Consider the following 142,239-nt stretch of genomic DNA (forward strand, 5'->3'; position numbering starts at 1 on the left):
CATCCTCAGTGATAAAAGCCAGACTAACACACCAGGTTCTTGACGACCTGGCCTCACCTCCTCTCCACCCTTTGTGCTTTGCATTGCCATATTTATGGTTTCTAAAAACCACACCAGACCCTCTCATCCCTCCCTCCCATTTTTGCACGAGGGCCTTCTATTGGCCTGGATCAGCTGCCTCCCTGCTGAGCAGCACAGGTCAAGCTCTGGGGTCTGACCTCTGGGGTCAGACTGTGGTTCCTAGTCCAGCTTTGCTTCCACAGCCAAGCTGCTGTGTCATGCTGTCCCTTGGTGAGTCAGCGTCCTGGCCTGCAAAATATGGACACGGGGTGACAGTGGTGCCTACCCAGAAGCAGGCAGCAACCTGAGGATTTACTGAGGCGGTGTAAACACTGTGCTCACCAGCGGGGATCGCAAATCACCTAGCGTCACACTAAGCACAACTGCTTCCTCACGCAGCCTTCTGCTGCGCTTCTGGCTGCAGCTCAGTCACCTCCTCTGGGAGGTCTCCTAGTCCCCTGGTCCCCAGCCCCTGTGCACCCTGCTAGTGCAGGACCCCTTTGCTCCTCCAGCGCGCCCCTTGCCTACAGGGCCCCTCTGCAGTGCAGGCTCCCGAGCCTGGCAGTCGGTAACTTCCAAGCAAGTTGCACAGCGAGGTCGCAGTGCCCTCGTGTGTGGCGAAGACAGCTCGGGACAGCTGGGTGGAGGATGGAACGAGCTCGGGTCTGCAGTCCAGACTCGTCCTCCCGACTGACTGGGGGAGACGAAGCCTAAAGAGGACAGCTCTCAGCTGAGGAAAGCCAGTGCCCAGGACAAAACGCTGCTGGACTGGTAGAGCCAGCGCAGGCCCCGCCCAGAACTGGCCTCGGCCCCGCCCCAGGTTTCCCCGGTCCCGCCCAGCTCCGCCCCTGGCCTCATCCCTTCTCTTCCAGACCACGCACCTAAATTGGCCTCTCCAGGCGCGACCCCGCCCCCATTCCGTCCCTCTCCCGGCCCCGCCCACACCCCAGCTCCAGGTCAGGCCCCGCCCGTCCTCTTCCCGACCACGCCCCCAAACCCGCCTCTCGGGGTGCGGCCACGCCCCGATCCCGTGCTTCTCCCCGCGCTGCCCCGCCCCGCACTCTTACTCTTACTCGGCCAGGGAGGGCAGCAGGTGCCCGCCCGCATCGGCAGCCCCGCGGGATGCTGCGCTCCACGTCCACCGTCACCCTACTCTCGGGCGGCAGCGCCCCGGCGCCCGGGACACCCAGCAGGCGGGTGAGTGGTGGGGAGCAGACCAGCCTGGCTCCCGCGGGCTGCGCGTCTGGCCTGTCCCCTCCTTTCCCCTTGTCCACGTCCCCTCCTATCCCCCTGTCTCCTCCTGTCCGCCTGTCCACTGTCCCCTCTTGTCCCACTGTCTTTTCCGGTCACTCTGTCCACTGACCCCTTCTGTTCTCCTGTCCCCACCTGTCCTTCTTCCCTTTTGTCCCCTCCTGTCCTCTCCTGTTCCAGCTTATCTCCCACTCCCCCACCCCCTCCTGTCTCCTGCTAGGCGGGCTGGGGCGATTCTGGAGTCTGGAGCTTCCTACTTTTTCCTCTTCCTGTCCCCTCTCGCCCATGGTGTCACCGGGTTAAAAAGCAAGGGAGACCCACAAAGTGACAACCATGTAAGACTCAAACTTTCCTCCTACTCGGACTGGGAGAAGGAAGCAGCGGGTGTCGCTGAGACAGGGCATCCCTGGTTCTGGAATGGGCGTTCCCACCTCTGCGGGGCCTGTTTTCAAATCTGAGCTTGGCACCCTCAACCCAGCACCTACACCTCTGTGACCTGACCCGACCTGGGCTTATCCCACCAGCACCCCCGCCTTGTCCTGAATGCCTGAGCTCCTAGCTGTCTCTGCAGTCTCTCGCCGTCTTCCCCACTGCTCCAGGTGTGCTGTGAAGGAGTCCCTAGGTGTGTGCAAGGTGCGGCTTCCATACATGCCTGTGTCTTCCGAGAGCAGGGCCTCGGTGCCCACTGTCAGGTGCTGGGCTGGGCTGAGGCCTCCCGTTGTTGTGGCATTTGCTACTTATGGTGCAGCATCCGATCCAGAGCCCGAGGCAGCCCTGACTGGGTTTCTCTGGGTTTAGCTGCACCTGTAGTTAACTACAAACTCCAGTCCCATTGTGGGGCTCCTGTCGGTCTGCTGGTCCCACAGTTGTGCTTATTTGCCCTGACACTCTTCAGCCAAGTGACGGTGGTCACCTTGTAAGCTGTCTTTAGCTGTAGAGGAGAGGTGTGTGTTTCTCTTGGGTGTGGGCCAGGTGATAAGATGTGTGTGTGTGCCCCCGCGCACACACACACACACACCAGATACTTGTGGCTGACAAGACTGTAGTTGTCCAATCATTAACTTCACCAGTGCTGGGGAGTTGAGAGGACTTTAGAATTCCCACCGTGTTCCTCTTTCTCTGCCTCTTCCACAGAGTGAGATTTACTTTGGGTCCATGTAGGTTTCCAGCCACCAGCCTGGCCTGACCCCCGTGAGGGTATTTCCCTTTCTTTCCTTGTAAATCTTTGCTGGTTTGGAGCAAAGTTTTGATTCAGAACCAAGAAAGTCACTGGAAAGAGCCCTAAGCTATGGCAGGTCCGGCTCCCTCTACCTCTGGAGATGACTGGGGCAGCCTGTATGATATCGTGGTGACTACTACATCCCATAACATTTGAAGCCCCCCCCTCAAATATTTGCTTTTGAGAATTTCTTTAGTGCCAAGTGCTTTGGTATCTGGCACACTGTGGCACTGCTGAGATGGCTTTGGCTTTGAGGGCGACTGCACAAGTACACTGCACTGGAGGACTCGGCTGTGAGCCAGATCGCGCAGGGCAGGTCTGGGCGCACTGCTGCCCTCTGTAGAGGGGGTGTCTACAAGTTTAGGGCTTGCTAGACTCGCCCATGATTCCCAAATGTCACATGTGTGCTGCGTGTGTGAGGGGGACAGTGTGATGACAGTGTGATCCAAGGGTTAATGAATTGACTTACTGAATGTTTATGGATCTCTGACTGTGTTGAGGGCAGGATGCTGGGTCCATCCTACCCAAGGAGGTGATATTGTTGTGCTGTGACTGTCACAGTGGGGCAGAGTGTTCTCAGAGTTTTATGACAAGAAAGGTGCCTCTTCCTGTACTCCAGGGCATGCGTGAGCTCAGCCCTGCAGCTTGAGCAGCAGGTTTCGGGGGCAGCTGGTGATGCCAGCGGGGACGTGGAGAGGAGAAATGACCATCTATCCAAACACTGACTCGGCTTGGGAGATAGTGATACTGTGAATCTGCTTTGGGACAAAACACACATTAGTTTTAGACAAAGCAGAATGCAATGTCTTGAAATAAAATTGCAGGCTGAACAGATAATCGTGGAAAGTGTCCCTGAGGTTGCAACAGTTTCCCCAAGCCCGTAACATTCCCTGCACTGGCCCTGATGATGGACAGCTGGTGACCTTGAGCAGGACATGCTGGCTGTTAGAGCGAGTCTTCTATCCCATCCCCAGGGCTTATCGAGTTCACGGCTGTCGGGGACAGCAGGCTGTGTTGGCCCAGGCGTCCAAGCCACCCAGCGCTGGTGGTGACAGGTGACCCTGAGCCCTACTCTGAGTCTGTGGCCAAGGGCAGTGTGGCCAACCAGACTGTCACCTGTTATCTTTTGTCCAGTCCTGAACTTCCTTCTTATCGGCAGTCATCTCTCAAGGGGGAAGAAAACTGGTGGGGAGAGACTTTTAGCCATAAACAAAACCCGGGGAGGCATTTACAGCTGCCTACCAGCAGGACTTGTAAAACTAAAAAAAAAGTCCTGCCTTCAAACCAGGGGTGCACTAAAAATAGTTTTATCTATGGCAACAGCAGGGAGATACATTGTTTAGGGAATAGGCAGCCAGGATGATGACCTTGGGGAGTGGAGGGGGCATTTTTAAAAATATTGACATTATCGCATGGGTTTGAAAGGAATTCTGTAAACAGAAGTTAATAGCTATGTGAGGCTTGGCAGTGAATGCCAGCCCGTGTAGCCGGGCTGTGCTTAGGGGTCCAGGGACCTCTTTGTCCAAGTTGTCCCTTGAGGGTGGGGTCAGGGGTGCTCTCTGGCACTGGGCTCTGAGGCTGGTGTCACAGACCCTCAGGAAAAACCAAACCTAGAAAACCCATGAGGCGGCAGGATGGATGGAGCCCTCCGGGCCTGGCCTGCCCTCCCTGCAGTGCAGGCCTCCTCCACTAACAGCCAGTGCTCCTGACCCATCCCTTCCCTGCAGACAGAGTCCCATGTGTGGGGCTCTGTGCCACCCCGAAGGCACAGGGAGGCTCCGGTGTTGGCTCCTAAGTGTGCCACACTGCTGACTGTCACCCATTTCTTGCGGCCACAGTGAGTTTTCTGAAACGCACATGCAGCTCCTTGGCTCCTCTGCTGCTGAGGCCTCCTTGGGGCTTCCGGGAAAGAGTCCAGACTCTGCAGTTTGGGGCTCTTGGTCCTGTCTCCTAATGCACTGATTCCCAGAGGCTCTGCACAGCTTTGCCCGGGCACTGGTGTTGTCCCCGCTCTTTGCCTTTCTCCTTGCCTCTGCTGCAATGCAAGTACTGCGCTTGGAAGTCTATCCAGAGTCCTCCTCTTGGCAGCTTGCTCACAGTGAAGAAGGCCCAGTGCAACAGGTGCCCAAATAGAGGAATCTCCACAGCCACCGTTCACGGTGGCTCCAGCGAAGCCACCATTAACATCCCATTGGCAAGTGGGGTAAAGCCAGCCTGGCACCCCTGATGCATCTGGGCAGGAAACAGGTGACAGCTGTGGGGATGCTGGCCAGGTGAAGAGGTTGACAGTTCTGGAAGGCCTCCAGATATTCTGGTCACCTCGTCCTGTCACGTGGTTGGAGTTTCACTTCTTCAGTTTTGCATGGAATCAGGAAGCTTGAAATAGCTGTGTCCAGGCTCCGCTCCAGAACAGCCTGGTGCGAACCTGGGAAGTCAGAGAATAACAACTGTATTCTTTAGGAAGTTTCCCAGGTGGTTCTGAGCACAGCTGAGGATAGGAATACTTCGTCAGCATGGTTCCTCCCTCACAGCTTGCTTGGAGAGAAGACATTCTTGGATCGGTGCTTTGGGAAGCTCCCTCAGGCCTTGTAGGAGGGAAGGGAAGGTGTTGGAGGGGGCAGGGCTGTGATGCAGGGACACACTGGTGGCTTTGTGTGCTGTCACCGGCCTGTGGTTTCTCTCTGGACCTTGGCATTTCAGGCACATTGTGTGCCCAGCAAAGAAGTAAGCCAGAGACAGCAGGCAGAGAGGTTGCTCCTCCTACTGACGAGTTTTGGCCAAGGTAGCAGCCCTGACACGAGAAAGAGAGGGTCCAGGACACTGTTCACCTGGAAAAACTGTCCAAGCAGGTAGAGTGGGGAGGCCAGCCACTGCTCCGGGATGACCCGGGCCTGCTTGAGTGTCTCTAAGCTAAGCATGGTTTTCAGGACATTTTCTATCTGGTCTTGACTACCAAAGATTGCCCCACCCCACTGTAGATAATCAGGCTACAAGTTCAGACCCGAGGGACTGATCCATAGGCTGGCCTGTGGGCTCCCGGGGTTGGATACTTATGCCCAGCAGAGCAAATCTTCCCCGCAGAGGCCCTGCCTTCTGTCCTGGGGGAGCTGGGCTAGGGCGGCAGTCAGCGGAGCAGGCCAGGGAGAAATGCAAATACCCATGGCTAATTTCCTTAGGGAAATTCAGTGCTGTAAACTGATAAGCAAACCCCTTCTGCTGTGAGATGATCTTTTTCTTGGCTTGAGCCTGAGTGCCAGAGATTGAGTGTAGGATGGTACCTGGATCCAGAGTACCCAGGTGAGCGGTCAGAAGCGGGGCCCCAGAGGACCCACTGCGCTTCCCAGGTGCCCCGAGTTGCAGACAAAGGCTTGGTTGTGCCTGCTCTTGTGGAGGAGGCCTGAATGCTGTCTGCTTCTCCCTTGTCATCCCTCCCAAGGGGGTGGTTTGAAGAAAGTGGAAAACTCTCCCAGGGGTTTTAGGTATAGTCTCCTCTGTTTCAATTAAAAAACAAAACACAACACAAAACAAAAAAAACTCAGAAAACAAAACAAAATCCCAACACTCACTGAGCAACCACTGAATACCACGCTGAACACTGGCTATAAAAGCCAGAAGGCACAAAGCGTGCTTGACCTCTCCCTTGTGCTTTCCTGCCTGCCCATTTTGAACTGCAGAGAACACAGGAGGGACTCAGTGGCAGCCAGCTGGTTCACCAGACCAGCTCAGAACTGAGTCTTAGGCTCTTTCTCCAAAGATTTGGGTGGTTCCTCCTTGTCTTTCCCTGGAGTCCGTTCTTCTCACTCACCAGTTGTGAGAGTCTGGCCCGGGCGTAGCTCTCCATTCTCCTTTCCCCTCCCAAGTGGCAGGCCCATCATCCTCTGCTGAATCTGCCCACAGCTCTGCCTTGGGCCTGTTGGGAGTGTCCTGTGCAATGGTAGCTGCTATTATGCTGGTAGATTCTCTAAGCCTCAGGGACTTGGAAAGTCCTTCTATACCCAGCTCAAGTATCACTTCTAGGAAGTTTCCTTCCCATACATTCCTGCCTCCAGTGAAGGCTGAGGTTCTCCTACCTGTATTCCCACAACAATGAAGGACACTTACAGACACTTAATATGTGCTGGAAACTATTCTTAGCACTTTACACTTGGCCAATTTAATCCTCACAGTAACCCTTCAAGGCTACAGTGATGCTCACTCCATTTTACAATGGAAATAACTAAAACACTGATGATTATGTAGCTTTCTAAAGGTCTCATTGCCGGTAGATATCAGAACCATATTGAAACTCAGGAAGTGTAATTCTGCCTGCTTCAAACATAAGGCTGCTTGACCACAGGAGTATCTCCAGGGGGGCAGCTGCATGCTCCTGATTGCCTTGGTGGAGGGTGATTCTGGAATAGAAACTCTCATGGGCACAGCTGTTTCTTCGTCACATGTCCCTTCAAAAACTATTTTACAAGTAATTAAGTGCTCAGGATATGAGTTATGCTGTGTGCAGCTTCCTGCTTAGATGCGCTGAAGTGGACTGGTGCTTCCAAAGCCTGAAGATTTCCTGCCTAGGCCAATAGCAGGGGTGGTGCTCAGGGTAAGCCAAATGTAATTCTTTGCATAGTTCAGAGCTCAAGGGTAGCCACAGCTGCTGTGGGGATCCCTGGCAATAAAATAGCTCACCTGCCTCGCAGGTCCTGCTCATTCTGGGGCAGCTTTGGGAATTGTGTGCCTGAGTTTCAGGAACCATGGTGACCAGCACCATAATTGCTCAGAGATAAGCTCTGCTGGGCAAGCTCACCCAGGGACTTTCCCACAGGAGCCAAAGCAGGGGCTGAGCAGGGGAAGGGCTCTGAGCCGGGTCAGTCCAGCAGGTGCAGCCAGAGTAATTCCCTTGGCGTTTTTGTTAGGAGTTCAGAGTTCTTTCTAGACTTCTCCACTGTCTGTTGTTCCTGAAACTGTCCTGTGGATTTGGGAAGCATTGGTCTCTAACTGTCTCCAACATTCTCTTTCAATCTTTATTATTTCTCTGACTAGGCTGATATTAATTTTAAAAGCAATCATTATAAATAGCACAGATTAACAGCTTCAACAGTTGGTTGGGTTTCCTTAAGCGTATTTTTTCTTCAAGTTAACACAAATTATTACGATGTATTTGGGTGAATTAGGTGTTTTGAGGAGGATTTTTTAAAATCATTCTGTTCTGCAGCTTCCTTTTTGGGCATGGCAGTACATTGTTCATCTTGTTCGGAAGAGGTGTGTGTGATCCTCTTCCAGGTTGGGTTTAAATTGCCAGTTGGCTGTGGCCAGCATTTAGGAAATAATGACCGTGTTCTTTAATGTTTCCATCAAAGCACCTCTGTAGACATTAGTGAGCCACCAGGAAGATAGGCCCTGGGGTGGAACCTTGAGCACCTGCATGCCTGCCACATGGCTTTGAAGTCAAAAGTTTTATTTGACACATTGTGCTTACCTTTGGGCTGTCCCTACCCTGAGGTATCCAAAGCTCAGTGCAGGGAGAGTTGAGGAAAACCATTCTTCAGGGCCAGCAGGGGAAGAATGGGCTCCATCAGAGCTGGGAGTTTTTCTCACCTCTTGGTGACTAGACTCTTGTGGTCTTCTTTCTTGAAATTATGGCCCTTAGGAATTATTGACTAGGTAGTCAGCCAATCAAAAGGTCCTTAGGGTTCACCTTGGCTAGAGTAATCAACCCATCAGATGCATGTTGGGATCACATGGCTGACGCAATCAGCCAATCAAAGGCATCACTTTAAGACCTAATGCTGTAGATCCACTGACAAAATTGCCCATTCTCCTGGGAAACAAGGCCAAGTCAAATACATCTGCTTTACTCTAGAGCACATAGGGTGATAGGGAGTTGATAATATCTACATGATAATTAAAATCTCTGACATTCATAGAGGCTGGGAGTGTGTTAGATACCCATTCCTGGATACGATTCTTATAGATTGGGTGCCCATCCATCAAGGAAGTGGTGGTGGGTGTGGGGACCCTTCACAGTGGGCAGGCTTGCTGTTCAGAAGTTGTCTGTCAGCCAGTGTGGGTCTGGGTCCCCAAGCCGAGGTGGGGCTGAGCTAAGGAGGGAGAGAGAGTTAGTCACTTTGTTAGGGACACCATAAAAAGTGCCACACACCTGGTGGCTTCCTCAATATGCATTCTCCTCTGGCAGTTCTGTAGGCCGGCAGTCCAAGTCCAAGTCCTTCAGAACTGGGCTGTGAGGACGCGGCTGTCCAGGCTGTCTCGGCTGGTGGATGACTGTGCTAGAGTTCACAGGGAGGCCTCCCCATGTGTTGTCTGTGTCCCAATCTCCCATTTTCATAACGATGCCAGCCGTTGGTTGTAGGGCTACCTCTGTGGCCTAGGTTCTACTTGATTACTGCTGGGAAGATCCATGTCTAAACAAGGTCCTATTATGGGAAACTGGGGTTGGAGTTTAGTGAGTGAATTGTTAGGGTACACACTTTAGCCCACGTAGGGGGCGTGACGTTCCTGTGAGTCGGGCCTTGTGGTGGGTGGCGGTGATGGCGAACCTTTCAGAGCTTTCAGTGACCACGAGTGTCCCCATTCACCACCACCACCCTGTGATGTTTCACTGAGTAATGGAGAAAAGTATCCAGGTTTATGTCTCGGTGCCAACACTTCCTCCTCACAGATCCCTCAGGGAATTGGTGTCCTCCACGGCAAAGCAGGACTGGCAGAGTCCCTACTGTCTGGGTCACCATGGGGACGAGATGAGTGCAGAGAGCTGGACAAGCCCAGCTGTCATTACCATCCCCGCCCTTCGTGCAGCAGGAGTCTGTCTGCTGACCTACTGGGCAGGAAAATCACCTGGCTCAGAGCCTCCTTTTGTCGCTAGGATATGGATAAATCACACCAGTTATGGTTTCTGTCACTGCTTTTGTATTTTAAGAGAAACAGTACACTCCAGGCTGTTGTGAGTGTGTGTGGTGTACTGGGTCTCGAACCCAGGGCCTTGTGAACTGAAGGAAAGCACTCTGCATTGAGCGACAGCCCCAGCCCTGGACATTTAAAAAGCACTCAGGGTCCTTTATTCCAGTATTTCAGTGAACAGTCTTGACGACCTGTAATGAGCTGACACGACAACCTGAGAAAGGATTGTCAACAAATAACTAACTGTCGTGACCTAGCTAGCCAGTGAGCCAGTGAGGAAGTCGGCTGCCTTCTCAGTTTGTAATTGTTATATTCTTAGTCTTCTTTTCAGCTGTTTTCCTCCTGGTCTGTATTCAGAAAACATCGGCAGCTTTAGTTTTAGTTTTTGTCTCCTTTTTTAGATTGTAGAATATTCAAAACCTGCTGGGGATTTAACTCAGCAGCATAAGTGACTGTCTGGCAAGCACAAGGTCATGAGTTTGATCCCTGGTACCATATATAAACCACAAAAACAAAAATGAAAACAAACCCTCCCCACCCCCGGCCGTTTCTGCCAAGTGGCATTCCTTGCATTTACCATGTGTGCAAAGATCACCGCCTGCCCATCCCTGCACCTCTCTCACCTTGCACCCTGACACCCTGCATCCAGCGAGCTGCAACTTGCATCCCATGCACTGTTCAGCTTTCAGCTCGTAAGTCTGCTCCTCTGCATGCCTCAGGTGGGTGGGATCACGCAGTATTTGTCCCGTGTGTCTAGTGTGTGCAGCATGTATCAGAATTTTCTTTCTTCCACCATGCGTGCGTATGAACCACACTTGGTCATCCATCCGTCCATCCAGCCATCCTATCGTGAAGGCTCTACCGTGAGCAGTGCTGTTGTGGACATGCCAGGGAAAGAAGCTGTGATTAAACACCGTACTTTGTCGTGGAAGAGCTAAATGCATAGCCAAGGGGAAGGCAGCCCGCTGCCCCTGGGCCTGAAGCCTTGTGCCTTGGAATCAGGGTGCCCTTTTGGCTCCAGTCCCACTAGCTGTGCTCCAGCTGACCCCTGGGAAATGAGGTGCTTCTGCATTGCTGGGCCATGTGAAAATGTTTGGAGTCTCTGAAGTCACCAGGTGATTTCTTTGCTTTGAGCAGCAGGCTGGTGGTAGTCTCACCCTCCTAGTCACCTGTGTGATGGGAACAGTGACCCCATGGTCTGGTGGGGGAGCCGGCTGCAAGGAGCCCAGGGGGCCTGGCTATTCAACTGCTTTCTGATCGGCCTCTCCTCCTCCTTTAGGCAAACATCTGCAGACTGCGGCTCACTGTGCCTCCTGAGGGCCCTGCCCCTGAGCAAGCGGAGAAGAAAGTTGTGAGGAAAGAGCAGGTGAGGCCATGCTGATATCCGCTGGGACTGGCTCCCTGCATCCCTCCTGGCGGCTCAGAGCAGCACTCCCAACCTTTGTCCCTGACCCCTAGAGGTCAAGCCCTTGTCAGCTGAGCTCAGGCCCCTGCTCCACTCCCGGGTGAACCCTGGCTCTATGCCCCCTCGGGGACAATGGCCTTGGTGACAGGGGCTGCAGTTGAAGCAGCCGGTGGAGGCTGAGTCAGAGGACCCTCTGGGGGTGTCTCTCAGTGCTGGGTGTGGCCACTGGAAGCCGAGCGGGCAATGAGGCGCCCTGGTGTGGTCTGGCTTTCTTGGCTGCAGCTGAGAGCTCAGCAAACAAACATATGTGTGCCAGCCCTGTGCCGATGCCAAGGCCACGGGGATGAGCGTGACCTTGTCCTTGCCATGGAAGGGCTCAGGCCTTCCAGGTGAGTGATGTTACCCCACTGTTCAGACCTGGAGTGTAAAGGGGCTCTGGAGACACAGAGGAGGGGTCAAGTGACAGCTGGGTGGGTGCCACGGGAGTGCAGCAGGCACCTTCTGAACCCCAGGCTCTGAGAGGACAGGAGGGACTGGAACAGTGGAGCTAAACTTACCTGCCACCCTGGGAACAGGTGGGACCAGAGAGAACTGGAACCAAAGTGAAGGCTAATGGGGGCCAATGGGTGACAGACGGGACGGGAGCGCAGGGACGAGGTGGTCCAGTTCCTGTGCATGTGTTTGTGAGAATGTAAAATAATAAACTGAACATGTGATGTTCGTAAGGAGGATCGTGAGGCAGCAAGCGCTCCACCAGCACGAGAGGAAGCTCCTCCACCAGCAGAGAGGCCAGCCAGGGGGTGACTGCTCTCTGTCCTCTTTCCACCCCGCCCTTCTGTTCCCTGCTTCCTATCAAAGGCATAGCCAGCGTTTCATCAATGGTGGAAGCCAGACATGGGAGTAGGGAAAGAAGATGAGGGCATCACTCTAGAAATGTGAAGGAGGCGAGCTTGTCCTCCACTTGAAAAGAGGACTCTGCCTGCTGGTTGGGAGGACACAGCTCAGCCTGGGATGCTTCACAACAGGCAGCATGTGGAGACCAGTGAGGTCAGGGCTGAGGACCCAGGGGTCAGCACAGGAAAAACAGGAGCATCAAAAAGAATGAGAGCTGGGCGTGGTGGTGTATGCCTGTAATCCCAGCACTCAGGAAGCTGAGGCAGGAAGATTGCCACAAGTTTGAGGCCAGCCTGGACTACATTAACAAAACTCTGTTTCAAACTGCCACCTCTGGAAGAATAACAGTGTAGGCTGAACAGCCCTAATTGAAAAATCCTATATCCAAAATGCTCCAAAACCTAAGACTTTTTGAACATTGACTCAGCACTCAAAATGCTTTAGATTTTGGAGTGTTTTGGATTTTGAATTTTTGGATTGGAGCTGCTCAACTAGTAAAGCCCATGCAAAAAATTTTAAAAACTCGCAAATCTGAAACACTTCTAGCCTGAAACATTTCATTAAAAGGATGAATAGTTTTTAATGGGTTATGATACAGTGAATAATAATAATAATAAATGATAATAATAAAATCTGGGGCTGGAGATTTAGCTCAGCGGCATAAGCCTGACTTGCAAGCAGGCAGTCGTGAGTTCGATACCCGGTACCAATAAAAAGGAAACAAACAAACAAAAAAAATCTACAATCATGGTGATTATCAGAGAGGGAGGGAAAGGGGAAGCAAAAGTTTTCTATGGAACTCTGGCTTATTAATCTGGAAAATCTGTACCCTGAAGCCCCTGCCCAGGCCCCTCCCTGGGTGCAGAAACTAGGAAGTGAGAGATGATGGTGGCCTGGGGTAGTCACGTGTCTCCAAGCATCATCAGCAAGTGTCACACTGACTCGGAAGGGACAGTGGACCTCCCGGCAGTGCAGCCTGGCAGGCAACCTTGCGAACAGCTGACCCAGCCCCATGTCACCAACAGGCACAGCCTGCTGTCACCTCCCTCCAAGGGGCCTTGGTTCATAGGCACACGGTGTCAGCTAGGTACTGACCCAGCTGAACTCACAGCAAGAACAGGAGAATCCCGAATGTGGGACATTCTACAAAACAGTTGGCCCGAACCCATCCATGAAGTCCATGCTATTTGAGAAAAGATGACAATCTGTTACAGAAAAGAGACTCTGAAGAGACTTCACAAGAAACATACTCAGGTCAGAAAATTAAAATGAAAAGCACATTGCAAAAACTACACAATTTTGAATATGAATTGTACGTGAACATTACTAAATAAATGTCCATTGTTTCATATGGTTATCTTACTATGGCAATATAAGCAGACTGTTCATTCAGCTTCATGGCATTGAACATTCATTCCTCAGAGAAAAACTTAGGGGACAAAGCTCATAACCACAGTGGGGCTGCAGCGTGGAGCTCTGTTGCTGGCCGTGTGACAGGACGACCCTCCGCCCTCAGCATGCCTCTCCTGGTCTGTCCCTGTGGCTGGCTCTGGGCACACAGGCTGTGCTGAAGGAGAGGGCTACGTTGGTGTGGGTGACAGGACACAGGCCTCAGAGCTGCCCGGGCCCTGGGCTGGTGAAGGACACAGCGGGGCCATCACCCCCGGAAGAACAAAGCATTCGAAAAGCAGGAAGGCCGTGTGTGTAGCTGTGATGACCGTGTGGCACCCGGTTTGCGTTTGCTCTGAACAGTGCTGCCAGGCTTGCTGAAGCAGCAGGAACCTTCTCCTCGTCAGTGTGCCATGCACAGAACCCTCGTGTGTAACCAGACAGAAGCGGCACCAGTGCGGGTCAAAGTCCTCGCAGTGCCCCATCCCAGACATGCCACTGCAGGTGCTCAAGAGCTCCCCGGCTCCTGGAAGCTCGGGAAGAACAACTGGGGTAGCGACTGTGCCCTGATGCCCTGTGTCCTGGGCGGATAGAGCCTGACGTCTGTGACTCACCCTGGAAGAACTGGGGTAGAGAGGAGGAGGGTGGGGCAGCTGTTTCCCTGGGACTGAGGTCCGGGGTGGTGGCAGGACTTGATAGTTCTGGTGGTAACCAAGAGGCTGTTTTGAGTGACCCGATCACTATGTCCTGCCTAGGTCCTGGTCGTGAGTCACTGGGAGTTCACCAGGAGTCCACATGCCAGCAAGGCTGCGTGTGGTTGGGGACACTTCTGATGTGGTTCCAAGTGTTTGGCCCTCCCTCGGGCCCACAGATTTGTGAGGTGCTGGAAATTCTGGGTGACCTTCCCAGTCAGATGCCTTTCATCTCCCTGAAGGGGGCAGCATGCAGAGGATCTGGAAGTGGAGCCTTGAGAGTCCCCATTGACTCCTCGTGAAGTGTGCCTTCGAGGAGGGGCCCGGGACCTGTGAGAGCTGCTGCTGCCCGAGGGCAGGCCAGGCCTTATTTTCTGATGCTGCCAGGAAAGCTGCTTAGGATTCTGGGATATATGTGGCAGCTGTGAGACGTGGGTGATTCTGCCAGCCAGACATCCTCCAGTCCCTGTTTTCACATCATTGGAAGGGAGAGGAATTCCTCTTGGTGTAGGTGCACCCCGGAGGCTGGCTTTGCCCAGCTGCACGGAGCAGTTAAAAGGCCTGCAGCCTGTGTGGAGTCGTGCTATCAGGGCATTATTTGGGAGCTTCTTCCGCATAAGCCAGGTGCCAGGCACCTGGTCCTCTCCACCTCTTCCTCTTCCGGGGGCCTCGGGTGCCTGGGTCCGCTTTCTGTGGATCCCAGGGGAGCCACTCTGCACAGAGCGCCCGAGGCTGGAATAGAGTGATGCGGACCAAACACAGGTGTCCTCCTGTGGAGGCTCAAACCTGGAGGCCTGAGGTTTGCCTGCCTCTCTTCTCCCTCTTGCAGTCATTCCTCTCCTTCCTCCTGGCTGTGACTGCAGAGTCCCTCTGCTGTTGCTCTGTCCTTTTGTGTAAACCTGAGCCTCTGTCTGCGCTTCCACCCAGCCTCGCCAGCCTCCCCATTCTGCACACTCCGGACTGCAGAGAACCAGAGCTGCAGGGGCCCTTGGCCTGGCCTGGCCTGGCCTCCTCGGGAAGGTGCTCAGCCTCGGCCTTCAGCCCTCAGCCCTCAGCCCTCAGCCTCACCTCCTCCTCGGGCCTCGTGTCTGTGCTGCAATACAGACAGAGTCCCAGTTATATGGTGTATCACCATAGCGTCAGCACGGAAGAGCATGGCATCTGGATCCTTTCTGTGAATAGGTTCCCCAAAGGTCCAGGCAGCGCCATGGCTCTGAACAGGTCTAGGCGCGGGTGCCTGTGCTACTCAGCAGCCTCAGAGCAGGCCGCCTTCCCACTTCCTGGTCCCCTGTGAGAAGCAGGGTCTCGGCTTAGGTCTTACCTTCGGGTGTCCTGTGTGTGGGGGTCCCCTGCGCTGCTCAGAGGCTGGGGCGGGGCTGGCAAGGGAGGAGGGGGAGCCGAGGCCTGTGCCCCACTTCCTGCCTTCTTGGGGATTCTGAGCTCCCATTCTAGGGAATCACTCTGCCCTGCTTCCTTCCCTTCCAGAAGCAAATACTCGCCTCCTCATCCAGCCTGCCCCAGACAATCAGCCCCAGGCCTCAGCCCTTATCACGTGCAAGAGCAAGGGAAGACACAGGGTCCAGGATGACGGAGGCATCCCGATTGTGATGGGACATGGCTGCTGGGACTGTGTTTCCTTAAGGTGTCACCAGTCTGGTTTCCCGATAGCCAGTCCTGTCAGGCAACCCTGTTTGCCCCAGTCCCAGCTCATCTAAAAGCAGCCCAATCGTGTTGCCACTGATTTGTCCTTCTGTCAGCCTGTCCCCACTGGAGAGGTTCCCTGTGTCCCCCAAACGCAGGGCGTCTCCTCCCTCAGAGCCCTGCCAGGCCCTCTGAAGGCCTGCAGTGTTTTCTCAGCCTTCTCTCCCTCATCTAAGGCCTCTCCAGCCCTCGAAGCTCAGTGGAAGCCTAGCTGTCCCCTTTCCTAGCTGTCTTGTACCTGGACCACTCTTCCACTTTGGAACTCCAGGCTCCAGCTTGCCTTTCCTGTAGGGCACCCAGGCATCTGCTGCCCAGGGCACCTGCTGTGTGCAGACATTGCATTTCTGCAGAATTCGTGTGTGACGTCCACTTAGGCACAGACATGCCTGGAGAGTAGGGCAGCCCCTTCCGATTCCGCTTCCCCGTCTCATCTCAAGCAGCTAGTTAATTAAGGAGTCTTGCAAGTGATAATCATGTTTTTGTTGCTTTCCTCAGGCAGCCATAACAAAGCTCTGCAAACTGCCTGATCAGTGGATGTGTCCTCTGGTGGCTGGGAAGTGAGAGGTCTGTGGTCAAGGTGTTCCTTCGGGAGCCACTGGGGCAGCATCCTTTGTGCCTACCATGGCTTCTGGTGGCTCTCAGCAGCCCTAGCTGTGGCCATGTCACTGTGGTTGTCATGCCACACTGTGCCCCTGTGTATGTGTCTGCAAGAGCCCAAATTTTCCCTTTTTCTAAGGATCTCAGGAACAAGGGATTAGGGCTCGCTCTAAGGACCTCAGCTGTCTCCAAACTGGGTCAGTTTGGGAGGTACAGGGGTTAGGAATCCAACACTTCCTTTGGGAGGGACATTGTTTTACCCATGGGAAGTTTCTTTGTCTGATGTCATCATCTTGTGTCATGCTAACAACCAAACGCAATAACCATGGGCTTTTATTTCAAGAACAGGGAGAAGGAATGTCGAACAGTTTGTTGGGACACATCTCGTGTTGAGAAATGGAGGCATATGGAATGTGTTTATACAGTTGTTGAACATTAGAATTAAAATTGGTAATAGTTTTGAAATTAAATATCTGTCACTTCCAAAGAACTTTATGAACATGTGTATCCAGATTCCTATCCAAATTTGTATGCTCTATGCTCTGTATTCCTTCGTGTGCAGGGACACACGCGCACACACACACACAGAGCCTGTACCGGCTTGGAGAGATGCTTATGTTGAAACAGGATCTTGCAGTGCTGTGTTAAATCCGAGGTCTTCTGGTCCAGCTCACTGGTCCTCATGGTGAAGCCCTTTGGACTACTGCCCAGCAGACCATATAATTTAAGACTGCAGCTGACACCAGCACTGTAAGTGCCCTTCGTCAACCTATCACTTTTAAGGCAGCCGTTCTCTGGCCTGGAAATGCAAGTGAAGGCCAGCAGAAACCCAGTGTGGATGCAGTCAGGGACTCTCACCAGCAGTAAAATGCTCCCTAGGAGGAAGCCCTTGCCTTTGCGTGGGGTTGAATCCTTTCCTTTAAAAGCCTGGGTGAGTCAGCCTGCAGGCTCTGGTGGCCCAGCTGTTTATACAGCGCTGGGAAGCTGCCAGGTGAGGGAGGCTGGCATGATGATTCAGAGGAACAGAGGGGCAGGCACCCGCCTAGGCATGGTTGTAACAGCCTGCAGGGTGGCAGAAGGCCCGGGCTTCCAGGCCTGGCTCCCGCAACTGCCAAGGCAGTGCCGGCCCACCAAATTGTCTCCAAGGCCTTGGTTTCCTCTCCTAGCGAGTGCAGATGTTGGTCCAGAGCCCGTGATTCCCCCAGATGCCCAGCTACAGAGCTGATGCAGCCAACTAGGGCACACCATTGGCAAACAGCGCCAGGGCAGTGGCTGAGGTTTCAAGTCAGATGGGGGCAACCCAGCTGCCTCACACCCCGCCCCCTCCTCCATTAATACTGCAAAAAGGAGATAGGAATATGGTTTGTGAGTCCCTGGCCTACAGAGCCTGGGGTCGTCACTAACTTGGCAAATCCACAGTGGATTCCCAATTCCACAGTGGATTCCCAGAGAGGTTGCTCTCTCTGGAAGCAGACATGTAGCCCTGCTTGTCAGCTATGTCTTCCTATCAGGTGAGGTCTGCTTTGGATATTTACGTTTTATCAGTCAAGGTTGCCCAGGTGTGTCCTACACACCCAGTTATGGAAGAGCAGTTCCTGCTTTTTTTCCCCTCCCAGATATTTTTCCCTTTCACCAGGGGGCTGTGGAACCTCTGCAGTTGTGTCTGTGTAGAAGCTGTAAAGTGCTATCTTGAGGCTGTGTCCAGGAAGGCTGCTGTCCTGAGAACGGTCACTCTGTGGGACTTCAGCTCCTCCAGAAGTTTCCCTTTCCCCTCTTCTTCTGTTTCTGAGCATGAGCTCATTTAGAAAAGTGGTCTCTATTCAGTCTGTGATGTTGTCAGTTTTGGTAAAGTAAAGGTTTCCACTTCTCTGCGGATACAGGGCTGGCTTTCTCTTCTGTTTCTCTTCTGGGTTGTGACAAGGCCCTCAGGTTCCACTCTAATGTTCATTTTTGTTATAGGGAGGCAAACTATGTCATGTGTGAGTAGTGATTGGACCAGTGATTCATGAAGATGGATGCATAGGCCAGACAGGCTGGTGCGCATTCCTGCACGAGCTGGCAGGAGGATTGGATGCCTGGGGCCAGGCTCTCAGCAGTGCCAGGGCAGCAGCTGCCCTTTGGCAGGACAGGTGAGGGCCAAAGCAAGCTGCGGAGGAACTAACTTGGCCTCTATTTCACCAAGTCATTTTGTTACAAGGTTTGCGGTGCTACAGTCCCTTTTCAAAGGTGGTTTCTAGGGTCTTTCTGTCCTGAGCAAAGAATTGGTCAAAACAAGGGCAAATGGTAGTAAGGTTTTTCCTTTCTTAAAGGCAGGAAAAGAGTGACCCCTGCAGAGCCCATCGGGGCCAGGAAAAGTCAGGGAGGGAGTGTACCCTGCAGCGGGAGGTTGGCCACCATGCACAAGAGTTCACAGTGACCAAAAGCCCCATGGCAGCTTTCTTTTTCCTATCTCCTGCCCCTCAGGCTGAGGTCAGGTCTGGGCTGTCCCATTGGCACCCTGCTGGAGTTCTGAGACGTCCACCTGCAGGGGTCTGGGAACTCTTCTTGAGTGGGGAATTTCGCAGTTAATAGGTCACAGCTCCTTCCCCCAGCCAGTCTGCTGTGTCCTAATCTACTGCTTTGGTTCATTCCTGTCATGAGTTTCTGAGGTCACATTGGCCGCCTGGCTGTGTGACCCACTGCCCTGCTGGCCTCTGTGGCCCTGGTTTGAGTCAGCCAGCGGTGTTTCTGCTGTTAGTTGTTCCCCTGAGAGTCCTCGGCCAGAGGATTCTCTTCCTTTGAACAGATGATTCCTTGGGTCCAGGATGGTCAGATACTCCAGATATTTCAGCCAAACCCAGCTAGTTGATCTGCCTTCCTTAAAATGCACTTGTGCTTTTATTGGTGCTGGGTACTGGGGTGCGGCAGTGCGGGTGGCAGATGGGACCCCTGGCTCTGTGGTGCTGGCTCTGTGGTATTCTAATTCAGCAGTTGGAAAAAAACGGGTCGGCTGTCGCTGTCACTGCTCCAAGGCCCTGGCGGCAAGGATTGAGACAGAGTTGTTTTCCAAGGTGGCTCCTCCCTCCGGGGTTTCCAAGGGGCTTGCTGCTGAGGATGTCTCTAGGGAGCCTGTCCTGTGAGCTCGCAGGAGGGTTTCAAGCTGTGCATTCTCATAGGGAGTGCCCTCCTAGTGAGCACCCTCGTAGCAGTGCTTGGCACACCTGTTGGTCACCCCAGTGTCTGTCACTTCGGGCGGTGAAGGAGGCCTTTTTGTTTGGCTACTTCCTTCCCTTTCCCTTCTTCACTAACAACTTTCTTGGCATTTCAGCATTTATTAGGGCTTTTGTTTTCAATGTTTGCTCAGTGTTGTTTAATACCCAGAAAGAAAGCTTGTCATAGATCTCATATGTATATTTAAAATTTGATTTTTTAAATATCAAGCAGCACTTCAAGACAATTGAAAAACCCTTTAATTCCAGAGTGTCCAAACTTTAGAGAGCAAGACTGACTTGTGTGATGAGTCACTGCCCCTTTACGCAGCCCACGTTTCCCCCAGTCCCAGTGTGAGTAGATAAATAGGCTCCAAATATTTTGGAATGTTATTCTCAAAGGTACTTTCTTAAAAAAAAAAAAAGATACTTTCTTAATATGATCACAATGCTTTTATCATGCCTAAAATTAATATTTATCCTACAGAGGGATATTTTAAAGGATACCAGAGGAAAAAAATTCAGCAACAGACATTGCCGAACTCGTCAGCTCTTGTGATTCTTCCTATAATCTCCAATTTTAGGTTGCAGGCATGCTGATGTTTTGTGAAAATAGCAGTCTCTGCTCCTTGGAGCTTCTCTGAATTCAACTTTTGCAGTTGGGGTGAACATCAGTTCTCCATCCTTCCATCTAAGGAACCAGGAAAGATGTCCCTGAGCTGGACCCTGCGATGTGCCCTGGGTGGCACCTCTAGCTTCCAAAGCTCCCCAGTCACACGGCAGATATTAATTTAGAAAGTCATCCTGTGTCTGTCTCTGCTGGATGCTGAAGGCTGTGACCAGGAAGGGGACAAACAAGACCTAGGCTTCCCGGAGTTGATGCTGCAGGTAGTGGGCCTTCCAGGGAGGAGGTGCGCCCTGCACTGGCCACTCCCGTGGCCCTGGTACCCAAGGGCTGGTTCTCAGAGTCTCCCCCGACTTGAGACTCTGCAATGGGCTTTCCATCTGATTGTCAGCTAGTTTGGAGGCACTTGAGGTAAGGAGCAAGTTTAGTTTTGGAAGGACAAAGACAGGAGCCTAAATGTAGACTTCCTGCCATCATTTTTACACAGATGATGAGAGTTATGATGGGGACTAGTGAACAGACTGTAATAAAATTCCTAGAGAGCAAACATTTCTTCTCTCCTCTGTCTTCATACATATTTCTGCTTCCCTTCCCTTCCCCTGCTGTGGCCGGGAACTCCTAAGTCTCTTGTTTAGACCTGGAGATTTAACAACCTTTACAACTTCTTTTCCATATATTAAAATAAAAATTATCAATTCGATAATTGGATTTTTTTGTGCCCCTCCCCCCAAAAAAGTGTGTGCAAGAATTTAGGGGAGAAAATGACATCCCATTTTGCTGAGGAAATAAATAGTCAGTAAGGTTTGGATCATGTCTTTCCAGAAGTTTTACATGGACACATATTCATTATTGTTGTTTTGAAATAGTGTCTGGATCTTCAGGGCAGGCTGAGCTCAGACTTGAGATCCTCCTGCCTAATATCCCAAGTACTGAGATTTTAAGCATGCACCACCATGCCTGACTGAAACACACACCTTTTTCTTTTTTGTCTTATTGAGACAGGGTCTCCCTATGCAGTTCAGGCTGGCCTTGAGCTCACTTTGTAGCCCAGGCTGGTCTCAACTCACAATGATCCTCCTGCCTCAGCCTCCTGAGTGCTGGGATTACAGGTGTGTGCCACCATGCCCAGCTTCTTAATGCCCATTCTTAAAACAAAAAGTGGCATTGTGGGATTTGCTGTGTGCCCCAGAATCTCCCCTGTGCCCCTTGCTCCGGGCCCCTTGGACAGTGCTCCACACCCCTGGCTTTGTCTGCCGTCAGTTTGTTTTTCAGGAACTGGGTGGAGTCCGTGTTCCAGAGCCGGAGCTTTGCCTTCCTGGCATTTGGGAATGCAACAGCCCACTGTAAACTTGGGAGCACCTTTTGGGGTGCCAGCAGGGTCTGTGGAAACTAGGTTAGCCCTGCTGGGGTACAGTGGGTGGAAGGAGAAGACCTCCAGTCTCCCCTCCGTGACGCAGGTCCGGAGGATAGGACCTGATGGATGTGTTTTCTTACTGATAAAAATCTCTAATTGTACAAAAAAAAAAAATGAAACAAACAATACAGAAGCAGTGAGAAAACAATGAAAGTTGTACACCAGCACCCCCTGGCCACCCTACTGGCCTGCTTGAAGGTTGCTACCGTCAGTAATTTGTTGTCTGTCTTACTCTAAGCTTTTAAGAGAAAGTTCCATGCTGGGTGTGCTGACATACACCTGTCATCCCAGCCCTGGGCGGGGGGCAAGGAGAGCCCCAAAGCTCAGGGTTTGGGCATCTGTGAGGGGCATCTACTGAGGTCGGGGCAGCCAGGGAGGTCAGAGGGGCTGGCGCATCTGGGAAGCCCTGTCTGTGGGCTTCTTGGTTACCTCTGTGCCTGTGTGTGGTGGCCCCTCTGCTGTCCTTCCTCATCCTCGCAGACTCTGCAGTCCGAGGGGGTGGCCTTAGAGTCACCCGGGGCTGGCACTGACCTGTGAGATCCTTAGCGAGCTCTTGTTTTTGTTATTAGGTTTATTGGTGCTTTATAGATACACATGTGACGTTCACCACAGGGAATTTGTACCTGTACACATGAATCTTGGTTTCTTTTTTATCCTATTCCTCTCCCCCACTTCAGCCCCTCTTCCCTTCCTTATTTACAAAGCTTTGTTTCCATTCTATCCTTTTCTCATTTTGGTTTTCTTTTCCCTTCCTTCCTCGGCAAGTCCTTTTGTCTCTCTGAGCTTCGGATTCCACGGCTGGGACGTAGAGCACAAAGTCTCTGCTGCAGCATGGGTGTGCAGAGGCGTCCCAGCCTCCCTCGGGGCTCAGCAAAGCTTGACTCCCCCTTCCTCATGTCCCAAGCCTTCACTCGGACAAGCCCATGATGAGGCGGGCCTTTCTCAGGGGGATTTGTGTCTCAACAGCAAGCAATCCTTAATTGAAGTAATTAAGATTCCGCTTGTAGGAACAGGAAGATTCTTTAGGGCTGGAGTCATACTGCTCTGTCTGGCTTTCCAGATACGTTTCACCAATAGTTACAACAAGTTGTGTACTAAGCCCATCTCTTCCCTCAGATCTCGGCCCTGGCTCAGCCCTGTGCTTGGAGGACAATGTGGCTGCCAGGTGACCACCAGTCTCAACCACCCACATTTCAGGCCAAACACTCAATAACAAGATGGGAGTCATCAGACCAGCATTATCAGGAGTGCGAGGTTTCAGAACTGTGTGTCCTGACCCAAGCCTTCCTGGCACTTCAGTGGAATTAGGAAAGGTCACCCCCTGAAGGGCCGAATGGCAGGGCTGGGCTGCTGATCTGTAAGTTGGCAGACAGGTCCATTGCAGAGGTCCACACAAGGATAAAGGCAGGCCTGGCCCACCCAAGGCACCACTGGGCTAGCAGACACCAGGCTAGGTATCCACCCCTCTGCCACTGCAGCCAGGCACCCAGATCGGGGCCACCCTGCACGATCCCACATGGTGGGCCTGTCAGCACAGCTGTTACCACGGGGCCTGCCGTCACTTGCCATTTCTCTGTTCCTAACCCTTTTAGCCTCCTGAACCAAACAGTGGCGATACGACCAGGAAACTTCCTCAGGGTGTGGTTTACGGCGTGGTTCGAAGATCATCGGATCAAAACCAGCAGAAGGAAATGGTGGTGTATGGCTGGTCTACCAGTCAGCTGAAAGAAGAGATGAACTACATCAAAGATGTGAGGCACTGGGGAGTTTTCCACTTGTGTCTTGTACTCCTTTTGCAGCATGGAAGAGGGTGGAGTTGGAAGCACTGATGTGAATGTGGTAGGCGTTTGGGGAGAGTGCTGAGTGCTCTTTTAGGTGATAACGTTAAAAGTACAGACGCAGTTCTGCAGCAAGGCACAGGCTAGACCTCTCGGGAGTGGATGTTACTAAGTAGGGATCCTTAGCATACCTAAGGGCAGCTTCCTTCTTCCACATATGGCACAGAGGCTCTTCAGCAGTTTTGCATTACACAGGACACACCTATGCATAAACACTCGCAGCTACTCTTAGCTGTAGGCAACAGAAAAGTCAACTCAAAAAGGAAATTTTATCTCCTATGGTCCTGAGACTGGAGATAGGTGGGCTTCCAGGAAGGATATATCCAACCCTGCTTCGACTTCTCTGTATTTCCATTTTTCTTTCTTCAATCTCAAACTTGGGGCATCTTCTGAAAATATGTCTGTGTCTAGAGAAAGAGATGCGACCACTCATATCTCTGGACACTTTTGAAGGGGATAGCTCTCCCCCATTAGGCTTCCCCTTAGGTCTGATTGGCCTGGGCTGGTCACATGTTTGGTTCCTCAGACCAATCCCTGATAAGGAGCACAAGAAGGTCTTGACTGGTTCAGACCAGCAGCAGGATGCTAGGAAGTCCCCCTCAGCGGGGGGGACTGTCCAGCTGGAACCAAGTAGTGTCACTGCTTCATTTGCCGTATTGTATTCCTTATCTTTTAAATTACATATGCTTTGGAGAAATTTTGGAAAATGCAAAAGTGTACGAAGAAGAAAATGCCCATAATTTCATCATTCATCCGCTATAGTTGTTAACATTTTGGAGTATTTTCTTCTAATTTTTTAAATTTGCCTGTATCTGTTTTCCTCCTTCCACTCAGTTCTCCCCTAGATCAGGGATGGTGAAGCTGTTAGAGCTTTCAGTGACCATAGGTGGTCCCCTGCCTGGCGCATGCCATAGGTTCGCCACCACTGCCTTGGCTTCCTTGGAGTTAGGCTCTGATCCCTAAAGTGACAACCTGCAATTCTGGAGCAAGCAGTTTGCTTGCTCCAGATAGTGTACAATGCCACACTGTTGTATGGGCTTTGAAAGAACATTTCTTCTTGAATTTTAAAAAGTAATAAATGCTTACTATAAAATATGAGGATAACTACACACACACACAGAATTTGACAACTACTGGCCTCAACTCCTGGTTTATTGTACTTCCCAAGAGTTTATAACCATGCAGAATACTCCATTCCTGATCGTTCTTCACAGCTCAGAGATTCGAGGCCTTCCTCATTCCATACTCTAAATAGCTTGGGATTGCTTCAAAGGTCAACTGTCCATGCAGGGACCAGAGTTGTGAGTTGCCCAAGAGAAAGACAGCAGGTTCCGGCTGATCTTCAGCTGGGTCTGACACATGCCGGAGTTGCAGAGCTGGTTCTGATGCAGAAAATTAGTGACCTCCACTGCCATCTGCAATTTAAAGCTCATTTCCAGGTCCCACCTTTTATAACTGGCTTCCAGCCCATCACTGGCCTGGTCATCCTGAAGTGTGTTTGTGGCCTAGTCTCTGCTCTTTCTCTGGTGAGCCAATCTCTGGCCCTACTGGCTTCTGTGGTGCTCACCCATGAGAAGATGCCACTCTTTCCCCATGGGGCACACAGGACCCAGCTTGGGGAGTAGAGGGGGTGGTCATTCCCTTAGCCTAGGATGGAAGCCATGCTCTTAGCCTCATATGTCTATAGTTGATGGCAAGAAAGAAAATTCCATTATTAAGATGCATCTGGAGAAGGATGGCTTCTCTCTCCCTTACCTCTCCACCATGTCTGGTCTAATTAAAAATAGGACATTGCTAGGCAGCACATGTCTGCCATCAGATCTGCATGACTGTCCCTAAACACCTGCTCTGTGATGAACTGTGGCCCGAGCCTGCCTAAGGTGGGAGGGAGCCCTGGGGGTGCTCTCAGAGAATGGCCCTAGACATCCTGGCCAGAGTGAAGCTCCCATGGACTCTGCCCACCGAGGGGCCCAGAAGACAGGAAGAAGCAGAGCCTGCTTGTAAGGTTCCTCATTGTGCTGACAAATGAATTTAAATCCTAGGTGGTTGCAGAGTGACAGGTAAATTTCAACAAACCACTTTTTCTTCAGAGTTTATTTGGATAACTAGTGTTTATTATTTTAGGTATCTATAATTCTTATTTGTAAATATTATTATTTGGATAGTTGTTTTCTAACTACATCTAACTAACTCGGGAGTGATCTTTACCCTTCATTCACAAGATTACTATTTTTTAGGGGTGTGTGTGTGTGTGTGTGTTTGTGTGTGTGTGACCGTTCTCTCATTAGTAAAATTTCAGACACTGGCATGAAAATGTCATGCTGGCATAACGATCCCTGGTACTGTCTTTTGTGGGCTGCAGGTGAGAGCCACTTTGGAGAAAGTAAGGAGGCGCATGTATGGAGACTATGATGAAATGCAGCAGAAGATTCGACAGCTCACGCAGGACCTGTCTGTGAGCCGGGGTCTTAGTGGTGGAGCGGTGTGGGTGGCTGCGTGCCGAGCTGGGAGCTGCCCCACAATGGTGGCTGGCACCTAAAGCTGTCTGAGCGAGTAACTTTCTTCATAGATGAGCCATACTTCAAATGAAAGGAGGGAATTTTTATCACACCTTAAAGTTTATTATCAGAAAGAAAATTTCAATAACAATAATCTTGTTTATATTCAAAGCATTCCCCCCAAGTCTGTTCGTGAAAATTTATTCTACCGATTAAATGCTCCATATGTGAAATGCCTGAGGCATGAACTAGTCTATCGCTGCATTGTTGATCATGGTGAAAAGATTAGAAATCCAAATATCAAGAATAGGAAAGCAAACTACATCTCTCCCATAAAAACCATACAGTTGAAAAAAAAAAAAAGGCAATTTGGCTCTGTCCAAAAAGCTGGTTAGGGAAAACCGTCAAAGATATGAAATAAATGAAAAAGCAGGTTGTAGAAAAATATGTGTAGTTTGCTACCATTCATAGAAGACAGGAGGAGACAATACCTCTTTCAAGATTGTTTTGTGTTTGCATGAAAGTTACTAAAAGGCTAACCCAGAAGGGACTAACGGTGGGTCCCTAACCCCGGGGCTGCCCTGAAAACAGGACCTAACTGGAAAATAATCAGGCTTAAAAACAAGAGATCCACAGTGCCCGCAGCCCAGGAGTAAGGGAACGGTGACAGCAGGGGAGGCAAGGGCAGGCTGCAGGGGCTGGCATTTTCCATCTCCAGCTTTCAAGGCTGATCATTTTCTAGTACGTCTTATTTTGGGGGAAGACAGTAAGGGTGGGGTGGGCAGGGCGGAAACCTGGCTCCTGTGCAAGAGCCAGGTTAATACTTTTTAAATGCTGGCCCCGTGTCCTTGCACTCCTACTCAGAAATTTTAAGAACTGTAAGCTTCCTCCAGTCTAGCAAGCTACTCTTGTGGGCCTCCTGTGACATATGTTATTAATAATCCCAAAGGTAAGTGGCCCTGCATGTGGCCATCCTCCCACATGAGCCAGTACCTGCAAGGAGGCAGGCAGTGACAGCCTGTGGCCAGCAGCCCCGTTTGTGGCTGGGCCGTGGGGATCTGTTCAAGCAGCCCTGTGGCCTTGCGGTGTGGACACATGCCCTCCTGCCCCTCCTCCTGGAGTGTAGGCGGAGATGGCCACAGTCTCACCTTGTCACAGAAATCTGCCCTGCCTCCCTCTGACAGCATTGACCACTGCCTGCAGTGCCCACGGGTAGAGTTTGCAGGAGCAGGGAACCAAGACACCACCCTTGCTTTCCGCCACTGTCTCCTGCACACCCTCATTTTCTCATGCCCCAGCTGCCCCGGGACCCTGACTCCTTGCCAGTCTCTTCCTCTCCTGGACTGCCCCGAGTTCCTAGCTGGATGAGGCACGCTGGCTGCTGCCCGAGGCAGGAGTCTCCTGCTGCTGCCAGTGTGTCTCACTTCACTGACCACCTCAGGCCTTCCTGAGGACCCCCGACCCCTAGTCCTGTGGCCGCCCTAACTCTTTGTCCCCAGTCCTTGTTGACATCTCACTCAAGCCTGGCTTCTGATGCCACTTTGCGACTCGTTAAACACACCAACACAGGCCGCAGCAGTGAAAAGACCTCTTGTGCATCGCGTGAGCCCATGGCCCATTTTTCCTGTAGTCCATGCAAAGCGCGAGATGGTGGACACCCACGTCCAGCTGGTTCCCTTTCTAGCCGTGCTGCTCGGGGAGTGTGTCTGTGAGCAGATCGCCCATCCTCTCTGATGCTAACCCCTGTGAAGAGCCAGCTCTGACAGCTGCTTTGGGGCCCTGTGGGTGACTGTGTAAGCAGCACCCCGAGAAAAGTATTTTTGTTTTCCTGCTCTTTGGATCAGGCCAAGACTGGCTTTTAGCCTGCAGCCTGACTGAGCCCTGTGGATGTGGATGTGGAGTGGGAGGTTGCCATGGGGGGGTTTGGGGACTGGCTGAGTGCCTGTCTCCTCCTCTGTCCAGGTTTCCCATGCTCGGCAGGACTATCTAGAGAACCACATCCAAACCCAGTCCTCGGCCCTGGATAGTTTCACTGCCATGAACTCTGCCTTGGCGTCGGACTCCATCGGCCTGCAGGTACGTGCTGGTGCTGCCTTCTGAGCAGAGCAGCCCAGCTGGGCCAGGTGTGGTTCTAAGAGAGGGGAACGACTCCTGACCTACTTTGTGTCCCGTATGAGTTTGTGTTCTCCAAAATTAAAGGGTGAATTTTAGGAACAATGGAGGGTAAAAGCTGAATATATTTATTGAGAGAAAGAAAGGTCTGTCTGAGAGAGACAGAAGGGGTCCCGAGTGGGTTGCCAAAAACTCTGTCTTTTCTAGGGACTTTTCTAGGGTAAAATCATGGGGTGGGACAGGTTCAAGGTAGGAAAAACTGGGAACTCACATGGTGGGCATAAGGCAGGACAGAATCTCGGTCAACCAATGAGATTAACTGCTCAGGTAAAATTGATTAAATTAGGAGCAAATGGGGGAGCTAGTCACGTAGCAAGCAGGCAGGTTTTGTTTTTTTTTTTTTTTTTTTTTTACCAACACTATCAAGGAAAAAAGCGGGCAGGTTTAACAGCAGCGGCTCTTCCTGTAGGGGTGGGATGCTGACTCCTGACTCCTTGGGGTGATGGAGAACTATTTGGACTGTCCATCCTTAGGATGAGGGTGTATTTGCTTTGCCTTTTGTCTTGAGATCTGGCCCACAGCAGCAGGTCCTATCTCCCCAGAGGTCACAAGGTACCTGAACTTCTGCACTGGCTCCTTTGAGAGCCCAGCCCTGCCTGACTGCCTGTAACATTTTTAACTAACTCAGCTGCCTGTAACAGTGCCATCCCATGTGGAGATGTCCTGGGTGCAGCTCCCCAGCATCCTTCACCTTGTATCCTGGGCCTCAGGAAATTCCACCGGTCACAGAAAAGACAGACTTTTTTTTTTTTTTTTTTTTTATTTAAGAGGAAAAAGAGAAAAACACAAAACAAACCAAAGCGGCGTAAGGGTACACGCAATACAGAACTACAAAACAAAACAAAACAAAACAAAACAAAACAAAAAACCATAACAGTAAGAAATTACCTGCTAGTAGATTACACACTATTTTCTTGAAAACAGTTCCTCAAATCACAGTATCAAAGAACACAAGGTGGACATTCAAACAGGGAGACTGCAAACAGCTGTGTTCAATGTTCCAAAAACATTGATAAAGTCAGCTATTTAACACCCCCAAACACACTTGCTGTTATATCCGTTAGAGCTCTTTTTCTTTTTTTTTTTCCCTCTCTTTTTTACAACAAAATTTACACATCTTGGATTTTATTACTCCTTAGTGCTTATTACTTTCTTTGGGGGGGGGGAAGAATACAGTCAAATATGGCAAAACAAAGCTGTCAGTCAATACCAAGGATAGACGTAGCACATGGTGTAGAACAGAGTACAAGTTTATCAACAATGGTTATCAACGTTGTCCCTTGTTTCCTTAAAAAGAATTGTCTATCTTATTAGATATTATAAAGTTGGACAAAACAGTAGAGAACAAGACCAATAAAACTTAGGCATTGTAAACATTACAGGACTTCCAAAGAAGACAATAGTCAAACCAGAATGGGTATCTTAGTGAATCTTATTGTCTTCAAAGTAGTTGCCTATGTCTTCAAACTTGATACTATCATATAGAATGGAACAGAGTCTAATCAGTCAAAACAAGATCGTGGGAGTACTACAGGACTTCAAAACAAGTTAATAGGAAATCGAAAAGAGTTACTATTTATATATCCTAATTTATTTGAATTTAGAAAAGACAGACTTAACCCGAGACAATCTGTACCCTCTCTTGGCAGTAGCTCCCAAAGGCTGGCAGCTCTTTTGCTTAATTTAGAAATTATTTTGCATTAGCTAGAACCAAAGACTGTCTTGCTGCACTAGACAGACAGAAAGACCCTGAAGCCTATATAAACAAGATGTGCTGTCAGCTTGCTTCAGGGGATTATTCTGAGTGCCCACCGTTCAAACAATCCTTTCTTCTCCTCCTCCTCCGTAGGCTAGGTGTCCCCTACTGAGCTCACCACAAAATTTGAGGATTTTCAAACAGAAGCAGACCAGTTTGCTTGTAATTGCTCCCCTCTGGTTTACTTCCAGTGTGTAAACAATCCTTTCCACCCCTCCTCCAACTTCACTTGGCCTTATCATCTTCCTGGATTCCTAAGAGATACACAAAGTATTTAAAATCCACCCTGGTCCTGGATAAATCATTTGGGAATAAGTAAACAGATTTCCCTGTGGGGCCTCTCCACTTCCTGGAACGTGGGATTTTGCATCCGACCTCGGCTGAGGCTGAGACAGTGGCTTTGGCAGGACAGAGCTTGGCCCGCCTAGCAGTGGGTGGCTGCTGTGTTTGGTTTGCCCGGGATGCCCACATCTGTTTCCTGTATCCTTTGGCCCCATGCTGAGACCCACGATGGCGCTGGCTGATTCAGGAGCCTTTGGCCCTTCCTCTGATCAGAAAGAGTGCTCGCCAAGCCCCTCTTCTTTCCCACCTGAACCCCAGCCCACAGGGCTTTACCCCATCTGAGTTTGTGCTGGGTTTGTAATTTGTACTGTGTGTCTGATTTTCCTTCCCCAGAAAAAAATTTTTTTCTAGTATTTTCTGGAATATTCTTCAGGTTGGCCATGTGGCCAGCAGTCCAAAGCAATTTACCTCACAGGTCAGCTGTTAGAACAGAGTCAGCCCTACACCGGGAACCCTTACTGGTCCCTGGGTATGTCCAGGCTCTCGGTGCTGGGCTTCCAGAGGTGCATGATACCTAACTAAAAAATTAAGCCAATGTGTGAAGGCCACGGGCTTCCTTTCTATGCAGACCTCAGTCTCTTCTACCACGTTCTGCCCATTCTGCTGCATTCATCTTTCTGGACAGGGCATATTGCTTGATTTCACAGCATACTAACACTAGGAAAGGACTGCCCAGATCATCCTGAACCCTTTTATTTATGGATCAACCAAGGCAATGGAGAGCAGTGCTGAGAACTAGGGCCTGTCTGGTGGGGGACCAGGGTGAAAGAACTGGCCTCCTGGTCAGGGTGGGGTTTTGTGTGAACTCAGAGTAGTGGGTGCGCAGAGCCTAGGGGCTGGGCAGGGCTCTGCTTTCCAACGGCCCTGGAGGCTCGCACCTCATGATTCTGGTACTTCTAGTGGCTTTGGTATTTCCTTTAGAATCTAAGCATCTCCACCAACAGTTCTTTTCCCTGGCTCGAGCAGGTTTAGGAGCCAGAGGCTTGTTACTGCCCTCAGCAGGGCTGGGAGAGGACACTGGCTGATTGCCTAACAAGGTAGTAGTGTTCAAAGCCGTGTCTAGCTCGTTTCCAGATCTTCTGATTGGAAGTTGCAGATGACCGCGGAGGTGGTGGAGGTGCCCTGACCCAGTGCCAGGGGTAGGGTTCTGGGTTTGTGGGTGTCATTTCTCTCAGGGGCCTAACCAACTGGAAAATGAGGCAATAATAGCAGCACTATGAATTTATTTATTTATTACTGTTATTTTATTTACTTTTTGGTGGTACTGGGGACTGAACTCTGGGCCTTGTACGTGATAGGCAAGTAACACTATGAATTTAGACATTCTTGTTCCTTTTGGGGGCCCAGAGTGGTAACCCACAGGCCCCTGACCCTGGCCGGCATGTTCTGTCACCACCTCCATTCTTGGGAGGTTCTTGGTCTCCACCTTCCCACTGGGAGGGAGAAGTGTGTGGCAGCTTTGCCACATTGTCACTGACCTGGCGGGCGGTGCAGAAGCACAGCAGTGACAGCCCCGTGAAGACGTGAGTGGGGATATTGTCATTCTGTGAAACTCATCCTTTCCGATTCTGTGGCGAGGTTGTGGAAGACAGAGGGGATGTGAAGACGATAAATCTCCATCCTTCCATCACCTAGTAGGGTCTGTCATTTGGGTTTAATCGTAGGATGGTGATCTGCTGTTTCCAAACCTGCTTTTTTCCACATGAAATGGTGTATTTTGGAAAGAGTCTGTGTTAATCCACTTCCAGCCCTGCTAAGCAGTGGTGTTTGCAGCCGCTGTGGGAGGTTTTCTGGGAGGCTCACCGGACCCCTTCCCATGGGGTGCAGGGCTCTCAGCCACTGTGGCAAGCACCTCGAGAAGGCCTTGGCCCCTCAGCCCCTCAGCCCCTAAGCCCCTGTGGGTAGCAGCAGTGGCCCGACAGAGGGTGTCCAGTGCCTGCCCCTGGCCGTGTCTCCTCATACCGCCCTGGCTTTGGTTTTATTTCCATCTAACTAGAAAACCCTCGTGGAAGTCACTTTGGAAAACAGCAACATTAAGGATGAGATCAGAAATCTGCAGCAGACATATGAGGCGTCTGTGCAGCAGCTGCGGGAGAAACAGAGGCAGCTGGAGGCAGCGCAGGTGGAGAATCAGCTGCTGAAGATGAAGGTGAGTGGGAAGCCCAGGTCCCCGCCCTCCTGCCTTCTCCCACCTCCTGCGCCCTCCTCCCATGGTGGATCTGCCACTTCCTTCCGTTTTCCTTTCATCGTATATCTGCCCTTGGTGGCTGATCTTAGAGGGTGTGGCTTAGGCTGAAAGGGATGAGTGGGCAGTGTCTGCCTCAACAGAGGTGCTTTCTGTCTGTCCTGGTGTCCTGGTCGTGTGGGCCATGTGTCACTGGACATCAAGGATGTTTCTGGGCAGTGTGGTCTCTAGGGCCAGCCTGTTCCAAAGGTCGGCTTTGGTTTTCATCCTGCCCCACGGAGCTGAAGAGACCGCTCCCTGCTCCTCATCTTACTCCGTCCTCCAAGTTAAACATGAAGTCTCGGGGACTCAGGTTATTTCACACAAGCTGTGTGTGCGGAAAGAGTCAGGCTCTCGCTAATGACAGCCTGTGCCTGGGAATTCCCGTCTTGTGGTTTCCTGGTGCCAGCACCTGCCCGATGATAAGAAAGGGGAATTAGAGAGTGTAAGAGCAGATCTTATGAGTGACTCTGCCAACCTGCTGAGGTCACAGGATGGGTGACATGCCCAGCAGGCTCAGCTCTCTGAAGGAAGCAATAATGGGAGGAAAGGACAACAGTGGCCTCAGGTCCCTGTGTAAGGTCATGGTTGGGCAGGGAGGGGGCACCAAGGCTGCCCACTTCAGCACTACCCAATTTTACTGACCCTGTTCCCCCAGCATCTCCCGGCTCATGCCACTAGCAGGGACTGGGTTGGTGTCCCTGCTGGGGTGGAGGCTTCCTGCCACTTGGGAGGGTGCACGAGAAGGGACAGGTGAGGCTGGGTTTCTTACCTGAGCTTCACCCAGCTCTGCCTGAGGTGCAGGCCATGGCAGCAGATGGGGTTGCAGTGTCATGCTTCTGCCTTTTGAAAAGCCCACTCCTGTGGGCACTGTCGCCCCGATTACCCTGAAAGCGTGGTATACAGTGGTGCCACACGTCTTGTTGCAGGTGGAATCGTCCCAGGAGGCCAACGCCGAGGTGATGAGGGAGATGACCAGGAAGCTGTACAGCCAGTATGAGGAGAAGCTGCAGGAGGAGCAGCGAAGGCACAGTGCCGAGAGGGAGGCGCTTCTGGTGTGTGCGGCAGCGCCGAGGGTGGAGGTCGGGGGATGGGGAGCAGGGCTTGATCCAGGGGCCCTCGGACCCAGGAGTTCATCCCTTTGCTCCTCACTCTGCATCCCTGTCCTGCTCCAGTCAGGGCCCTTTCACCCTTCACCTGACATCCCCTCATTCTGAAACTACTCTCACCCACTAAGTGCCACCACCACTGCCAGGGGTCCCTGGCCTGCCACTTACACATCTGCAAGGGCCTAGGTCTTCGCAAAGATGGACAGACCCTGCTCCTTGCTTCAGTGTGTAATTCTGACACAGAGCATCAAAGCCAGGGCAGTGTGGGTTCTGGGTAGGCAGAGACTCTGGGTCTGGGTCTGGACCCAGGGGTCCTTACCCTCAGAGGCCCAATGATGGATTCCTCCAATCTGGATGATCTGGGCGTTCCCACCCCATCCTGACCTGGGTCTGAGTCCTTTCACACTGTTCACAAACACAGGGACATCCTCACATCTCCTCGGTGTTGTGTAAACCATCACAGATGCTTCTGCACCTCTTACACTTAAAAGTTTCAAGATGAAAAAGCGGGGGGGGGGGGGGGGGAGTAGCCAGGTTTGTTAAAAAGCCACACAGTGCGTCTTCCTTCAGAGATGAATTGGGACTCCGGAAGCTGAATCTGCTGTCCGTGAGACGCTCTGGGCCTGATGTGCTCCGTGGCTGTGCTGAGTGTGCATTTGTTTTGCAGGAAGAAACCAACAGTTTCCTGAAAGCAGTGGAAGAGGCCAATAAAAAGATGCAGGCGGCAGAGATCAGCCTGGAGGAGAAAGACCAGAAAATCGGGGAGTTGGACAGGCTCATTGAGCGCATGGAGAAGGTGACTTGTGTCGGTTTTCTCACCCCAGAATGCGCCTCTGTGCCCCACAGCTCCCTGCAGCCCTGCGGGAAAGTACCAAAACCCCCACTCTGATTCCTCTCGGCCTGCTTGCAATTTTTTTTTTAAAGCTCTAAAAATATGAAGAAGTCTAACAAAGTTCTGATTTTCCCCTTAGTAACTATTCTGATGCTTTAAAAAGAAGTGTTCCATAGGAATGCTTTACAAAATCCCGATACTTTAGCAGCCTGGCTTTGCCGGGCCCGGGCATGTGCTGGGCTTGGTGCTGTGATCAGACCCATTTGGGTTCATGTGGGCTTTGCTCCGCACCCAGCCCTGCCCTGTCTACCAGGAGGCCGGGAAGGGAGGAAGGGACCGGAGGGAGGATGCTGACAGCAATCTAGACAAAGGGAGGAGGCTGGGGACTAGGCAGGAAGTGTGGAGGGGGAGCCGCAGAGAGGGCAGAGACCAGGAGGGGTGGTGATGCCCAGCTGCCCACAGCCCTAGGAGTTCAGGGAGTGGCTGGTTTCTGAGAATCAGCTCTCTAGCACACAGAGGTGACCCATAGGGACCATGATATTGCTGGCTCCTCAGCATCTGCCGTGGAGTCCCTCTGTGCATCCTGCTGGGTTCTGACCAGCACAGGAGCCCCACTAGGTTCCCTGTACTGAGTTTCTGGGCTGCCTGGGTCCCTTAGTGGCTCGTGTCCTTGCTTGGGGCTTAGCCCCCTCTCCCCTGAGGAGCAGAGCCTGCCTTCACTGAGGAGCGGTGTTGGCTCCTTGGTGTGAGCATGGTATTGCCTGGAGGTAGTGCCCCAAGCCTCGGGGACTTGGTCTCCTCACTCCCCTAAGAAGACACTGGGCGGATCCAGTGCCCTCTTGGCAGCAGAGGGGGTGGGGGCCGCATCTTCCAGAGACTAACTTGTGGCCGGAGCAGAAGGTCAGCGTCAGGCAGACCCAGGCTTTGGTGTCTCCTGTCTTTGTAGCGTGATGGTCACCTCACATTCCCAAACCCGGCTTTTCCTCCCCTGAAATGCTGATGGTGTTCACTCTTCTGATGCTTCTGAGAGAAGTACATAGGAAAAACTCAAAACGCACACTTGGGGTGATACACCTAGGCCTGGCCCTGGGTGAAGGGCAGTGCATACCTGAGTTTTGTTGCACCTCAAATTTATTTAAAATAATTGATTTTGAAACATGCTGCAGGTAGATCTTGAATGGCTCATGACATTTTTGTGGGGAGGCAGGGGCACCCACGTGTGAAGGAGCTGTACCTTCATTTCAGAGTCCTTGGGGACCCATCTGGTGCATGACATCAGGGCAGGGGGGACTTTCTGCCCGGGCTGGCTCTGCCCACTGCAGAGACTTTAAAGCAGTACTGAAACCCAGGTGGGTTTCTTCTCTAATCCTCGCTCTCCCAGGCCCAGGTGGGCTGCCAGCTGTTCCCGGGGGGGGGGGTATCTCTGCAGCTTCAAAGTTGTGGGAGTTAAGCTTTCAAAGATTCGCTTTTAATAGGTTGGTGGAAAAGAAAATTGGAATCTCTGTAATCTGTAAGGGTTTTTTACAGTTTGGGGAATCATTACCCAGACCCTAATACAGTCTGCAGAAGTGATCTTGCTGTGTAAATACCACTGTGTTTGTACACAGAACACTGTCAGAATTTCAGAACCTTTTTTTTTTTTTATTTTTTTTTATTTAGGTAACAGTTAAGGGTTTTACAATGTCCCAGGCTACTGACTTCCAGCCTTGGTCATCTATTTAGAACCATATATTTTCCTAAGACATCAGTGTCTGGGGTTATACAATACCTTTTAGCAAATCTTTTTTTTTTTTTTTTTTTGGTACCAGGAATTAAACTCAAGACCTCATGCTTGCCAGGCAGGCGCAGTTCCACTGAGCTATATCCCTGGCCTTTTTAGCAAATCTTGAATGTGGTTTTCTCCAAGGTATTTGATGCTGCTCCCTAAATACATCCGTAAATGCCCCCGACAGATCTGCATTGTGGATGGGTTTGGGCTCTGGGTGCAGACTGGAGGGCATCGGTGGCCTGGGTCTCACGGAGCAGACTGGTCCAGAGCCTCTTCTGTGTCTTTTCATTGGGATCCACTGCTCACCATTTCTGGCTGTTTCAGGAGCGGCACCAACTGCAACTCCAGCTTCTAGAGCACGAGACGGAAATGTCTGGGGAAATCCCTATGGCGGACAAGGAGAGGTAGGGTGGATGTAGAGGGTGGGCCTCCCTGGTGCTGTGGGCCCCTCTGGTCTCACCTTAGGAGTGCAGCCAGGTGCAGGGCAGTCTGCTGTGCTGGCTGCTGTACATGTCACCGCCCAAGGTGCCTTCGTGGCCCAGGAGATGCAGCGGATTCTGTGGCTGGTGTGAAAGCCCGGCCTCTGTGAGGTCTGCATAACCTCGAGCTCCACAGGACCACACTTTGGGTGTTGGGGAAATACATTAGCTATGATTCATAACATTTGTCCTGGAAAATAATTGAAAAGAACTTGTTTTGTTTGCAAACCTTGCTATGGCTGTGAGGATATAGACCCCTGGGGGGAAAGAGTGGACGTAGAAAACTGACTCTTCTGGGAAGGAAAAGGCTGAGGAGTGGCCATTGCTGTCGGCTGTGGGGTTGTCGCTCGGGCTCCTGTGGGATGCAAGGTCTCCAAGGTGATGGGAGTCTTGGTCAGTTTTCACGGTAATGCTGAGTGTAGAGCTGGGTGCAGAGCCGCAGGCCCCTCCTTGGGGTGGGGTGGTGGGCTTTAGAGCCCGCAGAATGAAAGAACTACTTGCTGTGTCTCCAGCAAAGCTAGAGAAGAGCTGGTGCTTTTGGAAACAGAAGGCGGAGATGTCTTATGACCACTCCGCGTAGATGCAGAGGTCTTCCGGCCTGTTCCTTGTTCATCCAAAATAAATAATTCACAGAGCAACTGTAACTGCAGATCTTCCAGCAGCCTGGCACTGGGTTTCAGATGTTTTGTTGTGCTGCTCATTTCCTCCCCCTCTGTTCTCCTAGTCATAGTAACTGGCTGAATGTTCTAATCATCTAGAAACTCCCAGAAAGAGCCTCATATAGTTGAAAGTGGGTGAAAACATCCCCTCCCTGTCCCTGGAAAGCACCATTGCTGTCCTTCTGCAGGAATAAACTCAGGCACAGGAGGGAGAGAGGCTTTCTAGGGTGGAGACTTGGCTCGGTCCCACCAGGTCACCTAGGATGTGCCCCAGAAGCAGAGTGTGTCTTGGAGTTCCGTTTCCTGGTCTTGGCAGTGTTTCTCCAAGACTGCGACCTTCTGCCTGGTGTGGGAGTTTGGGCACAGGACTCAGGTGCATTTCTTTCCCCCCTGAGTTAGGTATCAGCAGCTGGAGGAAGCCTCAGCCAGCCTCCGTGAGCGGATCCGACACCTGGATGACATGGTGCATTGCCAGCAGAAGAAGGTCAAGCAGATGGTTGAGGAGGTGAGTGTGGGGCAGGCCCGGGGCTAGTGCCGATGCCTGCCAGGAGCCTCCGATGGGCGGACTCTGCATGGCCATCACGGCCAGAGGGCTTCACATGCTGCCTGTGGGCTGACGGACTGCAGCTGGGACGTTCGGGTCATGGCCACAGCCTCTTGCAGAGGCTGCTGACACTGCATGGGTGCCAACCGCTCAGGGTGTGGCAGGGTGGGAGAGGGGAAGGTGACTGTCTCCGTGTCTGTGCTGCTGCCCGTGCTGCCTGCCTCTCGCCGCTGCCCTGGGGCTCTGTCCTTCTGGGCGCACTTTTCCCTCCTGCCTCCTTTGTCACCAACTCCCCTTGCTCTCCTCTCCCGCCTCACCTCCATCCTTTCTTCTCTGCCACCTTTCTTTGCTTAACGTGAAATGAGGCAGTGTTCTCTGGTGATTTTCCTCTTCTGATTTTTTTTTTAAGCGGGTAAGTTGGACATTGGTATTTCTCTAACAGGCAAAAGCATTGGCTGCCGTTTTTTAATTCTGTCGCATCTTGAAAACCTGTGCTGTGACAAAAGAATCACATGTTGTGTAGGTTTTGTTTCTGAATTTTAAAAATCCAGTAAAGCTGGACATGGTAGTGCATGCCTAAAATCCCAGCATTTGGGAGGCTGAGACAGAAGGATCACTATGTTTTCAAGACAAGCCTGGACTACATAGTGAAACCCTGTCTCAAAACAATAAAGAAAGAAAGAAATTTTTAAAAAATCCAATAAAAAAATCTGATACAAGCTGGGCATGGTAGCACACACCTGTAATCCCAGCACGCAGGACACTGAGGCAGGAAGATCCTTGCAAGTTCAAGACCAGCCTAGGCTACAAAGTAGGGTCAAAGCCAGCTTGAACTGCATAATGAGACCCTGTCTCAAAAAGACACACACACACACACACACACACACACACACACACACACACAAAATGTGATAGAAAACAGTTCTAACTAAGAATTCTTTTGGGTCCAGTTCTCTAAATTGCAAAGAAAAGAAAAGAAAAGGTGTCCATTTTATTAAATGTTTAGCAATAGACAACCAAAGCAACATTTTCCTTGTACTGAGCACTGTCTAGAAGGAAATCTATTTCATTAGTAAGTGATTACCATCAGAAGTATGTCTCCTTCTAATAAATAATCCATACTTATAAGATACAAAAGATCAAAGGACACTGAAAATGGAAAGTGTGGCTCCCACCTGCAATCCTGGCCCTCTAGGTGGCTGAGGCAGGAGGACTGCATGTTGAAGCCGAGCCCAGGCAACTTACTGGCTTAGTGAGACCCTGTCTCAAAGCAAAAAATAAAAGAGGGGCTGGAGATGTGCATTCTGTCCTTAATAACACACACAGATGTACACACGCATGCACACACACACACACCTTTCCACTAATCTGTAAAAACCATCAGGGATGTGAGTGGTGCTATTAAGGACAGGAAACTGTGAATGGGCAGGGAACCTTCAAACATGGGGCACAGGACAGCAGACCTGGGAAGTCTGGTCCTGCAGGAGAAGCCTGGCTGAGCTGGGCTGAGCAGAGCGAGTCCCATGCAGACTCACACAGGACTCGAGCAGGGGCTCAGTGCGGACCCCAGCTGCTACCAGCTGCACCTTGGGCGTCCAGGTGGAGCACTGCCCCGCCCAGGGGTGTGTGGGGGTTCTGGCCCCGCTGGAGATGCTGTCAGGAGCCTTTCCCCAGAGACAGCGGCTCTGATTGAGTATCTCACTCAGAAACTGCTCTCCAATCCCCTCACACTTGACATCTGGGGCTAGGCTACCCCAGGGGGCTTCTTAGCTCGTGGGCCTGTGTTTCTGCCGTTGCTCCACTGGGAAGCGTGCACTGAGCTCAGGTCTAATGCTAGAGGGTGCTCACATGGATTGACTTTTGATTCTATTAGGCCTATAATCCCAGCACTCGGGAGGCTGAGTCAGGAAGATCACTTCAAGTCTGAGGCCAGCCTGAGCTACATAGTGAGTTCAGAGCCAGTCTGGACTATAGAAGAAGACCCTGCCTCAAAAAAACAACAAAAAGACATTTTCAGAAAAGTTTGGAGGTCTGTGTGTTGTGTCCTATTTGCAGAATATACTGAGTGTACCAATTTGAAGGAAGTGGGGAAACACACGCTCTCACACATGTATACACTTGCACACAGTCGTCTGTCTCTTGGTATTGGAGCTGTCACTCTCAGGGCCACCCCCAACTCCAAGGACACTATAATCCATCGATGCCCAAGTCTCTTATGAAAATGGCGAATACTATTTGTGTTTAATCCATGTGGTTCTCTCAGGTACCCTAAAGCATCTCTAGATTGCTGCTAATACCTGACACACTGTGTAAATGGCACACTCAGTTGTTTAAAGGAACAATGACAAGAAAAATAGTCTGTACAGATCCAGTGCAGACATAAGTTTGACTTTTACAAACGTTTTCACTCAGAGGTGTGTGGAACCCGTGGAGACAGAGGCCAGCTGTGCAGGGCAAGGGTGCAGGGGGTGCCACTGCTTCCTGCCTGTGATCTCCGGCTCTCCCTGTCCGCTGAGTTCTGGTGGCACTGGCTGGAAAGCCCAGGCTAAGCTCCACCTAGGGGCTGCCTGGGATTTAACAGTGATGGGAGAGGAGAGGTCTGAGTTTACCGCGTGGAAAACCATTTTGTAGAGAGGGAGAATATTTTCGTGATGCAGAGCCAGGCCGGAGCCACTGGGTGGCACTTTCAAAGAAGGAAATTTCAGTTCTTTGCTCAAAATTTAGAAAGCATTTCCAGTGCTAGCCACCCTGAACGGGGTACTTAGACTTTATTTTGGGTGTGTCCCTCCTGAAGGAAGGGTTGAGCTAGATTCTTTCTAGGCTTCCTCTAGACTTTTGAGAGTTGAAAGTACAGGGGAAGCCCGAGAACTTTGGATGAAGAATTCTCTCCTTTGGTTGCTGTGCCTGTTTCTGCCACCTCAGGTCATAATTATTTTGTATGAGTAAAATCAGCAAAGTTAAAACTAAATCACCTGGATCACTTGGACCCAGTTCTGAAAAGTCCAGACTCCTGAACTGACCTCTGTGGAATCTGGAAGCCCCACTTCAGAAATACAGTTTTACCTGTCAGCATCTACCCCGATCCCCAGGGAGAGAGGCAAATTTGAGCTGGGACAGAAGCAGCCTTTATGTGTGGTGGAGGGTAAATACGGCTTCCCCCATCACAGGAAGTCTGTGACACTGCCTCACCTTCACCAAGGCAGAGGCAGGACTCTGGATTCTGCCCCCTGGTGGGGTCATTTGGGCAATAAAATCTGAAGAAATGTTCCTGTTAAAATGATGGATGTTTAGGCATAAGACTGAGGTTCAAATGGTCAGCACTGTATTCTTCCTGCTCAGTAAAATGCCATTTTGCAATTGTGGTAACAGTAGCAGTGGACTAAATAGAAGGCGACTGGCCTAGGTTTTGTAGTCCTAGCTCAGTGATGATCTGATTTGCAGCCTGTGAGAAGGTTCGGATTGTGTAAGCAGGGCGTGTGGTGGGACAGCGCCTTTGGAAATGAAGGCTCAGCGCATCTCCTCCAGGTCAGGGTCACCGAAGTGCTGAATGCAATCTTTGGTCATGGACAGCAGGGACTGGCCTGTTCCTCCCAACCCTGGCTTTTCCAGCTGCTTCCAGCTCCTACAAAAACAGTAAATAAACAAAATAACAACAGCCAAAGCCTCATATGTGCCCCTTTTAGAGATTTAAGGTTTTCCAGAAAGTCCTGTATGAGAAATTCCAAGGGATTGGGAAAAGTGCGCTTGAGGAGGAATTCATTGCCCCAGTCCGTCTCCGACCCTTCCTCCCAGGCCCACCTGGGCACACAGGAGCTTGCTCTGGTCCTTGCCCTGCTGGGATTCGTGCTTCATCTTGAATCAGGCTGTGTTTTTTAGGTTACTAGTAGAAGTAGGAAGAGGGGTCTCAAGGCCAGAGCAATGAGCTTGGATCCCACATGTGACTTCATATCTCCGCAAGGTCCTCTGGGCCTCTGCCTTACTCCCTGCTGCTTTCCCAAGAGAGGAAGGGACGTGGAGGAGACAGCAGAGTCTCCAGAGGGCGGGTTTATATCCTTGCCAGGGGGTGATGATGTTATCCGGCTGGAAACGCAGTGACAGTGACTTATTACCGTCCCACATTTTATCTTGTCTTGCCTTGTGTCTCATTTCCCTTTGCTGCTTGTCATGTGGTGTTTCTTCCAATAGAAGGCATCAGAGGGAGCTTCTTTTCAGCAGCCAGGAGGCATTATTTCTTTAGCCTGTGGCTGTACAAGTCTAGTGTGTTCCTGTCATATGATTTAGACGTTTAATAAGTGCAGAGGTGCAGGGAATTGGTTTTCTCATCTGTGTCTCTCCACCCAAGCCCTGTGCTAGGACTGTGCCCGAGCCCGGCAGGGGAGCAGGAGGCGGATGACAGTGCAGGGATCTTTTCAGCTTAACTGTCAAGTGTCCCGCTGCGCGGCAGGATGCCCAGGCAAGGCAGCCAGGCTCCGTCACTGGCTTCCTGTTAGCACACTCGGCTGCCTCCCATGGAAGCTTCGGGGGAAAGCTTCGGTGGACTTGGAATGGAAGGTCTCCATGCCGGACCAGGGCGAAGAACACTATGTCCATGTCTGTGACAGCTGGTCCTGTCCTGCGGGACCTTCAGGCCTTCCCAGCCCCCGCACTGAGTCCCTGAGGATTCCACAACAGCTCAGTCTTAACACTGCACCAGCATGGTGGCTTCTAGACCCCAGGATCGCTCCAGATCCTGTGCAGGTGCAGACAGGGGTTACTCAGAGGGGAAGTGCTCTTGTTAGAGAGGACAGAACCCTCCCCAGGCCACATCCCTGGGTGCTGGGGATCTTCTGCTGACAGGTCTCGGGTCCTCTTCTCGCTGGGTACTGGGCACATCTGCCTGTACCCTGACTTAGGCTCCTCTTCTGTTGATGCAGAAGACTCACAGCAGTCTTGTGGTGTAGAAAGAGATGAGTGAAATGCATTGGTGAGATAATATTAACAACAAGCACCTCTCCAGTGAAAGACAAAGCAGAGCCCTTGCGATTCCTGTGGCGTGGTTTGCACACTGTCAGCTTAGCATTAGCCCTGGGTCAGGGTGACAGTGGTGTCGTCATAACTCACCATGCCTTGGGGAGACAGGCTGGATCGGGGACAGGTGGCCAGTTGCTCTCAGACTTGAGGCTGTGAGTTCCTTTGTACTTCAGGCCTCTCATCTGCCTATGCCCCTGCATGCGGGGACCTCTCGGGGCTTCTAACTATTGAGCCTGAGCTTCTGAATCAAGCCGACCTGCATTTAGTAGTTGTGGGTGCTCTGGAAAGTTACTCAGTTATCTGCAAAATGGGATTAATAATAATATCTACTTAAAAAGGTTTTTTAATAGGAGTTAAATTACATATATATTATAATAATATACTAACAGTACAGTAATGGGATATAGTAAATAAACATTAAATACCAGCTGCTGTTGCTATTATTACCACTAATGAATGGGCTCCTGCTGTATATGCCTGAAGTAAAGGAAAAGGATCAACAGCAGTAGCTGGTTGCTATCCCAATACACAGGGCCACTGTTTTCCCGTGGGACCTTTGGGGTTTTTTTTTTTATTTCCTTCTGTGCTCTGTAACCATCAGACTCTTGATTAGAACACTCACAGAGAAAGAAATCATAAAAGCTTAATTTTAGTTTACATTCTCCCCACCCTGCCCCCCAGAATCTCCCACTGTAAATGTTCTCTCTGTTTGTGGGTGCTACCTTCAGCCAGATGCCTGTGTTGGGAGCCATGGTGGGAGGGGAAGGCGTGGGGCCCCGAGTTCTCAGCCCTAACCCACTCGATTGAACTGTCTCCAGATCATGTCGCACGAGCTCTTCTCCAGATTTAGTCTCCGGCTCTTTGGAAGATGACAGCCTGGTGGCCCACGGTGGGTGGAAGAGGTTCTTCTCACTGCTTGTGATGAGAGGGATCCCTGTACCCTCTCTGTTGGGATCAGGTGGTACAGAGGAACAAAATAGCAAGACTTGGCTGCCTGGGGCCCTCCAAAATGTGAAGACGCCCATGCGCGATGACCTCTGCTTGGACACCTCAAAATGCTGAGTCAAGAGATCTCAGAGATCCACCGAGTATTTTTAGAAACTTGGGCTCCCAGGTCTCAAAGAAAAACTTGCACTGAAAATTAATCCTGAAAATAATCTACAAAGTATTAGTGGGGCCTGGAAAATGAACCCTTCCTGTGGAAAAGCTGTCGAGGACTTCTGCTGAAAGGGACTGGGGGAGAGCTAGAAGCCATGAGTGCTGCCTGGGCCATCCCTGTCCCTGCATATGCTGCCTGGCATCCAAATGGTTTGGTGATGCGTGCGTCCAGGAGGTGGCCCTGAGAGTCCCTTTCTGCATGGGTCTCAATACTGCTAGCCAACTTCCTGCTCTCCCTAAGAGCAGTTTGGTTTGCTGTCGTCACTGAATGGACAGTTCAATGGATTTCACCTAAAGAGAAGTGTATTTGGCTAAAACCTACTGACATAACCCGCCCCCTGCGTCTGTGCTTTGGTCTTGGTCTTGCTGACAGCCACTCATGCTGGTATTTCTTCAGAAACCCACGGAGTTGTAAGAGGTACCGGGGCAGCAGTGCTGACAAGGGTGGCACCAGCCCTCCAGCTAGGGGACTGGGCTGATGGAGTGGGTTCCCCGAAAGGCTGGGTCCCTGTGACCCTGGCTGCTTCTCCTCTCCCACCACGTGTCTGTGGCAAAGTGGGAATGTGGGTACTTTCCTGTTGATATTTGCCTCTGGGCTTTCATTCTGATGCTTCTGCCCAGCTTAAGCCAACAGGGAGCGGGAAGGAAAGGATGTGACGGGCAATCTTCTGCATTCACGGGTAGCTTCTGCGGTGGGCACAGTGCTGGGTTCCTGTGCAGGTCCCACATGCTCTGCTGGGTTCCGAAGGGAGCCAGCATCAGCTTGGGCAACTGTTATTTTAGATATTACCCTGGCCTGGTGACCTGTGCCGTTCCTGGGGATTCCTTTACTGCTCTGATGTTTTTCTGAATCTCCGGTGGAAATGTCTTTGGCATCTGTTCTAGTGCAGTAGATTTGTTACTGTTTAAAAAGTGGAATAACATGAATTTAGGGAATTGGTGTGAGAGGGCAGTGGTGGTGGGCTCTCTTCCACCCTGCAGTTTCTTCTGTCTTTGGGGCTGGGGACAGTCCCTGGAGGTCAGACGAGCCTGGGTTTGTGGAGCAGATAGGGAGCAAGGTGCCTAAAGGGCCATACCTGTCTTAGTGCCTCCTTCCTGCTCCAGCCCCAGGCCCGGACTTTCTGGGGATCTCGAGTGTGGCTTCCCCTATTCCTCAGGGCCCATCTCTGTCTACTCTGCTCTGCCTTTACTGGTGAGCCTCAGGTGACTTCTTTCCTGCCTATTCTGTGACATGCTGTTAGCTGGATCTACTGCCAGCCAAGCCTGAGTTCTGTGTTTAAGTTCTGCCTCCCCCACTCCACAGCCCACCCTCCTCTACCCACTCCGCCCTTCCCTGGACCCTCAGCCTTGACGCTGAAGCCCACAACTTGTTACACCGCCCCCTGGAGGAGTTACGAAGGTTTGAGGCAGAATTTGTGTACAGCACATGGAAGTGTAAGCGCCTCAGGGCCTTGTGGGTAACATAGTGTCAGTTGCTGCTTTAAACCCCGACTTACTTATCTAAAATGAAATTTTTAGGAGGCACCTGAAAGAGCACAGTGGTGTCCACCTCCCCGCCCTGTGTACTGTAGAAAGAACTGCTGCAGGCACATAGATGGATGCATTTCATGGCACCCAAGCTGCCCTTTGTCTCTTTGAGGCAGAGGTCCCTAAACCCAAGTTTTCTCCGTTGAATTGGCTTCTAGTTGGCCGGAAGCATTCTCTTTCTCTCTCTCTCTCTCTCTCTCTCTCTCGTACTTAGAATCCAACTCAGGGCCTCATGCTTGCCAGGCAGGTGCTATGCCACTGAGCTGCATCCCCAGCCCTACCTCCCATTTCTAAACAAGACTTAGAGTCAGAAAAAAATAAATAGCCAGCAGTATCTCAGCAAAGACTCCTGGCTCTGGGTCTACACCCAGATCTCTGAGACCAAAACCAAGTTTTGTCATTTTCTTGTTTTTTAAATATGGAAGGAAGTTAAATGCAGAAAATTATAGAGAATAATAAAAAACACAACTTCATGTCCCTGCCTCTGCTTTTTTGTAAAGAAAAGATTACAGATAAAGCTCAGGTTGTTCTGTTTTACTCTTGCCTGATTATGCTCGTCTCCTTCTTCTGCTCCTCACTTCTACCACAGAGATATAGATCTAGTATTAGTAGGCAGCCCAGAGTGTGTTTAAAAATTTATACAAACTTTAATTTACAGTGTAGGTAACAAGTAGCATTGTTGCCACTTTGCAACTGACCCTTTTCCTAGTTGTGTAGTGTTATTACATACAGATCTAAATTCCTCCTTGCAGTAGCTAAATGTACTTTGATTTGTATTTATTGCATTCTGTTTGTCCCACTGATGCACATTTGGTACAGAGGGAAACATGTCTCCACACATCCTTCACTAGCAAGCACACTGAGCGGGGGCCACTGCTGGGGAGTGAGGTGATTAGTGCCGGGTCTGTGGGTGCTGCTGGTGGCTCTCTCCATGCACAGTACTGCCTCAGTTATGTTTGGTGCAGCAGAGGTTTCCAGACATCCATCACCACTTGGCTCCATGGGGGTTATAATTTTGGTCAGTTATAAAATCGCATCTCACTGGTTTAATTTCGATTTGCATCAGCCTGGTTTCCATTCCTTACAGTCATGAGAACTAGTGACTTTTCACAAGGTCATTGGACACTCGGGCCTCCTCCTTTATAAATTCGTGTTCATGTCCTTTGTTCATGTTTTATGTGAGGTTATTTGTTTTTCTTCCTGCTCATTTATACAGACGCTGCAGATTACTCATACAATCGTCAAGAAATATTTGGCTAACATTGCTATTTCCTATTCAGAGGTGTTTGTGGTTTCTCTTGTATAATTTTTAAATTTTGGTGGTGTCAACAGTTGTCAATGTTTCTGTGCTGTGTTGTGTCTTGTCATAAACATATTTTCTGTAATACTTTTAAAATTTCGTTTTCCATCTTTAGACCTTTGGTTACCACTCAGATGTCTGCCCTCCACCACTGCCTTATCTTTTTCTGCATGACACTTACCACTTGTCCTTTTTGCTTGTTTTTGTTGTTTGTTTCCCTTCTCTCCAGTAGAATGTAAGCTCTAGGAGGCAGGGATTTTTGTCTGTGTAGGACTATACCTTCAAGTCGCTGGCATATAGTAAGTGCTCAATAAATAGTTTTGGAGAAATAAAGAATAATCCATGTGGAATTTAATTTTTGTGTATTGTGTGAGTAGGTCTTCTTTGGGGGGAGGGATCACAGAAACCTTGTTTCTCCAGTATCATCACCTGCTAGTTTTTTCATGTCACCTTTGCCAACGTGGTTTTCTTTCCCTTTGCCATGTTGAGGCAGGAGATTAGGGCATAGTAGACTGGCTGAAGAAGCAGGTATGACCTGTCAATTGTACAGTTCCAGGACACATGCACATAGATTTCTCGCAAGAACCTGAGCCGTTCTGGATAGGACAGTCTAGTCCTGAAGTCAGCCTGCAAGGTGGGAGATAGAAAAAGGACAGCTGCTATTGAGCTCTCGTCCACTGTGTCCTCTCACACCTCTACTCTCACACTTTTCTTACATTTACTTGGCCCAAAGGCACTCTGCAGAACTCTGTCTTCTCCTGCCATTAATGCATGTAAAGCTCACTATCATTTGTGCTTGTCTTGACCCATTCTTTGCTCATGACAGAATCTCTGAACCACCTCTGAAAGACTTTAGCACCCAAAACCCAGTACCGATTTCTTTGACTATTCCTGACCTCCTGCCCCTGTGTTGTCCTTGTGAGTCAGGGTATGTGTGTATGTGTAGGAGCCAGGGAGAGCATATGGGAATCTCATTTCTGCGGACACAGGAAAGTTTAGGAAACACCTTCTGTGAAACATGAGCTCTTCCTCTCAGGATTTCTGACATTTAAACTCGTCTGAACTTGAGGCAGAATGTGGCTGGCGATGTGTATGAGCTGTGTTGCTGAAGCGTGAAGCATGATGACTTAAGTCCATAGGCTCTGAGTGAACACAATCCACCTTTGCTTTGCGTCCTGCCTCTGATCCAGTCTGTGCATCATGAGCGAATCACATTTCTTCTCCAAGATTCTGATTCCTTCCAGTAACATGAGAATGCTCATAATAGTCCCGCCCCAGAGGCAGACAGAGCCTAGGAATATGAACTGATTCTGGCATGGGCGGAGAGTCTTTAGGGAAGAGGGAGAGTTTCACAAGGCCTTGCAGGATGGGTTGGATTTTTTTAGGTAGCACTGAATGAGTGGAAAGGTCACACCAGATAAGATACAGAATAAATAACAAAGAGTGGAGACTACAACATCCAGGGTGATTTCAGGGAGCATTAATGTAGTTTGGACTGTAGGAGGGAGTGATGGGTAAATGCAGATGTTGGAAAGATAGGTGGAGAACAGCTGTGGTGAGTGCAACACACCAAGAAAATGCTACTGCTCTGCTCGTTATTTCTCAGTGGTTCCTCATGGCTGATTAGATCTGAGCTCCAAGCGGCCCCACAGGCAAGGGTCGTAGGCAAGCAGAAGGGGAGATGGCAGGAAGTTGAGAGGAGAAGAGGGTTAATACTTCAGGGCACTTAAGCTTTGGGAACATTTTGGAAAGTTTTTAGAATCACTAGTTTTTTGCAGATGTGCTCCCTGGTGTTCAGCACTTGGCACTGAGTCTCTGAAACTGTGTCTGGGGAGGAACCAACAGGAGTAAAACCGGTGCTTCCTCACTTTTCCCTTCTACCTGCCTCTAAGTCACGGAGAAAAGAACAGTGCAGGTAATCTCGGCCCCAACAAATTCTTTGCAGAAGTGAGTCACACAACATCACACAGCCTTCCTCTCAGACCAGCCTCACTCCTAACTTCCAGCCCCACTGCTCACTTCCGGCCTCACTCCTCCTCACTTCCAGCCTCACCTCTCACTTCCGGCCTCAATCCTCACTTCCGGGGCAGCACTATGTCTCTATGATGGCCTCTCAGTGAAGCACAGGAATCTCGTGGAGCAAGCTGGTGTGAGTGAAGGTGTGGCTCAGCTCTGGAGGGCTGACCCAGCCCGGTCTCAGCCCTGCCCGTGTAAAGGTACTGAAAGGGCAAAAGGGGACAAATATGTTGGAACCTGAGTTTCTAGGTCAAATGGCAGTGCCGACTTGGGCTGTTTCTGACCCCAAGGGCTAATTCAACCCTCTCTCCTTTCCTTCGTCTGTTCTGCACTTTCTTACTTCTTCTTCTCGCTTTCCTCCTCTCTCCTCACCCCCCACTCCCTCCCAATGAATGTACTCAAGGAGCTACTTTATCCATCCATCCCTGACGTTTTTATGGCCAAGTCATTTTTAGGGGCCCTAGAGGACCAGAGCCCTTGCTATCCCTCGCCTTAAAGAACAGTTGGGTTATCTTTAATATAAGATAGAAATCAAACCAAATTAGATTATTTTACTTCAGAAGCCAGTTTCAACTGATCCTTTTGAATAGTGCTATTCTATTATATATTACTTCAAATTTAATAGAAAAAATTGATTAAAATATGGGCCTTGTTCATATCTAGCCTGGCTGAATGCCACAAGACACATTAATTGAAAATGAATTTCCACAAACCCAATCAAGCATCATGAAGATGAAAAATGTACCTTTTTTCCCTATTCCTTCATTGATTTTTCATTTTCCCCACTCAGAGTTTCATTTAGCAATTTCTCAGTTTCATTTTGTTGTGGCCTTAATTCATTCCCCGCTGTTAATGTACCCTGTCCCTCCTCCTCAAACTGTTCTTCCATGCTGCCTTAATGCAGGACAACTCTGATCTTTCATATTTTTCTATGCATTCTTTTTTTTTTTCAAAGGGGGAGGCTAGGCTTTGTTATTTTTATTCTTACAATTTTGTAGTGGCTTTTATCAAGGAGAATGCACTTTAAAATACAATAATATAAAATCATAGCGTTGCAAGACTTATAAAATAGAACTAAAGGAAATGTATAGTATTATATTATCAATCATTAACTTTTGTTTTCAGCGTGATACATATCTATATCTATATCTATATCTATATCTATATCTACATCTATATACAGGATCACACACAATTCCTATTTTGATGAGAGAAATGCAGGCACCTGCTTGCCAGATCGCAGAGGGAGCACGAGGTTGGGCAAAGTCCGGGCAGGGCAAGAGATTGTCAAAAGAGAAGCCAGGAAGCTTTGTGAGCTCAACAAGGTTCCTTCCTCTCTTGTTTCTTCTCTGCCCATCTGCTGCAGTGAGATCTAACTCCCACTGAGTTCTGAGAGGTTTTGCAGATGGTAAAGGAGATCTTTTAGCTATTTTTTTAAATGAAATGTTCAAATATGACAACATAAATATCCTCCTCCCCCAACAGGCTACGAGAGCTCATAGGAAAGTACCCTAATGCTTTGTTTTGACCTGATATTCAGAACCTGAATGGTCTCATTTTGTTTAGGAGCATTGACTGGCAGTTACTCATCTCTGATAAGTGTTACTCTAATGGGGAGATAAATTATTTTTCTTTATCAATGCAGGAACTCTTTGTAAATCAGTCTAAAGGAAAGAGTGGGAGAGCCAGCCACTGGGGGCAGAGGTTCAGAGGACTTTGCTCATTAATGTATGACTGTGTTTGTGACACGCAGTTGTACACACACAGCCCTACAGCCTGATCTCAAAGACATGTGCCCGTGGGCCTTCACCGGCTTTTCCCAAAATGAAGGTGAATATAAAACAAATTTCAAAGAAAAGTCAACAATGATGTCACAAACTAATGTGGTCTGTATTTTAAAAAACGAATTCTTCTCCTTAGAGTATTTTAAACAGTTTAATAACCTGTGACTGTCATTTGTGTGTGTGTGTGTGTGTTTCTATGAGACTTTTCAAGGAGGACATACTGAAACCATAGCCCTTCTTTCTTAGTTTTTCCCACTTTTTGTTAGTGCACAGTAGTTGTGCAGGTTATCAATTTCACTTTGGTGGACTTGTACATGCACACAACATACTTTAATCATTTTTCCCTGCCACCCCTCACCTCATCCTACCCCCCAAGTCTCACATTTGGGCATTCAATGTGTGTAATATATTTTGATCATATTCATGTCCCTTGTACCCACCTAACACACCCTCCCTCTGCCTTTTATTCCCTTCTTGGGGGGGGGATGCCCAAGGTGTGTGAGCAGGTGAGCCCTCCTTCTCTGCCTAGCCTAAGGGTGTCACCTGTTTTCTATACAGCTGTTCCCTGTGTGTTATTTCCCAGTTGGTTCCCAGTTGGTCAGAAAAACACCCAAGCTGGGCGTGGTAGCGCATACCTGTAATCCCAGCACTCTGGGAGGTTGAGGCAGGAGGATGGCCAGTTTGAGGCCAGTCTGGGCAACTTAACAAGACCCCGTGTCAAATAAAAACTAAAAAAGTGCTGTGCATACAGTTGAGTAGTAAAATACCCCTGGGTTTGATCTGGTACCAAAATCGTACAAAGAAAACAGAAAGGATACGCAGAGTGCTTAATGACCCATATCACTGATAGTTCGTGCTTATTTGCTGTGGTATTTCTTCATTAACTTTCCTTTACAGCCCTGGTGGTCAATACGGAGTTAGTCTCCCGAGTGTTGTGGGGTCGAGTGCGTATAAGTACACCTGCCCTAACTCTTAACCATAGAACTGTGTCATTTCCTGACAGCTAACCTGAACTGGCCCTGCTCTACATGTTCCTAGTGTGTGTTTGTGGAGCAGGGGATCTGGGGAGGCTGAGAAATCTCACAGCTTCCAGGATTGCAGACCATCAAAGCCGCCTCACTGACTTTTTATACAAATTTGTTTTGCCTGATTGGCAGCTCTATTTGAGATAAGTTGGAGGAATCCGTTCAGTGTGGCAGTTCCTTTGCAGAGCAGTTTATAAAACTGAGTTGTGCCCTGGGCTGTTCATAGTCATCAGGATGAATTTACTTCCCAAATGAGGTGATTTTTATTTAAGATAGTTGATAGACTTAGCGTTGTCCTGGGGATTTGGGTTTTGTGAAGCAAGGAGGTTAAAGCATACCAGCAGCCGTGTGACCTGATGGGTTTGGAGACACAAAGCCAGTAAGGTAGTCTGGGAGGTGACTGGGAACTGGTTTTGGAGGAGGGTGCGAAGGCACATTGCTGGAGGCAGGACTGTAGCAGGCTCAGAGGACAATGTGACCTGAATGCAGGGCTCATCAGGGGACAGAGTGGGCATAAAAGAAAGGTGGGATGACAAGGAGACTGAGGCAAGAGGCCTCTTGTGCCCCACCAGGGTAGAGACACCGGCAGCTCAAGAGGGTTTTTGAGGAAAAGGACTGTGGTTTCCTTGCACCTGCAGGGCCAGGCTCTGGATGACTGGGGTTAGTCAGCACCCAGGGGATTCCAGCATTGGGGTCTTATCTCAAGCCACCTGTGCAGGTAACACGATTGTGGCCAAAGAGAAGAAAGCCACCCTCAGTTTTAAGAAGCTAGAACTTTCACTCTCCTCTCCCTGCTCAAGAATCAAACTAGCCTGGAGACTTAGAGACTCGGCACCCTGCATGGTCTGTGGTGCCCCCAGACATGCATTCAGTTTGAGTGACAAAGAAACATGCAAACCAGGACAAAAACTAGAGGAAGTCTACTAACGGTGGCTGAAAGGGTCTGCAGTTCATCAGGCTGTCTTTTCCCATGTTCTGTGAAGAGGCTGCTACACAGCTGTGTGGCGTTTGAATGTGGCTTTCAACATGATCATGCTCCTGTGTGAATCACCCCGGTGGGCCCTGACAGTGCACTTTTGTCTGCTGGGTCCTCAGCTGCCCCAGGTGAGCCTGGTAAGCTAGGTCATCTACCACCACCTGGTGACAACCAGACAAACTGCAGCTTCCCAAAGAGAGAAAACTTCCCAAGGGTCAGACTTACAAACTTAAAATACATCAAGAAGCAACAGCAAGGGTGCCTGATGGATTTCACTTGCATCCTAGCTGGACAAAAGCCTGGATTTTGAAGTGGCCCCCGCTCTGGGAGTGTTTGGGGGACACATGGTCAGCAAGGCCAACTTGGTTCAACTGGGATTCCAAGAGCCTGTTCCATACTGTTTTGGCCCTGCCATCTAAGGGATGGAAGGATGGACAGTTGAACTCACTGGTACATTTGTTGTATCATGATACAAAGATGACCATGGCCTTCATTCCCAGGAGGTCACAGTCTAAGGAAGAAGAAATGCCAATAGCATTCCTTGTTCAATGACCTTGTTCAGTGATCTGATGAATCGGTTGCTAAATAAGAACATATATATATATATATATATAGTATGTACATTACAATATTGGGAACAAAGAGACAGTCAAAGGAATCTTCAATTTGATGCCTTTGCTTTTCTTTGAATCATTCTTCCATGCAGTACTGTAGTGTATAACAGACCATAAAATTATAGCACCATACTGTGCAACAGTCAGCAAAAACTGTAGCACTGTAGAAGAAGCCACTCAAGTTCCTACGTTATCAGGCTGAATGCAGATCATAAACCACAACACTGCTGCTCAGTCTGAAAGCTGAGCAGGTCATTAAGTGAGACATATTGTAGTCATGTCATAGTCACTAACTTTGAAGCACTTCTTGGGGGTTTGATGTCGCAAAAGACAGTATGTCAAGACTTTTTAGATAGAAATAACACCATTTTCCACAGGAAGATGTGTTTTGACACTGTAGAACAAGGTGGAGTTGGGAGACAGATATCACTGGCAAGCCAGCAACCAGAGTGTACTGTTTCAGAAGCTGGCACCCCCCTTGGGAAAGAGCATGGGATGTGCTCTGGGCACGCAGCTGGGAGTGGATGTCAGGGTCTGGACTCGGCCCCTTTTGGAAGGCCCGTAGGCCTGCTTTCCCTTCAGTCCAAGCAAGTCCACCCTGGGCACAGTACGGGAGATGAGATGGCTTTGTAAGGATGAGAACGAACCCCTGGACATTTATCACAGTGGCATAGGTACCTTAGGAAGGAAGGGTCATTTCCGGAAACTATAACATGGTTGTCAGAGTATCTGCACCCCAAATCTTCCCCTTGCCTCTTCTTGCCCCCAAAGCGAAACGCCTGACCAGTGTGCTCTGCTCTACAAGAAGAGCTGCTGGCATCATCAACAGCTCTTTCTGATGGCGGCTTTGATTTTATTGATTTGCAGCCCTCCCTGGGTGGTAGTCCTGGCTCTAGGATCCCCACAGGGGCCATGGCTGCATCCCTTATATAAAATGGCTCTGTGCTGGTGCATATCCGTGGGTATCCACCCATGTATTTACAGTCATCTGTGGGTCACTTACAATACCGAGTGTCCATGCCACATGAATAGTTCTTACCCTGTGCGTGTAGGGAATCATGACAGGAAAGCAGTCTGTGCATTTCCAGGGCAACACCATTCTATTTGAATATTTTAAACCAGCTCTTTGACTCTGAGAATGCATGGCCCATTGTATTTCAGGGCTGACTTTATTTTTAAGCCAAAATCTCAGGGCCAGAGATGTGCAACACCTGTGGGTGACCTGTGTGTCATTTGTATCCGTGCGCCTGCTTCCTCTCACACATCACTGAGGCCTTTGGCAGTCATGAACCCACACACTGCAATCACCTTTTCTGTTATTTGACTGAATGTCACCCTCATTATCCTGGAACCTTTCCATGAATTTCGGTGCCTACTGGGGCTGCTATTTAAAGATTTTAGAAGTCAAATCTTAAGACTGTGGGGGAAAAGCATGTGAAAATTATTCCTGTAAAATTTTAGAAAATTTACACAAACTCTTTTTTTCTCCTGTAGTCCTGTTTCCGTGCAGAACCATTTCATTTATCTGACTTCTCTCCCAGCATTTATTTTCACCAGAGTGAACCTCTGTTTTTCTGTCCCTTGAGGCTTTTTGGGAAACACATTTCCATTTTGTAGTCTTTTTCGTGTTTTGGTGTTACGTTCCATACTCCATCGGACTGATGTTTCACGATTTATTGCTCATTTCTTTAGTGCTGGACATTAAGGTCCTTTCCATTTTCTCTCGATTATGAGTAATGGGAACAAGAACATCTTTATATATACAGCTTTTTCCCTCTGTTTGAGTTATATCCTCAGGCTGAATTCCCAGGAGTGGGATTAGTGGGTCAGAGGGTCCGAGCAGCTTTATGGCTCTTAGTATTTATGGCCAAGTCGCCTGAAGGGTGATTCTGATCCACAGTGCCACCTGCCACGCCACAGCCTGTCCCTGCTGCCAGCCTGCCCTGGCCTCTCCTGGTCTCTAGTTTGGGGCAAGTTTAATAGGTATTACAGGGTAACTTACTGATGTTTTTATTGGTAATTTAATTATAACCAGCACTGACTATCTTTTCTTATGTGTGTTTCTTATATTCTATTCCATATGGGTTTTTTTAAAATCAGAGAATTGTATTTTTCAATACCATATGGGATGTAAAAATGTTTTGGACTGAAAATGTCACGTGCCTCGGAACAGAGAGGTAATCGCAGACATCCCATAGGCTCTACCCTGGTGCGCAAGACCGTGCCACGTTAGCCTTATTCCTTTTTCTCCTTTCTTTCTTTGGTATAGCATTTTAAAGCAAAACATGGACACTCTGTCTGTTTCCTGTACACTTCACTATGTATCTCTAAAAAATAATTTTATATAATTACATACTACCTTCATCACTTTTAACAAAACTAATGATGATTCTTTGGTATTATTTAATAGAAATCTGTAATAAAATTTTCCATTATGTCTTTTTTGATGCTTTGCTCCTGTCGGCACACATAATGATTCCATTTGGTTGTTAAATTCTAAAGTGTCTTAATCCAGGGTGTGCCACCCCCATCCCACCCCCTTCTGCTCTACCCCTGTGGGGCAGTGATTGTAGGAACTGAACTGAGTCCGGAATCCTGAAAATATCCCCATACCCTGACAACACCCGGTAGGTCTGGAGTGGCGCGGCTGTAGACAGTTCCCATGTCCTAGGATTTTTTGTTCCTTTATTGGTTCCAGAAACTTGACTAGATCAAGCTCTGTTTGGGGGAGGACAAGAAAAGCTCGTGGGTGGTGGTGTGTGCATCAATCTGAGTCACTCTGGTATGACCCTGGCTGCTTGCTGGTCTCTGGGTGATGCTGACGATACATGGAGCAGGTGGGGACAGCCAGGGCGGGTGTGTGACACCTGCCATCAGCTCTTGTCCTCACCATCTAGTCTGTGATGGTGGTGGCTGAATCAGTGTCATAGAGATTGAAGAGTCATAATTTTCTTTCTTTATCTTTCTCTAAAAACGTTGGTTCCAAACATGATTACATTACAGTAGATACCAAATAGTTTCAAAATAACAGTGTTGTTATTCATAATTTTCCTACTGGAAAAATTTCTTTGCAGCTTTATATTTATCCTTAGTACTATTCACCAATTTGTTATTACAGTTAAGTTGCTTCATTTCAGCTTGTCATCTAATTTTAGGATTTAAAGTTTCTTTTTTGTTTAATTTTATTTTTTGGGTCTGTAAAATATACTTTTCAAAGTTAAACCTATGTAATGAGTTGTTAATTAAGTCTTTCATCTATTCCCTCTCCTCCACCTCAGTTACTCCCTCTCCCTGTTAGTAACTACTACTATTATAATTTTGTCTTTATAGTGTTTCTTACGCAAATATCTGTGCCTTATCTGTTCTTAACTGCTCTACACCGCAGCTAGCATACTACACGTATGTCAGTGTACACATGCCACCTCAGTGTCTGAGACACCTCACACAGACCCACTGGACCAGCCACTTCACTTTGCAGAGTTTTGTATTATTTTATGTTTTCTGAAACACAAAACTGTGTCCACATCATTTTTATTTTGGCCAGTGTATCTTTGTGATGTGTCCCTAGGACCGGGATCGCTAAATGGAAGAGTAAATGCCTATGTGCTTTTCCTAGCTTGTGGTAGGTTCCCTCCCGCAGGAACTGTGCCCTTTTACTGTGTGGATGAGCAGCACTGATACTCAAGGTTGCTGGAAAGTGAGGGTGTTGTTCCTGCACCTACATACGGTTCTCACTGTTATTCTAAAACACAGCCTGGTACTAAGCACCTGGCTCTGACCTTTGGAGAACCTCTGGTGCATCTAGGAAAACGTGGGATATGTGAAGGGAAATCCAAGAGGAGTCCAAGATGGAGCACGGTGCACAGTCCAAGCTGTAGCACGGTGCACAGTCCAAGCTGTCAGCACAAGGCAGGTCTGTGGGCAGCCGCGTTCCTACTTCAGAACTCCTGAGCCTATGGCCCTCTGAATTTCATTAACACTCATAGCAATCCTTTCCCCCGCATGCCTTTGACCTCAGTTGAATAGATGTGAACTCATCAACAGGAGTCACAGCACTGGTGTCTGAAATGCAAGCTACTTGATAAACTCAAGCCAGATTGTTTTCTGTGGGGCTGTAGTTGCATTTCTCAAAGCGTGTTGTCTCTGGGACATTATTAAGGGTCATGAAGCCTCCTCAACGTGGAGATGTGGGGCTGACCAATCCTAATAGGATGGCATCTGAAACAGAATCTGATTCTCGGGCTTCCTCAGTCCCGAAGCCCTTTCACAGCGCATCTCACATCCCCGTGGTTCTGGAGTACAGAGAACCTGTGTGCAGGTGCTGATCACATGATGACCAGGGGCTCTTTCCCCGTGATTAATGTGACCTTATACAAGTCTGCAGTCTGCACTAACAATTTCCTGTTTGTTTCTTTCTAGATTGAATCATTAAAGAAAAAGGTGCAACAGAAACAGCTGTTGATTCTGCAACTTTTAGAGAAGATATCTTTCCTAGAAGGAGAGGTAAGAGAGCAGTGACTGTGGTTGTGTCTTCTCTGCCGTTACGTTTTATGTGGCAGAGCCTGCCGCCTGACAATTAAGAGTGTGGCCCTTTCCTAGCCTTGGAAGGTTACCTGCCAGCTCTGTGGCTCTGAGCCTTCTGTTTGCTTCACTCACTCTCCTGCTTTAGCTTTGGTGCTCAGCTCTGCTTTTTGGCTCTACTCTGTATCAGTAAAGAACTTTTCTCAGCAAATCCTATAAGCACTGTGGACAATTGTTCACTTTTGCATGGTGCTTTGTAATTTGTGAAGTATTCTCACATGCTTTCTCCGTGCAGTTTTCTCAGTGGTTTTAAGAGAGAAAAGACAGGATTATTATCTCTGGTTGCACAACTGAGGCAGAGAGAAGCTGGTCTTGCCCAGGGTTGTCTGCTCAGTAAATGCAGAAGCCTAGCTGAAAAAAAGTGAACTCCTAATACAGTGTTCTTTTGTTTGTTGAGTGAACACGTTTTAGAGCTGACTTAGTTTCTCCCAGAACTTTAAGATGCTTAGTGTTCTTGACTCTCTGGCTTTTTGAAAGTCATTTAGAGATTTTGCACACATTCCAGAGATGGAAATTATGGGTTTGGAAGAACCTTAGAAGGTTAGGGTTCATAGAAGAAGAAGCCAGAATCTATTTGCTCTAAAGGCTTTTTATTAAGAACTTGGCATTGAGCCTCTTCCTTTGGAGATGGTGTGAAAAGCCGGTCTGCCAAGTGCCTGTCCTTGTCCCTGTCCCTCAGCACCGTCCCCAGTGAGGGGGCCTGGAGATAGCAGAGCAGCCAGGAGAAAGGAAGAAAGGGCGTTTGTGACGCGCTCAGTGTGGGACGGGGTGCTGCTAGTTACTTCCCCTGTGTTCTATGTAGCACAGACGTTCAGGTTAGGATCAGACTTACCAAGCATGGGCGCTGGGTCTGCCACTTACTTAGCTGAGTGACACTGTAGCAAGGTCCTTATAATCACAAGATAGGTCCCTCTCTGCACCCGTGTGAGACAGTGACATGCAAATGTCTGGAAAGTGGTCTGTGCGTACCAAGTGCTCACTTTTTAACTATTTTTCTCTCTATTAAAAGGAAAGTCCTCCACGTTCTATTATATTCCTGTTTTATAAATGGGGAAACTGAGGTTCAGAGGCATTACGTTGTGCCCAAGATGATGGTAGAGATGGGTGAGCTTAAGCCTGGACCTAGAGCCATAGCTTTTAACTGTCCTGTTTTCTGGGTCTTTATTTACTCTCCCTTTGGCAACAGTCATAGCCAGAAACCACTCATGGCCCTCAGGCATCAGATTCAAGGCGCAAGAGTCTCAGTGTCTGGAAGCTGGATGTTTTCTGGTGCCCTTTCTCCTGCTGCACTTTGTGCTCCTTGGGCCCAGCACCAGTCTTCAGAATGAGTGGCAGGGATCACAGTTGCTCCTGCAGGTGCTATCCTGGCCAGGCCTGAGTGTCTGGGAGCGGAGAGGAGAGGAGGGAGATGTCCTCAGGCAAGGCAGAGCCAGCATCCCTTAGGCTGGGCCACTCAGCAGGCTCAGGTCTGGTCTGCAGTACCAGTTCTTACACAGGACCCCTGTCCCCCAGAATGGTGTGGCCCTGCTCCTTTGAGAGTCTGGATTACAGAACTACACAGAGGTTCCCCAGTCCCTGAGCCTCGGGACCTGCCTGAAATTAGCTGTGGAGGGGATCTGTGCACATGGAACTCACACTCTCCATTCCTCGGGGCTTTCTCTCAGAGAGCCTGTCATTATAAAAATATACTGGCATAGCCATTCACTGGATCCCATACTTTTATCTAACTGGATTTAGATCTGGGCTCCTGCTTCAGCCGCAGGACTTTTACCTCTTTAAACCTCAGTTTTAGCATTTGTGAAATGGAAATAATCCATTTATACATTTGGAAAGAGTTTTACAACTAATAAATGAAGTAATGTATGCAAAACACTTAGAGCAGTGCTTGACTCTGTGTGATAGATTGACAAATGTTAATTCTTTCTTGATTTCTTAGCATTTTGGAGACTTAGATTCTTAGATACTTTCTGCCATTTTCTATACAGGATGCCGAGTGTCTTGGTTACTTTTCTCATTGCTGGGACAAAATACCCAGCATCCAAAGTTAAAAGAGGAAAGGTTTATTTAGCTCACAATTTGCAAAGGTTTCAGTTCCTAGTTGGCGGCTCCGAGGCAGGGTGGTATAGTAGGGGGACATTGCAGAGAAGAAACAGTTCATGGCAGGAAGAAGGCAGCAGGGAGCAAGCAACAAGCAGTGACCCTCTGTCTGTCCCTCATGTGCTACTTAGGCTCCCCACACTTAGAATTCAACCCAGGATGGGCAGCCTTCCCCTAACACCCCACCATGAATCAATCCCAGCGTCCCTGGGTCCAGCCACCTCTGAAAAGCCCTCCCTATGACTGCATGAGGCTTTGAGGTGACCTCCAAACCCAAGTCAACAGCGGCCAAATAACACTGGTAATAAGTAGGCTCAGATGCTTCAGCTTTAGAAGGGGAAAGTGGGATGATGGAGCACCTCTATCATCTCTGCATTACTTTTATTTTTAGGATTTGAAAACTTTGTTGGATTTTTATCCCCCAAATGATCTGAGGACATTCAATAAGCAGCCCGAGAGAAAACTCTATACTTGATCTTGGGCTCACAGAAAAGGCCCAGCTCTTCTCTAGGTCATGGCTGGTAGTCAGAGACCTTTCTTTTCTTTTCTTTATTAATTTTTAATTCTTAATTAATTAATTAATTTTGAGATAGGGTCTCACTGTGCAGTTCAGGCTGGCCTTGAGCTCAATTTGTAGCCCAGGCTGGTCTCAAACTTGCAAGGATCCTTCTGCCTCAGCCTCAGGAGTGCTGGGATTCTAGGCATGTGCCACCATGCCTGGCTTTTTATTTGCTTTTTAGAAGAGAAAATATGCATTAACTTGTTCCTTGGTTTTATCCCTGATTCTTACTTATGGTTTCATTGTTGTTTTTTTTTGTTTTTGTGGTTCTGGGGATGGAATCTAAGGCTTTGTGCATGGGAAGCAGTCATTCTACCTCTGAGCTACATAGCCCCTTACCTGTGTTTAAAGTCATTAGAGTTTGTGTGCACAGACACACAGACACACACACACACACCTCAGAAACATTCAGTGATTCCTAAACACTTGCTCTGCCTGGCCCTGTCAGATTCCATTTTCATCAACTGATTTACAATCTTGCTGGTAGCAAAAAATGCACATTCTTTCTTTTTTAAGCAATGCTTTTGTTTACTCACCTTCTGGAGAAGGAATTTCCCTATTTCTAATGCTAAAAAATATTGCTAAAATGAAATGACCAGCATGTAGCTTCATGAGGTCGATCAGCTTTCTGAAATCCACCCATCCCATTTTCCTCTGCTGCAAACGCTCAGTTCAGAGTGCGGTCCATGGCAGAGGTGAAGAGTGTGCATCTCAGTTTTATTCATCCTGTACGGAATGTGGGCTGTATGCACATAAACCTCGCAGTGTGTCTGCATTGCGTGGCTGGGACTCGTTGATATTCCTGTGGGACATGGCAGCACCAGGCACCAGTACCGCATATATATTTTATTGCTCAGTTTTTGTTTAATGCATGCTACAGCTTCTTGCTCTCCTCTGGAGGTGGAGGGGACTCACAAACAGCGGTATCCTTTATGCTTGCTGACACGAGGTGCTGGTTTTGGGAAGCAGCAAGGGCTGTGGTTGGGTGTTCAGTCTGGGGCTCTTCTGTGTGGTCTCTGCCACTCCACTCTGGTCCACAAGGCTGGACAGCAGGTGGTCTTTGTTTTACTGTGTCAAGTCCTGGTGACTTGATTTTGAAAGTATGCCCTCTCCCTGTTCCTCCCCTTCTTAACATTCCTCAGCTACCCAGAGTTCGCACTCTCATCTTCTAGTTTTTTGCATAGCAACTTTGTCGCATAGTTTGTACAAATAACTTGCATCTGTTCAAAGTGTATACATGGTGAGTAGCCTGAATCCAGAACTGTAGGACCAGAGGAATTTAGGTCCTAGTTTTTTGATTTTGGGGATATTTACTTAGACTTTACTGGTAGAGTAACCCTATTCAAAACTCCAGAATTGGAAATGCTCCAGTTATGAAACTATTTAAACATCATGGCAATGCTGAAAGTTTCAGATTTTTTGTTTTGTTTTGTTTTGTTTTGGTCAAACTCACGACCTCACACTTGCAAGACGGGCACTTATGCCACTGAGCCCCAGGTTTCAGATTTTTAAGCATTCTGGATTTAGGATTTTTTTTTTTTTAACTTTTTGAGACAGGGTTTTACTGTGCAGTTCAGGCTGGCCTTGAGCTCACTTTGTGGCCCAGGCTGGCCTTGAACCCTCAGCAATCCTCCTGCCTCAGCCTCAGTGCTAAGCCTCAACACCCAGCCCAAGAATTATGGACTAGAGATACCTACTAGCACCTGTGAACACCCCCACATTCAGGATCCAGAATGTGTCTGTCACCCCCAAAGGTTCTGAGTTTCCCTTTGCAATCTGTCTCTTCATTCACACCTACCAGGCACCCCATATGGTGCCACTTTTTGTCCCTGCAGGTCGGTGGCCATTTCATAGAAACAGGATCATGCAGTTTCACTTCCTTGTGAGGAGCTGCTTTTGTTCAGTGTGATGATTTGACGCATCTGACTTATGTGCAGCGCTTTCTGTTGCAGAGTAGTGGTCCTGCCCTGAATGTGTCAGTTTATCTGTGCGCTTGCTGACGTACATTTGAGTTACTTCTGGTTCAGGGTTCCTGTGAATAAAGTTGCTATGAATGTCATCGTACAAGTCATTGTATGTGTTTGTGTATATGTCTTAATTCCACTTGGATAAATTTCTAGTACTGCAGTAGCTGAGAGATAGGGCAGGTGTAGGTTTTTCTTTTTAAGAGGCCTGTCAGTTTTTCTTCGCAGTGGGTACAGCATTTTATGCTCCTGCTAACAGATTGAGGTACCAATTCTCCATCTCCTCATCTACTTTTGCAAAATGTAGCCTTTCTGAGGTGTGGTATTTCATTGTGGCTTTGATTTGTATTTCTTTGGTGATTAGTGATACTCTTACGGAGTACCTTTTGATACGCTTATTGACCATTTATAGATCTTATTTTTGAATTATCTGTTCAAATCTTTGGCCGTTTATTATACTATTTTACATAATTCTTACTGATTGTCAGAATTTTCTTTTTTGTTTGTTTGTTTGTTTTTGAGGTATGGTCTTGCTGTGCAGTTCAGGCTGGCCTTGAACTCACTCTGTAGCCCAGGCTGGCCTCACACTCACAGTGATCTTCCTGCCCCACCCTCCTGAGTGCTGGGATTATAGGCACATGACACCATGCCCACCAAGAATTCTTTATATATTTAGAATCTAGTCCTTCGTCAGATATATGTACTGTGAACATTTCTTCATTCTCCAAACTTGCTTTTCTTTCATTTTCTTGGTAAATATTGAAGGGATTTTTAATTTTGGGTTTTATTTTTGAGAAAGCTCAATAATCATTTTTTCCCTTATGATTTATGTTTCACAGTGAGCTCTTTGCCTACTGTGAGGTCACAGAGATCTGCTCCTGTCATTTCCTCTAAGAATCTGTTCTGAGCTTCTTTCTTCCTCCTTTTCTCTCCCTCTCTTCTTTTCTCTCCATTTTCCTCTCCTCTTCACTCTTTTCAGCTAGCTAGGGGGCTATCTAGTTTATTGATTTTCTTTATGAAATTAAAGTAGCTTTTGCTTTGTTGTTTTTTTTTCCCGTTGTACCTATTCTCTGTTTTATTGAGTTTTGCTAAGATATTATTTCTAACTATTATGGGGTTACTTTGCCCTTTTTGTTCTGGCTTGTGAAGATAGAACCTTAGGTACCTGACATTAGACTTTGTCTTTTTTTAGAGCCTAAATTCTTCAGCTGCATTGCCCAGCTTTGATACTTGTATTTTTGAAATAGTTCAAAGTATTTACCAGTTCCTATGAGATTTTTCTTTGATTTATGGGTTGTTCAGCAGCATTCTCTTTAACTTGTCTCTTCTCACCTAATTTCACATGCTGCCTGATACCCACTACATTTTGCTGACTGCATTAAATTGTCAAGGATCTACTTTTTAAAAAAATTGCTGTGCTTCCATGGGTGGCTGCTGTGCAGACAGCACACCCATGAGAAGGAAGGAAGGAAGGCTCCATGTTACCTGTCTGCTGCTCGCTGTGTTCCACTTGGGCGTGCTTGCTAACCTTACCTCTCACACACCTGTGTGGTAGGTCGAGACTGTGTCCTGTGAAATCCTCATGACCAATGTCCTTACACTGAGAAGCGATACAGCTGTGGGGTTGCTAGCATTTCCAGCAAGAGCAGACTTCCTCTGCTTTGCACTCTCCTTGTGAGTGGGAAAGCACAGCTATTTCCAAGGAAGCTGTGTACGCACCTGTGTGTGTGCGCGTGTGCGTGTGTGCACAGGCATTAATGGTAACATTTATTTCCCTGCATAACCCAGCACTGTGCATCTATACTGAGAATAGGATTGTTGATGCAGAACCCAAAGGTCTGAGCTTGTTTAGTGGCTAGGAAGTCTGGAATGCATACTCTCAAACCACTTCCCGCCTATCAGAATGGGTCCATAGTTTTTATGCTACTTGCTGTTTATCAGAAGGGATCCACAGACCTTTAATCCCATATAACACAGATTTGTTGGTGGTTACTGCTTTGATTTTTGGTATCATTCATTCAGAGGGGAGCCACTGAGTTCTTAGCCACCTTCTTGCGAGGCTTGAGCTACTGTTTTCCGTAGAACTTTTACTTTTCCACGTGCTGCCTGCTGTCTTGGATGAGTGCCTCAGTTTTAACTCCAACCTAAAAAGAAGAAAAAACAAGTACTTTAATATTTTCTAGTTAAACAAATGATATGCTCATTATAAAAGTATTTAAACATTTATTTATTTGATAAATTTTATCTTGTATCTCCTACATATCGTGTTTCAAGAATTCAGCTAGGAAGACATATGGTTGTTGCCTCTTGAAAGACTATGTTCTTTTCATAGTCTTCATATGTTCTTTTTTCAGAAAGTCATCTGAAAATCTTAATATAGAAAGATAACCACTGTCAGCTTCTTCCTGAAATTTTTCTTGCCCTTTAAGTTTAAGATACCATCACTTCATCTATTTTCATTTCAGTGTCCTTAACCTTCTCACTCCTTTGTTGTTCATATTCCCCGTGGGGCAAATTTCCAATTCCTTCACATCTAATCATCCACCTAGGTAATGTTTGGCTCTGGTCTGAAAAAAAAGAAAACTATTCAGAATGCTAATTTTAGTCCCATGGAGCCCGTTCTATTTTATATGTTTAAGATTCTGAATTTTCCACACCTATGAAATACTAATTACTAAGTTATAGAGGTATTTCCCACTAAATTAAATTAATAGACTCACTCATTTTATAGTTTTAATGAGAGTGTTAAAAGTTGAGCTGTACCTTGTTTATAATGGCAAAAGAAGTGATAAATATCTAAATTCCTATCAATAAGTTTCGTGCCATGGAATGCTATGAACCAATTAAAATAGTTTGTTGATGTAAAAAGAAAACTAGTAAACTAGAAAGATCTCCACAATAAATTGTTGACCAAAGAAAAACCACATTATATGTATGTATAGTGTAGGTACTAGAATATGTTGCTTTCATTTATCTAAAACTTCACTTATATATAAAACTGAATGTACATGTAAGTATATGTGTGGAAAACTGTAAGGCTGCTATATTTCTTCAACTTCTGCTGTATAAAATACTCAACAAATACATTATTTTGTTTGAGTAAGTACTTACATGTGATGGCGTCAAGGGGGAAATCAGATAATACATATCAATCATATCATGCATCTTTGGGGGAACATATTTGGTTTACTAACAGTATTTTTTTGCTCCTTTCCAGAATAATGAACTTCAAAGCAGGTTGGACTATTTAACAGAAACCCAGCCAAAGACTGAAGTAGAAACTAGAGAGATTGGAGTGGGCTGCGATCTACCCAGGTATTTAGGAATTTCCTGTTTTTTTCACTCAAGTTCTTCTTTGACTTTAGAAAGTGCCTTACTGAGGTGTTATTAACAGAATTGCATTTTTTTCTACCAAGAATATTTCTGCAGACCTGAGGGTGGCTGCCGAGGGCTTGGGCTGGTTTTTGTGGGCACAGATGCATAGGGAAGGGGGCAGGAGAGGGAAGGAAGAACGGGCAAGGCCGCTCCAAAGGGGCACTGGCCGGCCTGCTCAATGAGTACATCCATTTCTTCATCCATTCACTGAGTCGGCAGGTGGCCATAACTGCCCTCTGTGCCCGGCATTACGCTGCGGAGATCTGTGGGCCCTCCCCACAGCAGAGTCCGGAGGGACAGACAGATGTGTGACAGCTGTGTGAGAGGGCACACAGGGCACCTTTGTGGTACTGCAAAAGAAGGGTCTAACTCTGGGGCAGAATCAGTCTGTCTCCAGAGCTGCAGCAGAGTCCTGAAGAGCAGTGGCTCTGGACTGCATAGCAATGGTGTGTGTCTGTCGCCACGCACATGTGACAGCGACAGCCTGGCTCACTCAGTTGTGTTCTGGGGCCAAGCGTACTCCCTCCTGAGATGTGAGCCAGGCTCAGAACTGCCTGCTGAGATGCACTCTCCATTCTAGGTCCCTGCATTGTGCACAGCTGAGGAACTGGAAAAGGAACTTCCTATAGGGGTGCTAGTTACACTGACCTGCAGTATAGGTGGTCGGGGTCTTAGAATGCCCACATGTCTTGTGGGCAGAAGGGGACTTTTCTGTAGGCAAGGGCATTTGTGGGGCTGTGCTAGACATGAGCAGAATAGAGAAATGAATCCTGGAGCCTGGAGTGGTTCCATCTGGAGGAAGCAAGGAGCCCGTGGCCGCGCTGAGATGCGGAATGTTTGGCTGCAGTCTGCCCCACCAGGGGGTCATTCCTAAGGGGCCTCATTTTCCTGATCCTGAAGTCAGTGATGCGACCAAGTAACTTCTGAGGTCCCTACCACTTCTAATGCTCAAACCACATTTTTTGACTTTACTTTTTTAATTCATTACTGATATCTTTTCTGCTGCTGTTGTGCACTTAGCGTTCTCAAAGAACTCACCCAAAGCAGCACCTTTGACTATATTCTCATTTATGTTACTCAGTTTCAGGTAGAAAACAAGGTAATTTTATCATTCTGATACAATGAACAGAAAAATATTTGAAAAAAGAAAGGAATATATAAACTCTGATTCTCATCTATATGTGGTACAACATACATGTTACAAATATAACCAAAAAGAATAATGTTTGTTCAGTGGCTTCTTTTAAAGTGGAAATACTTTGGCCATTTCTTCTCCTTCTATTTTTCAAGAACTAAGTGACTTCGTCCACTTTACTTTTAATTGCCCACATAATAAATTTTGCTTGGCTAAGACGGGTACAAAACTATGTCTGAAACCAATAAATTGTTTGTTTTCTAATTCCTGAATTTTGGCTTAAAACTAGCTTTTCAATTTGTTTGCCCAAGTACAGCCCGAGGCAAACTTTTATGGCCAAGTTATGAAACCACAAAGCAGTTTTCATAATGGAAGTGCTAACAAACCCTTCACTTAAGGCCGAGGTGGGCTTGGAAGTCATGCCAGTGTCTAAAAGCAGCTTTTCCATAAATGTAACCTTTGGTTTTCCCAGGAGCCCTCTTAGCACTTTAACTGCCTGGGTCAGTCAGTGGAGGAAATGAGGCCTACACGTCCATGCTTCTGCCTGGGCAGGGTACCTTTCTTGGCCTCCTCCGTTATTCATGAAGTGTCCACACAGTGAAGGAAATGGGAGGTCCCTATGGCGAGGAGACAGGAGCTTTAGAAATACTGGGCAGGGGTTAGTGGGCTCCCAGCCCCTCGGCCCTGTGAAACCGCCTGAGGCTGAGCTGGGCTCTGCGAGAGGCCTTGCACCTGAGGTTGAGGAGGGCAGCCTGAGGGAGCGCCTCTTTCCCCGGGCAGCCCCAAAGCTCAGCATTTAGTGTACTTTACATCTTGCTGATCATGGACAGATCAGAACTCCCTGGGTGATTGAATCCCCACAAATTACAGATATAAAAACTGAGGCCCAGCGACAGAAAGTGCCTCCCCAGGATAGGGACCAGGTCTCTGCATCTTAGTGGAGTCCATTTGAACTGGAAAGTACTCAGTAAAGAGAGTTACTGAATTTCATATGTTCCAAGAAAAGTCCTACTTTTTACTTGGACTTTCAACTTACATCAGAGTAATAAAAAATTAAAAAGTGCTTCTATCATACTTTTTCAGTATCCTCTACAGATTTTTTTTGATCAATAAAAGTACTGATTAAGCCTCAATTACAGGAAGTATCTCTTTCTTACTCCTGGTTCTTCTCCCATGAGGAGCTCAGCAGGGGTTCCCTGCTCAGCCAGCTGCCTCCTGACCCCAGCCTTGGGCAAGTTACTTCTCCTCCCTGAAGCCTTGGCTCTTTCACACTTAAAACAGGAATCAAGGTGATAGGTCAGTCTCACTGGGTTGCTGTGAGAAAAACATACATAAAACTTTTAGCATGGTAACTGTTGCAAAGTTGACACTTGATAAAAGTCAACTCTGATGGCTGTGATTAAACCAGAACTCTGATTTGACATGTAAAATACAGTCATGGAATATAAGTGGACGTGGGCATGCTGCAGTGACATCCTCAGCTTCACCTTCCTGGCAGTAACTGGTGACTCTGATGGGAGCTGATAGTCTAATGGCACGCACAGCCCTGCTGTAGGCTTCAGGCTGTTTGCTCAGCACCCAGGGGACTGAAACCTGGACAGTGTGTGTGTTGGCACCCATGCCTTGCACGCGCTCCTCCACACTGTGGCATCTGGCTGCAGCTTGTGCCGGTGCACACTCACAGGGTGAATGTGTGTCTCAGCTGGGCCTCGGCAGCAGCTCTGATTACATTATTTAGGGGAGGTCGTAGAAGAAACGATTCTTGCTTACGTTTGCCTCGGTGTGTTCATTATCACTGCTCACTAGAGTGCAAGTACTGCAAAGGCCGGGGTTTCTGTCCCCATCACGAGCCACACTCAGCCCGGGACCCTCCTAGAACAGTATCCGGTTCAGGCCCAGCTCTTGGTCAGTGTTTTGTCATTTTCAGCCTTCACCCTGTGGTAGCCAGTAACTCTTCTTGAGCAGCACACGCTGCCTGTCTCTGGCACATGTGGCTCCTCTCTCCTGGCTCACTCCCACCTTCCCGGCCTGTCCTCTCCGTTTCCTCCAGGGTCCCCCACAGATTTCCCATGGCTTTTGTCCTGGTCACAGGTGCTATGTCTGGTTTTGTGGCTTTGCCAGGCACGGACTGCATGGCAGTGTGAGCTGGCAGACACAGCTGCTGTCCCTCTAAGGCTAGGCTCTCCAGCCGGTGCCGCTCCACCTGCCTGCCCTGGCTCAGAAGTTAGGTATCAGCTGCGTCCTGGTGCTGCCGCTTCCTGCCTCCTCCCCAGCCTCCCCATGAAAGGAAGCTGAGGCGGGATCCTCCCAGAAGCGGGCCAGGAGGGCCCAGTGAGGCAGCAAGGGTGGAGAGTCAGTGCCACGCCCAGTGTCCTGGTGTCTGCAGGCGCTGCTGCCCCTCCTCAATGACCCCAGCTCCGTGCCCGAAGTTACCTCTGATGCAGAGGGTTATTTTGCTCTGAGACTTGTGGCTCAGTCTATGCTGTCTTCCTCCTTCACGACTTGCCCTAGACCTCCCCTCTCCTCTGCCGACAGCCTTTCCTGTCCCATCTCTTCAGGGCCATTTCCTGCCCCCTTCTCCTTCCTGACCACTGAGCCCCCGGTGCCCAGCTTAGGGGTCCGTGCTTTTCCGTGTGTGAGCATCTCAGAATGTGGGAGAGGGTGGCAGGTCTAAAACACCAGCTTTATCTTTAAAGACCAAAGAGTTTGATTAGAAAGTGTAGCACATGTTCATTGGAGCCACTGAGAAAATTTTAGGTCACGGAGACTTCCTCACAGAGAAAAGTGGAAGTCCAAAAGAAAGAGACTTTTCTTTCTTCTGCCCATCAGGAACACGGTTTCCAGTAAATTTGTCAATCATGTCTTACAGCACAATTTGATGAAAAGTATTCCACACAGTCAAAAGTGCCTGGCACAAAGTGCCTTGAAATTTTTGTTGTAGAGAACAGAACACAAAGCAGCGTTTTATCAAAGCTTTCTTTTCTGATTCTGCTATTTTCTCCCCCAAGGGAGCCTGCCCTTTTGTGGATTAATAAAATGTTAATAGTAACCTGAATATGTTAAAGAAAATGGGTGAATTTGAGTTTTGTGGTTGGAATTATTTGTGCTCTTGAAGTCCTGTTATTTCCTAGTGATCGGCTTCATAAAATATCCCCCTTCCTTTCTGAAAGGTTGGGATATGAAACCCAGAGGTTCACCTTTATAAATATTTCTGCATTTTATGGGCTTTTAGGATATCGTCACCAGAGACCATTTCTGTTATGTGGAATTTTCACAGGAGTTGGCACAAATTGTCATCTGGCTTCCGCCTCTCTCGTTCCCCTAAAATGCCTGGTCAGGTCACCAGGAACTCCCGAGGTGCCAGGTCCCATGGACTCATTAATCTCCGTGGCAGGCGACACTGTGACCACTCGCTCTTCACAGTTCCCTCGAGCTCTGGCTTCACTGTCATCCGTATGTGGAGCGATCGCTCCATGCCCAACTGGTGTGAGCTGCAGGGGTCGTGAAATACCTGAGACATGATTGTTCACCCCATGGTGAGATTACCCTCAGCAACAGGAACGAGTGCACAGAACAATGGGCCCAGTAAGAGATGCTTCCTGGTGACCATTTCAAGGCCTTGGGGGTGGGAAGCACAGAAGAGACCCACCAACTCTCCTCTGGGTGCCTGGGATGTCTGTCATCTCCTTACCCCCGCTTCTGGCACACCTTGTACCACTTTGTTGGTGACCGGACATAAGAAGTGAGGAGGAAGGGAGTTGATACTCAGTCCCCCCACTCTTTGTCCCTGTGTTGGTTGGGATGAGGAAAGCTGTGATATAGAGCAACCGGAAAGCCCTAGTGGCTTAGCACTGCGAGGACTGACCTCTTACATGCCACAGTCCAAGGCAGCCTGGCGTGGGGCTTGCTCCACACAGTCACTCTGGACCCAAGAGTCCTCTGTCTAGTGGGCCCCTGGGCTTTGTCAGCTTCCTGAACCCTTGCTTTACCCTCGGCCTGAAAGTGAGAGAGTAGACGTGGAGGATTAGGTAGAAGGCCTGTACAGGCGAAAGCAGAAGTAATGTGGACATTTTTGCCCACTTGATCTATGGCCCACCTAACTGCAAGGGAGGCTGGGAAACGTAGTTAGGTATCCAGGAAGGGGGAAAAGACACCCAGGGGATAAGTCTGCATCTTAGTTGTCCAATCCTATAAATTCTACCTCCAAATACCTTCACCTCTGGTGATCCTGTTAGAATTCTTATGATCTCTCTTAACTAGCTAGGATTTTCTAATCCTATTCCCCAACTGACTAGGGTTTTCTCATCTTCTCCCTTCAGACCTTTCCAGAGACAATTCTCAGCAGTAGCAGAAGAATCTTGCTAGAATAAAAATATGAGCCTAGCACACTTCCTTAAAAACCTGTAATGGTTCCCCAGCTGCTGCCATTCTGTTACAATTCCTGTGTGTGCTGCACATCTGCACATCCTATCCCTTCTTCCTGGGTCCCCTGTCACCACTTATGACTTCCCAGGATCCCTCAGGATCCCCTGCCCTGTGTGAGGCCCCAGGTGTGAATTTCTTGGTGATGTTGACTCACTCTTCCTCTGTTCACCCTTCATACATCTGTTCTTGTGTTGCTCATAGTCCTGGCAGGAAGGGAAGATGGAAGAGCGCTGTGAACAACTGTAAGGGAAATTGCTAAGGGCCAGTGGCAGGCTCTGGAGCCAGCAGCTGTGGGCGCTGGTACACCTTGTCTCAGAGGCTCTGATGGCTGTCACAGTGGTAGACAGGCGTGTGGAAAACAAACAGAGGTCACATGTTGAGGTCAGAAGCAAGAGGCTGAAGATGAGCAAGACTCACTGTCTTTGTACCCACTTGCTCTCAGGAGCAACTCTGCGCCTAGGATCTGACCACTCTATCACCAGCAGCAGCCTGGATGGGAGTGGACAGATACCCTGACTGCTCTACCTCTGTCCTGGCTCCCTACTTCCTTTTCCTAGCTGATCAGAGTGAGATGGTGTAAAGGACAAGGGGCCACTGTATGACCCGTGGGTCAGCTTCCCAGAGAATGAGCCAGGTGAAGGAGGGGACAGCAGGGAGCGGGGCAGGATGTGAAGCACAGCTCTTGCTGTATATAGTATAGTATCTAACATGTGATAGTAAAATTATTACAAACTATGAGCTTCTGAGTGCACATTTTTTCTGAAGCATTGGTGCCTAGTACAGCCTTTAAAAGTTACTAAAAAGATATCTACTTGTGATGCCATAACAAAAATAATGTTTGGAAGCTTAGAATGGCAGACATTTATTTGCCTCTATTCTGGAGGTCAGGAAGTCCAAGGCCTACAGCACCATCTGGTGAGGTTCTGCTTTGTGGTCCTTAAATGGCACTTTCTCGTGTCCACCCAAGACAGATGGGATGGTGGATCTCACTGGGATTTCTTCTGTAAGAATACTAGTCCACTCATAAGGGTCATACACTCAGTTCCTATTCACCTCTCATGCTGTGACCTCACTCTTAACGCTGTGATCTTAGGGATTAAGATTTAGTGTATGATTAGGGAGAGGAAACAGTACATTGGAGGTCCCTTTTTAAATGTTTAAGTTAAATCTTAAACTACGTTATTACCCTTTTATAAAGGCTGAAAGGCCATTTCTTAGGATTGTCAGCACATAAAGAATATAAGGGTTTCGTTTCATCTTCCTGATCTGCCTCTTCTGTTGTCTCAGCCAGCCAGGCAGGACCCGTGAAATCTCAATGCCTTCCCGGAGCTACACTCCATACACAAGAGTCCTGGAGTTGACCACAAAGAAGACACTGACCTAGGTGTGCGGCTCCCTGGGACACAAGCACTTTCTTATCACTAGACCAGGTCCTGGGAACCCTGTGTCTTGAAGTCAGGAAAGGGCGGCTGTCGCTTCCTCACATGTACAGGGTAAGCCAACGAGGGACTTGTTTAGGCTGTGCTCTACTTGTAAGACAGGAAGGACTGGGAAGGTGGCGGGTCAGGCAAGGGAGAGGCCTGCAGGGCCACATTTCAGGCACCTAGCCAACCTGTCCTGCAGCCAGCAAGCATTATTTGTTTGCTGGTAGACATTGAAGTCCTACTAGGGTTTCACAGTATTTTCTATTTTGCTAGACTTTGGTTGGGAAGGAAAGGGGCATTAATGTGAAAGTTCACATTATTCATGCGAGGATAGTTCATTACAGTGTTTTGGTTTTGTTTACCCATTAAAGTATTAGAGGCAGTGTTTCTCTGGCACAGAGGCCTATCCCTGAGAACCATGGGTATCTGGGGACCCCTGTGCCTGGAAGGAAGGGTTCTAGCATGTAGTGCACTTTCCCTTTGGTCCTCGGGGTCTGTGCAGGGCTGAGAGCATGGTGGTTAAAGAGACCGTGGGTGAGACCCGCTTCTGTCCACTGTAATGCTCGCTTGTTTTAATTTGTGCCTTACGCCTTCGCTGGGCCAGCTGAGATCACTGTATTTATTCAACCTGTGATTTTTTTTTTTCTTTTTCACTAACTTAAAGACAATTTTGTATGTGTTGGAAATTTAATCATTTAATGTTTTTAGTGTCAATTGGTATTTCATCTGTTCATCCATCCTGTACTTCAGTATCCTAACCTATACCACATATGTAATAAATGCCATATATTTTGTTCTACAAATGTTGTTTTTCTGTATTTTATCTGAGACCATGTAGGCGACAGCAGATTGGGCCCAGGGATGACAGTGATCATCAGCCAGTGTGATCCACAGAGGCACATGTGAGCCACAGATTTGTGTGTGTGTGTGTGTGTGTGTGTGTGTGTGTGTGTGTGCATGTGTGTGCATGCACATCCTTTAATCCCTGAAATGTGTTAACATACCTTCTGGGAAGAAGATACATTCATGATTAAAATGTAAAACTAGTTTTTCCTTTTAAAAATTCCCTTCCTGTTGTGTACAGCAAACTGGACTAATAAACATAAAGATTTGAGAAAGCAATAGTTACAGTTAAAAACAAGTAAATAAACTCTTTCTCTTTTCCCAGCCTTTGCTTATTTCCCCCATTTTGGAAAAAGCAAACAAGCAAAGCAATTGGGTTGGCTAAATCATTGTGTGAGGTGACAGTGTAAGAGGAAAATGTGCATTTTTTTTAATTTTAAAGAGAATAAAGCCAAGCAACATAAAACAGAACAATGCCAATCAAAGCAAACCAGTATAAGAGACACAGGACTTCAAAACAATGTGAAATCAACAGTGGTTACCATAATGCCACTTGTCTTCAAAATAGCTGCAGATACCTTCAGACATAGTAAAAATCAAACAGATCAGAATAGAACCGATTAAAAACAAAACAATGAATGTAATAAAGGGCTTTAAAACAAGACAATATTAAACCTAAAATGACTACCATAATATATCTTGTTATCTTTGAAATAGCTGCTCCTGCCATTGGATATAACAAAATCAAACAAAAAACAATGAAACTCAATCCAAAAATCCAGTGAAAATGATACAGGACTTCAAAACAAGATAATAGGGAATTAACAATAGCTACCAGCTTCAGAAGGAGATCCCCACACATGTCATTGTACAGAAGATGCATACCATATCCTCTGAACAGATGATCGACCACTGGCCCTAGGCCTGCAAGGTCAGTGAAACACCAAACAAAACAAGCATCAAATTGCATTTCACCTCAATAGATATTGTTGCAGTCTGTGTTTCTCCGGATCAGCCTGACCCTTACAGCGGGGATGGAGGATACTTGTTGTTTGCCAGCCCATGTGCCAGAAAGGGTGGGATCTGGCTGTCCCCTGGTGGTGGTGTCCCATGCATGGTGTCCCTGGTTCGCGTGCGGGGGGTGGGGGGGTGGGGGGGGTGGGGGTGGTGGTTCTTGTTGACTTCTTGTTCTCTTCCCCTGCAATCTGCAAATGGCCAAAATGTGTGTTTTAGAACCAAATTTTTCCTTAAACTCTGGCTTGGCACTTTGGATAAGCCATCAGAGCCCTCAGAATATGGTTTTATCCCCTCAAACTGAGGAGATGCGTGTACTGTCTTGCTGGTTCCTGCATGCCCTTCCCAGCAGAGGAGCAGGAGAGGGGCACTGGACACAGGAGCAAGGGGCCTCCCAGCCCAGGCTCTGCGAACTGGTCTGGAAGCAGTTTCTAAATGAAGTTCTGATTTAAAGACTCATGGTTTTCATGAGGCTGAAGCTGAGATATGAAAACAGTTCTGAAAACATTTCCACATGCCTTCCTTTCTGTCTTAAGACATGCAGAAGAAATAAAAAAGGAAAAATTTTAGAGTTATTAAATGTTATAAATTCCAGTGATCATTCTAGACCCAGGCCCTTTGTATTTTTAAGTGTGCAAATACTCCTGGTGCAAACACAACCAGTCCATTGCTGCGACTCTCCACTGCTGCGACTCCGCGTTGCTGCAAGTCCATTGTTAAATGAATTGGTTGTTAAATGAACTGAGCAGAGTATGCACATTACAATGTTCAGAACAAAGAACGGTCACAGGAAACTCTCACTTGATGACCTGCTTTATTTACAGAACTGTCCATACAACAGAACATCCAGTACTGTACAGTGCAAACAGCAAAGACGACAGTGTTGTGGAAGAAGCCTCCAGGAGGCTGCACTGGGTCATAAGTCAGAATATGGGTTATAAGGGCCGGGGATTGAGCTCAGTGGCATAAGTGCTTGCCTGGCAAATGTGACATTGTGAGTTTGATCCCGGTACCAAAAAAAGAAAAAAAATATGGGTTATAAATCCAAACAGTGTACCTCAGTTGTAAGTCTGAAAAGTTGTTAAACAAGTAGGTGGTTAAATGAGGAATATTTATATCGTCACAATGTAGAGACTTTTAAACATTATTTGAATTATCCAAGAGGACTGTTGGGTGGGTGGGGGCACTGCAAGGACTATAGTATGGCAAAGCAAGGAAGCAGAGAGGGGAGAAACCGAGAAGGGACCCGGGATAGCATATGGGTAAGATGCCGTGACCCACTGCCCTCCACTAGGCTGCACCTCCTGCCATGTCTGCCATCCCCATGGCATTAGTGCCATCAAGTTAGGACCTGGATCAGTCCACTGAAAAGGTTAGAGCCCTCACGATCCACACCCTGAAATTCCTACCTTGAACACATGAGACTTTCAAAGTATACTTTTTTGTCTTTTTGAGAAAGGGTCTCACTATGCAGTTCAGGCTGGCCTTAAACTCACTTTGTAGCCCAGGCTGGCCTCGGGTTCACAGTGATCCTCCTGTATCAGCCACCGGAGTGCTGGGATTATAGTGTGCACCAACACACCCAGTTTTTCAAAGTAAACTTTAGATCTAAACTGTAACAATGTGTATTATGTAGAATTGAGGTATATTACGGAAAAGGATTTTTAAAAATAAAAACCTCCTATAATTGTGCTTCAAATTATTTCCATTCCGATCCCCCCAAACTTTCTTAAACACACATACAATTTATTCTTTCATTTAAAAAATGAATATGAACTTCTGTTGAGAAGTGTAATTGTGTGGATCTCAAGAACATGGAGTCTGTGAGTCTGAGCTTTCCCACTCCTGTGTGTCTGAGAATGGTGACAGTTTCTTCCTAATTAAGTTGATGTGAGGGATAAAGGAGTTAGCTCTTTGACTAGTGCTTGCTACATAATAAGCTACCATCTACATTCATAACCACTTTTTGATTATTGTAATCATTTATATGTACACACACATTTAGATATAACATCCAAGCCATTAGTTCATACAGTTAATTGCAATATATTTCATTACTATAGCCCTTTTCCCCCAGTGTTAGCATTTGGAGGTTGTCTGCTCCCTTTTAAAGTCCTTTAAAAGCAGTCCCCGGGAACTGTCTTGTGCATTTGTCTTTGGACATTCTCCTGTTTTTACTCGCAGGATAAAATCCTAGAAGAGTAGCTTCCAGCCCCAAAGTTAGGTGACTGTTGAGTCATTTGGTGCACGTGGTCCCATTTGTCTGATGGAAATTTGTGTCAATTCAAACTCAACAGGATGAGAATGTGATTTTCTGGGGCCTTGCCCAACGTTGAGAATGAGACATGGAGAATGTGAAAAACTGCTTGTTTGAGGCAAACCTGCCCCCTAAAACAGGCCGGCAGAGGATTCCTCCAGGGTTAGGAGAGCAGGAACCCACAGGCGTGCTCCCAGAACTGTCCCCGGCCCGAGAATGTCTGGGGAGCCAGAGGAGCAGGCTTAGCCCACAGTCAGAGGCAGGAATGCCTTCTCTCACTGCAGGGAGTGGAGGAAGGGGGACATAGAGGAAGAGTGACAGGCTGGGGAGGAACTGGAGACAATACCCAAGGGCAGGCCTGGCCTCTAGGATCCTCCAGAGTACGCTTTACTAAGCTCCAGGAGGAGCTCCAAACAATCAAATTGATGATCAGGATTAATTGTCACAGAGACCTCCTGAATACTAGTAAATGAGATTGTACAGAAGAAGAGTTATCAGTCAACTTCTGACGCTGCAACAGAATACCAGGTGTCGGGTACTTTGGAAAGAAACGAGACTTACTCAAAGTTAAAATCCAAGATGGCAACTCTTGGTCTGATGGACCAGGTTACAGGACAGTGTGGTGATGGAATCACAACATGGGATTTGTGAGGGTGAGGTAACTCAACAAGATAGGAAGGCAGAGATTCAGGAGCCCACTCACTGACTTTAGGACAACCTGCTCTTGTAGTAACTAACCAGGTTCTCTCAAGGATAACGTTCAGTTTTCTACACTTGGTACCCTTACTGGCTTAACCATCTCCCTCTAGGCTGCTGCTGTGAGACACTGCCACCCAGGGCCATGTGGACCTTTGAAGAGAAAATCATATCGGCACTGTGGGAGGGGGGAGCTGGCTGCATACACAGCTGGTTAAGAAAGGTGTGTCTTCTCCCACTGTTCAAATTTGAGAATAGCCCTTTGGGCTTTGTCAGGGAGGGAAAAGCCAAAAGGGAGACTGGAGATGTGTTTATAGAAAGACAGACCAAAGGAATCAGAGGGAGACCACCCTAAAATCTGAGTTGTTAGGCAGAATTATTATATGATGAATACATCAAAGTAGGTTATCTTCTTTTCTCTCTTTCTTCCTTTCTTCCTTTCCTTGTTCCTTTCTTCCTTCCTTTTTCTCTTCCTTCCTTTCTTTCTTCCTTCCTTCCTTTCTTTTCTTTTCTTTTTGTCTGTGGATACCCAAATGTTTTAGCACCACTTTTGAAAAGTCTACCCATTTTTCACTGAATTGCCTTTGCATTACTGTTGAGAATCAGTTGACTACAGAGACATAAGACTATTTTTGGACCCTGAGTTCTGTTGCCTGCCTTGACTCAGCATCACCCAGTCCTGGTGGCAGCAGCTTTATGATGGCCATGAAATCAGGTGGCTTAGGCTCTCCAGTTTTGTTCTTCTTTTTCACAATTGTTTTGGCTGTTCCAGGTCATCTTGGTTGTTTCCTATGAACGTTATGGCCTGTCATTTTCTGCAGAAGGCCTGCTGGGAGTCTGGCTGGGATTGTAGTGGTGGATAGATCACCAAGGAGAATCCCCAGACCTTGTTAAGTGTCAGGCCAGCTGGGTGCTGCACCAGGGTCTAGCTGGGCTGCAAGGTCAGCTACTGATCCCAGGGTCTGTGTTTCTCTTTTTCAGTTGGAAAAGCAATAGGTAAAAGCATCCATAGTGTATTTTGATAATACTGTAGGATAATCTTTATGGAATTCTGAGCAAAATATTATAAGAAATATTCATTTGTGCCTAAGGGTTATAAAACTGATGTAATTTAAATGCAATAAAATATATACAAATGGCAAACAGTTCTTGAGGGTTTTCCCTTAATTTTTCAACACATACTTTAGGGTTTTAACGTACAGCATTTACAGCATTCACTTTCCTGAATTGGGGTGGGAGGGGGGTTTGAAATAATTAGTAGGCAATTTTTTGGCCCTGGGACTTTTCTTGTAAATGTTTTCTTTGGCAGCCATGCTCTTGAGAACAGGAAGTTACTCTCTTGTTACAGATTTAAGACTTTTCTGAGCCAAATAACAGAAAGCTGGATTAGTTCTGAAATGAAGAGGGGGGCAACTCTAGGCTTTTGCTGGAGATTAATGACATCTTGCAAATATTTTAATTCTACTCTTTCCTCTTAATTTGTCACCTCCTAAACAAAACACACTTGAGTTGAAAACAACTTACCGTGGTCACTTTTCAGACTAACCCTAAAATAAAATATCTTTATGATACCCACAGATTTATTTAAACATTTTTTGGAGGGCTGGAGAAAAGGAAATTAGGGCTTCCGCAAATTGACCTTTTCTTCGTTGCAAAATCCCTAGTATGAAATTTAAAGTATAAAATCAGTTGTAAAGATGCTAATGTTTCCACAATGAATATAAAGATTCATAATTTTCTTTGACCTTTTAAAAAAACTTTTGTTACTGACAAAAATATTTAATCAAGCTTTGTAAATAAGGTCTATATATTGCTTGAGTTGCTTGGAAATAATTCTTTAGGAATTGTTCAAAGTGACAGGGTTACATCTTTTTGAGCAGAGCAATTACTAGTCTGATTTACAAAATAAAGGGACTGGATCTTCCCACAAATTCTGAGTCTTTACTCAGAGATAATCCTGCTATGATAGAAAGTGAATTAAAATTCAATTTTGACAGTGTAATCTTGATAAATTTTATAATCTGGAAGAATATTAATTCCATGAATTATCTAAGAAACTTGTAAAGTTTAGAGATAAAGAGGTTTTTCCTGCAATAAGAATAACTCTTGTACTGGTGATAGAGAAATTTCCATGGTGTTAGTTGTGCTTCTCAGAAAAGAAGCCTGCATTTTCCTTTACACCAGCAAGCATGCACACAGGCTGGGCGGGCAAGGTGCGGAGGGCAGGCGAGTGGCTTGGGGAGGCCCCGAAGGAGGTCCACTGGCTTTGAGCAATTGCCCACCCTGCATCTCTCCAATGCATGCTTTTGAAAAGCAGTGTTCTGCCAAAGAAATCCATCTGGAAACTGGATATGGCCAGAGACCCACCTCTGCACCCCATGGCTTGTGTTATCGTGTTTTGCTTTCTACGCGTTATCAAGAAAATATCCCAGCAAGCTACCTTTTCCTTCAGTCTTGCTTGAAGCAGCGTGTTGCCCACACCATTTATCATAGCTGGCTTGTCCTGGTTTTTTTTTGACAATTTCAGGGCGTTCTTTTAAACCTTATAAACAATTATAAAGTATTCAGAACTGTCATCCCCTACATATAAAAATTAAATTAAGCCCAAGAATTTGAGGCGATGGAAAACATTGTCCAGTCTCATGGATTTGGGCAACTAGGGAGGAGGGTGAAGGCTGATACACCTGGAGCTTCACTTAAAGGAAGCCACCTGCTTCCTGGGTTTACCGCATACCAAATATTTCTTCTCAACGTTTATGAGCTTAAATAGACACAGATGTTGCCCAAGAATGTATCATAACATTAATCATCTTAGAATCAGATCATTTAAGTGTTGAAAAGCTTCTAGGAATTTGTGCAGCTCAAGACTGTCATTTTCAACAGGAGGAAACTGAGGCTCTGAGAAGTTTGTTCATGAACCACAAAGCCTTGTGCTATGTGGGCATTCTCCCCTGAACACATAGATGGGGGTGACAAGTTTCACTCCACTACTTTCACTCTCTGGATAACCTTTAGTGTCCTATATACTGTGATTAACCATGGTCTCTTCCAAATTTTGGGGAAAGATAATCAAGGAGGAATTTCTTTCTGCATAATTCTCCTGAGTGTCCATCCCATGGGCATCCATTACTCCTGCCCTCCTTTCGCCTCTGGCTGGTCAGAGGTATTTTTTGTCATGCAAGACAGGAATTAAAGGTGACCGGACTCTTCCTCCTGGCCAGGTTTGGTGAGAGGACAGCTGTAGTCAGCTTTCTCCTGCTCTAGCCTGTGGCAGATCACTATTTCCTTAGCTCATGGCCTCTGATGTATGTCAGACCCCAAAGAGTAAGAGAGGCGATGGGTTAGGGTCATGGAAACCTGCTGCCTCTTTCCTTCCACTGGCAGGACAGCTCTTCCCAATACAACCTGAAAGGAATGGGTATCATGAAACCTCATACTACAGTGACCTCCATCATTCCTTTTCTATTTTCTGATAAATTTACAAACTTTGCTTAGACACAAAAAGGTATAAATACAGTTTAACGGATCATATTTTGTTCATTAAATAACTTTCATAGCAAGACTTAGGGTGCACAGTGGTTTCCTGAACTCAGTTCTCTCCACAGTTCTGGTCACAGACTATTGGACAAGAACTGAATCAAATTTTCCTATAAGATCAACACTGAACCCAACCAGTGAACTTGATTGGAAAGGATCAAGTTGACGAACTGAGATACCAATGTACTATACAATGTACTGGATATTTAATGAAAAAATCTGACAAGGCCCTTTAAATATAGGATGCTTTGCCCTGCAGCACAGAGTCCAAGCCAACTGGAATGAAAGGTTGGACAGCCTCCTTCATCCCTTCTGCCTGCCCTAAACTTTCTTCACATCCTGGAGATACGGTCCTCTGTGGTCTTCCTGCTACTCTAAACTCTCTGCTGTAATATTCTTTCTGGTTTGTTCTTCTTAGGTTGCTCAGAATTTGCACCATTTTCTCATCTTTCCTCCTATTAAATTTTACTCTTTTACTGTAGGTCCTACTTCAGCTGGGCTTTTATGACAAAAACACTTGGAACTAATATGCATGCCCTTATATAAATGACTGATAGACCACCACCTTCTAGAAAGATCTATGGCCTCAAAAGAAAACCTCTTCTAACCAAATGATCTTTTTATTGGTGGAATTTCAGCCAACGATGTAAAGAGGAAAAAAAAAAAACTGAAAAGGGGGCGAGGATATTTTATATCTTATTTAATATTTAATATACTAAGCTGAGAAGCAGGGCTTTAGTTATTATAATAGTTATATATTCTGTACCAAAAAATCAATACATGAACTCTTTCAAGGAGTTTTTAATTTCTGGTTTATGAGTTTATTCATATAAGAAATCTTACAAAGGGTTACTAATCAATCACAGTCACTTGTTTAAACAAGAATCTTCATTAACTTTGCTAATTAAAAAGCAAAATTACATGAAATTTCAGAGAACCACTCATTTGTGTGTAATATTTTTTCCTAAATTCTCTCTTCCCGCACTATCAAGAACTATGACACACAGAGGTGGTCTGAAGTGGGAGATTTGTCACTTGACAAATAACATTTGATGTGTAGGTCTGAAGAGAAAGCATTTTTTTCCTTCAACTTGAACCTTTTTGGGCTGAGATTTTCTCACCAGAGTCTGTATTATTTTTCCTATGGGCAACTGTCCCCTTGATTAATCCCATTTCCCTTAGTCCTAGTTTTCCCAGGCAGCTGAGCAAACAAAGATGCAGGCAGCCATTTTAACGCGTTTCCTGCCTGGGCCTGTGGGGAGGGCTGCGTCCATCCTGTTCATAAACCAAGGCCCAAGTGGGACTGGAGTGAGCAGGAGGATCTTCTGTCGGGGATTAATTTTAATAGGCTACAGTCTGTCACCCGGGAACGATAGCCCTGGTAAATGGCTTTAAATTACTATTTGCTGATAAAAAGGGAGATAGGAGCTGAAAATTGGGTTCCTTGGTTCAAACAATTTGGACAACTAATGCAAGCATGTACTTTGGTGTGAGTGCACACACTTTACAACCTAAGCCCCTGGGTGGCTGAGGAAAACCTTTTGCTGCTGTGGGATTACAGTGACATATAATGGGGGAAATGGGACAGTCTGTAAAAGTATAGGATTTTAGAGCTGGAGGGGAAATGAATCTGTCTGTAAATTCCTAGGGACCTATGGAGCTTTATGTTTCTGATTTCTGTGGACAAATGTTTCTTCTCCGACCGTCCCTGCCCTACTTTTGTCTCCCTACCAGCTCCTTTCTGTTTGCTATTTTCATTCTGTTTTTCTCAGACTCAAATTACAGTTCTCTATTCCTTCCCTTACTTTCCCTTTCTTACAGCCAGGCCTTCGTCAGTTATGTGTGAAGCTCGGTGAAGAAGAACACACACATATCTGAGTAACAGTGGCCCACAGGAGAAGTGAGGAAGCCGTGGCACTTGTCTTTTTCCACATAAATTCAGCGACAGCAGCCTGGAGGACCGATGGGGAGGAGAAGTTTTGTAAAATGGTACACAGATGTCAGCCAGTATTCTTCAATTAAGTCTTAGGTACACCACTGTTCATTAATTTTTCATTAGTTCTGATTGTTTTGATTTATTTGAAAATCCAGCATGCTCCATTTCCAAATGGAGTCTTTAAAAAAAATCATGAAAGAAAATTGAGTTTGCCTCATACTTTTTAAAATGACCTTTGGGTGCTTTTGTTCCAGCGTTTTCCTTTGTACCATCATGTCTCATGTCATTTGCTCATGGAGAAAATGGTCTTCATATCTCTTTAAAAACATAGTTGATACCATCAAAGTGTTTGCTGAAAGTGCTGTCATTTTTCTTAAGTGTCTAAGATAGGGCTCTTGGGCAAGAAGGATGATGGTTAAAATTTAAGAAAACAAAACAAAACTAAAACTAAGTGACAATGAGGAGATGGAACAACTGGAACTCTCAGATATTGCCTGTGGGGTGAAAAATGGAGCAGACACCTTGGATAATTCGGTAGGTCTCTTTTTTTTCTACAAAGTTAAACATTCATCTACCACATGACCTAGTAGTCCCACTCCCAAGAGAAATGAAAGCTTATGATTACACAAAAAGCTCAACGTAAATGTTTATAACAATTTGATTCATAACTGAAATCAACTCAAATATCTTTCTACTGTGCAATGCATGAACAAACCTGCACAATGAAATAATAGCAGAAAGAAGAAACAAATCACTGACACAGGTGACAGGAGATTTAGCTCAGCAGTATAAGTGCCTGCCTTGCAAGTGTGCAGCTGTGAGTTCGATCCCTGGTACCAAAAAAAAAAAAATCATTGACATGCATAAGGGAATAGATGAATCCTAAAGACATCATGTGGAACAAGAAAAAAAAAAACAAGATGCAAGAGGGCTACTGTATGATTCCATTTAGATGATGTTCCAGAAAAGGCAAAAACCTAGGGACAGAAGATGGTTACAAGGCTGGAGTGAGTGGAGCAGGCAACTGCATTGTGAGGGATGGTGAAACTGCTCTGTGTCCTGGCCATGGAAGTCAGCTCACCATGGCCACCTATATTGAGTTGCATTCACAGGTCCTATTTGCGACAGAATTTTGCTAAATTCCTCATGCTGGGCTTTAACTTGTGATCTTATTTCAGCCTCCCAGAGTGGTAGGATTAGAGATGTAAACTATGATGCCCAGCTAATCCTGTTTCTTGATAAGGAGTATAACATTCACATAGTAAGAACATGTGTGAGTGGCATATTAGTCCTTTTTCTTGTATTGCAGCAAAATATTGTGAGTGGGTCATGTGTGGAGAGTTATGTAGTTAGCTTATGAACCACAGGTTCAAGCATTTGGCCCCATCAGAGATTTATGGCTCAGATTTGCTGTTTTGTAACAATCTCTCACAGAAACTACCTCAATCCCTTCTGAGGGCAGTACCCCCAATAACCTAATTATTTCTCCCTAGGGCTCACTCCTTCCATGCTACTTCTCATCACACCAGTGGCCAGATTTCCAACATATGAACCCTCACAGAACAACTCAAGTCATATCAACCATACCAGACAGCAACTGTTGCCACTTTAGCTACCTCCTGGTATATTATTGCCAGATTTGTGCCATTCGTGTCCAATACTGACAACAATGTAAGAAAATAAGTGAGCAGCTTGGAAATTCTAAAGATTAATGTTTATTAATTTCAGAATTATAAGCTTTTAGCTTAAACTGTACAAAGATGAATGGAAATCATTCCATGCTTTTAATCATGTTTAGTGTTCTTTCACAAGTTGGTGGTAATTGGAGGGCTATAAGTCATTCTGACAGTATTTAATGTAACTGATGAAATGTTTCTTTCCTTTCTTTTTAAAAAATATTTTCTTCCTTTATAGCACAGCCAAGTTCATTAATTTAGTCTGAAGGCAAATATACAGGAGATTAACCCAAGTATTATTAGAAAAGTGGTTTTGATTTTTAAAAAATGAATCTGGAGAACAAAAACAAACTCCAAAAATACTTGTCCAGATTCATTTTTATAAACAATGGACTCTGATATGCAACTGGAATTCTTCAACAGAGATCAACTCTCTGTGGTTTGTGGGTTCTATTTCTTCTCATGTTTGCCTGGTTCAGCAGCGAACAGGTAAAACCTGTGAGATATTGATTCTTGCTTTGTTCTTTATTTCTCCACTACTAAATGTTTCCATTTTATATCTTTTCCCTGGACACTGCTGTGAAAATTTGTGTTCCAGATACTTTTAATTTGCTTAACACATACAGAATAATACTTTTTCTTCATTTTGTGAAAAATTCTGCTTTGCTGGAGGGGGAAATTTCACTGGTCACGCCTCTTGATGGTCTGTGCATGGGCACTGGTAGGAACTCAGATTTGTTTTATGACCTTCTGAAGCCCTAAGCCACAAACTATAAAAGATTCAAACTCATACCCCTGAAAATACCTCCATAGTACTTATGGATAATATTTACATAAAAAGCTTAAGACTTGTAAGAAACATTTTATTTAAAGAAAAAAGAACATAGGTAGAGACAAAAATTATGATTTAATTAGTACCTGCTAGTGTAAAGGACAGAAACACAAATATCTTTCTGACAGAAAAGACAATAATTTTATTTAAAAAATCATCATGTTTAACACAGAGAAGTACAATATGCAAAAATGTGAATCCAACTATAGTTGTGCTCAAAAGAAAGGGCCATTTGGTTTTGAACAATCCAGGAAACCAGGGAGGAAGTGTTTAGAACCAACATTTAGGACTGGTAAGGGAAGAAGGGTCAGCCTTCCACCAGTGGAAAACAGAAAAGGCAAAAATTCTGAAGAGTTGGTGCAGATTTAAGTTGTTGAAAGCAATATCAAGAAAACTGGCCATAATTTGGCTCCCTGGAGTAGCTTCGGGTTGTATGTCATGTTGGGAGGCAGTTGCTTGGGTTTACATAGCATCTTATGTAGGACTGAAAAAGGCTTCAGTTTCCTGTATCAGAGAACTGGGGCAGAGAGTTGGAAGACATAGGGTAGTATTTGCTGGGTCTCTCCCAGATGACACATGTTGTGACAGAGCATGCCTCCTGTTCTATCCTTTATGAAGCAAGTTTTTTAGGATAAACTATAAAAATTACTGTCTTCTTAACAGAGAGTAAATCTTTTCAAAAATTGTATACATTTGGAAATAGGTTTAATGGGAGGATGGGGGATTTGCAGATCGCTGTGATGGAAAAAGCTAGGCATTAGGGTGTGCAATCTGCTATCAATTACTTTTACTGACAAAAACAGGGACTTATGAACCACAACTTCTCAGCCATTTGTCCAGCGCCTCCAGGCCCCCAAAATCTCTTCTGCGGGCCTCTGGAAACAAGAGAGGAGAGTTTTGAGCTGTTAACAATGATTTGGGTTCGTCGAAAGAAGCCAGCGATACCGAATGTCCTGCTCCAAAATGCCGCGGACACTGCTCGGGAGCGCCGCGGGTCCCCTAAGTAGGCTCTGCACGTGGCCGGGCAGCACCGGGCTTGCCCAGCGCTCACGCCGCCAGCTCCCTCGCGCTTCAGTTTTCTCAAATGCCTGTCCGCGTCCGCACCAGCCGCTGTAGTACACGGTTTTATCTGTGTTTCACAGCGCCCTCTCCACGCTGTAAACCTCCAGGCTGCAGGGCACCGGTCCCCGCCACTTAAGTCTGCCGCTTACTTTTTAGAAAAAGAGCCAAACCTAGGCGCGCACGTCATACGTCACTTCCGCCCCTCCGCGCGCCCATGGGCCGCCCCTTCTCTGGGTCTGTGTTTGTTTCCGGCGTTTCAATAAAGCTCGATTAGATTCGAAGAAGCCCGCTCTTCCGGGAAAATGGCGGCCCCCGCCCGCGCCGCCGAGTCGCCGTCGGCCGCGGATCCGGCGCCAGCCGCGGCGCCCGCCGAGGGAGCCGCCTGCGCGCCGCTCGGCCCGCCGCAGGCTCCGCAGCATGTCCTCGCCGCCCCGCGGCCTCGAGCCCCTCGCTCCCGAGGGCTGGGGGCGGCGGAGTTTGGCGGAGCTGCAGGAGATGCTGCGGCGCCAGGAGAGACTTTTGCGCAACGAGTAAGCTGGGTCGCGGGAGTCCCCGCCGGCGCCTGGGTTCGCGCCTGGGGAGGACCTGTCACCGGAAGGTGACCTTGCCTCGGTCGCGTCCGGCCGCGTCCCCTCCTCCCGCGCCCGCGGCCTCGGGCCCCGCTCCAGACGGCGCGAGCCCAGGAACTTTTGGCTACTACTGGGCCCTGGGGCCCTGAGGTTTGCGGACGCAGTGCAGCATGGTTTGCAGCAGTGAGAGGCGCACACGCCGGGAGGACATCTGCAGAGAGCGTCCGACGAGGGGAAGCCAGAGGGCGGGCTGGGAAGGCAGCTGGGTGTGTAGTAGATAAGGGTGGCTGAAGTGTTCCAGGCTGTGAGGGAAGTCACGAACAAAAGTAGGAAAACGCGTGAAGAGGGGTGGAGTCAAGGTTCATTGCACTTAAAGAGTGTGCGGAGTTTCAAGGAGAGCATAACAGATACTAGTTAATTAAAAGGTGGAGCAGAGGGACCTGCAGAGAGATGTTAATCCGCACGGGAAGCTGCAGGAATGAGTGTGGCGTGGGAAGCATGGAGTGCCAGAGGGAACCGCCTCTGTCCCAAAGGAAAAAGAATCAGAAAAAGAATTTCTGCTGTCACTCTGCAAAAAGGGCACAGATCACTTGTTGGTTGAGTTAGGTGAAGTCTTCTGGTAGAGGAGGATGATTTTTCTTTGAGAATGGGTTTTATTTTCTTTTAATAATTTGTTGTCTCTTGTTTTGGGGGACATTTGAATAATTGTTTCATTCTTACTTTGAGCCATTCAGAAATCATACTTCTGGCTTAAAAATCATTTTTTCTCCCTTTGAATATAATGTTTTACCTTTTAAGTTTGTCTTAAGTTTAGAAACACAGCGGTAATGTGTATGTGTTTTTTCCATTTGACAGAAAATTCATTTGCAGATTGCCCGACAAAGGTAAAAAGATCTCAGACACTGTTGCCAAGCTGAAAGCTGCCATTGCTGAGCGTGAAGAGGGCAGAGGAAGAAGCAAATTGTTTTATCCTGTTAGTTTAGACTTTGAGCTAAGGCAAAAGGCAATTGCGGGAGTTGATGTGGACATAGATAAAACGTCGAATTTTGAACAGATGCTTGATATTTCATCACCAGTTCCTGGCTGTTCCCCTGTAGATAAAATCAAGTCATCCAAAAGTACATCAGAAGAGCAGGGACTTGTGCATCCCACTCATGAAGACAGTGAAGGGACTCCACGGGGTGAGTCTGTGGTGAGCCAGCACCCAGCTCCCGACGGCAGTGCTGGGGCACTTGCCCCAGCGGAGGCTGAGGAGCGTCTCCCACAGCATGATGTCGAGGGTCCCACAGAAGATATTTCCAGCGGCTTGAACCACCTGCTTGTTGACAAATTGCAAAGGATCACGATTGCAGATGGAGGTGAAGACCATTCAGGAGCAAGCACAGGTGCTGAGACCTTGCCAGGCCTCTGCAGTGGACCTCCTAGGAGGCCTCATTACATAGAAGTGCTCGAAATGCGAGCCAAGAACCCAGTGCCCCCGCCACATAAATTTAAAACCAATGTGTAAGTACCGCCGGGAACCACCCTATCACAGGACATCATGTGTGTGAAACTCAGAAAGGGCTGTGTGAGCATACTCCTCGGCAGGCACAAGCAGTGTGGAAACAGCGAAACCAGCTTGGCAGGAGCAGAGGGTTTCTGTGGAAAAATACTTTGATTTTGAAGCCAAATAATTTAAAAGGTTTTAAGTAGCAGATGGGGAATATCAAATTTCAGGATGCTTAGCCAATATTCTATACTAAACACGGAATTGGAGAGACAATTTGTTAGGGCTTTTTTTCCAGCACTGATTTCTGGTGTGCAGCTCCGCTTCGATTAACCCGGTAAGCACAGGGAGAAGCAGGTGCAGGTGCTGCTAGGCCTGTCAGTGTGCTTCTGTGTAGGCGGCATTGCTCTGGGGGTACAGTGAAGTAAGGCTTCTGTTCCCAGGAGAGTTCAGGACCTGGGTGAGGAGCAGCACTCACACTCCTACTAGGAAAGTTAACTACATAATAGTAACAGTTTCTGGGGTCTGGGGAGAGGCAGAGGAGAAGAGCTAAAAAAATAAAACTTGATTCTTGCTCCTGAGTTCCTTGCTATAGTTTTGTTTCTGATATTTCCAGAAAAATAAAAGTTCTTTAAAAGGGAAAGAGTTGTTCTTCATGGATTGCACATGTAATATTTAGGTGTACTTACAGGGATGCTGACATAAAACACTATTATTCCTTTATTTGAAAAACAGAATCTCATGTTTAGAAATACTTAAGATGTGTTTTTGTTGTAACAAAGAGACTTTAAAGTTTGATGCTACCCTGTGATTCATGGTTTTTTTAAATATCAAAACATTGCTGCTGTGTGGCAAAGCAGTATTGTTCTACATTTCTTGGGGGGGGGGTGAAAGTGATCCTTAATTGAGTATTCTTGTTCTGTATGCCCTGAGGTATCTTCATTTCTAAGAAGCCACTTTAGAAAACCAGAAGCATCTTGTCCAGTTAGCAAGTACAAGAGAGTGTCAGTCGGTTGCAGTTGTGCGTTGTGATCCTTTGGCTGGGAGCTGGAGGTGAGGGGAAGCAGTGAGGGCTCCTGAGGGTCAGGGATATTTCAGAGTGAGGGAGCAGCCTGTGCAGTAGAGGAGAGCAGGACAGGCTGAGCCTGCCGGAGGCAGTGGGCACAGAATGGCAAGCGTTGCGTGTCCGTGGTGGAGAGTGAATCGTGTTCTGTGGCCCTGTTTTTATGGTGCTGGATGTGGCGCCCAGGCCTCATGCCTGCTAGCCTGACCCGTACTTTGGCTTGTCTCTTCCTTTGGTCTTCTGCATGTTCTGGCTTTGTGTACTCTACCTGGATGCTGGAGGCTTCCCAAAATACTGGGATTTGTACCACCAGCAGCTATGAAACACAGCCACTTGGGTGCCCATGACCCCTCAGGTCCATCGCAAACCAAGTGGAACTCCAGCATTTTCCCAGACATCCTGCTGTGTTTTGACCTAGGTGTCTTTTTCCTGTCTCCAGCGCCACCTCTGTGATGCATTTCCTGGCTCTGCATCTGTATCTTCGCTCTTTATTCTCTCGTGTCAGAGTGAAGGTTCCCATCTCTCCCATGGGGTGTAACTGGACTTTCTGACTACCCTACTGCCAGCCCTTCCTCCCCTTCACTGCCAGCCCTGCTGCCAGAGTGGCGTTTGTAAAGTAAAGGTCCAGACCTGTCACCTGGACTAGAACCCTGCACTGCAGCCTGGGCCCAGCCTCCTGGCCATCTCCTCCCCAGTTTTCTGTGTTGTGCTGCCCACCTCTAACCTGCTTCCCCCACTCACTGCTGGGGTGCTCTTCTCCCCTCAGCCAAGCCCGTTCATGTGTTACCTTGAAGCTTTGCTGATGACGTCTCTCCTAGAACAGATCTCTTAGCATGCATGGTATTGCATTACACTGAAACTGTGCACTTGTTTGTGGTAGGTTGTTTACAGTAAGCTCCTTTGCAGATGTGTTTCTGAGTGAATAAATGAAAATGTAACCTCAGCGTGAGTATGAGGTGTGAGAAAGGAAAGAACGGCCCTGAGCGTGTGTCTGTACACCCATAGCCCCCGTGGACTAAGTGTGGGTAGACAGCGAGGGTTAAAGGTTGTGTGTCTGTGTGTATGAATGTTTTTGTTGTGTCTGGAGAGGTGACTGTAGTCTAACAGAAGTTCCCCGCCCTCAGGTTGCCGTCACAGCGCCGTGGCTCCCCTGGTCACTGTCGCAGGGGAGAGTCTCCTGTCTCCTCCGAGGAGCGGCGGCACAGGGACAAGCAGCACCTCGATGACATCACAGCTGCACGGCTCTTGCCACTGCACCATCTGCCTGCACAGCTGCTGACCATAGAAGAATCCCTGGCGCTTCAGTGGCAGCAGAAGCAGAGTTACGAGGTATTCCGAGCACCAAACTGTTCTCACCTTTGTTGGCTGCTCCTGTGTTTGTCAGAAGTTGCTCGGGAGCTCGAGGAAGAAGGGTATGACAGGAAGTATGATGCCGAGGTAGCCATTAGCTCTCAGGGGTGAGCCAGAGCTGCTAGAGCTGCGGGCACAGCTGACGACAGGCAGCATCCCTTGGAGAAGCAGCAGCACTGTTCTCTCTCTCCTTCCCGTGAACCCCACTGACGGCCCCTTGCTCATGGGGTACAGCCCATACCCGCTAAGATCACTGGGAAATGGGCCCCCAGTCTTGCTCCCCTTTGGTATGGCACAGCACTCAAGAGTGGGGAACAGGTCGTGTTGCCGGCAGAGCTGAGTCGTGCCCCAGTGAGGCGAAGGAGCCTTCTGCTCTGGTCACCTAAATCCCTTTGTGCACTTTTTCTGAAGACCTCTATAGTCTGCATGGTTCCAGTGTAGCTGCTTCTCGGCATGTTAGCATCACTGCTGGTTAGGACTTAAGCATCGAGGAAGTGCGTTTATATTATCTGGGGCTCTAAGATGCCTGTCGTCAGGCAGTCTGGGGTTATAACCATTCTCTGGCAGGGCAGGAGTGGTGGCTTCTGCATGTACCTGCTGGACTTACATGTGGTCCTGGGGGAAGGTCATGGGGAAGACCTGGGGGCCCCAGGGGGAGAGCCTGCCTGCCCTGGCTTCAGGGAATGCCCTCGGCGTGTGGGAGTCCACTGCCTGGCTGAACTTGCTTGGGCTTTTGTCGAGTGTGATTTCTGTAGGACTTTATTTGGTGTTAGAATCAATACCTGATTTTCCTGTGTCATCAAAATGTAATTCTCAGGCCTGGAAGCCATGATTTAATCTGCAGAAGCAGGTTCTGTCATCTCGAGAAATAAACATAATTGGTGATTTTTGACATTTAGTGCTTCAGGTCATGTGCTGTGTCCTTTCCCACTGAAATACTATAAGGAAAAGATGCGAATGTGTAACTTTTTGGTTTGTTCTTTGCTTTAAAGGAAATGCAGGCGAAGCTCGCAGCACAGAAGCTAGCAGAAAGACTGAATGTTAAAATGCAGAGTTACAATCCAGAAGGGGAGTCTGCAGGGGGGTACCGAGAAGTGAGGGATGAAGACGACGCCCTGTCCTCTGAAGACGAGAGCTGAGGGTGGCCTCACGGCGGCCTTCCAAGCCTGACCGCTGAGACGTCGTTCCTTTCATCAGACTGACAAGTGTGGTGATCAGCGTCAGACAGCGCTGAGGGAAACCTGTTAGACTGACACAGATGAAGCTACAAGGAGAAGCCCAGCATGTCTTTCAGCGGATGATCTTCATGTGCCTGAAAAGTTTACTATTTGAACATCATGTTTAACCATATTGTATTAAAGTTTTGCGGCTTGTCATACATCAATCTGGTAATTTAGTATGTGGCAGAGTACAATGTTTTCTGAAGGCCAAGTGCAGTCAGATGATTTTGCCTTTTCCCTAAATGTCAGATAGCACTCATCACCTCTCCCAGCGAAGTCTCTACCTGCCCTGCACAGCTCTGGTGAGTGAGGAAGGGGCCGCCTGGAGAGGTCGGTGCACCTGCACGGAGTTCCTGGGCCCCTGGACCGAGAGGTCTAGCATCCAGGGAGGCAGGAGGAGGTGTTTGTTTCCATCTGCTTAGGAACAGGAAGGCTTTGAGGAGGTGCTGAAGGTGTGGGACCTTGCTGCAAGGTCAGTTTGCAGGGAGTGACTGTATAGGAAGTGCTCAACTCAGTTGAGCTCGGTGAAAGGAGGTGCTGGTCTCGGGCGGCAGCTGATGGGTTCTGTGAACTCGAGGGCGACAGGTCCACATGCGGGACGTAAGTGTCTGGTAAGGAGACCAGATTTTAAAGGTGACAGATATCAATATTTTAGGTCCCTCCCCCACAAAAGTCATATATAGAGAGGCCATGGAAATCTCAGGCTTGGGGCTGGAGGGTTAGCTCAGCGGCAGAAGTGCCTTCAAGAGTGAGGTTGTTAGTTCAATCCCCGGCACCAAAAAAAATAAGTTTCAATCTCATTTGTGCAGGTTCCCATCATTTTAAATGATTGTATGTTGTCTCCTGAGGAATTTACACTTATAAAAAAAATCTTCCCTTAATATGTAGAGCCTTAAAATACTGAAAGAAAAAAAAAATAAAGTGTTACAGTAACTTCAAATGCTGATGATGAATTTTACTGGTGTCTAAATTTTGCTTCCTTCCAAAGAGGCCATTCAAGTGTGGCGTGTGTAGGGAAGCACACTTGGGCCACAGGCCTGTGACACCTAGAGAAGCTGCTTTCCCTCGCCCTCTTCCTGGGAGAGACCAGCATTGAAGGATGCTGAGCTGACAATTTTGTTGTTTTTAGTCTTTTTTTTTTTTTTTTCTTTCTTGTCTTTTTGAGAAAGGGTCTCTCTAAGCAATTCAGGCTGGCCATTAGCTCACTTGTAGCCCAGACTGGTCTCGAACTTGCAACAATCCTCCTGCCTCAGCCTCCTGAGTGCTGGGATTATAGGTGTGAGCCACACACCTGGCTTGCTTTTAGTCTTTAAAGCTAACAGCTGGTTTGAGAACACGAGCGATTTAGTATCCTGCGTGGGATGAAAGGGCCAGCAGCTTCCGCAGGACTGGAGGCAGCAGTGTTCGTGCACACACCCTGACTTCAGGCCAAGCCTCAGCTCCAGCCTGAGACCGGGGAGCCCGCTGTGATTTGGGGTTCCCTGCAGCCATACACTCAGTCTGGAAATGCAGTCATACCGCTTACTGTTTGACAGACTGCTTTGAAGATTATCAACATTTTTATTAAATACTTTGCACATTACATAGCTCCAAGATATTTTTCACCGTAACTGTTAAAATAATGTCCTATTGTATAAAAATTGTTTATGTGATTTCAACAGTGATTTGATCAATATCTTAAGAGGTAATCACATTGACCAGCTGTGGTAGTACAACCCTGTAATCCCAGGAGTCTGGGAGGCTGAGGCAGAAGAATCACAAGTTGGAACCTGGCTTGGGCAGTTTAGTGACTTTGGGGGTCCTGCCTCAAACTTTAAAAAGGGCAAGGGGTCAGGAATGTAGTTCACTGCAAAGGCTCTGGGTTCAATTTCTGCTACCAAAAAATCCCAGAAAAAACATGTGTTTATTTCCAGAGACATTTTTAAAGAAGTGAAATTGCTAGAGAAAAGGTATGTAAGTTTTTGAGAACCCTGTTATATACCACACATTTCAGAGAGTGTGTCCACTTACATTTCCTTTAGCCATATATCAGTCACCCAGAATTTAAAATCACTGTAATAAAATAAATTACTCTTTAATATATTTGCAAATTAATTGTAGAAAAAGCTTAGTGAAGGGTGTTTTTTTTGGGTGTTTATTTTCCATTTCTATTCATTGAGGTTTGCTTATTCATATGTTTTTGTTTTGTTACTATTTTGGAGAGCCTGCCCTTTTTCTTAGTTTGAATTCTTCCTGAATTAAGAATGTCTATCCTTTGTCATGTAGCACTTTGTATAGCTTCTGGTGTTTCAGTGTAGTTTTCTTTAGAAGTCTACCTTTACACATGTGCTTAAACGTACACGTCTTAACCCAACTGGATAAATATACTAGTTTTGTTTTTTTTTGTTGCTTTTTTTTCTCTTTTACAATTGTCTTTCATTCAATAGGAATTTTATTATGTTTATGCGTGTAATTCATTTAATCTACATAACTGGAATGAAGAAATTTTGATTACCTCTAGTTTGGAGATACTGTGTAGGGTGGAGATTTAAGATAAATCTTTGCAAGGGGTTTATCAGTTGCTTCAGTATTGAAAGCCACTGTTTTCCTTGTAATGCTCTATTTATAGATTATTAAATTTTTATGTGTCTTTTGCATCTTTGGTTTATTTCTGGACCTCCTGATTTTTTCCATGTCACCAGCCATTCTGGTTTCAATTGCTGATATATTTGGTAGAGCGAGTCCCCTCTTTTTCTTGGAAATTTGGTGAACTATAGCCTACAGAAAAGCAGAAAACTGATGTGCGATCTCCTGGATAAACCGGCCGCTGAGCACACCACGAGCAGGGAAGCCGTCGCTGGCACTTGGAACCTCGTGTCCCCAGAGGCCATGACTGTCCTGACTTTGTCCTAAGTCTCCACTCTACAAACATTTTAAAAAATCTGTTCATCCTGAGACCTTATAGCTTGTTCTGTCCACTTTCGCCTCCCATAAATATGGACCCAATCTGTGTGTTGCATCCTTAACTCAGCATGGCTGAGAAGAGGCATGTTGCGTGGTTTCCCTTTCCTGCCATAGGGCGCATTTCTCCAGGGCTGCTCTGTCTTTATCAAGTGACGTCCCTGCATTTGGGCTGTGGGAAGCAGCACTGTGATGCACACTGTGCCTGTGAGCGCATCTCTGTGGGGCGCATGCCCCTTTTGGGGTTGCAGGGTGCACTCCTGCCTGTGGGGCTGCTGGGCCCGGAGCTGTGCAGCAGTTCTGGTCTCAGCCGACTTCGGTTTTAGCCAGTGTGATGTGCATGGCAGCTTCGTGCTGGTTTTGTTCTGCATTTCCCTGACCAGGCATGGCACGGAGCTTACTGGATGCTTATTGGCCTCTGGATTTTTTCTGAAAAGTACCTGTTTGAATCCCACCCTTTTTGTGTCCTGTTGTCTCAACGGTCTCCTTTTCTGTGGTTTGTAGGGTATATTCTGGACACCAATCTGTGGTCTTTAAATAAAGAATTTGGTATTTGCTGGGTCATGTTTGTATCTTCTCCCCTTTTAGATTCAAGTTTTCATTGTCTTCATGCTGTGTTGATAGTGAAAATTCTTCATTTTAGTGGAAAATCTGCCATTCTTCTGTCTTGAGTTCTTTGTGTCTTGTAAGGAATTGGCTATAACAGCAATAGATTATGAGTTTTGGGGCTCACTGCCTCTGTGTCCTGTTCCTCCAGGGAAACTCTGTGCGCTCGGGGCCAGTTAGTCTGTTCGGTGTGGTCATCGATCCCTCAGCTAACATACTGCGTGTTTTGAAGCTAATTTCACAGTGTGGCCTGTGAGAGCTAAAAGATTTTATCAAGAGCCTTATAATGATGATAACAATTAGGACCGAAGCAGTTTTAGGAGAAGCAGTTTCACCATATGAAGTGAAATGTTTTAAACTCACTAGCACTTGGAACTTTTAATTTCGTGTTAAATTAACCAAGAAGAATAAGACTCCTTAACTATTTTGACAAGGGGAAGTCAGAGCATTGAGCTAAAGAGAGCCCCAGCTATGTCCGGAGAAGTTCCATGTTAGTAAAATCAAAGATATTGTAAATCAAGGCCTCACTTGGAGCACATGGAAATACACCTTCAATTTAAGAGGTAGAGACTCAGCTTATAAATTGTCTGAAAATATTCCTAAGAAATACGTTTCCATTTTCCTAATTATACCGCATATACTTGTATTATATACCATTTCTAGTGATTGTTTTGTAAAGATGAAAGCACATCTTCAACTTAGATTTTAGCAAAAAGATTTTACCTCTAGCTGCTTTTCACACTGAGGCTCCATTAAGAAAAATGTCACTGCAGTGGAAGGTAAGTTTTAACTTGAACTATCATTTTTTAGTTCTTAGGAAAGACAGTTTAGAATTCATTCCACCCACTCAGTGGGGAAACTGAGGCACAGAGGCGCGGAGTGTAAACACCAGTGGCTCAGGCTGACTGCAAGCCCACATAGCAAGTTACCCACTCCCTTCTCAGCTCAGCAGCAGCAACACCAGGGCTGCACAGTGCAGTGAGGCCCCACGGGCAGGGGCCAGGATGAACCCTGAGGTTGGCAGGGGCAGTGATGGCAGGGTTCTTGCTTCAGTACCACATTTCCCGGAAAATAAGCCCTAGCTGGTCATTGCCGTGGTGATGGCCGGTGTCCCGCCTCCTGTTCTTCCTGTTCTCTGGCGTGGTGGCAGGTGCAGCAAGCACAGGCTGATTGGGCTGGTGCTTCTGAGCCCTTTTTCTCAAGGCTGGTTATTATCCAGCAAGGCTTTATCTTTGGGAAGACACGGTATTAGCAGAGTGCTGTCTGTCACTCCTTGGGAGGTGAGTGTGCTGGTTTATAAGACAAAGAACTGGATGTCTCACACGTGTCTTTCCCTGCAGAAGCTCCACGAAGAGCAGAGTCTAGGTTGCACCTGGCCAGGCCACCAGAGCTCTGGGCACCTGCGCTACGTGCAGGTGAGTGCGGGCCCAAGGTGGCTTTGAGGCCCTGCTGAGGCCCTTGCCCCTGCGGCTCCTGTCAGAGGTGGAGTAAAAGCTGAAGTCGGGGAAGGGACCCCGAGATGCCTCCAGACCACCCCCACCCCTAACACCCCAGCACAGGCCTGCAGCAGCAGGTTGCAGATCCCAGCACAGATGTAGGCACAGCAGCCTGGGCTCAGGCGGTGACCCCGAACTGCTGTACTGTTCCCGCCCCACCTCTGCAGCTTGCCGTTCTCCGGCTCCAGTGGACATCGAAAGTGCTGGGAGCTACCGGGTTGGGCCGGCTGAGTTGGGTGCCCGGGCCCTGTGCCCTACTGCTGGCCCTTGCCCTTGCCCTAGGCCTGGGTCCCACCAGTGAACCACTGGGCTGCTGGTCACCCACCCTGTGACTAAGGGGGTATGGGTGGTCCCGGGAGCAAGCCTGGGCCCCAGGTTCTGCTCAGCTCTGTCCCTCCTGGAGCTGGGCTTGGGAGTTGGGGGTGGTGACAGGAGGTGTGGCTGGTGGTGGTGGTGGAGAGAGAGAGTCAGACAGACACAGAGACAAGAGAGATAGACAGAGACAGAAAGATAGAAAGCTGCTGCCCCGCCTAGTCATGATCTGGAGGACAGTGAGGCCTCCGGTCGCCAATGGGTGGGAGCCTGCAGGAAGCACAGGACGAAGTTGCCTCTGAACCTGGGGCATGCACGGCGGGGACAGGCCAGGTAGTGTCCAGCTCGCAGCTCTGGGTAGGGGAGGCCTGGGTGGATGGGTCGGGTTCTCAGAATAATGAGGAGTCAGATTCAGTTCAAAGGCTTTTTTCTTTTCTTTTTTTGAGTGATCTTTCAGGGGCCTTCCCGGTGATGTGATACAGGGTTGTTTACTGGGGAGCCCTGGTAAGGCAGACAGGGGACCGGGTGTGACAGGCGAGCCAGGCTCTGAAGTGTGCACAGGGCCAGGGCTGTGAGGGTGAGCAGGGACCCCAGGTATGACAAGTCTGTCCCAGCCCTCGCAGAGGTGGTCTGCGCCCATGTAATACAACGGAGGACTTCAGGAGAAGCTCGCCTGTCACTGAGTATCCTGATCCAGTGACCGTGGTCCTCAGACTGGAGAGAGACCACAGACACTCAGTTCGTGAGGAGTCGGCAGTGATAGCACAGAATGGAGCCCGGCACCTGGGAGCCCGAGGACGCCAGACCTGCAGGGGAAGGGCTGACATAGACCCTTGGATTTCAGGCCTCAGCGAGGGAAGAGAGCTGGGGTCCTGCACCAGCCCATGGCAGTTTGTTCTGCAGCCCAGAGAAGGAGAAGAAGAAGCCAGGCCTTTTCACCGTGCCTGCTCGGTGTCAGTCACCGCGGCCAGCTGCCCCATAAGGAAGGAAGGGCGGCCTTGGGCCGGCCAGGAGCAGACCCAAGGAATAGCAGTGGGGTCTGGCAGGCAGCTTGGGTCCAGGGCCTGGGTGGTAGAGTAGCACAGCAGGGCCACCCCCAGCCCTGGCTTCTCATCCGTGCGATGGGAATCTCAAGGAGACCTGTCTCAGATACTTATTAAACTCCATGACAAGGTGCACGGACCATGTCTGCACCGGAGCCTGTCCCTGGGTTCCTTTGACTTCCCTGGGGCCCAGTGAATGGTGGCTTTTGTCCTAGGTCGCAAAGGCACCAGGGCTGGGACAGACCTACGCTGCCTGACTCTCTGGCCAGGCTGCTTCTGTGACGGTCCTCTCCCTGCCTATGCCTTCTTTTCATAATACAGTTCCTGTTTTTATGCAGTGAGACAAAATTCGTGCTTTACTGAAGAAGCATGATTTTGCCTCCTCACCCACAGGCAGGAGCTCTGAGGTGCCTGAAATTGACCCACACTGTCTCCGGTGGACCCAGGGTGACCGGAGACATTAATTTGTGAGACAGGCTGGGGCTGGGGGGCCTGGGCAGCGCTCCGCTGCCTACAACTAATTGGCTCTGCATCTTGCATCTGCTGACGAGGCACTCCTGAGAGGCAGGGAGAGGCCAGATACGATCGCCCTGAGGAGGACGGAGTGAAGGACACAGAGATTAGCCGGGTGCCCCCTTCATTATGACGGGACCTAGAGCCAGAGCCAAGAATTGGATCCAGATTCCTCAACTCCCAGATGGATTTTCTCATCCGGAGGTCCTGCCACATTCCTGCTGCAGAGCAGCCGCCCACCCAGTCCAGGGCCCACACCTGGGCCGAGTTCATGGGTGTGTGTATATGTGTGTGTTTGTGTGTGTGTGTGTGTGCACGCACGCATTACTGCTTCCTTGGCATGCCGCTCATCCTTAGAAAGAAAGAAAAATAAAATTCTCACCCTTGGAAAATGGTCTCTTAACTGAGAATAACATTGATAATACACAGGTTGTTCAAATGCTCTTAACCACATCTATTTTTAAAGAATTTTTGGCATGGGAGGAAGTCCAGAGTCCAAACAGATTCGACGCCTACATTTCTTTCCAGAAGAATGTGCACGTGGAAAAGCATCCTGCAAGTTATTAAGGTTAAAAGGAATTTATTATATTAGTTGAAACTCTATTTGACCAGGAAGGGCCAGTGCCCATGGAGAAATTTCCCCAGAGAACACTTGAGGCACACCGTCAACTTTCACCACTAGGGGGCGCGGTCTCAGTTACACATCAGAGGATCCTCTCAAGTACAGTTAACCGGCTGATTTTCACACAAAGTTAGCTTCCTAACAAGGTAATCTATGTACAGATTACCTGTCCCTGATGCAGGCCTCTGCCCTCAACTCAATCCTGTATTTAGAAAATATGACCATTAAACCATCTGGTGTGAAAATTTTTATTTAACTGGACTCTATCTCTTATTTTACTTATCTTTTTGAGACAAGATCTCCCTGTGTAGTTCAACTGGCCTTGATCTCACTATGTTGCCCAGGCTACCTCTAAATCATGGTGATCTTCCTGCCTCAGCCTTCCAAATGCTGGGATGACAGGTGTGTGCATTTCTGGCTTTGCACTCTTTATGAAACCACCATAGTCAGCACTATGCTAATTGCCCTGCCTGCAGTCCTCAGCCTTGCCCCAGTGCCTAGGCCTGGATCTTTGTAGGAAACAGAAATCGCTTCCCCCTTGGGTGTCCTGAAGCCTGGGCAGCTGTGGGTCTTTAGCTCTTCTTTCCTCTGAGGAAGACCCCAGAAGTTCTTCATAGCAGGATGCAGTCCATATGTTCGTTCACTAGTTGTCCATTCCCTTCCCCAGCAGTGGCTGCTAGCATCTGTCCCCTAGCGTGTGGCAGACTGCAGAGCCAGTCCCATAGGGGACACTAGCAACCCTGGCCTCAGAAACATAATGAAGGGTGCTGCGGGAACACAGACCTGAACACAGACCTATCCCCCGCCAGGCTCTAACTCTTGTTCTTCCCTACTCCGCAGGGGCGCAGCCCTGGAACTGCACCACACACCACAGGTGAAGTTGTGTCCCCCGGGGGGTGGCTGCAAAGTGTGTTCCCTTTGGGTGCACCTCGAAATACAGACAAGGCTTATAGCCACACAGCAACAGAAGTGTGGGGCTAGGCATCACGGTGATTTGGGCGGTAGAGGGGAGGAGGGGAGGTGAACGAGTTCCTCCTGAGCTATGATAGCAAACTGAGTGCTCGGTGTAAATTCTTGGGACCTGAATTATCTGTTTTCTAACAAGGAGTTGGACATGTCCCAAGATGTCTCTTAAAGCAGAAGTCCTGAGAAACACGGAATTTGGTGGTAAAACCAAGATTTTGGGGAGGGGGTGGAGATAAGCGTAGTCTCTGCCCTCTTTACTCTCTCTCCCTTGAAAATTCAAAATCACTTTAACAGGTCAGAGATTTTAAGAGGTCCTGGGGTAAACAGCCCATTTAACCCAAGTTTTCCCAAATGTATTTACCTGGAGATCCAGTTTGATATTATAGCTGTTCACAGGAAAAGCACTGGATTAGAGCTTGTTCACTGAAAAACTAATAAATCTTTATTGAACAACTACTTTGTACTAGGAGGTTACCTCTCAGGCTGTATGGCATGAGTTTATGAATCTTCATTTTTGATCAAGAGGATTTTCCTGGAGGTGACACCTCCTCACAAGTCCACTTGCAGCTTCCGGGGGTGACTTCCTTCCCGAAGGCACTATACAGTACGGTGACCGGTCTGTGATGTTGGCACCAGACCTTCCCTTCACTCCACATTGGAGTTTAAATGACATTTAATTCTTTGCAGCAATCAGGACGGGCAGCAGAGGGTGACTAGTGCGCAGCCCCTGCTGGCCCTAGCAGCTGTCTGGTCCTAGCTAGAAGGACTGGACCATGCCTCTGAGCTACTCAGCCCTTTAGAATATTCACTCAGACTTCATTCACTCTCATCTCCTTTCCCTGGGTTTTAGGTGTTTAACACCTCAGGTAAAATCCAGCTAGCTCTACAAAAGGGGAATTTGGGAGCATGTTTTTTGTGCAGTGGACTAAAACAAAACAAAACAAAACAAAACAAAACAAAACAAAACAAAACAAAACAAAACAAAACACATCCCATCTGTTCAGTTCAGAAATACACCCATTCTGTCTTTGCCGTTTCACACAGCGGAGGACATCTTGTAATACATCTTTAAAGTCTCCTCCCAGGAGCCTTATTCTGCAGAAACTTTGGGAAGTGAGTTTTGACAGAAAGCCTGGTTTTCTTTATTTTAAAGTCATTTTACAGAAGGTGTTCCAAAGTAGACAGTGCGCGTGGGTACTCGGCAAGGGGAAGCCCCACCACCCCGCTAACTTCACCTCACTCCTCAGCAGGGAGGAAGAATAGGCATGGAGTTATAATCTGCAAGGCAAGCATTCTAAAAGCTGGATTCTGTATTTTTTTAAAAAATTCTCTTACATTGACTCTATGCTCCTGATTGTAATCCCTAAGTGATAGCTGCTGATAAATATTATCTTTGTGGAGACGTAAGACGTCATCAGATGTCAGACCTGTAGACTAATTTTTATGCAAGCCCAGCAGATTTCTGTGGCTCAGGGCCAGGAATTTTAATGAAAGGAAACATCAAAGATGCAGAAGAAATGAGAATATTTGTCAAGGAAGATACACAGCGATGCTCTCTGATAACCCCTGGTATTGACATTGGAACTCGGTGGGAGCAACTTAAATAAACATCTGGACACCGAGTTTAGACGTTTTCAGTGACAAACCCCAGACAGATCTTTTCGACTTGCAATAATAAATATCTCAGAGGCTATATGAATCAACTGAAAATCCTGTTTTCAATTATTCTAGCTTTATAAATAGAGCATAGTTAATTATTCAAGTATAGAATTTCTTCTGAAGATTAGGTGAATTTTATATTTCCTTTGTCCATATTCTACTTCGGTTTTATTATTCATATCAAGTTTATGTCTGTATGTTCAAAAATAATATAGTGAGCTTGCCAGTTACTATTAAATGGGAATCCAGCTGAGTTTCATTTTTTAGTGTTTTATTTTCAGGAAGGGCCCTTCAGCAGCTGCAGCACCGTAGTCCATGAACTTGGTCAGCGCTGCTGACCCCAGCTAGGGGTGCCAGTGGCAGGAGAGGCGGGAGACCTGCTCCCCAGCTCTGCTACTCAGCTGACCGATCAGAGCATTTCAGCCCTCAGTTACTCAGGAAAGCATCTAAAGGGAGGTGACACAACTAAAGAAAAAACTCGACAGAAGTACAGAGAGCTACGCAGCAGGGACCGCAGTTATCTGAGTGATCCTGTTGAGAACTTTTAGGAATTTATACATGGAAGCAGGCTTTTCCCCAAAAGTTGAAAATAAAAAATGGAAATGTGTTAAAAAGTATTTGTTATATTTGGGAAGTCTAAATATGTGTGCATTAAAAATGAACCCTATTTACGACCCACTCTGGCACTGACAGTGTAACATGGGAGGGACTTCACGGTCTGGCCCTCCCTGAACTCCAGCCACGGTGCAAGCTCTCGAACTAGGACCACCTCCTTGGGGGCTCTGACACAAGTGCTGTTTTTAAATGCCTAATTCTGCTTCTGATGGCTTTGGAAGGAGGAAGCGTTAGGCAACTCACAATGCCTTCATTTGTGCAATTTCAGATGTAGGTCAAGCATCCGTAACCCAAAAATCTGCCATCTGACACTACACTACAAGTAAAAACTTCCACATCGTAAAACTTCACTTTTTGCACAAGTTCATTACAAATATGGTGTAAAAGTACATTCAGCCTCTGTATAATGAATTTGGTATTTAGACTGGGTCCCGTACCCAAGATACCACATCACGTATATGCAAATATCCCCCAATCCCACTAAATTCTAAAATTCTGTATACTTCTGATTTCAAGCAGTTCTATACGGGATATTCAACCTGTAACAGCAGCTGCCGCTCACCAAGCTCTCCCTAGATTCAAAGCATTGTATTAAGACCTACGGTGAAGAAATACATGTGTATAATATTAAAAAGTCTAATAGAAGCGGCAAGTTTGTAATGAAAAACAGTAATCCTTCTTGCAACGCTGTCTGAGCCCTAAGGCAAGTGTTTGGCTTCTCTATTATTTATTTCCAGATTTCTAAATAATACACTTACAGCGCTATTGTTTCAGTTGTTCAACAGACATCATCTACTGACTGATGGATGAGGTTTAGTCTTGCATTCTGCACAAGGTCGCACTTTTCTTACCTCATCCTCCCAATTTCCGATCAAATCTTCAGTGCTTACACAGTAATGACTATAAACAAATTCTTCACTGACAATGTTTTTGTTTCAGAAGATTGTATTTCCTTCTGGGTAAGACTCCGATTTGCTTCGGAATCCACAATCGCTTTATTTACTTGATTAATTCTCCATGTGCCTAGAAAAGGAAGCCTCAGACTTTCCCACCAAAGTACAAAGCTCCTCTCCAGAGAAGTCAAACTGTCACACGGCCCTGTCCTGGAGCCACTGCCAGAGGCCTGTGCTTAGTTTGCTGCACGCTCTGTCACTGAGTCCTCTCTGCCCTCAGCTGGGGCTTCCCTTCACTTCTCTCCTGTGTCCCGCCTGGTTTCTGGGTCCAGGTCTTGGTCCTCCTTGGTTTTCTTGGAAGTGTTGATGGGACAATCTTCTACCAAATGCAGAAGATGCAACAGGACAGCACGGGACATGAAGGCTTTGATACCCTATGTCTCTATCTGGTCACTTTCTCCTACCTTTACTCCCAGTTCTGTGTTTCCCCTAAGATAAGCTGGAAAATAACCATCCTTGTAAGCTAGAGATGAAGAACACCGGTCCCAGCCAGCCTGTCCTCGCCTTACCTGCCGTCACCCTTCCCTTGCTCAGTGGCTGCTCTGTAAGAGGGGGAGGTGAGGACAGGCAGATGGGCTGGTGTTTTTGATGTCCAGTTTTCAAGGCTGATTATTTTTTGGCTAGGTCTTATTTTCAGGGAAAGAGGGCTTCTCACTTGGTTGGGTATAAAATTCAGAGTGGGAATCACCATCCTTTGGGGTTTGGAAGGCATCAGGGATGCACTCTTAGCTTGGAGCTACTGAGAAACCCAGTGCCATTCTGACTCCAAATCCTTCATCTCGGTGATTACAGTGATATTTTAATTCACATTCCCTTGATCTTTTCATCATCCTTTTTTCTTTGCATCATCTCTTTCTGTCACGTGTGCGCACACACACGTGTACCCACACACACCTGCCTCTGTGTGTTTTTGCTCACTCTCCAGTTGGAGGCTTTCCGGGGCCTAACCTTTACCCTTTCTGAAGCCCAGTGAGTCACACACAGTCGAGGAGGCACTGTGAGGAGGTCCCGTGAAGGGGCGCTCAATCTGTCTTAGGGACATTCCCCAAGTGTCAGCACCAGGGTTTCAGGAGGTCTTCTGCCCTTGGTGCCGCTGGCGTTCAGGAGACAGTCTGGGCTGCTGGCTCTCCTCAAGCCCCTACTTTTAATCTGATCTCCTCCCTGGAGCATCCTTGAGTGGCCTTGTGTCCTACTGAATGTCCTGAGGCCCCCATCTCCTGCTCCAGAGGGGTCCCCAAATGCAGGGGTTGGGGAAGGTGCCTGGGATCCTTCCACCCCGAGCAGGCTGTCAGTGGATCTGGTTTCTGGCCTACCTCTCAGGCTAACATGCTGAATTCCATTGCCTCCATTTCTGTTCCTTACTGTTGTTCAGTGGTGTGAATTTGTGTGTCCTCTCGTCTGGGCAGTTTCATATCAGCCTTCTCTAGTGTCTGAGGGGAGTGGTTTTTATCTTTCCACTGTCATTTCAGAGGGAGTCAGGAGAGAATGGATTTACATGCTTGCATGTATGCTGCAGTGTTTTCCTGGAAGTCTTGGGCAATCTGTAACCACCTTGTAGCGCAGAAATATGGGCACTTGTGTTTTAAAGAAGGTGACACAGACACAGTTCAGGAACATGGCTGAGAACTGACAGAGCCGACCCTCAAGCCCAGATCTGCCTGAACTTCTCTGCTTTGGAGAACTGGATTTTGAAGCGACCCAAGCAGGGGTTCTCGACTGACACTAGAATGGGAGCGGTAAAGAATGCTAATACCCAGCCTTCGCTCACACCAGTTTGGTTTGCCTCTCTGAGCCAGGGCTCCAGGCACCAAGCATTGTAACAGCTTCTGGGAGGCTCTGATGTGAGTGCTGCCCCGACAGCTGCTGGCCAGAGTTCTCTTGGGCTCCTTCGGTCCTTCCATTTCTTTCCTATTAGTGCAGAGGCTCACTCTGCATGTGGCAGTCCGATGGCATCTCCTGTGACTCCTCCCACTATGGTTCTACCCCGTCCCCTGCTCGCTTTTTGATTGGCTCTATTCAGTTGAAGTTGCCAGAATAAGCAAACAAAGACAAGGGACAGTCAGTTACATGTGAATTTCAGAAAAACAACCAATACCTTTGAGACATAATGTCCTGTGCTGTACTTGTGACATACTTCTATGCCAAGAACTTACTCGCTGATTCTGAAATTCGAATTGAACAAGGTGCCCTGCACTCTACTTGGACACCTTATTGTCAGAGCTTCAGCCTGCAGACTGCATGGGGTCCCTCAAACCCATGCCTGGGAGCAGCCTGTCAGGCCTGTGAGTCCTCAGACCCCTGCGGGCATCCACGGAGGGCACTGTGTCTTCGCTGGGCTCTCTTCTTTTGTCCCCCTTTGGTGTCCATTCCCCCAGCAAATCTCCTCCATCTTCCAGTGGTTCTGGTAGCCCGAGAGCAAGCGTCTCCTAAAACGATGCACCCTTGGGTGGCTCCACACCCTGGCCACTCTAGCTCCTGGGGATGCAGCCCCAGAAAAAACAGGCCCATGTCTCTAACAAAGCAGCTCTCATCCCAGCCTCCAACACCTGGTTTTTCTTTCTCTCGTGTGCAACACCAGGGCGCAAGGCCATGCACTGGGGCCAGCGCTCCTGCACATGGTGGGTACTTGACACGGGTGTGTGTGCTACACATGTCTGACACACAGAAGTCTCTGCAACCTTCTGTGTCTGCCAACGTTTACTGGTGTTAAAAAGGAGACCTGACTCCTCCCCAGGAGTTTATGAAATGTTAGCACTATAAGTTAAAATTATATACTGCTCTAGTTAATAAAAGTATTTCCTTTCCAAAAAGTAAAACCCCATGGAAGTCTCCCACATCATTTTTGACGGGAAGAGAGTGCACATCCTCCGGCCTGGCTGAGACCTGGGTGGGACAATGGGGCGGTGGAGGAAGCCACCTCTGTGGCTGAATGCTCTGTGTTACAAGGCTGCCGGGATTTCGCTATGTATTTAAGTTTCTACTAAACTGGAAATTGTCTCTTACGAAGTGACAAAAATATTCCTATTTTGGAACTCTTTCTTGGTGTATCACTTATAGCATTTTAATCTGGCTCTGTACGGTGCCATGCCGCTTTGTCTAAAACCTGTACTTCAATTTTTTTAAATGCAATTAATCCCTTGTAAGTCTTTTTCATGTCCCATAAAAATGATGGATAAGGGAAGGCAGATAAAGCTACAGATCAATCTTAGATTCTGATAATCTAATAAATGCTTTGAGTACCAATCTTGCAGTTTACGACCTCTTGCCAATTGATTTATGGCCTCATAGTAAATTTTCTCTCCCACTTATCCAATATTTATTGGAACATCTTGTTCTTAACAGACAAAGTACTGTATAAAACATCTGTCAAAACAAAAGCCAATTCAATTAAATATCTTTTACTTCCAAATCTACTTCTCTGTTTTCTCTAGACTCCAGATGGCAAAATGACAAGCCATGTTATGCACAGTCTTAGAGCAAGGTTTGCAAACACAAAGTACACTCAAAAAAATCATCAAAACCCAAGTTACTCTGAAAGCAGCGAGAAACCTGTTTACCCCACATTGAGGGCTGGACCCTGCTTATGTTGGTGCTGGCCCACGTGACGCCAGAAATAGTGGTCCGGCTTTCATCTACAATGACTCTGTGACTCAGCTTCTCCTCACAGATCCCACTATTCAAAAGAAACAAACTTCAGAAGCAAACTTCGTTTGCTTGGCAGTAGTTATTAACCCCCCCTGGAAGTTCGAACAATCAGCTCTCTTTGTTAGTTTATGATAATCTCTCTCCACTCAGATTTGACACAGTCCCAGCCCAAAGGACATAAACTCATACCATTTCTTTAGACATTTTGAAATATTACAGCAATCAAAGAGTCTCTCCTAATGCTGGTGGAACAAGGATTAAACCAAGAAGATTTCCACTCGTTTAGACCCTGCTTTTCCACTGTCACGTCCTGTGGGGAAGAAAAACCCTAATTCTCTAAGAATCTCAGTGGTGTCTCAGGCTTTTAGTAGCAGAGATTGACGTGTCTGCTTTTCTTTGAACATTTCCTTTGTGCAAGAGTGAGAAATGCTCAAATTAGTATCCTTGGCCCCTCTTTGTGACCTAAAACCTCGCAGCTCTGTTCTGAAGGTCAGTTTATGGATGACTGGAGCGTGTGGCTTAGTGAACCCTGACTCGGAACATTTTCCCATAGTTTAATTTTCTCCAGAATTCCAGGTTCCAATTTTGTTGTGGTTGTTAAATGTTCCCCAAATGTAACACGAATCGATGACATATTGAAAGCATATGTATATTCGCCTCCATGCTGATGTCATTTCCGATAATACCAAGCATGCTACATGAAGGACGGGGAGGCCCCATGCTGGTGGGGAGGGGGAGGGTGGGTAAGAGAGGGCTCTGACCGGCGCCCGATGCCCAGGGTGCTTGATAGGACGTTTGATGGTAAAGCTGAAACTGGAAATTGAGGCTCATCCTAACAAGAAAACCAAAAGCATTCTGGTGGCCATCGAGGGCGCCTGAGCTATTTTCTTTTTCATGGATGGAAATTTTCTCTCTAGGAAGTGTTAGAAATGTCTTACCTGGTCACTTGTATTCACTGCTACAGAGGTGGCCATTTGTCCCCTGGACTCAACCATTTGATCAAGATGTTACCATTGCCACAGGAAGCAGGGATAGAATACAGTTAGAATTTCCAAGTTGTTTTTGTCTGGGTCTTTCACATAACTGAGGGGAAAAGCAGGTTAGAAGAGTACAGGAGTAGGGTACTGAGAATGGTTGACTTTTGTGATCTTTGGTCAGGATGTTCCCAATTCCTCTGTGGACAGAATATATTTTAGGTCCCAGCTCTGAAACTCTGTCACTGAAGCCCCAGCACAGGTTTGTTATTTTGTTTTTTAATCGTACTAATTGCTCTTGGCAATTTAACATTTTGAATCCTAGCTGAGATCCTCCAACCCTGGAAACACTGCCACAGGTAGCTTTGCAAAGGTCTCTATCCGATCCCAGCCTGCACGCTCTCCAGCAGGACCAACCTCCCTGGCAGGTCTAGAGCAAAACTGTGTGGTGGAGGCCCAAGACCACTGCCCACGGTACCCCACATCCCCGGCCAGTCTCCTGGGCATAGTAGTGCCACCTTGTGGGGATCCCCTGGCCATCCACCCAGCATCCCCAGGCCCAGAGCCCCCTCCTCCACAGGAACGCTGCTGGTCTCCAATCATCTCACCTCCGTTTGGTGTTTGCCGCTGGATGACACTGCTGAGTCTCTCAACATTTCTGGGCCTCCGTGTCCTCACCTACAAAATCCATGTTGTTCAGCTCCTACAACATGATGCTCAGACAGTGCCTGGTGCCTACTGGGATACAGGTCAGTTCTCATGGAAGCGACAGTGGAGGACAATGTCCAACACTTACCTGTCCATTTCTCTCCCTGGACCTTGACCTCATGCTACCCTAGGAGGCTGACAAGGCCAGGCCAGGTGAAGGGGAAGGTGGCCTTAGCAGCCAGAGCTTGAAAGCTGGAGAAAGGCACCAGAGGCAGAGTCCCTCCACTCTTTCTGGGGGCAGCCTTTGGGGATACCGGGGGGCCAGGCAGAGCAGCCTCTGCCCTCACGGAGCTTCTGCTTGGCAGGGGAGACAGAAGCACCCACATCACTGCCCAGTCATCCTTTGGCAGAGGTCCTGCTAGTTTTTCTATTAGGGTGGCTACCTGGCTGGCTTCTTCCTTACTCAGAACCTGGCCTGGGCTCTGGGCCCTATCTTTTGGCTTTCTATTCACCTTGTCTGTCACAGATCCTCACTGTAACCCTTCAGCTTGTCCTTGGGCTTCCTGACCTCCTGAACAGTCTGGTTCCTATAGCTGTGGTGACTCAGTCCAGTTGCTGGCTCATACACAAAGAGATGAGGGAGGATTTATTTTGTCAGCAGATTCTCAGTGAGGTAACTCAGTCTAGAGTCCCTGGGCCAGGACCCAGTGGGGTCAGTTCTTAGGGAGACTCCACCTCTCTAATATCCCTACAACTAGGCATTTCGGTAGTTCAAGTGAAGGCGTGTATAATCAGCATGTAAGGATCATCCTAAACACTTGGTAAGTGACTACCTTGACCTTATAGATGAGAAAACAGGTTTACGAAGACTAAGCAATGTTCAGACACCACAGTTCCTCAGTGGCAGAGCTGGGATTTGAAATCTGCATTGTATTATCTTTTTATTGCAGCTTTTGCAAGGGGCACAGACATTATTTTCTAGCTTTCAACTGGATGTCTTTGGGGTCAGCTTCCAGCCCCTCTTGTTTGCCCAGCAGCCAGGAACCACCCAGTGCAGTCTTCTCTTCTTTCCCTGCTGCTTGCTCCATGTCCCTAGGCCTGGAGACCTTATCCCACCTCTGCTGAAGATCTCTGCACTCCCCCAGAGGTAACCCCCAAATGGCTTCTCCTCCAGCCTCCTCAGGATCATGTGTCCCAGCCCCAGGTCTGGCCACAGTGAGGCTGACCTATGCAGTGTCACCTCCACCTGAAGGCTGACCTGTGCACAGCCGGCTTCTACAACTCCCAGCCCTGGACGCTGTGTGTCGGGGATGCACATGATGGCCATGGGCCCAGTCCATCCCCTGTTCAGTGGACATAAGAGGCCATGTGTGGACTGCCCATCAGGCCCCAAGGAGTTCCCACCACTTGCTCGCAAGGGGTCATGGTTGCCATGTTGGTCAGCTGGTCAGTGAATAAACATAACAAGGCCGATAATTACCCAACGTGTGTTACTGCTTGTCCTGTTGTGCTTTTGCGAGTTGCGTGTCCCATCCTTGGCCTTTGGACACTGTATGGAAATTGTATACAGTGCCTTTGTACCCACGCGACAGTGCTCTTCCTCGAAGGAGTGACCTGTTCCTAACAAGATCCAAATCCCGAGCTTCAGAAAGAAGGTTCAGGGGAGGAACTGAGGCATCCTCAGGCAGGGGTACCTCGCTGGAGTTCCCCCAGGCTGCTGGAGTGCGTCTGTTGTTTCCGAGGGGATAGTTTTCTGCAGAAAGACCTTGGGGTAAGGGTGGGATGGGGGAATGGCTGCAAGAATTCCTGTGCCCGCTGATAAGGGTGTCAGTCAGCTCCAGGGAAGGGCCGCCCACTCTTCTCCTCTTACCTCTCCTGCAGCTCCAGTCCGGCTCCTCTCCTGTTCCTTGCTTCCCAACAATGAGCTTCTTTCAGCCCTCCTCTTTGTGAGCTCATCTATTCTCATGGTTTCATTAGCACCTCTTTGCTGATGACCTTTTCAGCCAGGAGCCTTTCCTGTGCCCCAGACTGCAGTTCCAGCTGCTGACAGGACATCTCCACTCATGCAGCCCTCAGCCTGCTCCCTGCACAATAGGCAAGCGCGGACCCTCCATCGAAAGCCGAGCTCCGGCTTCCCAGAGTTCCCAGAGCGGGTTTCCCAGAGTTCCCAGCGGGGCCTTCCCAGAGTTCCAACGGGAGGCTTCCCAGAACTGCCAGTGGGGGCACCTTCTGTGAGCTGGGTACCAGCAAAGGCTTAGGGTAGGAAGAAGAATGAGGAGTCAAGCCCCTCACGCTAAAGGAAGGGAGTCACACAGAGAGCTACAGCAAGCAGGAATGGTGGAGGTGTGCACGCCGCAGCCCCTCCCAGTGGGGGCGTGGCCGCCGCCAGCCCCGCCCTCCCTGCTGTACCCTCCTGCCGCCATCTTGGCTCAGGCTCTGGGCTCCCTGGAGCGCTCCAGGCTGAACCTTGCCCTGTACTTTGTCAGCAGCTTTCCCTGAAGCTGCACCTTCACCTGGTGACTGCAACCCTCAGGAACTTGTTCACCTGTGTCCTCTCCTGCTTCTATAGTCCCGGGTTAGCACTGGGGTCAATAAATGGATTTTGGCCATCAGGCTCCCTGTTAGGATCTGAGCTCTGGTACTGAATGACTCTATGACCTTTAGTGAGGTAGTTAATTACTCTGTGCCTCAGTTTGCTAATAAGTAAAATGGGGATAATGTTGTGAGAACTGAATGAGTTAATTCAGGCAAAAATTATACTAAGTGTGGAATAAAGGTTGTTATTATGATGCTTTTCTATTGCTTCCTAAAGGGGGCTCTCTTTCTTGCGGAGTTTCCTCACAGACCCCAAGGAATCATCTTTCTCTCCAGCAGCTGCACACTTACCTGAAGCACACTGGCTTTTCTGATTCCGTGGCTCCTGCCCACCTTTTACACCCAACTCTGTTCCCATGACTTGGTCCCCTGGCTCCCGTGATCTCTCATTCTCTTCTAGGCTTGGATCACAGAGGGCCTGAGATACATTTCCTTATTGCCTTCCTCTTGGAATATACTGCCTTTCAAGCAGGGAAAGGCACCCTCTGGAAGGAAGAAACTACAGTGTTTAACATGAAGACACTCCTCAGACTATGAGAACAACCTCCTACTCATAAATGACGTTCTCACTGTCCCTGACCAGGAGTCCCCACACTTGCTGTGATAGGACAGATGAGGCACTCCAGGCACTATCGACCACGACCTTACAACTGCCTGGCTTTGCCCTGGTGGGACCCTTTCCAATAAAATTCCCTTCCACCAGCATGCAGCAGGCCAGATGCATCCTTGGATTCCCTGCCAGAGGCAGATGGCTTCCTGGCTTGGCCTGGGTCAGCCTCGATGACTACTAGGTGGCCGGGGACCCTCAGGTGAGTGAGTGAGCTGGGGTGTGTGACAGCTTTGTTCCTGAGATCAGCCAGAGCAGGGAGGACTGGCCCCAAGGGGCTGGAGACATGTACGCAAAAGAAAACCAGAAGCTCTCATCCCTTTCCTCCTCCCTAACCCAAAGTCCATTCCTGCTGCCCTTAGTCCAAGTCCCAGAGGTAAATAAATATACATTTTATAACCACCTCGGACAGATTTTTGCTATTAAGAAAGGAAATTAAAAGTCTCGTAAGTGTAAATAACGTGGGGTTTGCTGGACAAATTGACAATAGCCAGGAAATTTGGAGCATGGGGCTGTGTGCTCCTTCGCTGGAGTGGCCGCCCTGGCTTTGGGTGTGGTGGGGCAGCCTCTGAGGTTGTGCGAGTGTAAGCAGAGCTTCTCAGTAGGGAAATGTGCTTGGGCCACTCTGTGCCCCTCAATGTTGAGCTGGCATTTGTAAGGACATCCCCTGTCCCTGGCCCCATTCTTCACCTTTTAGAGGCTGGTGAGGAAGGTAATCAACTCCCCAAAGAGAATCCCAACTGCTCAGTCCTGGGTCAGCCTCTTTTGATGGAATCCTCCTTTAAGGGAGACAGAAACATTTGTGTCTGGGGACTGTTCTCCTTACACCCCCCCCCCCAGTTGTCACCAGGGGAGTAATTATAATTTAAATCGATGGGCACTTGAGAGGAGGTGAACTATTTGCCCTCCTCTAGCACTTGAGGACAATGAGAGGTGACTTTGTTTATTTATTGAGCTATTATGGCTTAGTGCTAAAAGGTATTCCTGCCAAGAACCTAAAGAAACCTCTAGCTTTGGATTATATCCTTAGGCACACATTGCTTTGTTACTGGTCAATATTTGTAGGAGAAAAATCCCACAAAAGCTGTATTCATTTGACACTGCATACATTTCCCTGTACCGCTCTCATTACAAGGAGAACAACTCCTTTCTCCAGTATTTCCGACATCTGGTCTTAATATTGGAAAGTCTTTGTTTCATGTACTTTTGATAGACAACATTCTTTTGTGGAGTATTTTGTTATTAGACTCTATGAAATGTCGATGCTAATCTAAGCTGCCCTGGTCTTCATGGAACATAAGGCCGGTTTGAAACTATCCCTGGGAGTGTCTTTGGCAGAGTGTTTTTGGGATCAGGAAATACATTTTAATATCCCTTCAAAAGCACTCTACTTTGTGTCACCTGCAAGCGTCTTACCCAGAGGACCACTGGGCAGGGTCTCTGTTTGCCTGGGTCTCTACAGCCAGTATCTGCTGTTGTCAGAGACACTGGTGGGATCAAGGACAGGAACCAGGAGGTGTCTCCTCCACTGGGACCCAAAGAAGCAAAGGGCTATATGGGTAGAGGGCTGAAGAATCCTTCCAAGGCACCTCCAACCTTTGTGGGTCTGAGTGGAGGGAGAAGCTGAGGACTGTGTTCCTAGAGCGGCTATTCTCAAGCAGCTAGGCTCAGCTGACCCTAGAGAGCAGACTATAGTGTGGACTTGGACCTTATTTCAGGTGGGCAGGAGTGATCACAGGGTGGCAGAACTCATCTCTGGGGGAACTTGGTGTGAAGAAGTGTTGTCAAGTCAGGAACTGGAAGATCTATGAGGCCCTAAGTTCACAGAGCAAATTGGAGTACCATCTAGGAGGGCTTTGTGTCCCCATGTACAGCTGTGTCCAGCTGGACTGGAACACAGACTCAGTTTTCCTGATAAGAAGTGTGGGGTGCCATTTACACAGACTCTGCATATTTTCATAGGAATGAATAAATCACCAATACAACTTCCTAACATAGATTCCCTAGGCTACTGGAGGGGCAGGCAGGACACTGGCCTGGCCTCATCTAGAGCAGTCCCTGTGCCCAGTCTCTTCCCATGGCATTGGCTTTCATTTATTTTTGGTGAGTACCAGGAATCGAACTCAGGACTTTGCTTGCCAGGCAGATGCTGTGCCACTGAGCTATATCTGCCCAGCCCCAGGCTTTTATGTTAATCCCCACACAATTCTATGTTGAGCTCAACTTCCTGCTAAATTCTCAAATCAAGATGCTTTCTTCTTCAGTTCACTAAAAAAGAAAATTAAATAGAAGTGCCCACAAAGTAGTACATTGATACATGAAGGTAGATTTAGAAACCACGGAACAGAAAAGCTGCAGAGCATTTCTGGACATAGATTGGTTGGTGGTCTCTCAAGAGCAAAAAAGATTTTTCTAAATTGTCAGGATGAACATCCATTTGGACAACCACTCCTGAAGGTGTACAATGGCCCGGGGTGACCTTGGAGCCGTGGTGGATTGGCCCACCGGGTTTTAAACTCTATGTAGCGGCAAGAGGCTCTTTCGCAAGTGTTGTTAAGATGAACAGGCAAGGTGTAGAGCAGGATGCATAGAAGGCTAATCTTTGATGAAAACTGGAAAGAACTCTGTATATGTGTGAATTGCTTTAGAAGGAGGGATCGGCCCAGCAAGGCCACACCAGAGGAGATTGCGCTACATCACCAACATTCAGCAGAGGAGGAGGACGTGACTTTTACGGGAAATTCTTTCAAGTCTTTTGTAATTTACAAAAATATGCATGCACCACCAGTTGAGGAAACTAGTGAAAGTCAGCCTGAAAACAATTACTGCTCCCTGAGCCTGGCCTATTCTGTGCCATCTTTTGGACCGCAACTTTCAAAAAAGGACAGAACTTACCAGGCCAGCTTACAGACACGTGTATTCTCCATTCTTATGCCTGGCTTCTTCCCAGTCCACTAGCCAACCACCCAACAGGACTCCCTGGCACCATGCTTTCCAATAAAGAGGTCAAATCCTTCAAAACTCTATACGCTCCCCTTTCATCTTAGTGGCTCAACACAGAAAAAGGCCCGCAAAGCTGACAGAGCTCAGAAACAGTTTTGCATGTAGGGTGAAGCTGCAGTATTTGCAAACAGGTGCCTCCAAGTGTGGAAGGGTGACACGTCAGGTATTTGAGGTCCACTCGCACAGGGGCAAATGTATTTACAGATGATCAGACCCAGGGCCTGTTTCTGCTGGAAGACCAGGGTAAGGCACATGGTTAATGATAAAGTAAATGAATATGACTTTCTGAAAATCTCACGGAGGAGAAGGAAATGAGGGTGAAGGGAAACCAGCCTCTCTAATCCCTTAATATCCCAAGTGTAATTGCCGCCTGACTGGGATCTTCTCGAAGGTCAGAGTGCACACTCCATTTCTTAGTGGCATAACTTGGTCATTAAATAAATAAGAGTTTGGAGGAAATGATTTCACTTCAGAGTTTAAATTCCTTGGTGACGACCTCATGTGCTTCCACGCATCCACAGAGGGCTCCCGGGAAGGGAATAGGAGGGATGCATGTCCCAGGGCCGGGGTGGAGGGTGCCCGAGTCACAGTGCCACTCTCTGGGGACTGGAACTGTGGGAAGACACAGGGATGGAGCCCTGCTGCTCAGCGTCCCGTCCTTTTCTGCTGTTGCTGGCTAAGTAGTTTTGGAGAATCCTCGGGACACTGTCCCATCTGTGCAGTGGGGTTTCTGCACTTGGCTGCAGGCAGCACCCACACGTGGGTTTTTTCTCTTCTGCAGAAAGCTCTGTGGCTAGACACCCAGTCCCCACCCTGCTGCAGCCCCCTGCTGCTTTCCTGCGTGCCCGGCTGAGAATTCTGGGATCCCCAGCTCCCATGGAAGTCACCATCTATGATGTGTGGTGAACGGTGTCACCTGGAGACACAGCTGTCTCAGCGGCACCCGCCTCCTGAGTGCCTGGGAATGCTATTTCATGGTCCCTCGGTAGATGTCAGCAGTACAGCAAACATTCAGGCTCCCATCCTGGAAGCAGACTGCTTTGAAAACCACTTTCCAATTAAAAAAAAAAATTCCATCCTTCCCTTTGCAATTCTCTCCCAAGTGTCAGAATCAAAGCTGTGTTGCCTATTGGCTTCAAACTACCTGTGGTCTTGAGGGTGTGAACAAGGGGGTTTTTGCATCTAAAGACAAGGTTTATTCTCTGCAACAAAAACATCATCCCTCAGAGGGCTGGGATTATAACTGCTTTTAAAAATTCTTGTGGAGTTTATTTCACAGCCTCCAGGCAAGAGTGAAATAATAGAAAATATTCAATATTGTGCTTCTTCCTGTGAAGTAAATAAAAACCGTGGGAATGTTTCTCCCTGATTTAATTTACTGCTGTCTACCCGAATATATCTTTTATTGCATCCAATTAACCCTCTGATTGCTACCATGGACAACTGCACGAGGTCAAGAATGAGAGAGAATTTTCTTTCAGAAGGAAAAGGTTGATGTGAGTCTGTGACCCAGAGCTATCCTGATGTCAACGGGGCCTGGGGACGCATGTGTGACATTTACCAAGGTGTGTGGCTTCTCCATGCCTCCCCCTGGTGCCATGTGAGCTGGGACTGTTCTGAAAGATTGTGGGCATCTACACTGAGAAACCTCTTGGAGTCCCTGGGAATAGTAAATTTGACTGCAGCACTGTCCCTAAAAGTAGGTTAATTCTAGGGCTCTGTATTTACCTTCTGTCACCCTCAGAGCCTTCGCCCTGGGGTGCAGTGTGGCTTTGGCCCTGAAAGCCACTTGGCCTTTGGTAGAAAAGACCAAAGCCAGGCCGCAGGGGCAAGGGGCAAGGGTAGTTTTTGTCTCCTTTAGTAAACATGGTGGTGGGGGATCCTAAAATCCCACCCATCGAGATAAATATTTTAACTCAATATTTTAAAAAGTCAATGTGGAAAATCCACACTGAACCAAAGGTGAAGCTTTCTATAAAGATGAGATTGGTCACAGTGCCACGTGGAACTGAGGCAAAGGAAGATTCGTGGATGTGGCAGCCAACCAGTCTGGGGTCCACAGGGCTGGGTACTCTGAATCTGAACAGCTCAGCGGGTCTATAGTGAGTTCTTTCTCTGTCCCAGGCACTGCACCGTGGAGTAGGGTGGGCACAAGATGGTCCCTGGCTGGGGCTTGGGGTGCTTGTGGAGGGGCAGGACTGGGGGGCTGGGAGATGACAGGGCAGAAGAGGCAGCCACTCTCAGCCTGCTGTGCTCTGCAAAGGGCACTTGGGAAGTGCTTAACTCTCGCCATGGTGTCTTCCTATCATCTAGTCATACTAGAAAGCATCTACAAGATGCTCATTCAGTTTAACCCAGTGCCTCCCAGATTTATGTATCCATAAAATATATTTTTAGTAATAGAATAAAAGAGAAGAGAGGGAATAAAGAGAATAAAACCAAGAAAAACAAAAGAGAATGAAGCCAATCAAAACAAAACAGTGTAAGTGATACAGAATTTCAAAACAAGATAATAGGAAATCAACAATGGCTGCCATAATGCTTCTTGTCGTCTGCAAAATAGCTGCCCAAACCATCAGACATAGTAAAACCAAACCAAACCAAACCAAACCGAATAGAACCAATAAAAACAAAGCAATAAAGGACTTCTGCCAAGATAATAGTAAATCTGAAGTGGCCACCATAACGTATTTTGTTATTTTTTAGATGGCTGGTCGTGCCATCAGATATAATCAAACAAACACAAAACAGAATAAAACCCAACCAAACAAAACAATGAAAATGATACAGGACTTCAAAACAAGATAGTAGGGAATTAACAATGGCTACCACCTTCAGAAGGAGATCTCATAGATGCTACATTTTGTGCTGGTATCCTTTGAATAGATGATCGACCATTGGCTTTACACCTGCAAAACAGTGAAACACTAACTACTACAAGCATTAAGTTGTATTTTACCTCAATAGCTATCACATCACCCTGTGCTTCTCTGGATCAGTAGGACACTCAGAGGGGACCTTGGCTCTTCTTATCTCCCAGTCCGTGTGCCAGAAGGGGCTGTAGTCTGGTTCTTCCCCCAGTGCCCTGCGCATGGCACCTACTCTCAGGGAAGGCTTGGCTTCTTATTGGCTTCTTGTTCTCATACAATATGTTTTTGATCACATGAAACTATGAGTGCTCCAGGGAAGCAGAGTCTTCAGAGATGGAAATGGTCTCCAGGTGGTTCTACCAAACAGTCAGGTTAAGGCCTGGTGACTCTGGGGCTGATCGCACTGGCATTGCTGGGCACTCATTGGAAATGAAGAATTGAAAGCTCTACCTTGGACCCATTCAGTCCAACTCTATGTTTACAAATCCTCTAGGTGGTTCATGTGAACAAATTTAAGTTTGAGGGACCCCTGTTGATACAAGCTACCTGCCCTCCAATTTGGTTGGTCAGTGAAGCCAGTTGGGAAGTTTGAAAGTACTGACACCTAGGTGCCTTCCCGGTGGCTCTGGTGTGAAAGGCTGGGAAATCACAATGGTTCATCTTCACTGTCTGCTTTCTTGGCTTGAGAGGTGCATGGATTAATACAGCACATTTCTGGAACAACATCTGGTCCTTATCCTTTTGTCTCTGGGTCTTCTCCACCTGTCTGTTTCCTAGCTGCTACAAGGTCAACACCTGTCCTCCCCATGCTCTTTCTGCTTTCAGACAGCTGACCGTGGGCTAGCACATCCAAAACCGTGAACCACAATTCTTTGCTCTTCTGTGTTTTGCGAGGTATTTGGCCAGAGTGGTGAAGATCTGACTAACAGAACAATGGTGTTTTCTTCCTTTTGGTATGGTAAAATATGATGAATAGGGGACATTTTAACTATTTCTAAGTGTATTATCCTGTGGCCCTTCGTCTATCCACAGTGCAGAACAGTTACCAGCACTATGCATTGTACAGGATTTTCTCATCATATCCCAAAAGCTCTGCGCTCATTAAACAGCATGGGCAAGGGAACTCTAAAAACGTGTCCAGCTGATTCAGGTGCAGGAGGGTTTGAGACCACTCACAGGACTGCTGGATCACTGTCCTAAAACATCACATGGAAGGCAGTGGGTACTTCTAGAGTTTAGTCATGGCTTTGTGCCCTGCAAGACTTTCACTTGCATAGGGACCTGGTGACCATGGAAGCCAGCCTCACTCCCGAGGTCCGCTCCATGGGTGCAAATGGGTCACACTTGGTTCTCAGTGATGTGGTAACAATTATCTGGGAGCCTGGCTTTAGCATCTGGTCCAGGACCTGGCCTGCAACTGTCAGTTAACAATTACAATTATTATGCTAAGTTACTTGGAAAGGCAGGTAAGTGCAGAGAAAAGAATACAGTGGGATAAATGAGTCAGATAAATCTGACAGTTCCTGGCTTCACTACTGATGTAAAGTATGTTAGAAGGACAGTTATTTTACCACTTAGCATCTGTTTTCTTAGCCATAAATGGGGATACTATTAGCTACCCCACATCAGGTGATTAGTGTGGCAAGAAAACAAGACATGCATGTGCAGTGCCTGGCACATAGTAGGTGCTTACTTAGTGGTGGGTATTTTTTGCATATGTGAGCTGAATCTTTACTTCCTAGAAATAGACCCCTTTGAGCTTCTCTGTTTCATTGGTTTTCCAAGGATGAAGAAATCATGGACACTGAATACTGAGATTGTTTCTAAAACAAAAGAGATTAGGAAGACATGGGAAGTTTGAAATGTTTCACTGCAGTGTGAGGGGGGAGAATGTGTGGAATAGTGATCGAAGTTTACATATTTGGGCTTCTTGAGCTGAGTCTGCTCCACAAAGTTAAATTCTTGGAGTCTTCGGTTCCTCATCTGAAAAACAGAGATTTTAAAAATAATGCACATTTATGTGCTGAAACAAGCACATGAAAAATGATACGTGTGCATTAGTCCATGTGCAAATTGGAATAGAGGAAGTTTTCCTTGACCTTTTGTCTTTCAGCCACCCAACGGAGCTTCCTACCTTACCAGCCTTCACCATCTTCTACGCTGTCGGGACCAGGAAAAGATCCCTCTTCCCATCTGCCTCCTCCTGCCCCTCCCCAGCCCAGGGCTCCCCCTCTGTCTGAAGGATCTGACATGTGCATAGCATGGTTAATAAGCATCCTCTTGTTCCCACAGATATCCATGAAATGAAAAATTCTTCTCAACACCCTCTCCATTTGCTCTGAACTTTCAGCCAAGCAAAGATCTTTCCTAAACTGGGATCAATTTTGTTTGGCCTGAGCTGATTCTAGTAATACATACACAGCTGACTCTCCAGGAGGAAATGTCAGCATGATACTAATACTACTCAAAACGCAAGCCTTCACATGTGTTTCCCAATTCCTAATACTATGTGGCAGTTTTCTAAATTGCTGCACTGCACTTGGGATTATATTTTGACTCCTCACGCATGGTTTTTACAGCATTGTAGTCAGGATGAATTATGCTTGAAGATTCGTGGCCGTTTTTGTTTTTGATGAGAAATCAAAGCTGGGCCATCAAGATGACTCAGGTTACATGATTAAACCAAATGTTATCTTCTTTTTTTTGTTGGATGTCATGGAATGTATACGCTGATGACTACTAGAGATTTAAGCTTGAGTAATGAACTAAGACTTCCATGTTGTAGCTCCATGTTCAATTTATAATACATGCACACACGCAAAAAAAAAAAAAAAAAAAAAGACAGGGAGTAATGTTACAAGAAATAGTGTAAAATTGCCCAATATGGGGGTGGGTAGGCTGTGGGGAGTGAATTTGAGGTGGTCCACTGGGATGAGGTCATGTAGGGCCTGAAATTGCAGGGCAAATATTGGTGCTTTATCCTGTGGACTTGGGGTCACAAGCTCAAATGCTTATGAGCAGCCTGCATGGGGGAGGCGCCAGTGCACGCAGGGCCTAGAAGCCAAAAACAGAATCTTTGGTTGTACTTTTTAAAATTGGACATAACTCCCTTATACTTTGTGCAGAAAAGATTTCATAGTAACAGAGAGCTGTGTGTTTTCTTACCTTTTAAAATGCGGCCCTTGTCAATCCTGTGTGTTTCACTGGCGACAGTGGCAGAGAGGACTATTTCTCTGCTATAAGAAGATGACAGTGCATGTGGGACTGTACATGGGGACAGACTCTGCCCTCTGGGCTGAGACTATGGGGATGGATGCACCCTGGACCTGACTGCATCCCCAGGCTCTACCCTGAGGATTAGCTTCTGCTGGACAGTGAAACATGGTTATGGAGGACTCAAATCTTGGGAATCTCAGAAATTCACTTTTTGCAAAGTTCCTCATCCTAAACTTGGACCTAAGCATAAACAAAAGGATGTGTGTGCAGATACTAGGTGCAACAAGGCCCACACCTGCAAACTGGATTATTCCGCTCTAGGGTTTCGCCATTTGCAGACCAGCGCCAGCAGCACAGAGCTTGAAGCAGAGAAGTGAGCAATTGGTTTGCCTTAGGAGGACGCACACCCTACACCACCTAACACTAACCCTAACCCTAACACTAACCCTAACCCTAACCCTAACCCCAACCCTAACCCAAGGGCGCTAACTGACTAAAGCAGCCTCACAGGCATCTTTGTTTTGTAAAATGTACTTAACAAACACTGGACTGTTTTAAGTACGTTGTTGAGATACCGCACTCCCGAAGGACATACATGACGTGCACTGCTGTCTAAGGCACAGCCCTGGGATTTGAGCTCAGCTGTGGCTTCCAGGCTTGGGCTCTTAACTCCTGCATCACATTGCTGACTTGCAACAGAGAACACTGACTTACTGTGGTTGAACAATTCACAGAAGAAAATTGGTTAAATGACATTGCTAAAGGACAAGAATATTGGTTTATCTGGAGCAATAAGATGGGTTAGGTAGCCTCGTAGAGCTTGAATGTCGTGTTTACTTTTATTCTCTACCTGTAGCTTTCTATAAATGCCTTTGGTTCTATTCTCTTCAAAAGACTCCTGATAACCTGAGTTTCCATCTTGGTTCTGGTGATTAAAAACTTGCAGGACCCGTACCAAGCCACTACTTTTCCGTATTAATTTCCTATTGTATAGCAACTTAACACAGTCTTGTGGTTGAAAGTAACACATTTGCTATCTTCCATTTGGATGTTAGAAGTCTGAAATCGGTCCTGTGAGTCTGAAAGTCAGGCTGCATCCCTTCCGGAGCCCCTTGGGGAGAGTTTGTTTCTTGCCTTGTCCAAGGTTTACAGGTTGCTGTTATCTCTTTCTGTGTCCTTAAAGCCAGCAGAGTGGCATCTACAAGTCTCCTTCCTATGGTGATTTCCCTCTTTTAAAGGACGCTGTATTCCATTGGATCCGCCAGTACAATCCCCTAGCTCAGTTTACCATAACAGAAGCCCACAGACTTGGTGGACATTCTCATGTTCCTGGAAAGCTAGGAGCTGGAGATCAAGGTGCTCGCTGGGTTGGTTTCTCCTGAGACCATTTTCCTATGCTTGAAAAGTCCAGCTGCTTGCTATGCCCTCACCTGGCCTTTGTTTGGTACACACAAGTGCTCTGGTTTCTCGTCTCTTCTTTGGACTCCAATCATATTTGATTAGGGCCCCACCAGAGGAGCCTCACTTAACCTTAATTATCTCCAAATACAGTCACCTTGGAGGGCCTGGGATTCAACTTATGAATTTTACAGAAATACAATGAGTTTAAATAGTTCCACATCTCAAGTTCCTTAAGTTAATCATATCTTCAGCATTCCCTTTGCCATCTAAGCCCAGTTCTGGAGCTTAGAATGGTGGAGACATCTTTGTGTATCATATCTTTTGAGCCTGAAATTCTTAATCTAAAGAGATAGACTCTAGAATCTCATTAAACTCAAATACAACTCCACATTGAACTTGAGATAACATACCTAGATGAAGAACCCTTAAACCATTTTGGAAAAAGTCACTTATCTGACCACCTCTGAAGCAACAACATAGTCTACAAGAACTCTGAAAGGGGAATGAATATCCTCAAATTGCTCCTCAAATCCAGAACTGGAAAGCACCTCTGACGTATATTTTGTTGTCCTTGTGCTGAGAGGTAGTGGATGATGGAGACCAACCTTCTCCTTGGTTCTGCAGGGAACCCTAGCTGACCTGATAGTTGCTGCTTGCTGAGGTCCCTTTCCCCCAGGCTACTGAGAACACACTGCCTCCTGGCCCTGAAGCAGAAAGAATGCTCCTGACCTTGGCATTTCATGGGCTTCAACAGCCATAGGAGTATGTGACAATTCCACAGGAGATTTGGCCCAGAACTGCAGCCAAGAACAGACAGAGACGAGGTATAGCATGAGTGGGGAAACCAGGGCGAGGTCTACAGGGTGGATAGTACTGTTCCCGTGGCAGCAGTCTGACTTGTACTCATCATACAGCAGTTGCCCCTGGGATGCAAGCTATTAAAATTTGGGGACTGTGGGTGAAGGGTATATGGGAATTCTTTGTACTTTTTTGGTAAGTCTAAATTGCTTCAAATGGAACAGTTAGAATAATGAAAGAAAATTTAACAGATTGTGATGGCAGAGGTGGCCGTAGTTGTGTGCTCTTGTCTGTCATCGGGTGAGTTGAGGAAGGTGGCAGGTTACAGTCTGGGCCTGCTTGACCATGAGCTCCACTTGGAGAACCCCACTTACCATTCCCCTTATTTAACCCAAAGACTCTGGCTTACATCAGAAAGACCCATGGAAAAGGATTTGCCCTGGTTTATTTTGCACGTTGCTGAAGGCTGTCAGGAGAACTCGCCTTTGGTTCTGTGGTGGGAGGGGGGCAGCGAGAGGCGGCACTGCTGGACTCAGGAGGTGGATAGGGGACCTCAGGTGCTTCAGTCCACTTCAAAGTGCCTGTAGCTTGGTTGGTCAGTGGAGTGCATAGTTCACCAGTAACTAAGTCATCACAGGTAGACCAGAAGTTTACAAAAAATTCAAATACAAGGAAACACACTTAGCACTACATACACAAACTAGAACTGTCTAAGCCTTGTCTGATGGTTTAGAAGCCCCTGGAGAGTTTGCAGAATCAACAGAAGAGGCAGAAGTGGATACTAACAATATGTAGAAGTTTTGCTTTTCATCCTTGTCTAGAAAGAGCAAAGTGTCCTGATCAGAAGTGTCCTGATCATCCTGATCAGAAGGAACTTCTGTGTAAATACCTCACAAAGCAAAAATTCTGTTCCAGGACCTGCAGTACACTTCTGTGAAAGACCACAATGACCAGCATAAGGTGGACAAGAACGGCAGAGAATAGCGGCAGCCATCAAACCTTACATTTATTTCTTGCATTTTATAATTCAGAAGAATTTGTATACATATAAGTAAGCTATTAGACAACAGAGATTGGCAACTGAACAGGGGGAAATGTTCCAAGCAGAGTGGTGAAGGATTAAATAGAGCTCTCTCTGGGCTGGTAAGGCTCTGGGTGCAGGAGATGGGCCAGGTCAGGGACATGGAGCCTCCTGGGGGTGCAGCCCGGTCAGTGTCCTGGAGCGGCTCACACAGCTTTGTGTCTCTTTCTTAGGGGCGGGAGACAGGGAGATCCCTCTCCTTTGTCGTCTCTGAGCTCCGAATTGTACTTCTGTTATAGCCCCACTCAGGAGCTTGTTTTAGTTTTTATTTATTTGTATTGACCACAGTATGATGGCTCCAAATAGCTTTCCAGTTGGGCCATATCTGTGAGTCTGCTTGGCCCCAGAATCAGCTGTCCTACTCTACTGAGTGCTATGAGCACCTTTAGTGCCCCTGGCTTAAGCCCAGGGTGTGAGCCATGCACACCTGCTTCAGGTAATGCAGAACCCACACCTTCCTTCCTGAGTGTTCTCTGGCCAGGAAAAAGTCTCCTAGCTTGTTGCTTTAGAGCCATTTTTTAAATGTATCCCTTTTGGGCCAGAAATTCTTCTTATTCATCATAGTTCTTTCAAACTAGAGCGAATCATCCTGCCATGGACTTTCACTTCTTCAAGGAACTTAATAGACACTGTCTGGCATCAATGGAGTGCCCTCCCTCCAGAGCAAGCCTGGCGCCTGTGCCTTTCCCCAGAGTCACCAGTCTGAGGGCCAATCCTGTCACACTATGCTCAGTAATAACTGAGTTCCACATGTTCACACAAGTCTCCGGCCCCTGTAAACTGTCTCTGGATATTTCTATGACTTTGCAAAGAGAAGCCTGCCCTCAGGTGACCCCCTCATGCCTGCCCTCTGTAGTCACTGCGTGGCCCCTTCCTTTTCCTCTGCAGTCCAGGGAGACCCGGCAGGTAGGCTGCATGCGAGGGCTGCCTGGCTCTCGCTGCTCTCCTTTCTCCTTGAAGACTGAACAGCAGTGCAATTCTCCTTCCTCAGCCTCAACTCAGAAGTCTCCACTCTGGTCTTCCATTCCCAGGCACACCGAGGAGGCACTTGGCCCCAGAACCAGCAAATCAGAGAACTCCCACTGGTGTGAGATCTAGAAACTTCTGCAGCAGCATGAGGAGTTCCCTTGAGTTCTTTTTTTTTTTTTTTTTTTGTCTTTTTCTTTTTATCGGTACCAGGGATCGAACTCACAACTGCCTGCTTGCAAGGCAGGTGCTTATGCCGCTGAGCTAAATCCCCAGCCCCTCCCTTGAGTTCTTGAGGTTTCAAAAGCAATGAAGTCTCATGTCCCACGTGAGGAGGAGGAGGAGGAGGAAGAGGAGGATGAGGAGGAGGACAGTGGTCCTGCCTCACCTACCCTGAGGTTGCCACACAGGAGAGGAGAGGGGCCATGCCCACATCCAGCTATGTGCTTTCCTTCACTTCAGTACAGGATGGCAGCGGTGACAACCAAGAGACCGATCTGAGTAAGGACAAGACCAACACCCAGAGGACAGTCTAACTCCGGGCCTGGAGTATTCCCCTGCCCCCTGCCACAGAGATGGGGAAGCTGAGCGCAGGCCAAGGAGTCTGGGGGACATGACCTTCACAGGGGTGGAGCTGTGGGACTGGGCAGTGGATTGCTCCAGGTCTGCCTATTACCAGCACAAACTGGAGATCTGGTTTACTGCCGGCCAATACCTGGGTCCCCCGAGTGTCCACACTAAAGCCACAGCCCTCTTTGCTTTGGTTAAGGTTGGTTCATGAGTGGTTATTAGGACTGTCAATATTGTTTATATTTTGATGTTATTTTTGCCTCTAACTTTACTACTATCTCCGAAGTGGCACAGTTGGGGCTGTCACTAGTTTTTCTCTGCGTGCCAATATCTGGATTGCCTGGGGGTCCTAAACAATTCTGTGGCACATTCCCAAAAAATCAAGCACTGGGCCACAGAAGCTAGAAACCTCAGCACAGAAAACAAACAAAGCAATAGAAACATGAGAAGAGTAGGCAACAGAATGCTTCCCCAAACTCCCAGCTCCCCCAACCCTGGTTTAGAGATCACAGAGGAGGAGGAAAGCATAACCCCACAGCAGAAGTCTCTGAAAGGGATTCATGTGGGTAAGAAAACAGTGCATACTGTACCTGGTGATTCAAAAAAGATATAACTAAGTAGATATTGACCCTAATGAAACAAATGATTGGTGAGTCGAGAGAAGACATTAATAAAAACTCCAATGGAGTTACAGGAAGAGAAGCAAAACATGAATGTCCAGCACAGAAAATAATGACAGTCCATAACAAAAATTTCAAACTGAAATCCAGGAGTTTAAAAATATAGCTGACAAGATACTACCAACCTGTTTACAGAAGTAATAGCAGAAAACCTTCAAGACATGGAGAAAGAATTTAACATACAGATAAGTGAGGCCCATAGAACTCCAAGGAGTCATGATCAGGGGCGAAAATGCTCCATACCACATCATAATGAAAATATCAGAAATCTAACACAAGAATAGAATCTAAAAATTGTTAGACAAAAGCACCAATTTACTTGTAAGGGAAACCCATCAGAATTATAACCCATCAGAATTTAGACTTCTAAATTCAAATCTTAAAGGCAACAATGGTTTGGAATAAACTGTTTCAAATCCAAAAAGAAAGTAATTTCCAACTGATACATCCTGTAAACTTATCCTTTAAACCTGATGGGAAAATGGCCAGGGGAGGTGGCTCATGCCTGTAATCCCAGAATTTGAGAGCCTGAGACATGAATATCACTGTGAATCCCACTGTGAGGCTACTCTGGGTAACACAGTGAGTTCAAGACCAGCGTGAAGTACACAGCAAAACTCTGTCCCCCTAAAATTAATAGAACAATAAGTTGTCTCTATAATAAGGCACACCTAAGGAAATTCAGGACCACCAAACCAATACTCTCCCACCCCCCAAATTTTTAAGTATATCCTAGAAAGACACAATGAAGCTAGCCAGGTCAAAAGGTCCAGTAGAATGAATGCATCAGAGAGGGTAGAAGGGAAAGAAAGCAAAACAGGAACAGGTAAATAATACAGTCCTAGGAATAAGTCAGTACCTCTCACTTAGAACTATCCATGTGGATGATCTCAATTTGCCAGTCAAAAAGTGATGAGGTAATACTTTTATCGAGGTAGAAACCAAAAATCCAATGAAATAAAATTTTCCTTCATTTTTTGAATTCACTAAGACTGTTCAGTCAGTTGCATTTCATGTTTTAGTCATGGTAAAATGGACCATTTTAACCATTTTTGAGTGAATAACTTGGTGACATTAAAAATGTTAACACTGTCACGTCATGATCTCCACCATTCTGCTCCAGAATGCTTTAGTCTTTCCAAACCAAAGCTTGTACCCATTAAACAGAAACTCCCTAGCCCTCCGATCCCTGCACCCACCCTCTCCTCTCCCTGAATTTGACTTGGTGCCTCACGGAAGGAGTATCACGGGGCATTTGTTCTTTTGTGAGTGGTGGTTTTACTTAGCATTGAGTCTTTCAGCATCCATGCTGTAGCATGGATCAGGACTTCTTTCTTCTTGAAGGTCCAATACAATTGCGTTGTGTGTGTCCATCTGGATTTGCTTGTTATTTGCCTATCAATGGATATTTGGGTTGCTTCCAGCTTTTGGCCATTGTGAACTCATTTTTAAAAATGGCAGTCTGAGGAGAACTCAAGGGTGACCCTCTACACCTAACTCAAGCGGAAGCAGCGGGGCAGGGCTGGAAGCCCGGAGCAACTTCCTGTCTACCCTTGTGTCCTGCTGGCCCTGGGACATTTTTGTGGGATGCACAGAGCCATCTTGGAAAGGCTCTGGCTGGATCGCGTCTCAGACAGCTTTCAGTTTAAAGTCCTTTGAGTTTTGCTCCAAGAGTGCTAATCACCCGACCAGCTGTTTACACCCAAAAGCACTCTCTCTGGAACAACTCAGAGAGCACAGAATTAAGCAGACAGGTGTGACAGAGAAAAGAAAGAGATCCTCCTTTAGCTTTGGCCCAGTCTTGGAGAGGTTGTGGGCCCTATGAGCTGGGGCAGCATCTAGGAAAAGGGAACCATTCAGAAAAGACTGCCTCATACAATACTGCGTGCCCTGGTTCCTAGTGATGGCCAGTTCTTGGGAATGTCTTTCTGTCTTTCTTTCTTTCTTTTTTTTAGGTCAAAAAGCATCATGTAGTCTGTAGCTGGCCAGACTTCTGCCATGTGTCAGTGGCCCAGGACAAACATTGCTTCTGGTGGCTTCCCGGCCCACCCCTCTTTCCTCATGGGAGACTTTGGGGACGGACACCTGCTCGCCGATGTCCTCCAGCCTTCATCCTGAAGGGACAGCATTTCCTTTGATCATGTCTGTCTCGCTCAGTCAGACACTGAGGATGGGGTACACCTTTTATCCTTGGCAGGATGGAACCCAGTGTGTGCTCTGGAAAGCACACAGAGTCCGGCCAGGAGACCCAGCACCGACAGGGGAGAAGATCTGGGTTTTGCTTTGGCTCTGCCCTCTGCCCAGGGATGTGAAGACATTCAAGTCATGTTACCCTCACAAGCCATAGTTGTTTCATCTGTGAAATGATGGAGTTTGGTCTCCACAAGAGAATGGATGACGTGTGCTTCTAATTGGATCTTGGATCAAAAACCAAAAGCATTCAGCAAGCCACAGTGGCTCCTTTAGGAGCAATCGAGGACTCTAGGTCCCTGCAGCCTCCCCTGCAGTGCCTTCCTCCCTCTCCTCTTCCTTTCCAGCACCTACCCACCCCACAGAGCCCAGTTCAGACCTGACCTAGGCCCTGTCCCAGGGTCCCAGGCTGGCTGGCCTTTCTGTTCCATTCTGGAGCTGCTCCTCCTCCTTCTCCTGTCTCACTCCTGTCACGTCCCTTTACCCAGGACGTATGTGTAAATGGAAGCCAGGAGAGGCTACGACTCCTGGCTTTTTTGCTATTCAATTTGTAAAAAAATCTTCAGATTCAGATTTAAGTGTATTCCCCCCCCCCCTCCCCGCGGAAGGCAGAGTTTCACGTTCTAGGCCCCTGCTCATTTTTCATGGGGTGAGAGTGGCGTGGGCAGGATCAGCCCGGGGCCTGACAAAGCCCAGCCTCCTCCACGCTCAGAGGCCTGTGTTTATTTTAGCACAACTAGAAGCACACAGACTCCTTCACAGACAGGTTAATACATCAGGCTAATTCGAGCAGTGCCTGGTGCAAGGGCCTTGAGCACAGCTTTAAAAATTAGCTTGGTGCCAGGATGTGGAGAGGCCCTCTCCTCATTTCTTTGGAAATGCTCACTGGACTGGGAGTGAAGAGATATTACTACCTCTCATTGGAAAGAAAGTCCCCAGTCTTTTACCCAGAAATGCCACACCAGGGCCACTGCTGCCCAGCAGTGCCTTCTCCCCTGGTGTCTTGGGTAGAGACTGGGAGGGAACAGGAGAAAGCACTCAGGACTTTGGACCTGGGATTCACCTGGCTGGTGACTGCTATTTTTTATCCTCTTTCTTTGCTTTCCTGGCCCCCAAAACCAAGTGTGAAAGGGTGCAGAAAAATCACATCTGGCTGAGTGTGCTGGTGCATGCTTATAACCTCAGCTGCGTGGTAGGCTGAGGCAGGAGAATTGTAAGTTTGAGGACAACCTGAGCAATTTAGGAAAACCCTATCTCAAAAAACACAAAAAATCAAGCCTAAAGCTGAGTGGGTCACTAGGGGGTTTCAACAAATGTTATCAATTGAATATCTGTTTGGGCAAAAGATTTGCTCACCAGGCACCCTCTCCAATGTCTTGAGACACTTTGGGTTGTCCCATCTGGTGGGCACTGGCTCAGAGATACTGCTGCACACCTGACCATGCTCAGGAGGGTCCCCACCACTCCCAGAAGCATGACCCATCAGGGACAAACACTGGTGCAGAATAGCTTCCGCTCAAGGGAGTGTTGTTATTCCTGGGGACACCGAGCCACTTTGTCACAGCCTCTCCCAGCTGAGGCGTGGTGTATTCTGCAGACTATCCTGGTGTGGGTCACCTTCAAGGAGCTCAGGCCGCTACACATCTGTCACGTGCAAGCGAGCGTCTTTCTGGGGGGGGGGGCACAGCCCGTGGTTTTAGTGGGGAAGCTCTGGGGCTCTGTTGCCTCCGAGGTGACCACAGCAATTTACAGCTCCACCAGGGATGAACGTTGATTGCATCTTTTCAGCAGCTCACTATTGCTGATGGAGGTCTTCATTTGCGTTTGTATGATTTTTAGATTGTGCAGACTTTCGTGGGTTTCTTGGCCCATTCATACCTCCCCTTTATTTTTCTTTAGGTAATGTTGCCTTGCATTCCTAATCTGTGGACACTCTTCTTACCCTTCTTGTCTTCTAATTGAAATCTTCCATTGATCATAGGTGTTGCAAATATTGATCCCAATTTGTTTCTTTTCTTTTACTTTTCTTTATGGTGTCCTCTGATAAGCAGAAAGTCTTAATTTTAATAAGGTTGTGCTTGTTAGCCTTGCATGTTTAGAGTTCGTGTGTTTTTTAAAAAGTTTTCCTGCATTCAGATAGAGCCAGTAGTGTGGGGTTGTGTTAGATTCTTGGTTTTCATAATCATACCACCCTTATGAAACAAGTTAGCTTTGAAAGAAGTTAGGTGTCAGCTACAAAGGACCTCTCCCCCCACCCCCCGAAAGATCAGTCACCCGGATACGGAGCCGGGTTCTGTCGCTGGTAGAGAGTGGTTCCTCATCGTAAAGGAAGAAAGGCTGACTTTTGTGAAGAGGGCTCCTAGGAAGACAGAACTGTCTCGTTCCCAGACTCAAGTGCCCTGTCCTGTAGGGCAGCATTTCTGGGTGCTGTTGGGTCGAGGGGACCCTGCATGGGAAGCTCATTGCGGCCCCTGCTCCCCCATGAGCTTTTGACTTTCAGACTCCTCATGTTCTGTCTTCAGATTCATGGACTATGATGAGGGAGGAGGTCAGAAGGAGCCGTCCTGGCCTTTCAGTTTCCATCTGAGGAAGCTTAAGGGAGTTAAGCTCTGTGTTTGAAATCATCCTTTGGGACTCAGCACAAGCACCCTTTTCTCTGGGGAGCTGTTGTGGATGCATTGCCATGGCTGATTAATCATATGTGACCCGATGTGTGAGCCTGTGTCAAAGCCTCTTCCTTCCATGGGCCTCAGTGGTTGCAAACCCCTCAGACCCTGGAACCATATTTTATTATGTTGATTATCTTTATCATCTTTGTTTCTCAGATGTCTGGTCTGCAGCAGACACACACACACTGCATTGCTGATTGAATCAATAAATAGGCAAGAAGATTACTCAGGGAAAGTGTCAAATGTTAGTAACCACACTGATGTCCTGGTATTGCTGGATCACTTGTGTGTCAGTCAGGACTCTGAGCCAGTGCAGAAATTTTCCTTGAACAGCTTGAAATCAAATGGGAGGTGAGGATAGGTTCCTGGACCCATGGGGGAACAGGCAACTGGAGGTGGCCACCCCTGCATGGTGGCCTTGTTACCTCCCTGGGCTCCCTCCCAGGGAAGATCTGGTGTTGGGAGTTGTTGAAGCTGAATATACGTGCGGGGCTTTGGCATGGCCACAGTGTGGCTGAACTGAGAACGAGGAGACACCTCAGGGAGCAAGACAGGCTATAGCTGAGGCCACTTGGCTCCAACCCCAATGAACAGGATGGAGGTTGTGGCTACAGGCATTTCACTCCAGCAGTGAAAGTCATCTGGAGACTTCCTCCTGGGATAGTTCTCTCCTTAATTAGCATAGTCTGTTGCTTGGAGGGGTCCTTGAACCCCTCCCAAGGTCCTGCTCAGGTTTCCTGCATTTTCCACTCTAACCCCTTCCTTGTTGGAATACTAAATAAATACGGGCCGCCCAGAGACATTTCCTGTCTTAGCCCACAGAGCCCTGAACTCTGCAGAGGGTTTTGATTCTCCTGGAGCCCTAAAAATCATACCACTCATTTACTTCAGCCTTCACCATACACTCATTTGGGAGACTGGGGATCTTACCCAGGTCCCCGATAGTCTGCACCAATCTGAATTGCAGTGAGACAAAGAGCAAAGCTTTCTCCTGAAGCCAGCGGGATGTGTGTGTGTGTGTGTGTGGCGGGAGGGGTGGGGTGGGGGTGGGTAGGGTACTGTGCCAGCTGAGCCTGCCTTTGGCTGCCTGGAGAGTGAACAGATATGCTGAAAGCAGGGAAGGCACACCCCTTCCCTCTGCAAGGCCAGGACGGGTAGAAGAGCTCAGGTTATGGACTTGACACATCTCTCTTCACAGTTTTGTACTTGCTTGGAGGATAAGACAGATAGTGAGCGCTCTGTTGAGTTTCACACAGCAAAAGAACACAATAGTTGCACATTCAGCTAAAAGGCTGGACAGAGGGAGCCAGGTTTCTGCTAACGAAGTTATTCCATCTTTTGGGCAATGTCCTCGGGTTTGACAAGTACCAGGGACTTTAATTGGAAATTACTTCAGGAATCTTGCCAGACATTACAAACCAAAAATATGAAAACCTCCTCCCGGGTCAGGAGTGTAACAAGCTGCATGTCAAATGTCATTACTCTGCGCCCACTCCAGGACTGTGCAGGTGGGAAGCTAAGTGTTGATTGCATATTTTAGCCCAAGAATAATTTCCTGAATGGCAATTTGTCCCTTTATTTGACGAAACTAAGGTTTTCAACAGCAGTAAAACGCAATCTTTCCAGAGAGTATTTCCGTGCGTTATGAAGATTGATTATGCTACTTAGTGAGAGATTCATTATTTGGTTATTTAGACCATAATTTATTGAAAAAAAGTAAAAAGCTAATGATTTCCAGTTAGAGAGATTTGTCCCTTAAACTGGTATTTCACTCAACAGTGCGTCTAATTGATGGTGCTGCAGGCAGGGAGAGGGGGAGCAGGAGACGTAGCCCATTTTAAGCTAGGCCAGTGGCATTTTCTTGGACCATTAAAGGGCCCTCTAATTTCCCTGGGTCTCAGGACTGCACCACCTTCTCCCCATCGGAGTCTGAAGGGCCTGGAACTTTGATTTTGCAGTTGACTAAGGGATTGGATTGGGGATTCAGGCAAAGTGGGGGGCCTGGAGAGGGTGCAAGGAAAACAGTAGAGAACGTCTAAGAGAGTGGAGCACCAGCCCCGTTCCTCCGGGAGGGGCAGAGATGGGGCCGGAGAAGGAATCTTCCTGGTCCTGTGAGCCTGGTACCCCGGAACGTGGTACCTCGCACCGCTCTGCAGGCTGCAGGCACGAGGGGCCAACTTGGTCCCTGCCACACCCTCCCAAAGACAGCCCCTGTTCGGCTGCAACCCAAACCAGCACCCACAGAAAGATGAAGGGAAGAGGGGTGAGGGGTCCTCGCCGCCCTGGGTCTCTGGTCGTGCCTGTCACACTGTAGACACCTGATGCCCGCCATCTCGCTCTGTCTAATCCAGTGGAGGGGCACTGGGGTCCACAGTGGGGACACTGACGGAGCAGGCGGGGAGGCCTACGTTCCTAGGTGGAGAGGAGCTGCCCTGCGTCCTGGAAGAAGCGCAAGAGCTGAGCTGTGGATAATCACCATGACTCCATGGTGGGCCAGGGGGGCCTGAGCCTCCCAGAGGGTGAGAAGCAGGCGGGCGGCTTTGCTGTGGTTTGCTTTTCCACCCTCCCTGTCTCCCTTTTTGCTCTTTCCTTCTTTCCTCCCCCCCCCCTTCCTTCTCCTTTCTCTTTCCTTCCTCCTTCCTTCCTCTCTCCTTCCCTCCCCTCCTGTGATCCTCTGTTTCTGCACAGAGATCTTTCCCGCCTCTGCAGATGCGAAAGCACAGGTCCAGGGCTCTGCTGCCCCCCACCCCCGAGTCCCGAGCCTGCAGTGGTGAGGCAGGCTCTCCTTTCTGTCCATGGAGCCAAACCATTCAGGGCACAGTGCAGACTGGAATCGGCTGCCTCACCTCATGACCACATCGGAGGTACGGACCCCAGGCACCCCAGGACAGACAAGCTGCTCCAGGTGGCAGCAGCAGCAGTGCCTGGCAAATGGCGTCTCTGTGGCTCCGAAAGCCAGATTGGTATGCTGCCTTCTCTCAAGAGGGTACCCTTGACCCCACTGTGGATCAAAGAATGGGGTGCTATCTGAGCAGGAGCCCCTTTCTTGCCAGGTTTCAGGGGGACACACAGCACTGCCATTAGGATCACAGCCCGAAAAATGGCACATGAGTGGAGCTCTAGGGACACCTCTCTGTTGGAACCTCAAAGGGCCCCACGCTAGGAGAAGCAGGGGCCTGTGCGGCGTGCAGGGCATCCTCACTGTCCTTTCAGACGACTCCACCCTCTTCCCACAGATCTCTTCAGCATTCCTATGGTGCCTGTGTCACTTAGGGAAACCCTAGGCTTTCAGCACCCAGGAATCCCCCTTCCAGTTCCAAAGGCAAACCTAAAAGCCCGTTCAAATGGTCCTTAAACAAATAAATCATTCTCTAAAAGTATTGCTCCGTAGTGACACGTTTCATGATCAGCTTTGTGCCACATCTCTGAGGATTGGCACTGAATAATCCCTTTGTCTGTCCACACAGGATGAGCAGAGATCTGAGAAATGTGGATACAAATTTCAGGGTGCGTTTTCAGGTGGTGAAGGCCCTCCACAGCCAGGAGCCCCTGGCAGCACTATGCACGCGGGTTTTGTGAACTGCGCCCTAGCGATGAAACTGTAATTTCAAAGTGAAGTCTGAAAAAAAAAAAAAAAAAAGGGCACCAAATAAGAGATCCTGCATCAGTGATGTTCCCCAGAATGCTTGTGTTCTTTGTGACTTTTGCCAGCGGGTGTTTGACAGCCCCTGAAGCTAAGACAGAAGAACCCTGTTTGGCCTGGGGCTATGTTCCCAAGCCATGTCCAGCTGCCCAGGCCTTTTGCGTGGCTGCACAGGCTGTGTCCTGCATGGAGCTGCCTACCCGGGCAGGCAGGAGGTGCTGAGTGTGGATGTGTACCTGGTGCACCAACCACATGGGCTGGGCCTGCCTTTTCCCTTAACACACACTGGGGGTTCACAGCAAGGTGCCTCGGACATGAATCAGTCTCACCGAATTATCTAGCTGACCTGTATAAGCCTCCCCACTCAGTTCCCTCATCTGTGAATGCGTAGTGTTGCAAGTGCCTAATTTATAGGACAGTTGCGAGGTGGAGAAAGGATGATAAAATGCGTTGTAGAGTTCTGTGAGATTTCTGGACGGGGTTTCTTCTGTTTCTAGCACTGCAGAAGCCACAGGTCTCTGTCATTCCAGTACCACCCAAGGCAACCATCCGCACGTTCCCCCAATTCCCAGCTCCATTTGAAGAAGCCGATGTTTTTAGTCCTTGATGCAAAAAGGAACCATTCTCCATGTGCCTTTCAGTGGCATCAAACAAACCCGAGGGACGCTGGGTGTTTTTTTTGCTCAGTGAAACTCTTCAAGATCAGCCGCCCTGAAATCATTGACCTTTTGCAATATTACAAATATTTCAATGGTGACAGCTTGGAAATGCTTTAATTTTTAAATATTTCAACCAAATACTAAATAAACTCTTATGATTGATGTTTCCAGAAGGGACAGTTAGCATTATCCTTACAGCTGTTCATGATATAAAATCAAAATGAAAAACAGGCACGAGAAAAAACACCAAATCTGTTGCTTTCTTTTTTTGTAAATAGCTCTAATGTGCAGACATCCTCAGTAAAAACCCAAACGGTGATATTTCATCCGATCATCACTTAGCCAAACCACAAGCCTCCAGCGTCCTCTCCAGACTCCTTGACAGATTGGACTGGTCAGTCCAATCTGGTAACTACAAACAAGGTCCTTGGCACGGAGACCAGCTAGGATGTCTTGTGACCTGAACACAAATGGCCTCACTTTTTAATAACAATAATCTTGAGCTTTATTTCTGAGCTAAGGAGAGAGGTGTGCCATGCTGGTGGTTTGTGGCTTTGTTGGGGAGGGGGTGGACCTTTTAAAACATAAAAAGGACGTAGGCTTGGGAAGGTGCTGCTGACTTAACTGGGTACCTGAGCTTCTAAATTGTGAGGCTTCCTGTTGACATCGACGGTGGTTTGAGAGGACACAAGGTAAAATCATAACTTTAAAAATCTATGATCTCAGTAATCAATCATTTATTGGCAGGGCTCCCTAGGGGGTTATAATTTTATGAGAATGACAATGACTGCCACATGCGGCAGCTTGCTTTGTGCCAGGTTCTGTGTGAGGGTAAACACCTTATCTTGGTGCTTGCAACTGTCCTTTTGATGAGGACACCAAGGCTCAGGTGGGCTGTGAGAACAGTTCCCGCCCAGCTGCCTGCCCCCATACACCACCCTTCCCCTCCCTGGCAGTCCACAAATCCACTTTCAGGTGCAGGAATTGGCGAGAGCGTAGTTCTCCAGGGCTGTCGGGAGGATTTTAGGTGGTGAGTACAAATTCCACTCCTTGGCTCTTCCCACCCCCTTGTTTCCTTTCACCAGGAGGTCCTTGTTGTATATGGTGGGCTGGGTGGGACGGGGTCCTTTCTGAAGACCCAGCATGGATCTCATCTCTGTGATCATAGAGGACACCCCTTCTGCTCAACATGTCCTCCCTGGGACCTGCCCGTCCCTGGCTCTGACTGGCTGACAAGTCCCTTATACCCGAGAGATGTCCACACACTTTTCATTACAGCTGTGGGCTTTGATTTGGGACAATGGCTTGGGACTGAGAGGTGCCCACTCCACTCAGAACTGGAAGCAGAAGAGAAGCCGCCCATTTACCAGGGCACTTCTGGTCAGAGCAGGCAGGGTCAACCCGGAGGTGGCAGGAGCTGAGTCCGTGAGCCAGCACGGAGCTGAGCTCTTGTTTCTTCGGAGAATCTGTGCCTACATCATTCTGGTCCACTCTGCTCTCAATGGGGAGGTGGGGCTTAAGTCAATCTGGATCGGAAATACAAGCTATAGTGGTGAAATGTCCATAAAATATGGCTCTCCAGGGTTGCTGGGTCCACAGGCTGTAATTTATGTCTTTTGCTGCTTCTAGAATTCACCCCAGATTTTGAGTTTTAGGAAGCTTCAGGAAATGTCAGAATTCTAGCTCCTCTGAATTCTCTTCATTGTGGGGCTCAGTTTAACCCATAGCTCAGGATCTCCCCCCCCCCTTCTCCTGCTGTTGTTTTGGGTACTGAACTCAGGACCCCTGAGTCACCTCCCCAGCCCTTTTAAAATTTTACTTTATTTTTCTTTTGAGACAGGATCTGGCTAAATTGAGTTGCCTAAACTGGACTCAAATTCACAACCTTCTTGCCTCATCTCTAGAGAGTGCTAGGATTGAAAGTGTCTACCACAGATGTCTGGCTCAAAAGCCTCCTTTGGTGCCTGGTTCTGTCTTAATCCCTCAGCTATGAGTTGCCACAGGGGTCATAACAATTAATCTCTGCTTCCTTGCTTGAGGGGAGGGGAGGTCTTGCTTATATTTTTGTACCCTAGCATAACACAAGAGAGAAAGTGATGAAAGTTATAACAGAGACTCAGAAAAACCACTGTAGGAGCTCCGAGAATACTAATTTTTGTCAGAAAGTACTCTCCTGCCTTTATCAAGGCAAAGTTTGCTTTAAGGACATCTACAGACCAAAGACACCACGTGACGTGTGCTGGTGATGGTGTTTCTTTTCCCTCAGCCACACTTCAAGCTCACTGGTTGTTTTTCTCATGGCAAGATCCAGTATCTGGCTGGAGTTGCCTGGTTTTGGTAAAAAGAACAACAAAAAAAAATCAACATATTGGATCATTTTGACCATTTGGTAAAAACAAACAAGCAAACAAAAAACCAAAAAAACCCTCAAAAAACAAGTATGTTAGACCATTGTTAAATAACCACATGTAGCATACTTCACATTCGTACTGTGTGATCTTTTGGGAGCATGGTTGATCTCTGGTTGGCTGCATACCATGGTCAGATTGAATGGCTTTTCTTGACCACTGTTATGAACAAGCTGGGCTCATGGACTCTAGGCCAGCAGACAAGGTCAGAGCCCAAAGGACATCATGGGTCCCTCAGACCCAGGAAGCCCCTTCCCAGTTAGTCACACATCGTCCCCTTTGCACCACGGCCCACACATACATGTGCCATCTAGGGTACAGATGGTAACAGGAAATTGGGCCAGTAAGAGCTAAGGGGAAAGGGGCTGGTCCAAGTCAGAGAGCTTGGTAGAGGACACTAGGAAGACCCAGACAGAGGACAGAACCAAGGGCGTGAAGACAGATCCTATGCTGGCTCTGAGATGTTGGTAAGAGGTGCCCAGCTCGAGAAAGGTGAGCACTGCTGTCTCTACCAGGCCTTCGGGCTTGGATGTTCTGCATGCGAGAGTCTCTGAACTAAGGTCTTTGACCCAGAGAAGAGGATGACGCAGATAAAAAAATAATTTACGCTTCCCTCAAAGTAGTCATAACCAATATGTAAACAAGCATGGCTCTGTCACAGTAAAACTTGATTCAGCTGGCGGGTGTGATTTGCCAATCTCTGTCTTCATTTAACAGGGTTATCAAGTCCCCACACCTTTTCCTTCCTCAAGCTAATGCTGCGAAATGTAAGTTTCCTCCAGTCCCTTGGCCACTGGGCATAAGGGTGGACACCTGGAGGACATGGGCTGTTTTTCTTCTTTTCGGTGGATAAAAGCTGCCGAATCCTATGGGGTTGAATGTGGTGCTGGTTTCTCTGCACCCTCTTTTCTCTGGATGCCGTTCATGGCTGGGGGTCACAGCCATTCTGAAGAATGACCCTCTCACTCAGAGGGACACATGCTGGTCCTATGCCCTTGGCCTGGACCCTGCACTTGTGGCCGGCAGCCCTCTTCTGGAGGGAAGCCCACCAACTTCAGTATTCCATTTGTTTCCCAGTTGTTCCTTGTGACACGCACAGAGAAAGTCCAGGGTCATTTCTGCTGAGCGTTAATTTGCTAGAAAAGTAGAGAGGATCTTGGGCTCAGACACAGGCAGCTTAGGTGCTGTGCATCCGCTGAACTGGGCTGAGGAATTCGGGTTGCCCTTCCCCTCACTGCAGTAAACACCGGTGAAAAACCATTTTGAGAGTAATGAGTTATTAATAGCATATGTAAAGAATCTACCTCGGCAGGCCGCATCAGTAAGCATGTGGAAAGGTCCTTGGTACCCTGAATCATCATGAAACATGCATGCCCGGTAGTATGGCCACTACATAGAAAATAGAGAGTAGGTTTCAGGCTCTGGGGTCAATCCCCGGCACCAGCAAAACAAAAACAAAAACACAAATAGAAAATCACAAGCTTGGTGAGGATGTGGTAAAACTGGCACCGCGCCCACTGAGCCTTCCTGCTAGGACAGCAGGAAAGAACCTGCGCAGCAAGGGCGCCCACCCCGCAGATACACGACCCTTTGAAACTTTATTGTTAACCCATGACAGAATCGACTATGCTAAATGCTGACGGGCGTCAGCCATACCCACATTGCTATGTGGCCGTCATCAATCGCTTTCATTTTGCAAAACTAAAATTCCATGGCTGTAAAATAATAACCTCCCTTTGTATTTTCCCTGGGTCTCTGTAGCCACCCTTCTACCTGCTGTCACTATGAATGTCACTCCTCGAGGGGCTTCTTGCACTGTTTGTCCCCTGTGACTGGTTTGTCTCACTTGGCGCAGTGTCCCCAGGGCTCTCCAGTGCTGACCCAGGCAGGAGGATTTTCTTCCTCTTTGTATTCGGTCATCTACATGAGGGCACCATGCGTTCATCTGCCTGCTTATCCGTGCTTATTTGGGCTGCCTCTGAGTGCTGGCTCTTGTGGGTGGTGCTGCCGCAAACACAGGTGTGCTTGCCTCCAATTCCTTTGGGGATGCACTCAGAAATGAAATTACTGGATTGTGTGGTGTTTCCGGTTTGAGGAATGAACATTTGCTAAGGCAATGGTCCCATGTGCCAGTGCTAAAAAGCTGAGCTCGCCTATATTTCCAGTCACTCTGAAGCTGAGGCAGGAGGATCATGTGAGGAAGGAGCAAAGCAGAGGATGCTAGGCCAGGACAGCAGCCATAGGTGACCTCATGCTGGACCAAGCTGGGAGGCTGGTGTGGCCAAGTACCTGACCAGTGATGCCTGGTAGTCCGAGGTCTGATTTGAATTCGATTCTGGGAGCAATGAGCCTTTGTAAGAGGATCTAAGCTTGTGACAGGGAGGAAGGTTCCACCGTAAAGGACCCCTAACCTCCCAGAGGAAGCTGGGCGAAGTTTCCCATAGCTGCTTGGCACATGGGCACAGCCCAGCCATCAAGTCTGCAAAATATTTCTGTTACCCATATGGAAAAATCCAGTTGGCATATTTTCAGAGTTACAGGATGCAAGCAGTTTTCCAGCCTTTCTTTTAAGACCATAAACCTCTTTTATGATGAGTTAATATTGATGCTCAGCCATAAACAAGGCTGGGCCATATTGATCAGCAACTTTATGCCAAATGGTAAATTTTTTCTTTCCTTCCTTCCTTCCTTCCTTCCTTCCTTCCTTCCTTCCTTCCTTCCTTCCTTCTTTCCTTCCTTTCCCTTCTCCCTCTTTCCTCCTCTCCCTTTACCCGTTTTCCTCATTTTCTTGCAATCCTGCTTAAATCTGACATCTGGATCGAGGGCACCAGTTCTCCCCTGCAGGTCCGGGGGAGCTCATGTCCTGTGGCCGGCAGTACAGACAGAGCTGGTGGTTGCCTTGATCTCTGGAAGGCATCTCACGTCGCAGGGAAAGCAGTCCAGTGCAATACCTTGCCAAGTGCCTGGGATGGGAAAAGGCTGGGAAATCCAACACATTAAGTGATCCCCCGCCCCTCTGCCATGCCCCAGCCACTCTCCAGGAACGAAATCTTTACAGGGCTAAAATCAGGGAGGCAGGGAGGCCCTTGGTGTGAGAACCTGGGGTGGGAAAAGATGATGAAGAATAACTTCTGGAAGAAATGAACTCACATTTTAAATAGAAACAGTAGTTAAAGAAAAATAAAGCCAAGCATCTCAAATATCTCCTCCAACAGGAAGTTATAATCGGCTTACAAATTCCCCGGTAAGCACTCAGGGACAGCTACACCATGGTGGGCCTGAGACATCGCTTGGAAGAGGAGTCAAGGGTGGGCTGAGAGATTCCCCAAAGGTCCGGAGACAGGGGTGCTCCATGTTCTGACCCCCTCAGTGTCCCAGGGTGTTGGTGGTGTGTGGGCAGTGTCGGTGACCATGGAAAGGCACCCGTCTATTTGGCTCCTCAACCCGGAGCAGTAGTGGACATTCACCATGCACATCCTCGACACCAGCCCCTGTCTCGACCCTGAGGACACTTGGTGATCCCTGAGTCCCTGCCCTTGAGGGGTGCATGCTTCCCCATGCCTCCCAACTGGACAGTAGCACAGGGTGCCCATCAGGTTGCCCTGCCTGCCCCAGCAGAGGGCAAAGACCGAGCCCCCAGCCACACATCAGATATGTTCACCCCAAACCTGAGTCATGGAGAGTGATGAGAACATGGAGACATGGCCAGAGCAGAGACTCTCACTGCAGCTGCCCCTGCCCCTCCCCCACCTCCCTGAGACTCTGGGAGCAGCCACATGACCTCCCATGAACGCCAGCTCTGCTTGGTTCCCTGCACACAATGG

The 142,239-nt window shown here is 47.8% G+C and overlaps 2 protein-coding genes across 5 annotated transcripts; both read left to right on the forward strand.

Moving 5' to 3' along the window:
• Positions 1 to 1,101: 1,101 nt before the first annotated feature.
• On the forward strand, positions 1,102 to 83,013 carry Myzap (myocardial zonula adherens protein). Of its 3 annotated transcripts, none has more exons than XM_063254278.1 (13): positions 1,102 to 1,257; positions 10,710 to 10,796; positions 22,928 to 23,086; positions 25,536 to 25,628; positions 27,634 to 27,747; positions 31,938 to 32,090; positions 33,095 to 33,220; positions 33,942 to 34,070; positions 36,199 to 36,278; positions 37,412 to 37,517; positions 57,386 to 57,469; positions 65,385 to 65,482; positions 82,695 to 83,013. In XM_063254278.1, the coding sequence occupies exons 1-13, from the start codon at positions 1,183 to 1,185 to the stop codon at positions 82,717 to 82,719; spliced, it is 1,329 nt and encodes a 442-aa protein (XP_063110348.1). In that variant the 5' UTR covers positions 1,102 to 1,182; the 3' UTR covers positions 82,720 to 83,013. The 3 variants fall into 3 exon arrangements, with proteins under 3 accessions (XP_063110348.1, XP_013015199.2, XP_063110349.1); XM_013159745.2 differs by lacking the exon at positions 82,695 to 83,013 and adding an exon at positions 72,390 to 73,329; XM_063254279.1 differs by lacking the exons at positions 57,386 to 57,469; positions 65,385 to 65,482; positions 82,695 to 83,013 and adding an exon at positions 43,385 to 46,906.
• A 3,652-nt stretch (positions 83,014 to 86,665) lies between these two features.
• Positions 86,666 to 94,703, forward strand: Polr2m (RNA polymerase II subunit M). 2 transcript variants are annotated; one of them, XM_063254280.1, is made up of 4 exons: positions 86,666 to 86,909; positions 87,804 to 88,451; positions 90,622 to 90,826; positions 91,840 to 94,703. In XM_063254280.1, exons 1-4 carry the CDS (start codon positions 86,797 to 86,799, stop codon positions 91,984 to 91,986), a joined length of 1,113 nt encoding a protein of 370 aa, XP_063110350.1. In that variant the 5' UTR covers positions 86,666 to 86,796; the 3' UTR covers positions 91,987 to 94,703. The 2 variants fall into 2 exon arrangements, with proteins under 2 accessions (XP_063110350.1, XP_005000056.1); XM_004999999.4 differs by lacking the exon at positions 86,666 to 86,909 and adding an exon at positions 86,949 to 87,214.
• Positions 94,704 to 142,239: the final 47,536 nt, after the last annotated feature.

This window comes from Cavia porcellus, unplaced genomic scaffold, assembly GCF_034190915.1.
Source record: "Cavia porcellus strain 051 isolate PalLab524CR breed Dunkin Hartley unplaced genomic scaffold, mCavPor4.1 scaffold_8, whole genome shotgun sequence".
NCBI lineage: Eukaryota > Metazoa > Chordata > Mammalia > Rodentia > Caviidae > Cavia > Cavia porcellus.

Coding starts and splice junctions, on each gene's coding strand:
- Myzap (XM_013159745.2), top strand. CDS start 1,183: ATGCTGCGCTCCACGTCCACCGTCACCCTACTCTCGGGCGGCAGCGCC. Junction 27,748..31,937: donor CGGACTCCATCGGCCTGCAG/GTACGTGCTGGT, acceptor CCATCTAACTAG/AAAACCCTCGTGGAAGTCAC. Junction 33,221..33,941: donor CCGAGAGGGAGGCGCTTCTG/GTGTGTGCGGCA, acceptor TTTGTTTTGCAG/GAAGAAACCAACAGTTTCCT.
- Polr2m (XM_063254280.1), top strand. CDS start 86,797: ATGTCCTCGCCGCCCCGCGGCCTCGAGCCCCTCGCTCCCGAGGGCTGG. Junction 88,452..90,621: donor CATAAATTTAAAACCAATGT/GTAAGTACCGCC, acceptor CCCCGCCCTCAG/GTTGCCGTCACAGCGCCGTG. Junction 90,827..91,839: donor AGCAGAAGCAGAGTTACGAG/GTATTCCGAGCA, acceptor TTTGCTTTAAAG/GAAATGCAGGCGAAGCTCGC.